Here is a 144,179-nt window from a genome sequence, read left to right as displayed (position 1 = left end):
TTAAAGACACTACTGAGGCCACTGTATAGGGGGACCACTACTGGGGCACTACATAGAGAGGCACTGTATATGGGGCTTTACTGGGGGGCACTGGCACTACTGGGCGTACCGCTGGGGGCTTTGGAACTACTGGGGGCACTGCTTAAGAGGCAATACTGGGGGCACTGGCACTACTGGGGGCACTGTTCAAAAGGCACTACTGGGGGCACTGTATAAGGGGCACTACTGGGGGTACTGTATAAGGGGGCACTACTGGGGGTACTGTATAAGGGAAACTACTGGGATGAGGAGGGTCTTTAATAAATAATGCTGGCTGTATTTATTTGCCTGCTGCATTCATGTTTTTTAGTGATAGAAGTGTGTGTGTGTCTTTCTCAGTCAGTGTGTTTGTACCCCGTCATAGGCTAAGTGGTATATTTTACTGTAGTGGTCCTAAATCCTGTGTAAGCTGTTTCTATCTATCTATCTATCTATCTATCTCTTTATTTATTTATTTATTTGTGGCTAGATGATTTTTCATTGGTCCGGTAACCCCCCTTTCAAAATCCTGCGTTAGACACTGCTAGTGGTACTTTAAAAAACAATTGACTGTTAAACAATCCTTTGCAAGCAGGAGCAAGTATGACAGCAGTCACCCAGTTGCACAGCGGATCACTGATGCCATTACAGCTATGCTGGTATTAGATGTGCGTCCAATATCCGCCAATAATACAGGGAGTTTTAGACAGTTACTTGAGGTCCTCTGTCCCCACTACCAAATCCCATCTAGATTCCACTTCACTGGAGAAGCAATTCCCAACCTGGCAGGAGTCCCTTTATGAACAACAAAGCACCCCTGCGGAGTGCGGACGGACCACATGCAGAGTCACAAATACGTGGATGATAAACTGCGGTTTGGCCGGCACTGTCACCGAACAATGACAATGTTATTTATTATCAATTTTAACTTTTATTTTTTTACACTGAGGAAGAGCCCCCCTGTACAACACAGCACCCCTTTATGAACTGCAGCTCTAGCCCCTTGATGAACAGGGCAACACAGCAGCACCCCTTTATTGACAACACAGCAGCAGCCCTTTATGGACAACACAGCAGCACCCCTTTATGTACTGCAGCCCCAGCCCCTTGATTGACAGGACAATAGTGACACAGCAGCACCCCTTCATGTACTGATTACTGAAGCCCCCCTTTATGTACCACTGCCCCTTTATGGACAACACAGCAGCAGCCCCAGCCCCTGACAGGACAACACAGTGACACAGCATCAGCTCATGCACAGACAGAGCAGCACATTTGTTCAGTACACTCTCCACAGCCGGAGTGAAAATGGTGCCGATCACCGGGACCTTTATACAATCCAAAACTTGTGAGAATCCGATAATGGTAGGATGGCGCGTTTTGCCTCGTTTTCGGATCAGACTCTTGCGCGAAAACCCATGCCGGCCTCGGATCTTGGCTCCGATATGCGAAGTTCGGGTTGGTCCGGTTCCCGGAGAACCGGACCCGCACATCACTAGTTTTTAACTATTGCTCACTTATCATAACTTCCCCTCCCTCTCGCCATTCATCCAGTCTCTGTCAGAAACACTGTAATTAGTGAGCTCTATGTGAAAGCATATCCACTGTTCTAGGGTGGGCTGTGTGCAGTGGTGACTTTCCTATTACACACATGAGGCAGGTGCCAAGGGGTGCTACTTGCTGGGGGGCGGTATATGGACACTTGTTTTACTACTGTCAATCCCAAATTTACAAAATAATAAGGATTGTATCTTACAGCTCCCCCTGTTGGGTTCTATTGAATTGCATCACATTTAGCTGATTGAAATTACTTATTATAGCTCCCCATATTGGATTACATCACACTTTGCTGATAGAAATGTTATCATATTTAAACGAATTAATATGCGGACATCTTAATCTAAATATGATGCAATTCAATAGAACCCAATAGGGGGAGCTGTAAGATACAATCCTTATTAATCAAGCTGATTATGTTATATAATAGTTATTACAGCATCCTTCAAATCACTGATAGTTTATATATCATTTGAATTAGCATTATAACTCATTAATGCATTTTACAGCCCCATAAGAGGAGTTAATATAATATAAATATAATCTTTATAACCCTTATGGGAGACACTACAATAGAGGTATAACATACTTATCATATAAATTGAAGTTTAATATGCGATGTACAGCATTTAGCACAAATGTTAATGCTTTTTGATTGATATATTATCAACACTTCTCAATATAACACTTCTTAGAGACTATCAATCCTATTAATTTATATGATTGCTGCAGTTGATTGTTTATTTCTTAACCCAATAGGGGACACAAAGATTTGTATCAGGAACCGGATACATGTTCCCATGTGACAATATTCCATGAATACAAATAGGTGGCCCTCATAGAGGACATTGGGCATAATATTGCACCCATTAAATCAACCTGGTTCCTTTCTACATTTAACAGCTAAAGGTGTAATGGCATGCCATAACCAATAGATGGCAGCATAATATCACCAATGGAATTTATATCTTGGTTTAGTTTCAACACAGTATATCTAACTACAATTGTGGGTAGTACATACAGGGCTAATAGATTTCAACTATATAAATATATGTTATGATTAATGACACTGGAGACAACAACATTTAATAGAATCTTTACTCAGCAACATAACTGAAAGGGACACAGAGACAAATGAATTATTAATAATTTAATATCAATTGATGACACACGTTTGTTTCAATGTTTTTATTATATTTTTTACTTGGAATATTTCACTAATAAGGCGAAACATTTTTTAAATAATTTATTTAATTAAAGTTATATTTTGTATATAATTATCCTCTATGTGCGCCAACAAAGAGACAATACCATTTTCTTCTCTTTTTTGTAAACTCCTACTTACTGTCCTTGGCAGCACCCCCATAGAATGATTTCATATGTACCACAAATTGTCTAATTGGGGCCAATACACAAGTATATATATTTTTCTTAAACCTAAACCTAGTGTAGAAGTGCTTCCCCAGCCCCCTACCCCTAATTTAATAGAGAGAGAAAGGGGCCCCAGACGGGAAATGCACACAAGCCCCCTCTTCTCTTAAGACGCCCCTGTCTCAGAAGCAAATGCAGAAGGAGGCGTCAGACACCTCCTTGCTACATTTGCGATCCCAGCACTGCTACGGACATCTCAGGCTGGGATCACCATCGCGGCCATCGTTGCTCCTTTGGTCAGGCTGCAGGTGCTGAAGCCTCCCACAGCCTGGCCGGTGCCTGGTCACGCAAGAGGCCAGGAATCTGTATCCTCAGAACTAGAACCTGGCATCGTCCCTCCCAGAAAATGGAGACTGCCTGGGGGGGTCTGTGAGTGAGATCACAGGACCCATTTTGCACATGCGCAGATGCAGACCCTTCAACATTGGAGATGTACGTACAAACTCGGATAAACGTACAGCTCCGCATCAGGGCCTTAGGTTCAGATCTCAGAATGGTTGTCACGTGTCACCGACATCTCAGCACTGGAGACCAGTGAGAGTTCTATGCTGGATTTGGCAGTTTGGTGTGTTGTGAATGCCTTCAACAGGGGCGTTTCTAGAGAGGAGGGGGCCCGTGTGCAGTCTCCAACAAGGGCCCCCTCCTCTCTGTCCAGCGGCCAGCTGCGCCCTGTGCTGTGCGCAGCCAGCGCCGGAGTTATAGACTCTGGGCACTAGAGTGCACCCAGAGTCTATAGAGCACAGGGTCTCAAACTCGGTCCTGCACATTAAGGGGAACATTTACTATTGGGAGAGTTTTAGAAGTGATATTGCCCATAGCAACCAATCAGATTTTAGCTATTATCTACTAGTAGGTGCTAACTAAATTGGTTGCTATGGGCAACATCACTTCTAAAAATTCTCACTTTAGTAAATGTACCCTTAATTCTCATTGGTTTAAAAAATAAATGGCATAATTATTCTGATGAAAGCACAGATGGGTGTTGCAGATCCGTCTCCTTTGCTGTCTCTCCTGTACTATTTCCTGCTCGTACCCACTCTCTTTTTTCCCTCCTTTTGTCCAATCTGCTTTTCCTTCCACTCATTTTCCGAGCCAGATGTCTTTTCTCTAAGGCCCCTCAATTTCTGTCACTCTGCCTACATACCGAGGCCCCAGAGATTAGCAACTCCTACACAGTGTTCACACAATGTGCCCTCTCCTTCTCTTCAGATGACACTGCACCAGGTATTTCGGCCTTCCTCTCTTGGGAAAGCTGGGCTACATCTGCTACAGGCTCCTCCAAGTGGCCTTCAGTCCTTTGCAGTCACCCGACAGCTCCCACATTCCAATGCCCAGTGGCCGGGGAGTCCAAGTCTGGTTATGTGCTCCAGGCCACAGTGCTTTCACTCTTCACCAGTGGCAAGTCTATCATGCATCCTGCTGCACCAATTTGGTTGGGTTCTAAGGAACACTGGCCTAACCATGTGTCATCATGTTGGTTCGGTCTGTTCCCTCAGGTGATCTTCTACATACACAATTCACCCACTGATCTCCTCCTGGTTTCCCAATCCCCTCCCAGCTTTCCATGTTATCCCACCCTTCAGTTTTCGGACAGATTGTTCCTTTTTCTCGATCAGCACCCCGTGGAAAGCATAACAGGACTTTATTTTATTACTATTAAACCAATGGACATCAGTATTATAAATGAATGTATGAGGCGAACAACACATTTATAAAGAATGTGTACGATCTTGAAGGATTCATTTTGTCCAATTCACCATACACGACATTAGACACTATCTTGTTTTTTAACCGTAATGCTTTCTGAGTATCCTGAGGAACACCTACCAGAAGGTTTGAGAGTCACCAAGGCTCAATTACATTAAAGAATCAGTGACCATGTATCATATCATATGTTTTTGGTTTCACACAGTACACACTGTATTTGTTTTCCTCTCTTTGGGGTAAATAAAACCCCACGCATCTTGAGACAAAAAGTTATTAAAGCCCTGGAACATCAACCCCTACCCCATTTGATCCCACTATCTTCTAGGAGCTTGTTGTTTGAAGTCCTTAAAGCTCAAGCTAACCTCCATTGGTCCTTTTCACTCACTTCCCATTTGTATCATGACATACTCAGCATTTAGCAGCTTGGTCCATTGGGAGCCACAAGTGGTTTGGTGACCACAGGGTGCATGCTGCAGTGTGGTGATTGGCTGCCGCTCTGTACCACATTGGTAAAGGGTTTGTGCAAGAATTTGCAATCTTGGCTGCCAGGATGCATTGCACTAATCTCACATGTGACGACATCTTCTTAACCCTTTCTCACCCTGGTAAGAGACAATGGGAGGCTCTTCCTATAGGTACAGTACCATCCTCACACTACAGTGCTGAGGGAACATGAGAGCTGTCAGGGGATGGATGGCACTTTGGGTGTGTAGATAGATACAATCTGGTATTATTGCATACAGTGATATATATCCATATATATTTAAGTTACATTATTACCTTGTGTGCTGTGCAATAGAGTTCTAATTGTGTCTTCGCCTGTGTGTTCCCTGAACCTATAAAGGTGCTGGGGTATTGTACTGTACTGTACAGGTGCGTCTTGACCATTTTGGGGACGTGTCACATCCTGTGACGGCGACCCTATATGCAGTGGCGTCACAAGGGGGTGCGGACCGCACCCGGGTGTCACCCGCCGAGGGTGCAGACTCCCTCTCAGTGACAGGAGCCGGGTGCTGCACTGTATAATTAAGTGCAGCACTCAGCTCCTGACACTGTGAGGGAGCCAGCCGGCACTGCACACTGGGCAATCCTCACCTCTAACCCCCCCCCTGCCTCCCAATAATAACTGGACCACAGGGGTTCGGCTGTGAAGCCACGCCTTCTCCCCACATGGCCACACACCCTTTTTGGCGGCGCACGGCTTTACTGCGCACGCAGCATCCCTCCTCGTACCGGGTGACACTGCGGGGAGGGACGCCACTATAGATATGCATGAAACATGGTCCCAAGGTCTCAATTACGGCGGCCATGCTGAGTGATCATCGTCACTCAGGAAGTTGCTGTTTGCCTGATCTGTTTCCAATGCTCTGTAAGCATCATAGTTGCCTACCCTCCCGATTACTGCGGGAGACTCCCGGGTCGCTGTGCAGTCTCCCGCTGCCCCGCAAAGCTAAATAAATCCCCCGGATTTTCTTGTCTCCACTGTCCAAAATAAGAACTGCGCATGCGCGCTTCTGAGTGGGACGTGGCGGGGGCTATCGCAGAATACAGCCAGCAGGGAGAGGAGTGTGCATCAATACAGTGACAGCTCCTCCCCCGGGTGCCAGTGCGGGGCCAGCTCCCTGTGTAGTAGCGTTTCCTGCACTAAGCCCCAGTGCACCTGACACTACAGTGCTGCTGCTCGTCTCTCAGAGCGGCCGGCAGCCCCGCCCACGGGCTCACATGCACATCCGGCTCCAAGCCTTAAACATGATAGAAGCTGAGCACTGGAGCCAGGCAGACCCCACCTGCTGCTGCATAGCACTACCAGGGAAGAAAGAGAGAGAGAGGTGAGTGTGGGCCAGACGCAGGGCTGTGGTGTATGTGTGACAGGGAGGTGGCTGGGGTATGAATGTGTAAGAGAGGTAGGTGAATGTGAGAATGAAGTGGCTGGGGCAGGAGCATATATGTGTAGGGTAGGTGGCTGGGGCAGGGCTGGGGTATATATGAGAGTGAGGTGGCTGGGGCAGGGCTGAGGTATATATATGAGAGTGAGGTGGCTGGGGCAGGGCTGGGGTATATATGTGAGTGAGGTGGCTGGGGCAGGGCTGGGGTATATATGTGAGTGAGGTGGCTGGGGCAAGGCTGGGGTATATATGTGAGAGTGAGGAGGCTGGGGCAGGGCTGGGGTATATATGTGATAGTGAGGTGGCTGGGGCAAGGCTGGGGTATATATGTGAGAGTGAGGTGGCTGGGGCAAGGCTGGGGTATATATGTGAGAGTGAGGTGGCTGGGGAAAGGCTGGGGTATATATGAGAGTGAGGTGGCTGGGGCAGGGCTGGGGTATATATGAGAGTGAGGTGGCTGGGGCAGGACTGGGGTATATGTGTGAGAGTGAGGTGGCTGGGGCAGGGCTGGGGTATATATGTGAGAGTGAGGTGACTGGGGTATATATGTGAGAATGAGGTGACTGGGGTATATATGTGAATGTGGGAGAGGTATGTGAATGTGGTAGGGCTGAGGTTAATGTGTGTGAGAGGGAGTTGGCTGGGGGAGTGGGACCTAGACATGACTGTGATCCAGGCCAAGCAGGTGGAGCCGCAAGTCAGGCAGCAGCTGTCCGGACTGGTGGAACTGCTGGCCCGGTGCAGAGAGGCGGGGCTGCCGGGGCCCTGCACATGGACCTGGACCAGCTAGCGAGCAGCTCCGTGGCCTGGCAGTGGACGACTTTGACTCAGTTGTTACAGCTCTGGTATGGAGAGTGATAGCGAGGAGGATGTTCGGAGCAGGAATACCCGTTCTCAGGGTGTGTGCTGGCACTGCCCCCTGTGTGTATAGGCTGTAATTGTCCCCTGCATGTATAGGCTGGCACTGTCCTCTGTTTGCTCAAACAGGGAAGGTTTTAAAAATATATTTTTTTAAGGACTCATTTTGGTTTAGTCAATCAGTGTCGCATACTGGGACCGATTCGGACTTGTACACAGTGACCGTGATCACGCAAATTAGTAAATTTTTGTGACTGCACATGCCACCCATACACAAACCCCCCTGGCAGCCTGCTGCACTTAGTACTTTAGTTTTCACCTTCTGCTACAGGACACACCCCTGTGTGGCGATAGATACACCCATCGGTAAAGCATGACACATCCCCTCAACGGCTCGCCAACGGGCACTATGTGCTATGGGTTGTATTCTCCCTGAAACTAGTTTTCAAAAGTAGGCAAGTATGGTATGCATTAATATGGTGAGATTATTGTTAGGGGAAAATATATTGTTGTTGTCATATGAATAATTATTGCATGCACACAAGCAGGTCCCACACACAGAGGGACCCCCACACAGGGTCGTTGTGACCCAGCCGAGAACAGGTGCCCAGTTTTTTTAAAAATTATAAAAATATATATATATATATTTTTCATTTGAAAAAATAATTTCACTCAAGTTGGGATCCCTAAACTAATGACATAGTTGATTTTGGTATAATTAAGATAATTGAGTATTTCCTTATGCCTAATAAGGCTTTAGGGTGGTACCCAAGGGGCTCCGCACTGTGGGCCGGATTCAGCAAGGATCGCTATTCTGCTTATACGCACGCAGCGCAGTTGCTAATATCAGCGGTGATATGTAAATGTATGCATACGCATTGCGATCGCAGCCTGACATAAGGATGTCCACTTCCCCATACTCACATCCGTATACTAGGGCAACACAGCAAAACAATCGGTAACATCGAGTAACATGGGAGCCATACGCACAGGTAAGGGAGGTCAGACCTCAGGCTGCGTATGGTATCGCAGTGGCTGATGTAATCATACCCCTGCAATGTTATTCCAACGCACTGGCACGCCTGCATTCGCCCGACTTCTCCCCCCACGTCACCACCCACAAACGGCACTTCCTGTTAGTCACTCTGCCATGGGTCTGAGTATCCTCTGCAATCGCAGCACGATCAGTGTGATCGCTCCCCCCCACAGGCATAGGAGACTGCTGCTGCTCAGTACACGCTGTCTCCCACTGCAGCTCAGTACACGCTGTGTGCTGGGCTGCTGTGAGGGAGGTTGGGGGGGGGGGGCGGCGCCAGCCCGGGCCCCCGCCAGGCCCCTCAGGAAGCCCGGGCCCAGGTAATCTGTACCCGCTCCCCCCCCCTCTCTCGGCACCCCTCGTGTGATCATACAATATCGCATGTGAGGCTGTACATATCAATAAAGGTGGGAACGGTGATTGTTTCGTCATTCATTAAATCTTTTAAGTGTGTACCGGTAATCATGCGATGTCCAGGGTGAAGGCAAATTCCCTGAGCATCGGCACGATTGCCGGTCACTTAGATGTGCACCCACCCTAAGAGAGGAATATATACATTATTATGTAATTGCAGTAGACATTATTATGGATTAAGAAGAAGACCCCGTTTTCTTTTCTCTACTTCCATGTTCAATATACTGTATGCACCATAACACACCGACTCATCTTGTGCAACACTGAGTCACATATACCCCCCAAACACTGTACATTAAGAAATGGGATTCAATTGTTATCATTTGATAGTCTGGCTGAAAAAAATATCCACACTTGTAGAATGGCCGATGTCCTTCTGTCCATCAAGGTTCATCTGAAGAGTGAAAACATCTCGAGCCAACTGTGGTCCACGTTTTTATTATCCACGTTTTGTGGAAAACACAATTATAATGATGAGCAAAACGCTGCCCAAAAAAACTGCAAAGATTGACACCAAAACTGGCTGCAAAACAAGGAAAGAAAAATATATCAAAAGTCTGGTCACAAGCTGGATTCTCCTGAAGCTGACACTTGGCACTGATTATCTCTAAGCATTGACTAACGTGTGATTATTTCAGCTAATGGGGGCAGCCTGACATTGATCAGAGGTGATTAGAAACTTTAAATATTAGGACAAACCAGGATGATCAGAAAATATTTTCTGGAGTCCTGCATAGTGAAGTATAAGTGAGTTTCAGGTAAGAAATGTGCAATTCACTGAAATAATATATACAGTATATATAGATATACAGTACGTACACTTTGGAGACACACAATGGGAGCTACAGTACTTACCCAGTTGTATCGTCGTGCTGCAATACAAAATAAAGATAACGTCACAGAAATAACATATAATATATATTACAAAATTTGTGCTGCATTTAGCGAAACATCATCATCACCTAAATTTACCATCAGTTTGGGTACGTCTAATTCCACTATTCTAGTGTAAAAAAGATAATAAAAAAAGCATTATTTACTTTTATTCTAGTGCTGGCTGGGTCTGGCTGGCAACTTCTAGCCTGGGGGGCAAATACAGTCAAGTGGTCCCAGGATTTCTACCAGCTTACGGCAATGGCAAAATGGATGTGGCAAAAAAAACTGCAGGCTTGGTTTATCTGATTATCCCTGCAATTGCATCTCATTGCCTTTACATAACTTTCTGATTGCCCTCTCCATTACCCCCTGCATAGCGCCCTGATTGCCCCCTTCATAGCTGCTTCACTGAGCCCCTCACAATAAACACTGAGCCAGCCAGCCAATATACTAAGTACCGTCTAAAACATGACGTGACACAATAGTTCTTAGGAGCACAATGAGCATGTTCCTCCAGTACATGGCCAGTTTCCCACCTATTCCTAGCTGCCCAAAGATGGCTGACGTTATGTGAAAAGCTAATCTAAAAGAATCTATAAAGCCTCAGTGCATGTAGAGGGCTGATTGTATATGTTGTCTTTTCAGTTATCTCTTTAAAGTCCAGCTGTGTACAGTAGGCAATGCACTTACCTTCTCTCATCTGTAATTTCATCTTTTCTATCTTCTGCTTCATTGTAAGTTGCCCATTTCCATGATATGAGCTGGAGCCTGAGGTCCATCCGCCAGCCCCTCGGCCTAATGAGGCTTTCTCATCTTTATTTAAGACCGTTAACAGCCCGGCCCACTGAGCAATTGATGGCTGTTCTCTCAAAATCCGGCTCGTTACCTCTGGGTCATCATTTTCCACATCATCCACCAATACAATGACTCTCGTCTTCCCTGCAAAACACAATGATGTCAAGCTCAGAGAAAGTCCAAGTGTCCCCATTTATTTCAATGAGATATTCCTACAAAATGATTTGGTGCCATGCAGATGTATACTATAATATAATCCGGGGCAAACTGAGTAATAATCATTTTTTCATTTTTATATTGTGATTTAATTAAAGTTCTTACTTTGTTTAATAAGCACGAAATATATTTGGTATTGGCCACGTTGGTTTCCCAGTTGGTTGGCAGTGGAAACAGTGGTAGTACTGAAAGTCCCAAATATACTACACAATAACCACAATAACCATAGCTGGCTTCTCTTTAGGCTTATGGTAATGATTGCTCCAAAGGTCCATGTTGGTAGTAGCTATAGGGGGCATACCTGGAGGACCATAGTAGGTTGTGAGCCGTTCACTGCTGCAGAGCCCTCTGCCAGTCACAATAAATAAAGCAATGTGGTCGGGGGGTTGCGCCCCTTTTTGTGTAAGTTACCATGTTTTTGGGCAACCCTCATTTTTTTTCTGCTGCCCGGCACAGACCTGTAACTGTCTCTCTATTGTATGGAAAGAAAGGTCCAATCCACAGGCTGCTGCCCCCTCAATGCTATCTGCTTCCTTACATTCTCTCCACAGGCAGTAGGGACAACAAGGGCGTATCCCAGAGGTTCCCAAACTGTGCGCCGTGGCACCCTTGGGTGTTTCGGGACACTTGCAGGGGTGCCTCAGGTTGGTGGTCCAGCACCAAATCAAATTACTTTTGGTCAATGTAATGTAAATATATGGACAAACAGATGCACAAACCTGTCCACCACAATATAACTGACCCTAAGGATGACAGGTCAGCACAATTTATATCACTCTACTACTTTACTACTAAGCCCCCTCAAGGTGCCATAAAGCTAACTCTCCCCCTTGCGGCTAAGAGGACGGGCGTCCATACTTACCTCATCAGGCCAGCGTTCTGCATTCTGGGGTCGGGATAATTCCCCTATTACCTACAGTACATGTAAAACCGGTAAGTCGTGCAGTCTCTTAATGTAGTATGGTTGGGGACTGTTAATTTAATGGAGGGTTGGGGCTATTCATTTATTGTTGGGGTCTTGGTGTAGGGGATCAATTCATTTATGGGATGATGTTACTACTAACTTAGTATTTTGGCGCAATTTAGGGGGCTATAATGTAGACGTGGGGCTGGATTGGGACCAATTTGGGTCATTAATTTACTGAAGGTCTGGGACAAATAATCCTGTCTACTAAATGCACATTTTATGAATTTACATGTTAGAGCTCTATGCAGTAAGGTGGGGGGTGTAGGTGTATTTATTAGATATGAATGCTGTTAATTTAATATTGGGATTTGTTGGGGGAGAGAAGGCCTGTTTATTAGATGTGAATCTCACTCATTGTTCACGTTTCCATAAGGGGAATATTACCCATCACTTTCCCAAGTGGAGCCAGAACATTCCAACAACTGAGCTCAAGGCACCAGCAGCAGTAGGTAGGGAACACTGCAAGAACAGGTAGGAGGGAGCAAAGACGGCCATCTGTCCTGCAGCGCCCCCTGGTGTCACTCCAGTTAGGATATTGCAACAAACAGATAACTTGTCACACTTAGGGCTCGATTCAGACCCGCTCGCTAGATGCATTCACACACAGCCAAAATATGCAAATCCCGTGATCACACAGCAAAGCGTTAGCATGCCCACTATGTATTTAGATGCCCTCTAGCCTGTATTAAGATGCCCACTTTTGCAAGTCATCTCCAAGAAGTGTATGCAGCCATTGGTAACATCGAGTATCATCAGAAGCGAACGCAGCACTTGTGGTTGACCATACCCTACCACAAGCACTGCGAGTGCTTCAGTGTGAAATTCAAGCAAGTGACGTGTACAATGATGCTTCATAATAATTCTGCAATCCTCGGAAATGGCGTTAAGACGCTCAGACACGCCTGCGTTCGCACCACCACTCCCCAGTTTCCATCGACCATCCCCTGTTGCCACCTACAAATGGCTTGTCCTGTCACTCAGTCTAGCGAGCCATCTATGCTTAAGGGGCGATCGTTTCGCAATTGCATGGACTGGATCGAGCACGCGCACATTGAAAACTTCGGCTGGCTGTGTGCGAAACTACGAACGCATCCTAACGAGTGAGTCTGAATTGGCCTCTTAATTCCCTTGGAGTGAAGGAAACAGTGATAAATATAACAGCCTGCAGCTTGCAGGCATCAGTGACTTCTTTGGCCTTAGGAGCTCATTCAGACCCACCCGTAAGATGCAATCACTCGCTGGCAAAAAGGGGCTGGACATTTATATTAAGCACTGGCACTGCATCGCGTAAGGATGCCCACTATGTATTAGCGAGCTACGGCAAAGTGCGCTCGCAAGTGTCTGAAGACACCCCCTTGCCACTCGCAACACACGTCATCTCCGGGAAATGAAGGATTAATCAGGACCATCGTGAGCCATCGGAGCTGCTCGCAGCCCTTGTGGTTGCCTTTCCCCACCGCAAGCACAGCGATCAGTGCTGGCTGAAATACATGCAGGTGACGTGTACAATGACGCTACTTTGCTAATTATGCACGCCCTTTAAACGACATTTTGGCGGCCTGACATGCCAGCGTTCGCAACACCACTCCCCCATTTACAAGCACTTTCCCCAGTTACCACCCACAAACGGCGCAATCTGTCACTCAAAGCAGCGACATGATAGTGGATTATGAGCAACCAAAAACAGATCACAAAGACTAGCTTGCGCACACGCACTGCGAATTATATGCATACGCACTGAGCAAATATCGTGAACGCGCCTTAGCGAGCGGGTCTGAATCAGGTTCTTAGTGAAAGGGATCAGCAGCAGGGATCTGTAATAATCTTCCTACTGCATGACTTTACACACTTTAATAAAATTGATGCCCCAGAATGTCCTGTGTGCGGGCAACAACATTTTAATATTCCAAGGCGGGTCAGGTCAAAAAGGGGGTGTTGCTTGTGGAGAAAGGGGTGGATCCTCTGGAAATGGGGAGGAGCCTCACTATTACCACCATTTTTGTCACTCTGGGGCGTGCCCCGCACTCCAGGCAGTCCGTACACATGAGAACAGATTCCGTGTGCTTGCACCGAAAAATGGGACTGGCCCGCTGGATGCGGGACAGTTGACAGGTAAGCCACTACTGATACCAGTATTAATATTTATCACCTTTATATACGATCCTGTGCCCGGGTCATTGTAAACTGAAAACTGAGTAATATCTGCTTCCTTATTACTGAATAGGTAAGTGTAAATTATTTGAAAATGGCTGTTGATATGAATGAAGAATCCTATATATATATATATATATATATATATATATATATCAAAATATAATGGAAAGAGAGCGCTCCATGGTGCAGATAAAAAACACTCTTTAATATCACTCATAGATAGTTATCAAGCATACATCTGATAAGGTACTGCTCGTACCAGATAAAAAACAGTGTGGGCTGGTTACCACGTGGTGTAAATAAGCATACTCCACCGGACAATCTCCAACTCGCGCTGCCAGGATCCGTCGGGTACACTCACCCCGCCGCTAGACACTGGGAACAGGCCGCCGCAGGTCGGACCACGTCAGTCCTGGACACGCTGCCAGGGATGCCGGGGATCAGTTCCGTGCACGTCACAAAGCCCCGCCCTAACGCATTTCGTCATAGACTTCATCAGAGGGCTGGGCTTCGTGACGCAGTAAGTTCCTTAATAAACGGCAGATCAGCCAATCAGTGTGGGGATTTTCATCCACACCTTTCTCAACACTAAAATAATCGTGTCCATTCTAAATATAAGAAGGATTTTTTGGAGAGACTGTAATTGGGCACCAGTCCACACATGTCTTACATAGAACATCTCTTTTGTTCCTGAACATATTCTTGATATACAGCGATCAATATACAAACACATCATTTTTTACAAAACCTATATTTCAAGGGACATTAAATTACATGAATAAAAACCCAAGGATCCGGTCTTATATTTAAGGAGAGCTGCGGTCCTCACACTAATGAACTAGGACCTGGTGTGTAATTTAAAGAAAAGTGGATACTGACATTTTCAGTTTTTATTGCTGGACTCAAGTGAGATTTATTGTTCACAATATAGCACATGTTTTATGCGCATCCTCTGAAATATATCTATTATCTACTCTAGGGATTCAAACAGAGGGGTGCTGCTGATTCATAAGTATTTTAAATATATGTTGTGGTGTTATATTTTAAAATTTGCTGTAGTAGACATTGCGATTTAATCAAACAAAATGTTCAGAAATAGTGACCTAAGATCAAAACGATCAAAGGAATGTCTAAGGATTTTTGAGGAGAATTGATAATATTTCTAGCAATCAAGGTATTAATTTTGAGTCTCCATGCAGGGAGGATGATTCTATGAAAAAATTGGAAAGTCCCCTAATTAAGGAGACAAAAACCTGCTGGGACATTATGGGCCTTGAGAATTATCTAAAATGTGGTAGGATTCCAAGAGGCCTTAGGTTAACAAAGAATCCCACTACAAATCTGGATAACCCCAAATTTATGAAAGAATGGTGGCGAATCCTAGATGAATGTTCGTTTGAATTAATGAGATTACTAATTTTTGAAAAAAAAAAAGGTTTTAAGAGAAATTGATAAAGATTTAAACATTTTAGAAAATGATATACAGGGATTAAGCAAGAAGAACAATTTATTAAATATAAAGAGGACATTGAGAGAAAGGTCTCCAATATAGAGGAGAAAATTATAGATATAAAATCTAAAAAATTTCAACGTGATAAAAATGATTATTTAAATAATGAGGTGAGAAACTGGTATACAGTAAGAAAAACCAATAAAGTCAAACAAAACACTAATGTACCACAAATAATGAGGGCTCAATTACCATATCAAGGTAGGAAAATGTCCACCTCAAATAAATGGAAGAAAAGGGAGGAACACCATGTACAGCATGGGAACAGGTACTCTCAAACTATGTATAAAAACAAAAATCCGTTTGTGTGGAATCAGATACCATTTAAAAGGACACAGAGAATCCCCTCAATTAAAAGAGATGGGAATATGGACACTATGAAAGGCTATATACATGAAAATCGCTATAGCAGATTAAAATCTTATAATGATGATCGTGAAAACGAAAACCAGGTTTTTTTAGACCATCCAAAATATGTAAAACACAGGGAAACAGGAAATGGTATCAACACCTCTCTGAGTCAAAAAAGACGTATAGAGGATGTAGAGGAAAGGGAATTACCAAAAAGAGCACCAAAGAAAAGATTCTTATAGAGGAAACTCCACAAGTTGGTATTTTTAATCTGTCTAAAGAGGTTTTAAAACCGATAGAAAAACAGGTACTCCAAAAAGGCCTAACATTTGCACCATCCTGTCCACTAAATAAGATATATTTTTATATTGATCTAAACCTTTATATAAGGAATTTAACCCTCAAGCGGCACTTTATAAAAAAAGGAGAGGCTCCAATAAAAAATTGGGAACAAATAATGTAACTTCTGGCCTTAAAGTAAAATCCACTTACTACCCTATAGAGTCGAAAGGACCATACATAGAAATGTTCTCCCAAATGGTAAAAAATTAAATAGATAAAATTAAAGGAGGAGGTACAATGATGAAAAATATGAATTTGAATAAAAATGAATTCCAAGCTCTAAGGGATCTTGAGAACAACAAAAATATAGTCATCAAGAGTGCTGACAAGGGGGGTGGGATTGTAATTTTAGATCGAGAATATTATGTGGATGAATCTGTTAGACTGTTAAGTGATCCGTTGTCTTATAAGAGATTGGAGGGGAATCCTACTATGATGTACTTAGATGATCTAAGAATTCTCTTGAAAAGAGGTTTAAGTGACAAATGTATTACTAAAGATGAATATAAATATCTACTAAATGAAACACCAAGAATTGCTACATTGTATCAGATTCTGAAAATTCATAAGAATAGTACAAAACCGCCCGGACGTCCCATCATTTCTGGGATTGGGTCCCTTACCTCTAGGGTGTCAGAGTATGTAGACACATATATCAAGAAGTATGTTTCAAAGCTTACATCATACATACAAGATTCAACCCATGTTTTGCAGATAATTAATGGTTTAACATGGAAATTAGACTTTAAATGGTGTACGATAGATGTACAGTCTCTGTACACGGCCATCCCCCATGATAAGGGAATTGAAAGTGTCAGGGAGTGTTTGAAGGATGATCCTGATATTCGGTTGGAATTGGCAGATTTTATATGTGATTGTTTGAACTTTGTGTTAAAACACAATTATTTTACGTTCCTAGAGGACTGGTTCCTGCAAACGTGCGGGACAGCGATGGGCACGATCTGCGCACCGAGCCTAGCGAACCTATATATGGGTGTATGGGAAAAAACCTTGGTTGATAAGAAGGGTTTTAAGTCTGTTATTTTATTTAAAAGATTTATAGATGATATTCGGATGGTTTGGAGTGGTGATAAAACAGAGTTTGAGGAGTTTATGAAAGATATTAACGTGAACGAGTTTAATCTACAGTTCACCTCCACTTATAATGACAGTAAGATTGAATTTTTAGATCTGGTACTAGACACCACTAACTTTGAGAAAACAAAGGAAATTGAAACATACACATTTTTTAAGAAAGTTGATTGTAACAGCTATCTGGAATTTTCCAGTTGTCACTTCCATAAATGGAAGAGAAATATACCAGCATCCCAATTTGTTCGGCTTCGTAGAAACTGTAACACTATTGAACGATTTGATCAACAATCTGAAATTTATAATCAGAGATTTTTAGAACATGGCTACCCCAGAGATATTATTCAACATGCAAGGGTAACAGCGAGAGATAAAGATTGAAAAGATTTACTGGTTTATAATACCAAAAAGAGAAATATAATGAAAGCCAGCAATACTGATCAGGAATCTAAAGATAATTTATTCTGTCCATTTGTTATGAGTTATAATAGTGGAGCTAACATAATTCAAATTATCTTCCTAGTGGTCCAAGTATGGTGTTCAAAAGGGCCAAGAATATCAAATCGTATGTGTCCAAAAGCAAACTAGATCCACTTCTTGAACCTGTTGGTATTATAAAAAATCCCTTTGGAGATCTAAAAGGGTTTTATACATGTGGCAGTTGCAAGGTATGTAAACTAGCTGAACAAGGTGCTTAAACCTTCTGTGGAAAAGAGTCAGAGAAAGAATACTTAATTAAAAGTTTCATTAATTGCAACTCCATGTTTGTAATATACATGATCACCTGTCCCTGCGGATATAGGTATATAGGGAAAACGAAGAGGGTTCTAAAAATCCGGATCCTAGAACACACGCGAAATATTAGAAATAAATTAATGAATCATAGCCTTCCAAGGCATTTCCAGTATTATCATAACAACAATCCTGAGGTCCTGAAATTTAAGGGTATTGAGAAACTAAATATTAACAACCGTGGTGGTGATCGGGATAGAGATTTAATAAAAAGGGAGACATACTGGATTCTAGCGTTAGATACTATGATACCAAAGGGTCTAAATGAGGGGATAGAAATAACTCCCTTTATAAGGGATATATAAATGACTGTGTAATATACTTACTGTTTTTATTAATATCCTTGGGTTTTTATTCATGTAATTTAATGTCCCTTGAAATATAGGTTTTGTAAAAAATGATGTGTTTGTATATTGATCGCTGTATATCAAGAGATGTTCTATGTAAGACATGTGTGGACTGGTGCCCAATTACAGTCTCTCCAAAAAATCCTTCTTATATTTAGAATGGACACGATTATTTTAGTGTTAAGAAAGGTGTGGATGAAAATCCCCACACTGATTGGCTGATCTGCCATTTATTAAGGAACTTACTGCGTCACGAAGCCCAGCCCTCTGACGAAGTCTATTACGAAAAGCGTTAGGGCGGGGCTTTGTGACGTGCATGGAACTGATCCCCGGCATCCCTGGCAGCGTATCCAGGACTGACGTGGTCCGACCTGCAGCGGCCTGTTCCCAGTGTCTAGCGGCGGGGTGTGTGTACCCGACGGATCCTGGCAGCGCGAGTTGGAGATTGTCCGGTGGAGTATGCTTATTTACACCACGTGGTAACCAGCCCACACTGTTTTTTATCTGGTACGAGCAGTACCTTATCAGATGTATGCTTGATAACTATCTATGAGTGATATTAAAGAGTGTTTTTTATCTGCACCATGGAGCGCTCTCTTTCCATTATATTTTGACAGACTGTTTGGACCTGGAATCCGGTCTTATATTTAAGGAGAGCTGCGGTCCTCACACTAATGAACTAGGACCTGGTGTGTAATTTAAAGAAAAGTGGATACTGACATTTTCAGTTTTTATTGCTGGACTCAAGTGAGATTTATTGTTCACAATATAGCACATGTTTTATGCGCATCCTCTGAAATATATCTAATTATATATATATATATATATATATATATATATTCATTATTTGAATAGTATAAATTATATATTTGCTTAGTATAAATTATTTTAGTGCATTTAATGTGTGCAGTATACCATTACACAGTATGCTCCTCTCTTGTACTTAATTCAGAGGTACCCACTAACTGCATCCAATGCAATGTACATGTAGTTCAGTGATTATTTGCTTCTGCGTATGAGCAATATATTCTAAACACCTCTATGGCGCATGCATTATATAGATTGCGTGCAGAATTGCGCTGTTGCGCATGGGGCAGATGGCATCAGAATTAAGCAGCAATACTTCTCCATACAGGTGCAGGCTAGTACACCAGGTGAAGGCTGAAACTAGCATTTGCATATTATCGCCCCAGCAACTCCGCCGACATACACACCAGCGTTTGCAACTCTGTACCCCTCTGAATAGGGCTATTTTTTCCCCGGGTCTAGACAGCTGCACAGACCTGTTATATACAGTTTAAACCATCTGTAGATGAGGCCAATCTCTTACCCAGCCTGGTGGATAAATCACGGAGCTCAAGATCATACAGAGAGTCTGTCACATCTGTGATATTTAACCTTCCCCTCAGCTTTGTGTGATACAGGACAGCAAATGTGCACTTGGATATCTCCTTATCAAACATCGTGGAACCACCACAGACCTGGCTGGACACATGAACTGGTCGAACATCTAGAACCACTCGCTTAAACTCGGGAGAAACAAGTAGGTCGATGAACCATTGGTAGGTGTTCTGTGCCTCTCTGGTGAAGATCCCAACTGTGATTTTCTTATATATAACCATTTCTTTCTATTAAGGAGGGGATTTCCTGTAAGAGGACAGAGATGTTACATGTAATGTATCATAGTTTCCCCTCAGTGACATCACATATTATATAGCATTACCCTATGGCGGGTGTCTGTCCAGCCTATGGAGGACACAAGTGCTTGATGGTCTCTTGTGGCTTCTTATTGATCTTTGTTTATGTTCAGTGGAGGAACCACATGCCAAAGTATAAACCCATGGGTGGGCATGGGGAAGCATCATAATTATACTAATATAATAATGAATCAATACCCCTTGTCTTTGTGCTCTGTCTAACCAATCTACTTAGGACATATCACTGTACCTTGTATGGCGTGTCCTAGTAACATTGTAGAACTACAATTCTCAGCAGTCCCAGAGCTGTGTTGTTATGTGTGATGCCACAGAGGCCATAGGACCACATGTTGCCCGATTCTTACACTTCTGTATACAGAAGGGTAGAATGAGCTTCAGCATCCAGCAGTGGAGGAGGAGGAGGAGGGGGGAGGAGGAAGAGGAGGAGGAGGAGTCGCTGGGGGAGGAGGTAAGGAGGAAAAGGAGGAGGAGGTGAAGGAGGAAGAAGAGGAGGAGGTGGAAGTGGAGGAGGAGGTGGAAGAGGAGGAGGAGGAGGAAGAGGAGGTGGAGGAGCAGGGGGAGGAGGAGGAGGAAGAGGAAGAAGAGGAGGAGGTGGAGAAGGAGGTGGAGGAGCAGGGGGAGGAGGAAGAGGAGGAGGAGTTGGAGGAGCAGGGGGAGGAGGATTAGGAAGAGGAAGAAGAGGAGGAGGTGGAGGAGGAAGAAGAGGAGGAGGTGAAGGAGTAGGGGGAGGAGGAAGAGGAGGAGGTGGAGGAGCAGGGGGAGGAGGAAGAGGAGGAGGAGGTTGATGAGCAGGGGGAGGAGGAGGAAGAGGATGAGGCTGAGTGTGTAAAGTGTTCTGTGTACAAATCAGCGCAGGACTCTGGAGAGCTGCAGAAGTGTATTTATTCTCTGCATCATGTTGAATAATTGCTACAGAGGAGATTACAGAATAACAAGTGGATGGCGGTGATACAATTTCCTGCCCTCCACATTAATGCAACATAACATACATTTACACCCCACTATTCATACATAAAAAACAACAAACAAGTGTCTGGGTGTAAGACAGAGAGTGACAGGGGTTGGATGCAGGGACAGTGTGCAACCAGGGGCGCCGAAAGTGAGGGGGGCGGGTACTATTTATCCAGGTCCAGGCTTGCTAGAGGGGCCCGGGTCTGGTGCCGCTCTCCCTTTTCCTCCCTCACTCCTTCCACCTATACAGCAGCCTAGCACATGCTGCTGTGTGCTGGGACTCACTGTCCGTGATGATGGGTGTTCTCATACCCTAAGGAGATGGCACATGTAGCTCATATAAGGCACTATCAGATTGCACAACATTGCTGTTTTTGAGTGAAGTCTGCCCGGTCTCATATCTCTCCTGTCACACAGAGAGTTCTCATGCTGCAAAGGGAGGCGCAGTGGCTAATTTATGCATGCCAATGGAAAATAGTTTAAACAGTTCTGACATGCCTGCATTTGCCTAACCACACCCCCTTACTTCCCCAAACGCTTACTTCATGTCTCTGAGTGAATCCCATGTGTGAGAGTAATTGCAATTAATCACTGAGTGTGCACAGTGTGGCTAATAACCGCTCCATCGGTGTAAATATCAGCATTGTGTAAATCTTGGAATCGGTCCCTACGTTTGAACTTGGCATTGGGAATGATGGTGCTGGTGTATCTCGGCAGAAGGCATCATGCAGGAGAGGGAAGTCCATTTCTCACAATAAGAAGCAGCATAAATATGTCACAACCGGTATGCAATCGGGAAGCAGACTGCATAAATACTGGCAGCTGGCTTCCCGACTGTCATATCCCGGCAAGGGTGAAATGCCGGGCATCTAGATGTAGACACTCGCATTTCCCCGACGCCGGGAGACCGGCGCCCAGCATCCCGATCGTAGTGATGCTGGGCACCGCGAGTGGACAGCCGCGGGGGGGAGGGTTAGGTTTAGGGCTCCCGGGGGGGACTTAGGGTTAGGCACCCCCACGGGAGGGTTAGGGTTAGTATAGGGGGAGGGAGGGTTAGGGTTAGGCACCCCCGGGGGAGACTTAGGTTTAGGCAGCGGGGAAGGGGATGGTTAGGGATAGGCACTTAGAGGGGGGATTAGGGTTAGGCTCTTGGGAGGGAAGTTAGTGTTAGGCACCCCTAAGGAGGGTTAGGGTTAGGGGGTTTAGGTTAGGTTAGTAGATACTCACCTATCCTCGATCAGGATTTCCAGTGCTGTCGGGCTTCCGTTGCTCCGAACTCTGCTCATGTCGGGCTGCCGCTGATGGGAATCTAACCGCCGGCCATGCGGCCGGAGGTATTTCATACCCATTCCGTCACAACCATCTCTGTAACATTTTTCTAAGGAGGATGTTTTTGTGATTTGCAACTAAAATGACCGGTGAAAAAAGTTCCATATGCACCTGCCTGGCAGGAGCTGACTTGTGGTGCTAAAAACCCTGGTGCATGTTGAAAACTGATAATGATGATGATGAATGCAGGTTGCTTCTGATTGGATAACAATGTCTCAAACACACCCACTTATGAAAACATATTTAAATTTATGCAACAGTGTTTTAAAAGTCAAAATTCAGAGCAATAAATACTCGTTTTGTACAAATAAAGTATACGGTACTCTATGGTAATTGAGGAATTGAACACTGCACATATGTTTATGAGGGGAACATTTAATAAACATAATTATCTCATTTCTCCAACATAAAACCTGGAAAATGTTATATTTAGGTTTTCTCCATATGTAAGTGCAGTGAGAAGTATGGAGCAATCTATATTTTCTCTAACTTTTCACAGATTACTGAAATGACAGTTTCTGCCATTGTCACTAATGGGACTTTTCTCCAGATCATATTTCTATAACGTGTTTGGAGATAAATATCTCATTTGTTTAAATAAACTTATTACCATCTTCATTCCCATACTCATATAATGGCCTCTGTACCAGATGGTGATAAGTACCCTTTCCCCTCAGTACCTGAGCTATCAGCACTACAATCCCATACACATATAATGGCCTCTGTACCAGATGGTGATAAGTAGCCTTTCCCATCAGTACCTGAGCTATCAGCACTACATTCGCATACACATATAGTGGCCTCTGTACCAGATGGTGATAAGTAGCCTTTCCCCTCAGTACCTGAGCTATCAGCACTACATTCCCATACATATATAATGGCCTCTGTACCAGATGGTGATAAGTAGCCTGTCCCCTCAGTACCTGAGCTATCAGCACTACATTCCCATACACATATAGTGGCCTCTGTACCAGATGGTGATAAGTAGCCTTTCCCCTCAGTACCTGAGCTATCAGCACTACATTCCCATACATATATAGTGGACTCTGTACCAGATGGTGATAAGTAGCCTTTCCCCTCAGTACCTGAGCTATCAGCACTACATTCCCATACATATATAATGGCCTCTGTACCAGATGGTGATAAGTAGCCTTTCCCCTCAGTACCTGAGCTATCAGCACTACATTCCCATACACATATAATGGCCTCTGTACCAGATGGTGATAAGTAGCCTTTCCCATCAGTACCTGAGTTATCAGCACTACATTCCCATACACATATAATGGCCTCTGTACCAGATGGTGATAAGTAGAAATTCCCCTCAGTACCTGAGCTATCAGCACTACATTCGCATACACATAGAGTGGCCTCTGTACCAGATGGTGATAAGTAGCCTTTCCCTTCAGTACCTGAGCTATCAGCACTACATTCCCATACACATATAATGGCCTCTGTACCAGATGGTGATAAGTAGCCTTTCCCCTCAGTACCTGAGCTATCAGCACTACATTCCCATACACATATAGTGGCCTCTGTACCAGATGGTGATAAGTAGCCTTTCCCCTCAGTACCTGAGCTATCAGCACTACATTCCCATACACATATAGTGGCCTCTGTACCAGATGGTGATAAGTAGCCTTTCCCCTCAGTACCTGAGCTATCAGCACTACATTCCCATACATATATAATGGCCTCTGTACCAGATGGTGATAAGTAGCCTTTCCCTTCAGTACCTGAGCTATCAGCACTACATTCCCATACACATATAATGGCCTCTGTACCAGATGGTGATAAGTTGCCTTTCCCCTCAGTACCTGAGCTATCAGCACTACATTCCCATACACATATAATGGCCTCTGTACCAGATGGTGATAAGTAGCCTTTCCCTTCAGTACCTGAGCTATCAGCACTACATTCCTATACACATATAATGGCCTCTATACCAGATGGTGATAATTAGCCTTTCCCCTCAGTACCTGAGCTATCAGCACTACAATCCCATATACATATAATGGCCTCTGTACCAGATGGTGATAAGTAGCCTTTCCCCTCAGTACCTGAGCTATCAGCACTACATTCCCATACATATATAATGGCCTCTGTACCAGATGGTGATAAGTAGCCTTTCCCCTCAGTACCTGAGCTATCAGCACTACATTCCCATACACATATAATGGCCTCTGAACCAGATGGTGATAAGTAACCTTTCCCTTCAGTACCTGAGCTATCAACACTACATTCCCATACACATATAATGGCCTCTATACCAGATGGTGATAATTAGCCTTTCCCCTCAGTACCTGAGCTATCAGCACTACAATCCAGGGTTGCCTACCTTTAACATTCTCTTCCCGGGAGAAGCCCGGGTAAGAGAAGCAGCAGGGGGCCAATGGGGGCGGAGCTTGACAATTTCCATCATTAAGTCCCGCCCCCTCACATTAAAATTGCTGCGATTGGGCACAATTTACATAGGGGGCGGGGCCAAATGCTGTGATTCATGCAGAATCACAGCTTAAGCCCTGCCCCCTTCACGGAGACCCGCGATTGCCGTGGTTATTCTCCTAATTCTGCCCACTTCACTAGGAAGTTGGCAGAATGCGGGAGAAATGCCTACCCTTCCGGGGGTGCGGGGGGTTACCCGAAAAATCGGGAGCCTCCAGCGAAAACCGGGAGGGTAGGCATGTATGCTACAATCCCATATACCTATAATGGCCTCAGTACCAGATGGTGATAATAGCCTTTCCCCTCAGTACCTGAGCTATCAGCATTACATTCCCATACACATATTGTAACCCTGTTTTCCCTTATTAGGTTACTGAGAGGGATAATCCCTATTGAGCCCTTAGGTATAAAGGACTATTTATGTATTTTTTAGTGCCTCCACCCAAGTATGAATGTGGAATAGGAAATATTAATGCCTACTTGGGAAAACCTAAGTGATGATATTTTATAAATAAGTACAGTGTTGTGCAGATAATGGCTTATTGTACATCACTATAACAAGCATTACTACCACTTTACCAATGTTCCTCTGGATCTGTTGCCGCTGGATCCGCTAAGTGATGTTTCACCAGTCAATTTACACAGGTACACATTGATAATGCATAACATTAAATAGTTCATTTATGTGTTAGACAGGTAAAAGCATTTGTGTACATTCAGCATTACATTTCAGACTTTGACAATAACAGAGAAACAGTATCTAAACTACATATTCTTAGTGGCTTTACTTAGTTCAGTAAGTTATTTGAGAGTTCAGTCCTTGAGTGAAAGTTCTTTGATGTCCCTTGGTTTCTAATATGTCATTAAGAATATATGGTTAAATGTACTTGGGGTTTCCTGGTATCTCAATAGGAAACAGCTAGAGTTGCTAATAGTCCATCCGTGTTCCAGGTTATATGAACCAGCTGATAGGTCCAATTACAAATAACCTGTACTAGATGAAATCCTGGGGATTATGTATAGACGAATCAGCAAAGGCTATGCACAGTTATAGTATTTCTTCCCCAATGTGGTTACGGTCTTTGACTAATAGAGTCTATCTCTCTGACTGCCTCTGTCGGTTCTCCAGCTGCCAAGCTTTCCTCTCAGTGGGGCCAGTCACAATTAGCTATTAATTAGAGCAAGCAAAGCCTCTGGCTAATGAAGAGAGAGTGTGGGAGCCCTAATGGCTCAGCTGGCTGGTAAGTATAATTGCCCCATTACCCCTATTTAGGGATGTGTTCTCAGTAATATATATATATACATATCCCTTCCTGTCAGAGTTTCCCTATTGAGCAGTGTGATACTGTGCCAGGGTGCATAAGAAAGTCACTGACTACTCACAATTCCCAGTGAGTGCAGCGCTGCTGCTGCACTCACTATAGAGGTCTCTTATGCTCTGCAGGAGTTGCCGCTTCTCAGCTGATTGGCGCTGGTTGGGCTTCCCTTTACTCCGGCAAGGGGAGCCGCTCTGCTCCTCCCCCAGCGCCTGATCACCGGTGACGCCGGCCCCGCTTCACAGCAGCCGGGCTTTCCTAGCGCCGTCACCTGATCCCGTCAAGCAGGCACCGGCTCCGCCTCCCAGGATGACGCCGGCGTCCTGTCACTGCAGCCGGCGCCTCCCTCCTGATGATGCCGCCGTCCTGTCACTACCGCCGGCGCCTTCTCTGATGACGCCGGGCTGACTGGTCGCTGCTGACCCGACCGCTTCCTCCTGGCGCCAGAAGCAGCCGCTCAGCCTCCGGACCCAGATGCCCCACACAGGCCTCCGCTAAGACCGCTCAGCGCTCTGGCTCACTAGCGCATGGTGAGTAGTCTTGCAGGCACAGGCGGGGGGAATGGCAGTCTGTCTAAACGGCGCTAGCGCAGCCTATTTATACTCTTAACCTAGTGCCGCGCGACCTCTCCTTTCCCGCTCACTGCACAAGCTGACCGTCAGCTGACCATTCGTGCCACACTAGAACCTTCTATATACAGTATGGTTTTTTTTTCTTTACCTGTAAAGCACTGCCTTTGCTCCTTTCCTCTACCAGTTCCCCTTACATTCTTTACATTAATATATTTTCAACAGGAGAACAAAATATAGTTATTCATATATATATATATATATATATATATATATATATATATATATTAGGGGTGTGCACCGGCCACTTTTTCGTGTTTTGGTTTTGGATCTGGATCTTTCTTCGTGTATTGGATCTGGATTGGTTTTGCCAAAACCACCCTTCCATGTTTTGGGTTCTGGGTTTTGTGTTTTAGATCTGTATTTTTTTTAAAAAAAGCATAAAAACAGCTAAAATCACAGAATTTGTAGGTTTTTCTGCTCCTATGCTATTATTAACCTCAATAACCTTAATTTCCACTCATTTCCAGTCTATTCTGAACACCTCACACCTCACAATAGTGTTTTTATGTCCAAAAGGTTGCACCGAGGTAGATGGATGACTATGCTATGCGACACGAGTGGGCGGCACAAACACGTGGCCCATCTAGGAGTGACACTGCAGTGGCAGACAGGATGGCAGTTTGAAAAACTAGGCCCCAAACAGTACATAATGCAAAGAAAAAAAAGAGGTGCAAGATGGAATTGTCCTTGGGCCCTCCCACCCACCCTTATGTTGTATAAACAGGACATGCACACTTTAACAAACCAAACATTTCAGCGCCAGGGTCTGCCACACGACTGTGGTGGAAATGATTGGTTCGTTTGGACCCCCACAAAACAAGCTGGCAATTAATCTGTCCCTGCACAAACTGGCTCTACGGAGGCAAGATGTCGTCCTCATCCTCCTCATCCACCGATTCCTCACCCTCTTCAGTGTGGTGTACATCCTCATCCTCATAGAGTATTAATTCGTCCCTGCTGGAATCCACAACCACAGGTCCCTCTGTACGTTCTGGAGGCTGGTCTCCCTGGAAGAGTTGATAATGAATTTTATGAACATCATCTTCTCCACATTTTGTGGAAGCAACCTCCTATGCCTTTCGCTGACAAGGTTCCCGGCTGCACTAAACACTCTTTCGGAGTACACACTGGAGGGGGGGCAACTCAGGTAAAATAGAGCCAGTTTGTACAGGGACCTCCAAATTGCCTCTTTTTCCTGCCAGTACAGGTACGGACTGTCTGACATGCTTACTTGGATGCTGTCACCGATGTAATCCTTTAACAGACAGACGCATGCTTGTCACTGCTGCTTTGAGGATGCAGGTGCGGCTACAGCCCACACATTTCACAAAGACAGAAAAAAAAGAAGAATTTTTTATTGTTTGTGGAGCGCACTTTGAGGGTTACACCACCCTTTAACAGGCAGATGCACGCTTGTCGCTGCTGCTTTGAGGATGCAGGTGTGGCTACTGCGCATACATTTCACACACAAACACAGAAAAAAAGAAGATTATTTTATTTTGTTGGAGCGCACTTTGGGGGTTACACCACATTTAACAGACAGACACACGCTTGTCGCTGCTGCTTTGAGGATGCAGGTGGAATCTAGACGGGATTTGGAACTGGTAACACACACCCTCCATCAATTGTCTAAATCCCACTGCACTAATGGTGGATACCGGATGCACGTCTAACACCAACATAACAGTCAAGGCCTCAGTTATATGTTTTGCTTCAGGATGACTGCTGTCGTACTTCATCCTCCTCGCTAGAGACTGTTGGAGGGTCAATTGTTTTGTAAAAGTAGTGGTGTTCCTACTTCCTCTCTGGGATGATGAACAACTCCCAGCAGCAGCAACAGCACTAGGAGGAAGTGGTTCTTGATCTTTCCCTATTTTATTTTCATCGGAGAAAGTTTGGTCCTCCAATTATGTTATATTGATATATTCGTGCGGCTAAGGCGCACACAAACACAGAAAATATTTTTTTATTTTTGCTGGAGAGTAGTGCACTTTGTGGGTTACACCACCCTTTAAGAAATGAGCCAGCAGGCTCTTTACTTATGGGACACAGGCGCACGCTTGGCGCTGCTCCTTTGTTGATGCACGTGCAGCCACAGTGCTCACAATTCACAAACACAGAAAATATTTTTTTATTTTGTTTGGAGTGCCCTTTGGGGGTTACAGCACCATTTAGCAGTCAATCCAGCCGGCCCTTTATTTATGGGACACAGGCGCACGCTTGGCACTACTTTGTTGATGCACGTGCGGCTACTGCGCACACAATTCACAAACACAAAAAAATATATTTATTTTTTTTGTTTGGAGTGCCCTTTGGGGGTTACAGCACCATTTAGCGGTCAATCCAGCTGGCCCTTTATTTATGGGACACAGGCACACGCTTGGCACTACTTTGTTGATGCACGTGCGGCTACTGCGCACACAATTCACAAACACAAAATAATATATTTTTTTATTTTGTTTGGAGTGCCATTTGGGGGTTACTGCACCCTTTAATGGACAAGCCAGCCGGCCTTTTACTTATGGGACACAGGCGAACGCTTGGCGCTGCTCCTTTGTTGATGCACGTGCGGCTACTGTGCATACAATTCACAAACACAGAAAACATATTTTTTTTTGCACTTGGGGGGAGCACCCCTGACAGACAGAGCACCCCCTGGACAACACTACAGCACCCCTTTAGGAGTGGGACACTGCACAAGACTTTGGAGTGGACACAGCCCCTATGGACAACTGACTGCACAACACAGTCCAGCCAGCCCCTATGGACTTTGAAGTAGTGGACACAGCCCCTATGGACAACAGCAGCACAGCACAGCACAGCACAACACTACACTGCACTACACTACACTACACTACACAGCACAGCCAGCCCTAACTCCCACCCTCCCTCTTCACTGTCCACAGCCGAGTGAGAAAATGGCGCCGACGCGGGTACCTTATATAGGATCCAAAACCCGCGAGTCCCGGAAGGCGGGATGATGACGTTTTGCCTCGATTTCAGATCCGAGTCAGGCGGGAAAAGTCGAGCCTGACTCGGATCGGCCTCGGATCGGGGGGTCTCGGGGAGATCGGATTTCAGAAATCCGAACCTGCTCACCCCTAATATATATATATATATAAATATACACAACCTTATACTTATTATTATACCCTAAAAGCATACTAATTTACTGAGGTGCTGCACAGCTCCCTAGAGGTCATGAGCATACCCATACGTCCTATGGCACTATAAGCATATATAATATATACAGTCTTAATATATACATTAATCCCTTAACTAGATCATATATTAATCATCGGCTACAATATATTGGCCTTTGTACCAGATGGCGATAAGCAGCCTTTCCCCTCAGTACCTGAGCTATCAGCACTACATTCTTATACACATATAATTGCCTCTGTACTTGATGGTGATAAGTAGCCTTTCCCCTTCAGTACTTGAGCTATCAGCATTGCATTCCCATACACATATAATGGCCTCAGTACCAGATGGTGATAAGTAGCCTTTCCCCTCAGTACCTGAGCTATCAGCACTACATTCCCATACACATATAATGGCCTCTGTACCAGATGGTGATAAGTAGCCTTTCCCCTCAGTACCTGAGCTATCAGCACTACATTCCCATACACATATAGTGGCCTCTGTACCAGAAAGTGATAAGTAGCCTTTCCCCTCAGTACCTGAGCTATCAGCACTACAATCCCATACACATATAATGGCCTCTGTACCAGATGTGATAAGTAGCCTTTCCCCTCAGTACCTCAGCTATCAGCACTACATTCCCATACACATATAATGGCCTCTGTACCAGATGGTGATAAGTAGCCTTTCCCCTCAGTCCCTGAACTATCAGCACTACATTCCTATACACATATAATGGCCTCTGTACCAGATGGTGATAAGTAGCCTTTCCCCTCAGTACCTGAGCTATCACCACTACATTCCCATACATATATAATGGGCCTCTGTACCAGATGGTGATAAGTAGCCTTTCCCATCAGTACCAGAGCTATCAGCACTACATTCCCATACACATATAATGGCCTCTGTACCAGATAGTGATAAGTAGCCTTTCCCTTCAGTACCTGAGTTATCAGCACTACATTCCCATACACATATAATGGCCTCTGTACCAGATGGCGATAAGTAGCCTTTCCCCTCAGTACACGAACTATCAGCACTACATTCCCATACACATATAATGGCCTCTGTACCAGATGGTGATAAGTAGCCTTTCCCCTCAATACCTGAGCTATTAGCACTACATTCCCCTACACATATAATGGCCTCTGTACCAGATGGTGATAAGTAGCCTTTCCCCTCAGTACCTGAGCTACCAGCACTACATTCCCATACACATATAATGGCCTCTGTACCAGATGGTGATAAGTAGCCTTTCCCCTCAGTACCTGAGCTACCAGCTCTACATTCCCATACACATATAATGGCCTCTGTACCAGATGGTGATAAGTAGCCTTTCCCCTTCAGTACCTGAGCTATCAGCACTACATTCCCATACACATATAATGGGCCTTTATACCAGATGTGATAAGTAGCCTTTCCCCTCAGGACCTGAGCTATCAGCATTACAATCCCATACACATATAATGGCCTCTGTACCAGATGGTGATAAGTAGCCTTTCCCCTCAGTACCTGGGCTATCAGCACTACATTCCCATACACATAAAATGGGCCTCTGTACCAGATGGTGATAAGTAGCCATTCCCTTCAGTACCTGAGCTATCAGCACTACATTCCGATACACATATAATGGCCTCTGTACCAGATGGTGATAAGTAGCCTTTCCCTTCAGTACCTGAGCTATCAGCACTACATTCCCATACACATATAATGGCCTCTATACCAGATGGTGATAAGTAGCCTTTCCCCTCAGTACACGAACTATCAGCACTACATTCCCGTACACATATAATGGCTTCTGTACCAGATGGTGATAAGTAGCCTTTCCCCTCAGTACCTGAGCTATCAGCACTACATTCCCATACACATATAATGGCCTCTGTACCAGATGGTAATAAGTAGCCTTTCCCCTCAGTTCCTGAGCTATCAGCACTACATTCCCATATACATATAATGGCCTCTATACCAGATGGTGATAAGTAGCCTTTCCCCTCAGTACCTGAGCTATAAGCACTACATTCCCATACACATATAACGGCTTCTGTACCAGATGGTGATAAGTAGCCTTTCCCCTCAGTACCTGAGCTATCAGCACTACATTCCGATACACATATAATGGCCTCTGTACCAGATGGTGATAAGTAGCCTTACCCCTCAGTACCTGAGCTACCAGCTCTACATTCCCATACACATATAATGGCCTCTGTACCAGATGGTCATAAGTAGCCATTCCCCTCAGTACCTGAGCAACCAGCTCTACATTCCCATACACATATAATGGCCTCTGAACCAGATGGTGATAAGTAGCCTTTCCCCTCAGTACCTGAGCTATAAGCACTACATTCCCATACACATATAATGGCTTCTGTACCAGATGGTAATAAGTAGCCTTTCCCCTCAGTACCTGAGCTACCAGCTCTACATTCCCATACACATATAATGGCCTCTGTACCAGATGGTGATAAGTAGCCTTTCCCCTCAGTCCCTGATCTACCAGCTCTACTTTCCCATACACATATAATGGGCCTCTGTACCAGATGATGATAAGTAGCCTTTTCCCTCAGTACCTGAGCTACCAGCTCTACTTTCCCATAGACATATAATGGGCCTTTATACCAGATGTGATAAGTAGCCTTTCCCCTCAGGACCTGAGCTATCAGCATTACAATCCCATACACATATAATGGCCTCTGTACCAGATGGTGATAAGTAGCCTTTCCCCTCAGTACCTGGGCTATCAGCACTACATTCCCATACACATATAATGGACCTCTGTACCAGATGGTGATAAGTAGCCTTTCCCCTCAGTACCTGAGCTACCAGCACTACATTCCCATACACATATAATGGGCCTCTGTACCAGATAGTGATAAGTAGCCTTTCCCCTCAGTACCTGAGCTATCAGCACTACAATCCCATACACATATAATGGGCCTCTATACCAGATGGTGATAAGTAGCCTTTCCCCTCAGTACCTGAGCTATCAGCACTACAATCCCATACACATATAATGGCTTCTGTACCAGATGGTGATAAGTAGCCTTTCCCCTCAGTACCTGACCTATCAGCACTACATTCCCATACACATATAATGGGCCTCTGTACCAGATAGTGATAAGTAGCCTTTCCCCTCAGTACCTGAGCTATCAGCACTACAATCCCATACACATATAATGGGCCTCTATACCAGATGGTGATAAGTAGCCTTTCCCCTCAGTACCTGAGCTATCAGCACTACAATCCCATACACATATAATGGCTTCTGTACCAGATGGTGATAAGTAGCCTTTCCCCTCAGTACCTGACCTATCAGCACTACATTCCCATACACATATAATGGGCCTCCATACCAGATGGTGATAAGTAACCTTTCCCCTCAGTATCTGAGCTATCAGCATTACATTCCCATACACATATAATGGCCTCTGTACCAGATGGTGATAAGTAACCTTTCCCCTCAGTACCTGGGCTATCAGCACTACATTCCCATACACATATAATGGGCCTCTATACCAGATGGTGATAAGTAGCCTTTCCCCTCAGGACCTGAGCTACCAGCACTACATTCCCATACACATATAATGGGCCTCTGTACCAGAAAGTGATAAGTAGCCTTTCCCCTCAGTACCTGAGCTATCAGCATTACAATCCCATACACATATAATGGACTCTGGGTCTGATTCAGACCCGTCACAAAAGAGCAGTGCACTCGCAACCGGGTCGATGGTGGCCCAGTGCGCACGACGGAGCCGGCTCCATCTTGCGCATGCGTGAGACCCGGATAGCGACGGCCAGTCCGTCGCTCCGGGTCTCGCACCAAAGGGGGCAAGCTGTCGATTTTGATTGACAGCTCGCTCCATTTGGTGGGCAGGCCAGAGGGGTGGCCGGCCAAACGGAGGCGTTCCCATGAGAGTGATGTCAGTATTGTGCTTCCGGCTCCATCGGAGCCAGAAGCACACTGGGGCTTGTGAGAAACAAGACCCTACCGCAAGGGTCTCGTCGCAAGCCCAATGGTCACGATGGTCTTGACCATTGCGATCATCATCCTGGCTGCTTGCATTAGCTGTGGGTGGTCGATCACGTGGGGGGGATTTTTTGGATTGACATCACCTGCCCCCTGCACACAGGCCGCTGACACCAGCCCCCAGGTCATCTGCCACTGACACCAGCTCCCTCATCCAAAAAAATCCCTCCATTCAGGCCGATGCCACCAAGCCCCCCAAATGCCCATGTGCCCCCGCCACTGCTGCTACTGATCATGGTGCCCATGGCCAGCCACAGGACCTAGCAAGTCACCTGAAAAAGAAAAACACGCATGAACTTACCTATTGACATCCACGCCGCTCTCACACTGCTCTCCGGCTGCACCCTTCTTGGCATCTGACTCTCCCTGGTCCCACAATGCACCTGCTCACCTGCACACTGCAGAGGATAAACATCTCATAACAGTTCTCTGGTAAAGGCTGTATCGCTTCGCCTGTCTCAGCAACACATTTCTTTTAAATATGGAGAAATAAAAAATGCGAAATTAGGTGAAATACAAATATGACCGGATGGCTTCCAGCCCGGACTCCCGATCACAGGTTGGTGTTTCGATCCCCACTAGACCTTGGGGTATCAGGGATTCCTGCTTACCATCAGTGACCGCCTGTCACTGACTCCGCATACTGCGATGTGGGTGTGTAACGATGCTGCCACCACCGAGCTCCTCCTATCGGCACTCAGAACCGCTTTCGAACACCCAGGCTCCTACTTCGGCACCTGGAACCACTTCTGCTGCGTATGCATTTGACTAACTGCGGTCACTCCCCCTGATTGGTGTCAGCTGATTCCTCCTGATCCCTCGCAATGGACTAGGTCTGCACGGTAGCTGGCAGAGGGCTTGAACTTGGAGACCCGGAGCTCCTACCCAGAACAGAATGCTGCCCACATGCAAATTTAACATTGTCCCGTATGGACAGTGGGAAGTGGTCACTCCCCTGAGCCTGAGACTGCCTGGTGTTTTGGTCGCCACCCAGGAGTCGGCTCGTCAAGGGCTGTGGGAGGTTTCCCTCCAAAAACCGACTTCCAGAATTCTGCTTAGGGACCAAGCCAGCCACCTCTGCCTGAATCTGAGCTCCAGAGGTGGGCAAGCAGGGTCCCCGGGCACAGTTCCCTGGCCACTGGAGGGAAGCTATTTGAAGCTCCCTAAACCCACTTAACTAGCTGCATAAGCCAGATCCCTATGCACCCCCTCATACCACATCCAGGCATAAGGCTGCATAGGGGGACATCTTATTTCTCAGGAAGGGGATGGGGGATCCAGCAGCCCACGGAGGACTCTGGATCCCCTGGCTGTCCAGAGCATCACATGTAAGTGCATTTACTTAAATTATACATTAAATATACATTCAAACACTTTTAAACACTTGCAGCACCGCAGCCCAGGACCTGCTGTCCGGACTCAGTGCTGCACATACATTTTAAATACATTTATTTTTAACAATGTGTATATGTATGCTTTTAACTGGGTGAGCACTGGGCTTTACTTTACTCAGCCCTTCCATGCTGGGACACTGTGAGCAGAGCTCCTAGTCCCCAGCTTAGGGCTTTCAGCTCTGCAGCCTGAGACCATGCCCAGGCTGCAACCTCCTCAGCACCAGGGGTCCAGGTAGCTGGCTCTCCCTGTCCCCTGGCATGCAGCCACTCGGCCATGTTGCTGGAAGCTAGGTTCCCAGTACCCTGAAACGGCACACAGTGGCCCTGATGCCGCACACCAGGGATTAACCAGAGCTGCGCAGGGAGCTGGCTAGCCCAGTCCCCCTGCATGACACTTTTCCCTGCTGCAACGTCTTCCTGCCGCCCTGGGGCATCGGGAGCCAGCACACAGCCCAGCTGTCTCAGGAGGTGGCTGTAGCACAACACACAGCACCCGATGCCTACCACCTTGCCAGGTAGCTGGGGCAGTGGGAGCTGCGCTCCCAGCCCCCAGCTGCTTCCTCTGCCTGGCCACGATGAGCAGCCGGAAGGGCCAGCAGTGTCCCTGTGGAGCTGGTGTGTCGTAGCCATGCTCTTGGCCCCCAGTGTGGACTGTGGAGCTTTCATTGCCTCGCCGCCGCAGATGTTCCAGGGCTGCGGCGCCATCATACAGCCCCCACCCCTGGCCCAGCACAGTTAACATGAATCATCGTCTCAGCCACTAGGGGAAGGTCAGGGGCTGCGGCACAGCAAAACATTTCATTTAAACACACGGCGCCTAGTGCCGGCAATACATTAAATACAGGGGAACTAGCACCTAATTGTGGTATTTAAAAATGGCACCGCAGCATGGGGGTTAACCCCGCCAGTGCCGCGGCAGCCGTTAAACACGTGTGGCCAGCCTCCGACCACAACAAGTTTGGAGAAAGATACGTTTATTAAATATCCCCTTAAATTTTAAAGAAAATAAAATGTTATATTTGCATCAAGTTCACTTCACATAGCACAGGCTCTCAAACTCTGTCTTCAGGACCCCCAACATTGCATGTTTTCCAGGTCTCCTCACAGAATCACAAGTGAAATAATTATCTCTACCTGTAGATATGTTAAAATGTGTCAGTGAGTAATGACTACACCTGTGCTCCTGCTGGATGACCTGGGAAATGTGTCAGTGAGTAATGACTACACCTGTGCACCTGTGGGGGTCTATGTAGGTCCAAGTTTGGTCCTTAGAGGCAAATTAAAGGAACATTTGCATTGCAGATTGCATTTAGAATTCAATTCCAAACTCGCATTTCTTTTTCAGAGTAAATTCATCTTGTTTTGTTCGCACCTCCCCGAGGGTGTGAAAAGATACCGAAAAATCTTTATTTTAAGGTAAAAATGTCAGGACACTGACATGATTCCACAAGGAACGCAGTTGCTAATACGCACGCAATTGGCTGATTGTTGCGATCTGCGCATGCATAGTAGTGCACGTGCGCAATCTAGCCCATTGTGATTGGGACTGTGATCACAGAGGCATCGCAGACCCATGGCAGAGTGATTGACAGGAAGTGCGGTGTATGGGTGGTGACGTGGGGTGGTCAGGAGAACGCAGGCGTGCCAGTGCGTTGGGACGTTGCAGGGGCGTGCATAAATTAGCCACTACGTAACCATACACAGCCTGAGGCCTCACAGCGAGAATTCCTGAGTGAAGTCTGACCTGCCTTACCTGTGCATATGGGTCCGATGTTTACTCGATTGTACCGATGTTTCTGCAGTCTTGCTAACCATTACCGATGTGCGTGTAACGTAAAGTGGGCGTCCTCGTGGTGCTGCGGCAGCATTGCAATCGCAATAGATTAGCATGAATCAGGCCCACAGTACAGAGCCCTTGGACACTCCCCTCCCTAATTCCTAATTAGGCATCTGGAAATGTTCAATTATCTTGATTGAGCAAAATAATAACACTCACTGCAAGTAATGGGAATTAGCATTTCTATTTAAATTGTGTGTATCTTTAGTGCGTGCGTGAAGGCAAAGTGTGCGAGTTTTTACAAACTCGCAGCTACTTGAATTATCCTCATGGGCCATATTCAATTAGCGCCAATAATATCGGGTGATTTTGACGATTTTTCTTGATATTATTGCCGGAAAAAAAACCAGGCGAAAACGAGTAGGTGCGATAAATGATCGCGCAAAAACATACGAGAAAGTCAGGACATTCATGGAAAACCCCAGAACCCCAGAAAAAGACTAACGTCCATAGGAAACCAATTTGGAAGTGTATTATATAGGGTACTTATAATGCATTGTTGCCTATAATTTATGAAAAAATGGTGAAAAATGATAGAAAGCTATTTTTGTCCCAGGAAATTTCTGCCGCACGTGAATTGGGGGTATGTAAAAATGGGTGCAAGTATATTCTGGTATTGTAAAAGCGCATTTTTAAAATCAGTTAAAAAAAAACCCCTGCTGCGACCACGTACAATGTGTAAAACATCTGTCGCAACCATACAGCCCCCCGAAATACCTGACCCATCCATACAGCCCCCCGAAATACCAGACCCATCCATACAGCCCCCCAAAATACCAGACCCAATAAGTTAAACCCATTTTCAACTATTTTTTTTTTCACCCAAAACCTGACAGGTAATTTTTGGCCAAATTATGCAAATTACAACCAAGGTTTTGGGTTAATTTATCATTAGGGGGATGTCTAAAGGATTCTGAATGAAATCCCCACATTTTCAGACAAAAAAAGGGATTTTGCATTGATTTTTCACCTGATCTGAGATGGTGAAAATTTCACACTATCCGATTATTTGCTTGTGCAATAATATCGTGCATAAATTGGTGATAATCGGTCGATATTATCGCCGCTAATGAAATACGGAATGTGTTTTATTTTTTTTCTGTGAGGGCCTATGTGTTTGTTTTCTTTTCCTGTCTGGGCTAATGTGTTTTATTACTAAGGATTCCGATGTTTAGTGGAACCGTTTTGTATATTACTATTCCAACTAGAAATAGATTATTGCAAACTACACAACCACAACTATTTATATCGGTTATGAATGCCAAGAGTTCAGTTCCAGGAACAAATTTAAATAAAATGCGATAAGAACATATAAATATGAGGGTTTATTCCACCAAGGGGTGCCAGAATCTTTTTTTGCTTACCAAAAAATGTAAACTCTGGCCGGCCCTGATCCGACAAAGGGACGTGGAGGGGGTGAGCCGCGGGTGCAGAATTGCGTATTCAAACAACTCTAAATAGGCAACAAAAATGCTAAATTTTTTCATGCGCAGTTCCGTTTGCGTCCAACTTTGAATAAGGCGAGTTTGTCATCCTTATATCTGACTCAAGGTGCCCATACACGGTGCGAAAAAGCAGCCGATCCGACGGACTGGTGCGATTTGGCTGCTATATCGCACCGTGTATGGGCCTGATGTTGGAGCGAGCGCGCAGCTGCGGGATCGTACATCGCACCCCCTGATCTTACTGCAGGTTCAGGGGATGTGATGTGCCATCCCATGCAGCGCTATGCGGGTGTTAGAGGTGGGAGCCGGACGTCGGATCCCCCGCACCGTGTATGGCCCGCACTACTCTTATTTTATCTGATTTAGAAGAAATTCTGGTAAGTATATGTTGCTGATCAGCCAGGAAACTAACGGGTTAATGATCTTTGGGAAGTTGCAGAATTATTATCCTTTCTGTTTGTGTTGTACAAGTTACTTTCATTTTCTCTTCCTCCTTCCCCCCCTCCCTGCTGCATCTCCGTTATGTCAGAAACTTAGCATCTGTCAGTAATGGGAGAGATGCTCAGACATCCCCAGCACCCGATTACCTGATGGGCCTGGGTCTGTATGATATTGGGGTGTCCGCTGCTTGTGTTCTGGTCAGAGTCCTGATCGCAGAGTCTGATTCAGTCTGATTGCAGAGACATCTGCTGGGGCTCAGTCACCTCCCCCTGGCAGCTTCCTCCTAGTCAGCGCACAACCCTCTCGTTTAAATATTTGCACAACCCTAAAACAGCCCATAGCCAATATACATGGGGACATTGTCACAATACATAATCAGGCGGAGTGTGGCACCTGGCCGAGAAGTAATATTAATTATATAAAGGAACAGTCAGAAAAGATTGAAAGCACATCTGGCAAAGTGTGACAGCACCCATAGTATCACAGGGATAGTATGTAACATTATACTGGATATTAACAGCTAACACAACAGTGTAATGTTGCAACAAAATGTGTTCAAGTACAGGATATGTGGTTATTATACTGTATAATGCACATATTCAGCAGCCTCCATCCAGCGCTGAACAAAAGTGAGTCCCGGTCTCACTACGCAGCAGGAAATCCTTAATGGTGTCTCTCCTCTAACATGTATTGTGTTACTGCGTCCCCGGGAACATCACTCCCAATATCACTATCAACTATTATCTTTTTTATCTGATTTATGCCTAGAACAATACATGAGAGCGGGGGAACATTGGAACTATCTGTATTGTATGTCCCCTGAGCGTGTGGGGACACCGGCTCGCTCTTATTACATGTGTCACTTTATGTGTTTTACATTTTATTATTACATTGGTCTCCTACAAATATACAGTACATTCCAAATATGTGTGCCCCCGCTTCCGAATAGCAACCCTCAATCTATGCTCATTGTCTACCCCATCTGTGTCACCTCTGACTGTCTGCCCCTCTACCACAGAGTGGAAGCTCTCACGAGCAGGGCCCTCATCCCTCATATGCTTTTCCTTCCCTTACTTATAGTGTTCTACTCCATACTCCTTACAACGGCGCCTCACCCTGTCACTTCTGCCACCATGCTGCTTATTTGAGTGATATGATCGCTGTTACAGCAATGTTTATATGGGCTGTGTATGGATTACCGGCTGTCGGGATGCCTCTGGTCAGAATACCAACAGCGCCACCCTGACAGTCAGAATCCTGACACCCATATGTAAGTATAGCACTAACCCGTCCCTAACACATACCCCTCTCTCACCGATGCCTAAACCTAACCTCCTCCCTACTGGCTGAACCTAACCTACCCCTCCCCGCACCCTGAACCTAACACTCCCTCATCGGTGCCTAATCCTAATTTCCCCCTAGTGCCTAAACCTAACCTCCCCCTCCCCACACCCTAATCCTAACGCTCCCTCATCGGTGCCTAAACCTAACCTCCCCCTCCCCACACCCTAATTCTAACACTCCCTCATTGGTGCCTAAACCTAACCTCCCCCTCCCCACACCCTAACCCTCCGCTAACTCCTGATACTTACCTTTGGGATGTCGGCAGTTGGGATACTGGAGTCGGGATCCCGATGCTGTTGGGATTTCGGAGCCGGTATTTAGACTGTTCCTGTTTATATTTTTTGTCCTGCCTTGTATTGTACTGTAAGTCACTTTGGCTCCATATAAATAAAGGATACTACTACTACTATGTTTTGCAGGACATTTCGCCCCAAGTAGCAGGTTTTGCAGGAGATGACTCCCCCGAGTAGCAGGATTTGCAGGACATTTCTCCCCCGAGTAGCAGGTTTTGCAGGATATGACTCCCCCGAGATTGCAGTGTATTTTCTCTGCAAAACTCTCCCAAGCAAGCAGCCTGCACATATCAGTGAGATATATCAGTCAGATATATGTAAGCTGGTTGTGGTCTAGCCTGTAAAAAAACGGGTTAAAAGTTTATTAAAAAAATGACATAGGGCCCCCCCCCCTCTAAAGACTAACCAGCCCCAGACTTGCCAGCCTGTCCTGGTTTTTAAAATTATGGGGAACAAAATGAGTAGGGTTCCACCGTAATTTAAGAACCAGCACCAGGCACCTGGTTTTAAATATAGGGTTAGGGAAGGGGAGGTTAGGTTTAAACACTACAGGGGGGAGGTTAGGGTCAGGCACCAGGGAAAAGAGGGTTAGGTACCAGGGAGAGAGGGTCAGGGTAGACGGAGGGGGTTAGGGTAGGGAGAGGGGGTTAGGGTAGGGAGAGGGGGTTAGGGTAGGGAGAGAGGGTCAGGTTAGGGAGAGGGGGTTATGGTAGGAAGAGAGGGTCAGGGTAGGGAGAGGGGGTTAGGGTAGGGAGAGGAGGTTAGGGTAGGGAGAGAGGGTTAGGGTAGGGGGAGGGTGTTAGGGATGGGAGAGAGGGTTAGAGAAGGTAGAGATGGTTAGGGTAGGGAGAGGGGGTTAGGGTAGGGAGAGGGTGTTAGGGAAGGGAGAGGGGGTTAGAGAAGGTAGAGAGGGGGTTAGGGTAGGGAGAGGGTGTTAGGGAAGGGAGAGGGGGTTAGAGAAGGTAGAGAGGGTTAGGGTAGGGGGATGGGGGCTAGGGTAGGGAGAGGGGGTTAGGGTAGGGAGAGGAGGTTAGGGTAGGGAGAGGGGTTAGGTTAGGGAGAGGGGGTTAGGGAAGGGAGAGGTGGTTAGGGTAGGGAGAGAGGGTTAGGGTAGGGAGAGGGGGTTAGGAAAGGGAGAGAGGGTTAGGGTAGGGGGATGGGGGTTAGGGTAGGGAGAGGGGGTTAGGGAAGGGATAGGGGGTTAGGGTAGGGAGAGGGGGTTAGTGTAAGGAGAGGGGTTAGGGTTGGGAGAGGGGGTTAGCGAAGGGAGAGGGGTTTAGTGTAGCTAGAGAGGGTTAGGGAAGGGAGAGGGGGTTAGGGTCAGGCACCAGGGAGAGAGGGTCAGGGTACGGAGAGGGGTTAGGGTAGGGAGAGGGGGTTAGGGAAGGGAGAGAGGGTTAGGGTAGGGGGAGGGGGTTAGGGTAGGGAGAGGGGGTTAGGGAAGGGAGAGAGCGTGAGGGTAGGGGGAGGGGGTTAGGGTAGGGAGAGGGGTTTAGGGTAGGGAGAGAGGGTTAGGGTAGGGAGATAGGGTTAGGGAAGGGAGAGGGGGTTAGTGTCAGGCACCAGGGAGAGAGGGTCAGGGTAGGGAGAGGGGGTTAGGGTACGGAGAGGGGGTTAGGGTACGGAGAAAGGGTCATGGTAGGGAGAGGGGGTTAGGGTAGGGAGAGGGATTAGGGTAGGGAGAGAGGTTCAGGGTAGGGAGAGGGGGTTAGGGAAGAGTTAGGGGGTTAGGGCAGGGAGAGAGGGTTATGGTAGGGAGAGAGGGTTAGGGAAGGGAGAGGGGGTTAGGGTCAGGCACCAGGGAGACAGGGTCAGGGTACGGAGAGTGGGTTAGGGTAGGAAGAGAGGGTCAGGGTAGGGAAAGGGGGTTAAGGTTGCCGGTGTCAGGATTCTGACCGCCAGTATCCTGAGTGCAAGCATCCCGTACCCAATCCCATAATATGGCTCCTTATTATAAGACCGGCTGATTTAGTTGCCTCTGGCAATTAATTAGTTGTCCCATATCTTCAATCCATGTACTGTACTGTTGGTTGAATCAGCCAGTGAATGAACATTTTCAGGTTTATTACAATAATCTTACATTTTAGTGCATACAAAATCCTTAGTTACCGAACTAGTAAAAAAACATCTAGCCACAAATTTATATATATATATATATATCATTCAAACTCAGCCCCCAACGTTATATTCCAAACTGTACTTATAATTCCAGGGAACGTTAGTACCAAAGTATTGCAATAATTTGTCAAGCTGACCAACCACATCACGGTCTTCCCAGTCTGGTCAGTCCCTACGCTGACTTATGTTATATATATATATATATATATATATATATATATATATATTTTGTCGAAGCTGGATAATTGGCTGAGACAAGATCAGTTGAAAATTGAATCGTAGCGATCCCATCTTGCGACTGGCCGCAAGACACCATTTTGGAAATGAGATCGCAAGACGCCATTTTGCGAATGGCCACCCAAGCGCCATTCTAGATAAACTCACAATTAAGTACATATGGCGATATTACTATTAGCACCATGCGATTGCATCTTTCACCATTTCCCATATACACATTAATACGCACAATTGAGGTGTTAACTAGTCGCATATTAGCGAATGCATAAGATCCTGTATGAAAATGCTGTTTATTAGCTTTATGCGCCAAGTTAACTAGCGTCTTTACATCACACCCCGCATACACACATATTACATATTCACATAAAACGTTTAATAAGCTTTAAGGTATAAGATTTAAGTTTGTTCATTTAGTACAGTGGTTCTCAAACTCAGTCCTCAGGACCCCACACAGTTCACGTTTTCCAGGTCACCCAGCAGCTGCACAAGTGTATTCATTACTCACTGACACATTTTAAAAGATCCACAGGTGGAGCTAATTATTTCACTTATGATTCTGTGAGGAGACCTGGAAAACATGCACTGTTTGGGGTCCTGAGGACCGAGTTTGAGAACCTGTGATTTAGTATAAATGCTGTGAAATAAAGATTATTTGGTAACTAAGGTTTTATACATGCTAAGTAAGCTGTGTTTGGTATTGTACTGAAGCGTACTCTTTCAACAGTATTCCGGTATCATCGGTGTGGAGATCGCATCATACATTCTCAACTTATGGACCGCAGAGACTTCAAGCAACAAAATGTATATTATATGAACAACTGTTAGGATGTTGCAAGAGGCGGGAAACCAGAGACCACCAGTTATTAGAGGCTGGGTTGTGTCTATTTGAATCAGCCTGTTCAATGCTCTGTAACTGATGCATCCCCCTTGGGAACCAATGGCATCAGCAACAAACTTCTCTATTGTGTTGTTTATTGCTGGGGGGTATAAATATGTGTGCTCCAACACTGGGTCTTAAGCTGGCCACACACTAGACCAACTTACATCCAACCAGCCAACTTGTTGATTGGTTGGAATGAAAATCTAGTAAGGTATGGGAGTAACTGATGATCAGTAATTTGCTCCTAAATGCCAGAAAACAGATGAAAATGGTCATCAGACAAGTTTTGTTAAATGTTTGATCTAAACATTTTATTCAAACAACAGTTTTGGTCCATTTTCCAGCGTTTGTGAGCAAATTGCTGATTGCATTCCTTACCAGATTTTCATTCCAACCAATCAACTAGTTGGCTGGTTGGAGAGATAATCTTTAGATGTGTGGCCAGCTTAAGTCTTCTTGCTGAATGCTGATTGATGAGGGTTTCTTGCTGATGCCTACATCTGGTCCAGAAGCGCTGTGTATGTATACTGTACTTGGCTCTATATAATTCCTTTGCACTAAATTGTATTTGGATCAATAAGCGTGTAACTGACTGTACTTTTTACTTGAATAATACTTTGTGCTTTGGAACCACAAGTTCTAGATCGGGAGTCTTTATTTACTGTATGACTGCGTATGCAAATTAGCGTCATCCTTAGAAGGTATAGGCAGGATATTAGAAGGTATAGGAAGGAGAGTATAGAGGTTCTAATTCAGTATTGTTTTTTATATATATATATATATATATATATATATATATATACTGTATGCACATTATTGGTTGTGGCACTCACCTTGTCATGTAGCACCAGTACTACCACATGTAATTCACATTTATATTTTTACTGCGAAGAGAAACTGCTGCCGGGTTCAATCCAGCACTCATGTAACAGAACTCTGTGTGTGCCCAATTAATCTAAATGAGCCTGGGCCCCATCTTCCCTCAGTCTGCCCCTGACATACTCACTAGTGTGGCCCAGCACAGAGATGAGAGGAGGGAATTCTCGGTGATCCAGTCTGTGCCCAGGCTTATTCAGGTGATACGCACTTTGGAAAGTTGTGCACAATGTAAAGTATACAGTCTGTACTGCATTAAGTTCATGTTCACACTGAGTTGCAGACATTAACCACTTGTAGACCCTTCATACAGATCTTGAAATACAGTAACTACAAGAGAAATGTTTTGCTCCTGCAGGAATTGTTAATGATGATGAGGCACGCCTGGATACGGGATGTCGTTAGCAGACAGGCTGACTGGATGCCACCGGTCTAAATTCTGACAGTGGAAGCTCGACACGGGACTTAAGATAGGCATCAAAATACTGACACCTATATTATTCCCAATGCTGGAATACAGACAGACGCCATCCTGAACGAGGGGCATCTTTGCTGTTAGCCGTGGGGGTGGAGGACTGTTAGGCTTAGGCAGCATAGCAGGGTTAGGTTTTGGGGGGAGGAGGTTATGGTTAGGCACCCCTGGGGGGGGTTGGGTTAGGTATTAAGGCGGGAGGGTTAGGTTTAGCAGGGCCGCAACTAGGGGGGGCTGAGGGGTCATGTGCACCGGGCGAAATCCTCCAGCGGCACCGGCCACACACACTTCTCTGTGTCGGAGGTCTACAGATAGAGACCTCCGGCAGTGGTGCGCACCGGACAGTGAAAAACGGCGGAAGATCCCGCCCTCCCTCCTCCCCTCGGAAGTCAGGGTAAGAGCTCAGGGGGGGGGGAGGGAGGGAGGAGGGGGCGGAGAGGGAGTGAGAGGGGCGGCAGTGCTGCACAGGGCGCACTGCCGTCTAGCTACGACGCTGGGTTTAGGCACTAACGGGAAGGGTTAGGGTGCGGGGTGGGGGGAGACTTAGGCCCTGATTCAGACCCACTCGCGAGCAGCTGTCCGCTCGGAAGTGGGTCGATGTTCTGCACTGTGCATGCGCACGACGGAGGGAGCTCCGTCGTGCGCATGCGCCAGACGCGACGAGCGAAGGAAAGTCCTTCGCTCGTTGTGTCTGATCAATGGGGGCGTGCTGTCGATGTTGATTGACAGCACGCCCCCTTTGGTGGGCGTGCCGGGGGCGTGCCTCCCTGACGGGGGCGTTCCCACGGAAATGCCTCCCGTCAGAAGCCGGCCCACTGACATCACTAGTGATGTCAGTGGGAGTGATTTTGGCTCTGATAGAGCCAAAATCACTCCGGGGCTTGCGGTTGAAAACCTCAACCGCAGGCTCTGGCTCGCAGTTTCGATGGTCGCGATGGTCAAGACCATCGCGGCCATCAAACTGCATGCTCGTATAGGCTGTGGGTGGTGACCCACAGCTATACGAGCGTCCAGGAGGACGCTCCATTTTCATGGAGGGCGGCCCTCATTCAGAGCGTGCGCTCTGCTCAGAGCGTACGGCTCTGAATGAGGGCCTTAGTGTTAAGGGGAGAAGGGGGGAGGGGTAGCATACTTACCCAACCCCTGTTGGGATACCAACCATCGGGATGTCACCGTCGGTATTTTAACAGGACGCATCCTGACTGCCGGTATTATATACCCATTCCCTGGATGCATCTATCCACCAGAATGAAGGTGTAACATATGCTTAAGCTGCCCTGGCACCTAGTAGAAGCTGGTATTAGAGCGACTCCTGATAGCAGAACCAATCCCAAGATATATATATATTAGTGGTGAGCGGATTCGGTTCTACTCGGTTCCGTTCAGATTTAAAAACCGAATCTTATTGGGTATCAGCTGTCACGAGTTTTGGATAGCCAATAAGATTCGGTTTTTAAATCCGAATGGAACTGAGTAGGACCGAATCCGCTCACCCCTAATATATATATATATATATATATATATATATATATATATATATATATATACCTTTACCAAATGAGAGCACATATATTTGTAATGCAATTACATATATCTATACATATATGTAGTCTGTTCTTTTCAGTGCATGCATGAATTGATGTACAGTATTGTCACAGTATGTATGAATGTTTATAGTATTGTATTCTTAAAACTCTCTCTTGCTCTCTCTATAATTGGATTTTTAGATTAGAGTACTGCTGCCACCTACTGTCTGCGCTTAGTATTAGATTATATTTATTCCTGTGAGGTTGGAGTTTATAACAAGTTGCAGGATGGGGAGATTTTTTATCATCTCTCTAATAATGGACATAGAGACATTGTACCCTAGTGTGAAAATGACCTTGAAGCAAAGTGCATAGCAAATCACGGGCAGATTGGAATTGGCATTCCTGCACACAACCAAGTAATTATCCAGGTGTACAGTATGCTAACCTTATTACTCAAAGATCAGTAAGATCAGTTGAATAAACTTTTGTTTCTGTTATTCTTTGTGCTATTATTTCATAATATATAAGCAATGGGGTGTAACTTTATACAATGATTTATAAGCATGGGGGTGTAACTTTATACAATGATTTATAAGCAATGGGGTGTAACTTTATATAATGATTTATAAGCAATGGGGTGTAACTTTATACAATGTTTTATAAGCAAGGGGTTGTAACTTTATACAATGATTTATAAGCAATGGGGTGTAACTATATACAATGATTTATAAGCAATGGGGTGTAACTTTATATAATGATTTATAAGCAATGGGGTGTAACTTTATACAATGTTTTATAAGCAATGGGGTGTAACTTTATATAATGATTTATAAGCAATGGGGTGTAACTTTATATAATGATTTATAAGCAATGGGGTGTAACTTTATATAATGATTTATAAGCAATGGGGTGTAACTTTATATAATGATTTATAAGCAATGGGGTGTAACTTTATATAATGATTTATAAGCAATGGGGTGTAACTTTATATAATGATTTATAAGCAATGGGGTGTAACTTGATAACTTTATACAATGATTTATAAGCAAGGGGGTGTAACTTTATACAATGATTTATAAGCAATGGGGTGTAACTTTATACAATGATTTATAAGCAAGGGGGTGTAACTTGATAACTTTATACAATGATTTATAAGCAATGGGTTGTAACTTTATACAATGATTTATAAGCAATGGGGTGTAACTTTATATAATGATTTATAAGCAATGGGGTGTAACTTTATATAATGATTTATAAGCAATGGGGTGTAACTTTATATAATGATTTATAAGCAATGGGGTGTAACTTTATATAATGATTTATAAGCAATGGGGTGTAACTTTATATAATGATTTATAAGCAATGGGGTGTAACTTTATACAATGATTTATAAGCAATGGGGTGTAACTTTATATAATGATTTATAAGCAATGGGGTGTAACTTTATATAATGATTTATAAGCAATGGGGTGTAACTTTATATAATGATTTATATGCAATGGGGTGTAACTTTATATAATGATTTATAAGCAATGGGGTGTAACTTTATATAATGATTTATAAGCAATGGGGTGTAACTTTATATAATGATTTATAAGCAATGGGGTGTAACTTTATATAATGATTTATATGCAATGGGGTGTAACTTTATATAATGATTTATAAGCAATGGGGTGTAACTTGATAACATTATACAATGATTTTGAACAGGCAACTTTCAAGCATGTCTCATAAATGATATTCCCTCCTCTGAGTGTAGGGAGGAATGTTGAATGTTGTAAGAGCTAAAGGAGATCTATAGACAAATTCATGAGAATACAAATTTCTAAGGATAAGTGTTACAAAAATTATTTTTAGAGATGGCTTCTATTCAGTCCCATGATTCCAGTGAGATAGTAAGACTCTAATATGAAATTGAAACTCATGAGGAGTGATCAGTCAGGCACTTATCAGCTGGACTCATCGGTCGGGTTCATCAGTCAGTCTCATCAGTCGGGCTCAACAGTCGGGCTCAACAGTCAGGTTCATCAGTCAGGCACTCATCAGCTGGACTCATCGGTAGGCTCATTGGTCAGGGTCTCATCAGTTGGGGTCTCATTACTTGAGTCGGGATCATTGGTTGAGCTCATCAGTCGGACTCATTAATCAGGATCATTAGTTGGGCTCATCAGTTGGACTTATCAGTCGGGGGCTTATCAGTTGGGCTCATCAGTAGGAGACTCATCAATCGGGGAGTGAGGAAATTATCAATTGGGGACTCATCAGTTGGGTTCATGTTGAGGGCTCATCAGTCAGGCTCATCTCATGATGTACATCACTAGCATATGCTCCAGGATTACCTCAGGAACAACAAGTGTGCATACTGTACTTACTGTACAAACTGTACTGTGATAGTGTAGAGATGCAGCTGTTTGTACTAAATGTGACAGTTGCATTACACTATTTGCGCACAATATAATAATGTAATGAAGTGTCATATACACAGGACAGAGCTACCAATAAATGTGAATGTTGCATTTACCATATAAAATGTCATAAAACACTTCACAAATACCAAATAGAAATGGCATGAAATTGTTATAGAAGATACTTCTATTGCCCAGAGCATATGGTCCACATGCCCTGAGTATGCTATGCCCCCAGGTATCCTGCCAGCCAAATGCTGAGTGTTTGTGACCTGCATTGTTATTTACAACATTCTTATATACAGTGCTGTATAATATAATTTTCCGCCTGTGAACAAGTCATTGAGTGTAGTCTTTTCCTTGTAACACTTGGACAGCATAGAATTAAATGACGGAATGTCTCCTTTTTCTGTGATTTTTAAAAAACTTTTGAGACAATATGATCCCCATGAGTAACAGAGCAACAGACCAGCAACTGATCAGGAGAATATCCCATGTAGAGAGGTGTACCAGGACCTTCCACTGCACAAAGCCATGGAGAGGCGACATGTTCTTTCCTGGATCATTGCTGGGGACACCTGGAGGCAAAGGTTACAGAATAATGATTATAGCAGAAATAACTCTACTTATTATTACAAGGTAGACATGCAGGAAAGTACTGTGGGCCTGATTCAGACCCGCTTACGAGCGCATAGCGCTCGCAAGCAGGTCGATGGCCTGGCAGTGCGCACTCGTGGCGTGCACGAGCCCGTAGCGAGTGAATTTTCACTCATTGCAGGACTCACTACAAGACGGGGTGGCTGTCGATTGTGATTGACAGCTCACCCTGTTTTGTAGGCATGCAGGGGGGGTGGCTGGACAAACAGAGGCATTCCTGAAGGAACGCCTGCTGTTTGTGGGCGGCCCTACTGACATCACCAGTGATGTCAGTAGTGAACTTCCTGCTCTAATAGAGCAAGTTCACTGGGGCTTGTGGTGGATGAGACCCTACCCCAAGGGTCTCGTCGCAAGCCCGATGGTCGCGATAATCTCAACCATCGCCAGGCTGCCCGCTAAAGCTGTGGGTGGTCACCCACAGCTTAGCAAGCGGCCTGGAGGTGGGGGGTAAAACAAAACAACCCTGATTCAGAGCGAGCGCTCACAAATATAATGGCAGGGAGAAAATGTTTTACTTTCATATATGCAAGGTCATCGGGCCTGATTCATTATGGATCGCAACTGCAACAGTGTACGCAGATCGGGCGATGTTGTGTCCTGAGCATATGTATGCACCAGAGTGCGTGTGTGCAGCATCTGAACTGCGGTCGTATAGCGATCACTCAGACAGTCTGTCAGTGTTTGGGGGTGGTGACAGGGGAGTGGTCAGAAAAATACAGGTGTGCCTGTCTGTGTGAACGACATTGCGTGGGCGTGCATTAATTTGCCACTGTGATGGCATACGCAGCCTGAGTACTTACTGTGTGCGACGAGGTTAGCAATTTCTGAGACAGGTCAGACCTGATGTAATTGTGTGTGAGGGGCCGATGTTACTCGATGTTACCAATGTGTACGCAGGACTGAGAGGTATTCTCTATGCTGGCTGTGCGATGGCTGTGCGATTGCATTCATTAGTATATATTTGCAGCAGACCTTCGTGCTCAATCGCAGCCACAATCGCAATAGTGATCCGAGCTGAATCAGGCCCATTTTGTGAGATTAACTGTGAATAAATCCACTCCCAGAAAGCGTTATGTCTTATTGTGCAATAAATGAGATTACATTACTGTAATGTGGCTGCTATCGGGTCAGGTGGGGAGAGAGGGCCTGGTCTATCTGAGGACTGAAATCTCAAACAGACCCAACACATGTTTCAGGGGTGTATTAACACCTGCCTGTGATCAGTGGACCCCCTCATCTCTGCAACCCCCCCCCCCCAGAAATTGCACCAGTAAATGGGTCCTTCCTCCTCTGTGGAGCCATTTTCCCAGTGATATTCGGGAGGATGGTGCATGCACACAAGAGAGAGTAGGCTGTGGTACAGTACCAGAGTGTTTCACTACGCGGCACCATTTTCCCGAAGATGTCACTGGGAGGATGGCTCTGCGGAGGAGGAGGGTCCTTGTTTCTCAAAGCAAGGTAAGTTGACTTTGGGTGTAGGGTGTGTTGTATGGGGCCCTCGGGGTCCCAAGGGCCCATGTGTACCACACACCCTGCAGCCATTATAAACTCACCTATAGCACAGTCATAAACATGGACATGTAGTGTATGTCCAAATCAGGGAGATCCAGGCTATCAGCACAGATCTATATGATCAGAATCAGACAACGCCCCAAAATTGTAATAGGATGTTCACAATATAGCAAACGCTCTATAGACTACTGTGCAGTAATTCCATATATACTGGTCACCTCCTATTGGGTCCACCCATATCCCTATAGATTGTAAGCTCATGTGAGCAGGGCTCTGTCAGTTGTGTCTTCTCTAAATAATTATACTAACCGCATGCCGGCCCTGATACAGCACGGATCGCAATTGCAATTGCGTACGCAGATCGAGCGATTGTTAGCCATTGCACATGCGTATAAGCCACACTACGATTATGCATGCAGATAGGAATACATCGCAGAGTGAGTGACAGGCCGTGAGTGTTTGGGGGTGGTCAGAGAAATGCAGGTGTGCCTGTCTGTATGAACGCCATTGCATGGGCGTGCATAAATTAGTCACTGCGATTACATACACAGCATGAGAGGTTACTGCGTGCGACGAGACTTGCAATTTCTGCGATGGGTCAGACCTGCTGTAATTGTGCATGATGGGCCGATGTGCTTCGATGTTAACGATGTGTACGCAGGACTGCGAGGTATTACAGATGTGAGTTAGCGGCAGTGGGCGTCTCTATGCTGGCTGATATTAGCATATTTGCTCAGCTTCATTGCATGCGATTACACGATTGTGAATCAGGCTCACTGTAATTATTTATCTATGCAGATTTATATACTGTCTGTATTAGTCAATACTTATGTATCCTGTTGTTAGTTTTATCTCTTTGTATGGCGCTAGGGATCCCTTCTGGCACCTTTATATATAAAAGGTAATAATAATGGATCTTCAGCAGACATGTGACTTCCCACCCTGTTCATTCTAGGCCTCTCTCTCTATCGCTGGTGATAGTCCTCGGTGGAACACAACTAAATTTGAATCCCTCTGTCTGGCAAAGGCTTAGCCTAGACATCTCGTATCTTTATTGTACCAGCTATGTAAAGCGGATTCCACCACTGCATTGACTCCTTATGTAGGGACTTGGCAGAAAGAATTTGCATTGGAGTTGATGAAAGACCAATGATCCCAGATATTTCAATATACTTTTGCTAGTTCCTAGTCAATCCATGTCTTAGAGACTCAATACAAAATCCTGGTCAGATGGTATCGGTGTCCCATGCACATTCATCGGATGTTTCCGAATCTATCCTTTCTGTGTTGGCGATGTGGTCAGACAAGGGGTTCTCCGCTCCACATCTGGTGGCACTGTCTGGAGATGACTGACTTCTATCTTCTTGACAGTTCGGAAGGTATCAGAGACATTTACTGGCATCTTTCTGTCTGCTAATCTTCAGCTCTGGCTCCTTAATCTTATGGACAATGCCTGTTTAGAAGTTTAAAAAGTTCCTTCTTGGACATTTATTTATTTTTATTTATTAACAGTTTCTTATATAACGCAGCATAATCTGTTGCGCTTTACAATTGTAATCATTAATAGAACAAAACTGGGTAATAACAGTCAGATATATTGGTATGAAGGCCCTGCTCGCAAGCTTACAATCTATAGGGAATTAGGCATTGATACACAAGGATAGGTGCTATATATTGCATTTTGGTCCAGCCAGAATGCACAGTTTCTTGGTTGGCTGCATGTTCCAGTCCCACAGGAATGTTGACCAAATGTCATGAGGATGTGAGAGAAAGACGATGTGTGAGGTTGTGTGTGGACTGTGAAAGGGAATGTAATTACATATGAAGGTTATGTGGGAGGTTCTGGAATCGATAAGCTTGACTGAAGAGGTGAGTTTTCAGGGAATGCTTGAAGGATTGGAGACTAGAGGAAAGTCTTATTGTGCGTGGTAAGGCATTCCATAGAGTGGGTGCAGCATGAAGAAAGTCCTGTAACCGTGAATGGGAGCAAGTAATGCATGGGGATGAGAGATGCAGATCTTGTGCTGAGCGGAGAGGTCGGGTTGGGAGATATTTTGAGATGAGTGAAGAGATGTATGTTGGTGTGGTTTGGTTAATAGCCTTATATGTAAGTGAAAGTATTTTTTTTGAATACGGTAGAAAACCGGCAACCAATGGAGGGACTGACAGAGGGGGGCAGCAGACGATGAATGTTTCACAAGGGAGATAAACCTTGCAGCTGCATTCATAATGGATCATAATGGCGATAGCCTGTTTTTGGGAAGACCAGTAAGGAGGCTATTGTAATAGTCAATGTGGGAAGTAATAAGTGCATGGATTAGAGTTTTTGCAGTGTCTTCTGTTTAGATATGGTCAAATTTTTAATATGTTTTTTAGATGTATGTAACATGATTTTAAGACAGATTGAATGTGGGGAACAAAGGACAATTCAGAGTCAAGGATGACACCAAGGCAGCAAGCTTGTGGGGCAGGGTGGATGGTCAAGGTATCAACAGTGATAGAGAGATCAGGTTGGTAACTGTTATTGGCCAGTGGAAATATAATTCATTCTGTTTTACAAATATTAAGTTTCAGGTGGCAAGATGACATCCAAGATGAAATGGCAAAAATACATTCAGTGACACGGACCAATACAGATGGTGATAAATCTGGGGAAGATAGGTAGATTTGAGTATCATCTATATACAGATGGTACTGAAATCCAAAAGAGCGGATTAGTTTGCCAAGAGAGGTGGTATAGATTGAGAATAGCAAAGGACCTAAGACAGAGCCTTGCGGTACTCCAACTGATAGAGGTAGCGAAGAGGAGGCAGAATCAGAAAAACGAACAGTAAAAGAGCAATCAGACAGGAAGAGAACCAAGGAGGAGCTGTGTCCTTAAGACCTAGGGATTGCAGTGTTTGTGGTCAACAGTGTCAAAAGCAGCAGAGAGATCTAGAAGAATTAGGAGTGAGTAATGGCCTTTAGCCTTGGCAGTGACAAGATCATTTACTACCTTAGTCAGTGCTGTCTCTGTGGAGTGTTGGGAACGAAAGCCGGACTGAATTGGGTCCAATAAGTTGTGTGAGTTAAGAAAGTGTGTCTTCTCAAGTAGCTTGGAGGGGCATGAGAGCTGGGAGATAGGACGGTAATTTGAGAGAGTGTTAGGGTGAGAATTTTGTTTTTTTTCAGAATGGGAGTAATCACTGTGTACTTGAACAGTCATGGAATGTTGCCAGTAGAGAGAGAGAGATTACAGATCTTAATTAGGGTTGGGATAAGCACAGGAGACAGAGCTTTACTGATTTGTGAGGGTATAGGATCTAGAGGAGAGGTAATAGAGTAGGCGGATGAGAAGAGTGCAGATACTTCATCTTCGTTTGTGAGATCAAATGAAGAGAATGTGCCAGAGGGTTTAGGCAGGGAATTGAGCAGGTCACTAGCTGAGGAAGAGCCTACCATTTCATTTTGGATCTTATCAATCTTGTACCAAAATTAGGAAGCAAGATCTTGCGCACAGATAGTAGCAGGTGGTTTGGGTGATGGAGGGGTAAGAAGCAGTTTAAGTGTATTAAAAAATCGCTTGGGGTTAGAGGCTTGAGCAGAAATAAGAGATTGGAAATATGTTTGTTTGGCAGTGTCCAGAGCAGTACGATAAGAGTTGTAGATAGTCTTATATGTGAGGACGTCACTTGGAGTATGAGACTTTCGCCACTGACGTTCAACTTTACATGAGAGTTTTTGTAGATGCCTTATTAAGTTAGAATGCCATGGTTGACGTCTATATCTACATGGTGTGTGATGGGTAGCTGGAGCTACTTCATCGAGGGCTATTTCTAGGATCTGGTTTAGGTGTGATGCAGCAGTCTCAGGAGAAGTGAATGTAGAAATTGGTGAAAGTTGTTGTTGTAGAGAGGTAGATAGTTGTTGAAGGTTAATAGCATTAATATTTCTGCTGGTTTTAGGTTTGGATGATTTCAATGACATTGATGTAATGGAGGAGAGTGTGCAGGTGATAAGGTTGTGATCTGAAAGAGGGAAATGAGCATTAGTGAAATCAAAAACTAAGCATAGTCTGGTGAATACAAGATCAAGGCAGTTGCCCTCCTGATGAGTAGAGGAGTCAGTCCATTGGGAGAGGCCGAAAGGAGGTTAAAGAGAGTAGTTTGGAGGTATGAGGAGATTGTGAACTGTCAATGGGGATATTGAAATCACCCATAATGATGGCGGAGATGTCTGAGGATTGAAAGTGAGGGACCAGGCAGAAAAGTTTTCCAGAAATTGTTGAGGTGGCCCAGGTGGGCAATAGATAACAGCAACTCGCAGAGAGAAAGGGGTGAAAGTCCTGATAGAATGTACTTCAAATGATCTAAATATTAGTGAAGGTATCTGTGGGAGAACCGTGTATGTGAAAGATTGGAAGAGTAATATTCCTACCACACCTCCTTTACAATTACCAGGCCTGGAGGTCATCTGATGAATGCTGCGAGAGTGACCATACCCTGCTTTTGACAGTCCCTCCTACTGTATCTCTTGGTGGTTTCAGAGAGTGGACCACTACATGCTCATGGAGCACCTTACATCCTTCTCAAGATTGTCCTCCTCTGACTTCACTGCCACCTGGTATACCTGGTTAAGCTTCAAAGAAACTTCAGATTATGCTACTCACTCTACCTCTTTCTCATCCATAGTGCCTTCATTGCAGGGCAGGATAAAGGGGAGGCAACAGGGGTGTCATCCTCAGGCCCCCACACAGGGTCAATGTGACCCTGTCGAGAACACGTGTCCAGCAACACCTGTTCCCGGGTAGAGGATCAGCAGCCTCTGTTTTTCTACCAACTACAGCAGCACAGTCAGTGCATCAGCATCAGCTTTCTTCAATAGCGGAGAGGGGCTGGCTCCACACTTCAGGGGGGTTTCTGAGTAGAACCCCCCTGACACACCGATTCCCCCTACAGTAACTTGCCGCATTGGCGGCGGAGCAAATATGGCAAGCCATACCCCCATATCCCTGTAAATCACTGCATTAAAATACGGGGTATGGAGCCTCATGAATACAAGGGAATACAGGGAAAATATAGGTGAATCCTATGTCATTTTTCCCCTGTATTTTGACATCCAGAACTGGCTCTAAAAAGCCAGGGGACCTGGTGAAAGGGTTCTCCTGGCTGTGGCATTATTCCCCCCCACTAGAAAGAGCTTATGGCTGGTTAAGGAAAATACAGGGAACCCCTATGCTTTTTGTCACTTGTATTTCCAAAACCAGGGCCAGCTTGGCTGAGCCCAGTGCTGGCTGTGTTAAATACAGGAGACCCCTATGTCTTTTGTACCCTGTATCCTGACAACAAGGACTTGCTCTGAAAAGCCCTGGGCTGGTTGTACTAAATACGGGGGACCTTTACACTTTTTGTCCCCAGTATTTTCACAACCAGGACTGGCAGTGAAAAGCCTGAGGCTGGTTGTGCTTTGGGAGGGTAGGGGGCCACCTACTTTTTAATTTTTTATTTTACACATATTACATTTTTAACATAGATGTATGGATGGATCTCATGGATACGTCCATGCATCTGTGTCTAATTGATTTTATTTTCTCAGATGCATGCCCAGTGGCGGTGAGCCCTCTGTCACCCGCTGATGCCCCTGTTCACTGCCCCGCTGCTGCCACTGCTTTGCACCCTCACTGCTGCTGCTACCCCACACCCACGCTGCTGCCACTGTTCCGCATGCCTGCAGCCATCTCTCACTCTGCATGCCCAAACCACCTTCTGTGTGCCAGCCCCTACTCCTCTTGCGCTAGTGTAGCATTGTTTTGCCCTTCTCTCCTATAGGTGGCCCGGTTTGCTCCTTCAAACCCTGATGATTAATAAATTTAAAAAAAGCTATAAAATTCCATAGACAAAAAACCTTATGGTTTCACGTGTCCCATTAATGCTTCTTAGACATGATCTGAAATTTCACAAAACCTACTGAATTTTTGCCACTCAACCTTAAAAAAGCAATGAAATTCCAATCAATAAGGCTGACGCCTTAATGGACATGTTCCTTTCTTAATACAGATATGGTATGCAATCACACCCTGTGGTAAACTGCAGATTCAGCACTCTCACAGAAGGAGATTGCTGTCACTCACAAAATGGTGGAGCTACTAATTCACAGAATTGTGTGCTCATTGGAATACACACATGCAGCCTATACAACTGAGGTCTGAGCAAAAGGTAGAGCTGCTCAGATGGGATAAGAATGGGGTGGATGGGGGGGAGGAGACAGAGCGGGTGTGAAAATTCAGATCATGTCTAAGAAGCCTTAATGGGACATGTGAAACCGTAAGCTTTTTTGTCTATGGAATTTGTACATGGCTCAGTGCATGGCTTTCAAGGGGGAGGGGGGGTAAGCTCTGTGTGGCTTGGAGGGGGCCCCACAACTTAGTTGCTCTGGCGCCCCCACAAGCCTTAATCCAACCCTGCTTAGCTGACACAAGTGACTTCTCTTTTTTTCTCACCTTCTTTTCTGTGTCTTCCCTTTCCTTCTTATCTTTTTGTTCTATCCTGCTATATTTTTGTTTAATATTCACATTTCATCTTATCAGCAATGTATTATATTACCAGTACAGGAGTTTTCCATTGCATGATGGTACCAAACCCAGTTGTTGCCTTTTGTATTTCTTCTACAATTTATTTTTATTTTGTCCTCAATGGGCTAATAATAATAATAATAATAATAGTAATAATAATAATAGTAATAGTAATAATAATAGTAATAGTAATAATAATAATAATAATAATAATAATAATAACAGTAATAATAATAATAATAATAATAATAATAATAATAGTAATAATAATAGTAATAATAATAATAATAATAATAATAATAATAATAATAATAGTAATAGTAATAATAATAATAGTAATAGTAATAATAATAGTAATAGTAATAATAATAATAGTAATAATAATAATAACAGTAATAATAGTAATAATAATAATAATAATAATAATAATAATAATAATAATAGTAATAATAATAACAGTAATAATAGTAATAATAATAGTAATAATAATAATAATAATAATAAAATATTTATTCTGTCTCTATCAGTGTGAATCAGGATTTGTCTTCATAATCAAACATAACATGCCGCAAATCTCTGGAAATTGTGCTATATCCCTAGAGAAGCGATTGTATGAACTTTCCAAGAGATAACTAGGACTGCCATAGGTCAGCAAAAATATAAAGGAGATTTCTGCCAGTCAGTAAGTATAAAGTACAAATCCAGACACGAGAATAAAATGTTTTTGTGATTGCAGCCTCCGAATTCCACACTTTATCGCATGATAAAGCGTCAGTAAAAATGCTCGCAGTTCAGTAAATTTTGAACATTGGGTCTGATTCAGCATGGATCAAACTGCGATTACGCAGGCTATCGGCCGATTGTTGTGTTCTGCGCATGTGTATGCATCAAAGTGCGTGTGTGCGAACCGGGACTGTGATGGCAGAGACTACGCAGACCCATCGCTGAGTGATTGACAGGAAGTACCATTTGGGGGAGGTGACAGGGGGGTGGCACATATGTGCCAGTGCGTTTGAACGCCATTGCAGGGGCGTGTATAAATTATCCATTATGATGCCATAGGCTGCCTGAGCGCTCTCTGCATACAGGAAGTTTAGCAATTTCTGAGTTAGGTCTGACCTTGTGCAAGTGAGCGTGAGGCTCCAATGTTACCAATGGTTTTACAGTCTTGCTAAACATTACGGATGTATGTAAGGAAAGGGGGGAGTCCTTATGTAGTGCTGTGATGGCCTAGCGATCGCAATGGATAAGCATACTATCCCAGTGAGACTGTGTGCATAAATACATGGGTTACCAATCCTGAGAGGAATTAGCAAGTACTAATTCCAATATGTTATCAAAGTATATAAGAACTAAGGCCTTCATTCAGAGGCGGCCGTACGGTCTACGACTGGACGGCCGCCTCGATGTTTGTCAAGTGCGCATGCACACGAGGGAGCCGGCTCCTTCATGCGCATGCATGAGACCCTCTACGACCGACAGCGGCGGTCGTAGCGGGTCTCTTTCCAAAGGGGGCGAGCTGTCGATGTTGATTGACAGCTCGCCCCATTTGGAAGGCGGGCCGGGGGGGTGGCAGCCCAAACGGAGGCATTCCCATGGGAACGCCTACCGTTCGGGGGAGGCCCCACTGACATCACTAGTGATGTCAGTGGAGAGCTTCTGGCTCTGACAGAGCCAGAAGCTCTCCGGGGCTTATGACAAGTGAGACCCTACCCTAGAGTCTTGTCGTAAGCCCCGATGGTCGCGATGGTCTCTGACCATCGCGACCATCACCCTAGCGGTCGTTAGAGCTGTGGGTGTAAACCCACAGCCTAACGACCAAAACAGAGTCAGGCGGTCAGGATGCAAGCGGTCGCCCAGTTTCTGAACGACTGCTTGCATCCTCCGACCGCCTCTGAATAAGGCCGTAAGTATCAATCTAAGAGCCAATTATGACCCCCTTAAAAATTAAAACAAAAAACATAAAATAAAAGGATAAAGTTTAGAACCTCATAATTACCTGTAGAAATTTCATAAGAAGCCATAAAAAGATATTGTAATGTTTCTGCTCCCTGCTCTAGCTGCGTACTTCTATTGTGGTACCGAAGTACTGCCCTTACCCTAATTCAATCTGTAATTCCTGGGGGTGGGGCATTTAGTATCTCGTCAAATTTCTAAGAAAAACTTGAACTTTAGTAAAATTTTATTTTGTTATTAGCTTTTCACTTTTTGTAATTGAATCGCCATTAGCAGCCTTACCATTCACCCTGAGGAACGTGTCGTGTCGGCGGTAGGCATCCGGTAGGAATAACCAGCATTGGTATGGTCCAGCATCTACCATTTGGAGGTTGGAAATGTGTAGGTCAGCATTCCCAAAGACATTCTGGGAGAGGTGAGTCCTGGATGTGTCCATCAATTTCCAGCAAACTGGCGGTCGTCCATCCCACAGCGAGCAATTCAGTAACCTTTCGGTAAAGTTTCTAAACCATGTGACCTGAATTTCGCTGTCTTTCCAGTTGTCTGGCATGGTGAAGGAACAAGGTAATGTAACGCTGTGACTGACTATACCAGTCACTGTGTCTGTATCGTCCTCTGGAAAATGGCTGCAAACTGGAAAATACAGACATTATTAAATATGGTTTGTCAAATTAAGGTGCACACTTCAACCAAGTTCATACATGGAAGACATGAAGAGGAATGTGTCCTACAGGGCCCCTGTCCATAGAGAGATATGCCTGATAATATAATAACACAAGATGTGTTACTCTCATACCTCACTCTCCCTGCCATGGGGTATCACTCTGCAGCACGCAGGAGGTGAGGGGATGCAGAACGTTGGTGATATCACTACTGGCACCATTCTATGCCCAGCACATTGCTCAGTTACATTAACTGACCCGTGTTTACTGTAAAGAAAAGACATTTACTATCTCTTTATGGCCCTCAAGGACTCGCAGAGGAACAAAGGATATGGAAGATTCTCTGGGAACAAGCAAAGGTGTGTGGAAGGAAAAATAACTGAGCTATGTATAAGTTGGTAAAGATGTATCAAATATACTGTATGTGTAATTAGGATGTAAGGAGTAGGGATTGGTTGAAGTAACTAAGGGGGAGGGATTTTGATTATAGTGGTGGTGCTGTGTATTCGTTGAAGATGAGTGATCTCTGATGCTGGTTTTCCAAAGTGACAACAATATCAGTATTATTATTGTTATTGCTATTATTATTAGTAGTATTATTATTTGTACTGCTATTATTATTATTATTAGTATTATTATTTTTATTGCTATTATTATTATTAGTATTATTATTTTTACTGCTATTATTATTATTAGTATTCTTATTTTTATTGCTATTATTATGTTATATTATTATTATTATTATTTATAATAAAGTTGTAATGGTTGTGGCCGTACATAGAAATAGTTTTGGAGAAATGTACTCCTGGGGACTGTGTATAAACCATGGGGACAATTTTTTAATTTTCATAATTTTTGTTTGACTGTCTGTCCTGGCATCATGCAAAAACTACAGGATGAATTTGGATAAGCTCAACATTAAAACATACTTTGGGGTCAATCCAATTAAGTGTGAATTGCAAGTGTCGAGTTTGTTTCTTGAAACTCGCAGACTTCGCATTGATGAGCGCTCCAGAGAATTCTCCAATCCAACTAAAAATGTCTATTCACACTACTCGCAGCGGAGGTTTGCGCATTGACTGCCAAATGATATTTGAGAGAAGTGTATGAAAGAGTGGGGAGATCATCGTGGACCCCCAAAAAATGGACAATTTCATTAGAAGTACCGTATAGAAGGCTGTTTGTGGGCATTAGGGAGGCAATGTTGGTTTTGAAATGTTGTCAAATAGCTGATTTGTGCTTGTATTAAAAATGTAAGAAAAATACAAAAAAAGTAGGAAAAAAGGTGATTTGGGGGTACTTTGAGGACAATTTTTTTTTACCCTAAAAAATGACGTAATTATTGGACTAATAAAGCTGATTGGAAACTTTCAATTGCCTAATTAGTCATTAAAGGGGTGTCCAAGGGGTTCAGCACAGTGTCCCGACATTTTAACCTTAAAATAAAGATTCTCCCTCCAGCTTTCACCCCAGGGGGTTGCGAAATGGAAAAATGTCAATTCAGTCCGACTGATTTAGTGCAAGTTGCTAATTGGATTGCAAAATGAATTTGCTATGCGAATTAGAAGAGAAAATATCAACTCGCACCTTATGTATTATGAAGAAAAGTATGGAGCAAAGGCTGTGAGTACTTATGTACATGTGATTTCTTAGTTTGTTTTTTCTTTTAATGAAATTTGCAAAAATCTCAAAAAAACTTTTTACAAGTTGTCATTATGGGGGTATTGTGTGTAGAATTTTTAGGACAAATATGAATTTATTCCATTTTGGAATAAGGTTGTAACATAACCAAATGTGGAAAAAGTGAAGCGCTGTGAATACTTTCTGGGTGCACTGTATATTGTTCTGGATTTATCAGTATGTGATGGAGTATAGATAAAGGCCCTTTCACTGTAATATGGGCCTGATTGAGACCCGCTCACGAGTGCATAGCGCTCGCAAGCGGGTCGATGGCCTGGAAGCACGGCGTGCGTGAGCCACGGAGCGAGTGAGAACTTCACTCGCTCGGGGCTCACAGCAAAACGGGTCGGCTGTCGATGTTGATCGACAGCTCGTCCTGTTTTGTAGTTGGGTCGGGGGGTTGCAGGCCAAACGGAGGCGTTCCCAAAGGAACGCCTGCCATTTGGGGGTGGCCCTACTGACATTACCCGTGATGTCAGTAGTGAGCTTCCTGCTCTATTACTGGGGCTTGCAGTGGACGAGACCCTACCACAAAGGTCTCGTCACAAGCCCGATGGTCGCAACCATCACCTGGCCGCCTGCTAAAGCTGTGGGTGGTCACACACAGCTTAGCGAGCGGACTGGAGGCCGGCCAAAAATACAAAACAGGCCGCCCTGATTCAGAGCGAGCGCTCACAAAGAGTGTCCGGCTCTGAATCAGGGTCTATGTACCTAATATTCAGTATGATTTGCATGGGTGGTGAGGTACAATACAAACTGAGCACATTACAGTTCTCCAGTCCCCATAATCAGTTATTTATTACAACATTTGAAGAATATGTCGGTTGAGAGAAGTGAACAGCAAATGCCAACAAAACATGGAAACGTTTATCTGTGCATTTTACGCCTCTCACAATCTAACTGAGGAAGTAATAAACAAAGGACCACAACAAGAAATGCAAAGTTCCACCTCACACAGCAAGAAAACAGGCTCTACACTAACAACTGACAACATAGAGAGCACATTATAGGCTGCTGGTGAGGACGGGGGCACTGTCATACTAAACAAAGCCGACAGTAAGCCATTAGGTGATCATCAGACAGTTCCAACTAAAAACTATTAAAGGTGACACCACAAAAAATACCGAACTCTCATTGGCAACTCTGCTAAACAATGGCTATCTGCAATCTCGGTAAAAGCCGACCCTCAGTACAATGAACCCAAGATAACCAGACTGTCATAACCCTGCCTGACATACAGAAAGATCTGAGGAATCTGTAACACTCAGCCTTTCAGAATATAATGATCAGTTATTTATTTACAGTCATTTATATGACGCACACACAGGGCCGGATAAAGGTCTGTGGGGGCCCCTGGGCAACAAACTTGTGGGGGCCCCTATATAACACCGTTTCTCGTCACCCTTGGATTTTTTTTTCTTTCTATTCACCTTAATGCCCCTCTTGCAATGTCCACTGTACAACTACCCCTTATGCAATGTCACCAGTAATGGTCCCTCCTATGCAGTGCCCCCTGTAGTAGTCCTCCCTATGCAGTGCCCCCTGTAGTAGTCCTAACTATGCAGTGCCCCCTGTAGTAGTGCCCCTTATGCAGTGCCTCCAGTATTAGTCTTCCCTATGATGTGCCCCTTATATAATGCCCACAGCAGTGGTCCCCCTATACAGTGCCCCAGTATTGGTCTTCCCTATACTGTGCCCCTTATATAATGCCCACAGTAGTGGTCCCCCCTATACAGTGCCCCCAGTAGTGGTTCCCCCTATGCATTGCCCTCAGTAGAAGTTCCCCCTATGCATTGCCCTCAGTAGTAGTCCACCCCTATACAGTGCGTCCAGTAGTAATCTTGCCTATGCAGTGTCCTTTATATAGTGCCTCCAGTAGTATTCCCACAAAAGCATTTCCCCCAGTAGTAGTAGTTCCCAATACAGTGCCCCCAGTAGTAGTCCCCCCATGCTCTGCCCTTGTAGTAGTCACCCCCTATACAGTGCCCCCAGTAGTTGTCCCCCCATGCTCTGCCCCCAGTAGTAGTCCCCCCATGCTCTGCCCCCAATAGTACTCCATCCCATGCTCTGCCCCCAGTAGTAGTCCCCCCATGATCTTCCCCCAGTAGTAGTCCTCCCATGATCTGCCCCCAGTAGTTGTCCCCCATGCTCTGCCCCCAGTAGTATTCCTCCCTATACAGTGCCCCCAGTAGTAGTCCCCCATGCTCTGCTCCCAGTAGTAGTCCCCCCATGCTCTGCCCATAGTAGTTGTAGTCCCCCCTATACATTGCCCCCACTAGTAGTCCCCAATGCTGTGTAGTAGTGCCCCGGTATACAGTGCCCCCAGTAGTAGTCCCCCCATGCTCTGCCCCCAGTAGTAGTCCCCCTCATGCTCTGCCCCCAGTAGTAGTCCCCCTCTATACAGTGCCCCCAGTAGTTGTCACCCATGCTCTGCCCCCAGTAGTAGTCCCTCCATGCTCTGCCTGCAGTAGTAGTCCCCCCATACAGTTCCCCCAGTAGTAGTCCCCCCATGCTCTGCCCCCAGTAGTAGTCCCCCCTATACAGTTCCCCCAGTAGTAGTCCCCCATGGCTCTTCCCCCAGTAGTATTCCCCCCATGCTCTGCCCCAGTAGTAGTCCCCCCTATACAGTGCCCCAGTAGTAGTCCCCCCATGCTCTGCCCCCAGTAGTAGTCCCCCCATGCTCTGCCCCCAGTAGTAGTCCCCCCTATACAGTGCCCCCACTAGTAGTCGCCCATGCTCTGCCCCCAGTAGTAGTCCTCCGGTATACAGTGCTCCCAGTAGTAGTCCTCCGGTATACAGTGCTCCCAGTAGTAGTCCTCCGGTATACAGTGCTCCCAGTAGTAGCCCCCCCCTATGCATTGCCCCTAGTAGCACACCCCCCCTATACAATGCCCTCATGAAGTGGCCTCCCGATTCAGGGACGCCTGTAGCGCTTACCCCTATACAGTGAAAGTGCTGCACCACATGCACAAGCACTCATAAAAAAAACTTACCTGAATCCCCACTCCTGACGCGAGTCCCGGCTCTTCTGTTGCACAGATGGGAGAGACTTCAGCGTAATGACGTCTCTCCCATCATCACCAGCTGCGGGGGGGAGCCGGAAGGCGAAGCTCATGAGTGCGAAGCTCATCCCTCAGCTGACGAAGCAGCCAATGAGAGTCTGTGTGACTCTCATCGGCTGCTGTAACAGAAACACACAGCTGCTGCCGGCGGCTGTGTGTATGTCACTATGTAGTGTGGACTGCGCTCACTGTGCGGTCTACACTACACTAGCGGAGGGGACACTAGCGACAGGCGCAGACAGCGCACCGCTGCTAGTGGGGGCCCCTCCGTGTGTGGGGGCCCAGGGACGACCACCCCTGTTGCCTCCCCCTTAATCTGGCCCTGCGCACACACATCTTCCACAGTGCCTTACATGTAATATTTTCATCATTCGCATTAGTCCATGCCCCGGTGGAGCTAACACTCTATGGGGGTGATTCTGAGCTGGAAGCAGTTGCAGAGGCATCTTTGGGTACAGCCTCTGCTTCATCTTTATGATAATTTGGTGGCCAAAGGGCATCCTATTAGACACCTACCGGCTGTAATGTGATTCCATTGATGTGCATACAAAGATGACTATCGGCCATTGCACCTTCCTATGTCAGACTGGCCACCAGTGTCAGTGCAGCTACATCTATAGACACAGTCCCTGACATCTACACACCTGTGACACGCCTGTGACTGTTAGCTAGCCCACAAGTTACCACCCAGAAAGCCCACCAAAAATGAGATCTGTGTCTGTGCGGTAACCATCATGGCTGATGTACAGTGGGAACCAGACGCATGCACAGAGGGAAACCATAGGACACCTGCACCTGATGGCTTCCCTGCATCCAACTCTTTTTGTTCCTATATTCCCTATCACACGCACACACACACCTACACACACAGAATAGGAACATACACACACACACATACACATACACGCACACACACACTTACACACACACACAGAATAGGAACATACACACACTCTGTACATTTTTTGGTTAGTAGCCATTTAGCCTACTAGTATGTTTTTGAAATGCGATTGCAAACCGACGCACACACACATGGAGAGAGCTGCCTCTCAGAATTTTTTTTTAATTGAATTATAAAATACAGCAATATTTTGCAATAATTTTCATTAAGGAAAGAGAGGAGCAGTTCCGTCAGTCACAGTACAGCACTATTTTTTGCACAAATCTTGAAATCACACTGTCTCTGATTATATATATATATATATATATATATATAAATATATATATATATATATGTGTGTATGGTATGCAGTCAGGATGCCGATGGTCTAAATGCCGACCGTCGGCATCCCGACTGTCTAATCCTGGCAAGGGTCTAATGACAGGCATCATACCGAACGACGGTAAGCCGGGTACCAGACACTGACAGCCGCGGGGGGGGGGGGGGGGTGAAGGATTAGGCTAGAGGCTCCCGGGGGGGATTTATGGCTAGGCACCCTCCCCGGGAGTGTTAGGGTTAGGCTAGGGGAAGGGGGGGTTAGGGTTCGGCACCCCCGGGGGGGAGGTTAGGGTTAGGCATCCCTAAGGGAGGTTTAGAGTTATGGGGGGGGGGGTTAGGTTAGCGATACTTACCTTAATTATCAATCAAGATTTTCACCTCTGCCCGGCTGCCGCTGTCGGGATTAGAACCATCGGCCGGCAGTATTACATACTGATTCCATATATATATCAGACTATTGCACTCATATCGCACGCAAGCAAAATATTGATGAAGATTATTCAAAGACGCATGGCCTACTTTGTAGAGAAGGAGCTCCAAGACATGCAGGCTGGATTTCGCAAAAAGTTGGGGGACCAAAGATCAAATTGCAAACCTGCGATGGGTTATGGAAAAGAAACGAGAGTATCAAAAGGACGTGTACATTTGCTTCTTAACTACAGCAAAGCATTCAATTGCGTTGATCACGACAAGCTATGGAAATGTTTAAGGCAGATGGCAATTCCGGATGACCTGGAGAAACTGATGCGATCGCTCTACATGAGTCAAGAAGCCACAGTCAGGACAGCTTTTGGCAACATGGATTGGTACAAGATCGGAAAATGCGTTCGACAAGGCTGTATTCTATTGCCAGCTTTATTCAATCTTTACGCCGAAATGATCATGAGACGATGCAGTTTGGACGAGTCTACAATTGGAGTAAAAATCGGAGGGAGGAACATCAACAATCTACGATATGCCGATGACACGACTCTGCTTGCTGAAAGTAGAAAAGACCTAGAATATCTGGTCAGAAGAGTCAAAGAAGAAAGCGAGAGCATGGGACTGTACCTCAACATCAAGAAAACAAAGATAATAACTACGGCTAGTGATGATGCAGTCCATATTGCAATCGATAATAAGGAAGTCGAATCGGTACAAGACTTCCTCTTTCTGGGTTCTAAGATTGATCGCAGTGGAGAATCATCTACTGAAATAAAGCGACGAATTTCACTTGGCCGCAATGCTCTGCTAGGAATGATGAAGATATGGAAGAGCAACGATATCAGCAGCGCAACAAAAGCACGGTTTGTCAATGCAATTGTTTTCCGATCTTTATGTATGCATGCGAAACCTGAACAATCAAGAAGGCAGATCGCAAGAGAATCAACGCTTTTGAATTGTGGTGCTGGAGGCGAATGCTGCGCATACCATGGACAGCAATGACTACGAACAAAGCAATCCTAGAGCGGGTTACACCAAAAGTATCATTAGAAGGCAGGATCACCAAACAACGACTCTCGTATTTTGGACATGTCATGCGGGCTAATTCCCTAGAAACAGCGCTAATGCTTGGATTTGTCAGCGGGTCCAGAAGAAGAGGACGCCAAAGAACTCGTTGGCTGGACACAATAAAGGCTGACATGAACATGCCCATAAATGACCTGAAGTAAGCGGTCAGAGAAAGAGAAGCGTGGCGTTCACCGATCCATAAAGTGTCCGAAAGTCGATGTCGACTAAATGGATAATCATATATATATATATATATATATATATATATAAAACACACCGGGCAAAATAATATGCAATGTGGAAAGACAAGGTGGTAAAAGTTCAACGCAGCGGGACGTGAGCATGCATAGAGCTGGTGGCACTAAAACTATCGGATGATCATCGTGAATGTCTGAGGTATTGATACAATACAAATTTGTTGAGATATTGTTTTTTAGGTGGAACCATGGGACGTACACAGAGGCATCACTAGGGTTGCTGTAACTCATGGTGTAACCCCCCCACTAAAAAAAAAATCAGGAACAAGATGTGCAGCTCTGTGCTCTCTCTCCCCCTACCAGTCCAGTACTCAGCACTGCAGTGCTCCTCCCAGAATGCCGGATGATGACGTCATGCCCTACCTTCTGGATAGAGAAGAAAGGATGGACTGGCCCAAAATACTGCCAGCAAAAATTTACCCACACCCCCTCCCCGCAGAAGTTATGATAGCAAGAAGTGGAGTGGTGGGCAGGGGCGGGGGCAGATTGGGATGAAAAACCAGCCTGGGAAGTTCATGGAAGTAGCCCTAATGGGGGTGTGGTCTGAGAAGAGGGGCAGGATCACTTCTCATAGGGCCTGATTCGGAATTGGATGCAGTTGTCACCTTTATTGCTTCTTTTGCTGCGACTTTAGGCGAATTCCACTGCAATGCCCTTCCCTGGTGTACAGCTGTGTCAGAATGTGAATGTACTGAGATGTCCATGGTCAGTGCCTACATGTGTCACTGCTGCTGACGGCACATCAAGGCAGACCCAGGGAGGTGGCTGCATAACTGGGGGCAGACCTAGGGAGGTGGCTGTATAACTGGGGGCAGACCCAGGGAGGTGGCTATATAACTGGGGGAAGACCCTGATAGGTGGCTGTATAACTCGATGCAGAACCTGGGAGGGGGCAGTATAACTGGAGGCAGGCCTAGGTATGTGGCTTTATAACTGGGGGCAGACCCAGGGAGGTGGCTATATAACTGGGGGCAGACCCTGGGAGGTGGCTGTATAACTGGAGGCAGACCCTGATAGGTGGCTGTATAACTCGAGGCAGAACCTGGGAGGGGACAGTATAACTGGAGGCAGGCCCAGGTATGTGGCTGTATAACTGGAGGCAGACCCACGGAGGTGGCAGTATAACTGGAGGCAGACCCTGGGAGGTGGCTGTATAACTGGGGGCAGACCCTGGGAGGTGGCTGTATAACTGGGGGCAGACCCTGGGAGGTGGCTGTATAACTGGAGGCAGACCCAGGGAGGTGGCTGTATAACTGGAGGCAGGGCCAGGGAGGTGGCTGTATAACTGGGGGCAGACCCAGGGAGGTGGCTATATAACTGGAGGCAGACCCTGGGAGGTGGCTGTATAACTCGAGGCAGAACCTGGGAGGGGGCAGTATAACTGGAGGCAGGCCTAGGTATGTGGCTTTATAACTGGGGGCAGACCCAGGGAGGTGGCTATATAACTGGGGGCAGACCCTGGGAGGTGGCTGTATAACTGGAGGCAGACCCTGATAGGTGGCTGTATAACTCGAGGCAGAACCTGGGAGGGGACAGTATAACTGGAGGCAGGCCCAGGTATGTGGCTGTATAACTGGAGGCAGACCCACGGAGGTGGCAGTATAACTGGAGGCAGACCCTGGGAGGTGGCTGTATAACTGGGGGCAGACCCTGGGAGGTGGCTGTATAACTGGGGGCAGACCCTGGGAGGTGGCTGTATAACTGGAGGCAGACCCAGGGAGGTGGCTGTATAACTGGAGGCAGGGCCAGGGAGGTGGCTGTATAACTGGGGGCAGACCCAGGGAGGTGGCTATATAACTGGAGGCAGACCCTGGGAGGTGGCTGTATAACTGGGGGCAGGCCCAGGGAGGTGGCTGTATAACTGGGGGCAGACCCTGGTAGGTGGCTGTATAACTGGGGGCAGACCCTGGTAGGTGGCTGTATAACTGGGGTCAGACCCTGGTAGGTGGCTGTATAACTGGGGGCAGACCCTGGGAGGTGGCTGTATAACTGGAGGCAGACCCTGGGAGGTGGCTGTATAACTGGGGGCAGGCCCTGGGAGGTGGCTGTATAACTGGGGGCAGACCCTGGGAGGTGGCTGTATAACTGGAGGCAGACCCTGGGAGGTGGCTGTATAACTGGGGGCAGACCCTGGGAGGTGGCTGTATAACTGGGGGCAGACCCTGGGAGATGGCTGTATAACTCGAGGCAGACCCAGGGAGGTGCCTGTATAACTGGAGGCAGACCCTGGGAGGTGCCTGTATAACTGGGAGCAGACCCAGGGAGGTGGCTGTATAACTGGAGGCAGACCCAGGGAGGTGGCTATATAACTGGAGGCAGATCCTGGGAGGTGGCTGTATAACTGGAGGTAGGCCAAGGAAGGTGGCTGTATAATTGGGGGCAGACCCTGGTAGGTGGCTGTATAACTGGGGGCAGGCCCAGCGAGGTGGCTGTATAACTGGAGGCAGACCCAGGGAGGTGGCTGTATAACTGGAGGCAGACCCTGGAGAGACACTAATATGAGTCCTGGCTTCCATAGACTGGCAGACTGAATGTGGTGCTGAGCTGAGAACAAGGAGCCAGTGAGTACTGCTGAGATATATAGTGCTGAGCTCCAGCTGTACCTCAGTAGAGGGTTATACTACTGTATACAGACCAGCACAGACAGTGGCAGCCCTCACTCTCTGTGTATAATGACATCTGCATTACCAGACTATCACAGGAGGACAATCCCTAATGTCACCCATACTTACCAGAACATAATTACAAAGGAGTCCACATAACACGGGTAGTAGATTTCCCATATATGTGCACCAACGTTTAAAACTGGCCAGGGGACATTCTTAGAGAGTTACATTTATTTTGTGTGAGTACATTGCCTATATCTTACAGTATATGTTAACTATTAGTACAGCAAGATAATGTATGGTTGTCAACTTAGTAACTGGATGTAGTAATTCCTGAGAATTGGTGATGTGATATAAATGTAAAGTATAGCATAAATATATTATATTGTGCTATATATTGTGATATATATTTAACTGTTGTTGCTAACTGTGTGCTTAAGGAGACCCAAAGTTGTTGAAGAGTTCCAACTTAGTAAAGTGAACACTGTTTTATTTATCGTCTCATTTATAGTGTTGTTGTTTGGGTACCACCTGCCTCTCTGTTGTGGCATGGAAAAGTAGAAGAAAGAGGTATGACTAGAATGGTGAGAAATTACTTATCAATAGATGCTCAAACACACTCTGGGGTATCACAGATACGTAGGGGTAAATTGACTAAGATTCGAGTCTGGGAGAGTTTGCAAACTCTGGAAAAGTTTGGTCAATTTTTCCCACTCGCAAATTTACTAATGTCAAACTCGGGAGAGAGATCTCCTTTGCTATGGGAAAATACTGAAGAGTTAGTAAACTCTCTTCAGTTCACCATCGGCAAAACACAAGAACCTTTTCACTGGTGAAGATAGGATTCGGGAATTTACCAATCAGAGCGTTTCTAAACTCTCATGAGATGGAAAAACTCTCCTGTAAAAACTTGTGAAATAAATACACCTGCCTGTGATCTGCGAGTTTGGCAGAAACATACACAGATCACTGTGATCCATGCATGTTTCTGTCTGTAAATTGTGAAAAAAAAAGGTTAAATGTAAAAAAAATGACATAGGGCTCCCCTCCTAAAGCTTAACCAGCCCTGGACTTGCCAGCCAGTCCTGGTTCATAAAATTACGGGGAACAAAACGATAAGGGTTCCACCATAATTTAAGAACCAGCACCAGGCAGCAGGGCCAGACCTGGTTTTAAATATAGGCTGAAAAAAATGAGGTACCCCTTATATTTAAAACCAGCTCTGGATCCCTTCTAGTGGGGGGGGGGGGGCTGATGCCACAGCCAGGGGAGCCCTTTCAGCGGGCCACCCAGCCGAAGAATCACCCCTTACCGCTAGTCAACCCAGGCCGGGGATCCCTGGGGAGTTAGAGACCCCCCCCAATAAAGGGGTCCCCCTCTCCAGTGCACCCCAAGCTGATAGCCCGGGGCTATCCCCAGCACCCCTGGAGTGGTGGGTGCTGGGTTGATTGTGTAAAGTGTTGTGCAAGTAAAGAGTTAAAATATTGTCTTTTGCTGTGGAATTACAGTTCTCTGCAAGCCTCCCCTGCATGCTGGTATGGGGAGAACCACAAGTATCAGCCTGCGGGGCATTACAGGGATGCTGGTACCTGTAGTTCCACAGCAAATTGCAATATTAAAAAACCACAGAACACACACCGTAGAAAAGTAACACTTTATTAAAACAACCATGCACACACACATGTACTCACACATGCATACACACTATCTCACATACTCACCTAGTATCCATGAAGCCAATCTGTCCTCTTCTCCAGTAGATAATCCTATGGAGTACCTGTAATAAAAAATTCATACTCACCTCCTCCTATATGTGGATCTGTTCTCTTCAGGCAATCCAAGGTCTTGGCAACAAAAAAAATGAAAAAACATGGACCCTCGTACATTAGTAGTATTCCTAGACAAGGCTACTACCCGAATGACAGCTCCGTCCGAGATTTCAGTCCAGAAATCCCGGTGCGGAGCGCTCATAGCTGAGAGAGGTGAGCCTTCCGCCTCCCAGCCAATGAGCTGTTCTCAGCATTGACTTCAATGGTGACAACCGAGTGTGCCCTTTTCAAAAATGGCACTTCAGCGCTTTTGAAATTCAAAGATGGCCGCTGCGAGCCAATCATGGATCATGATGTCATCACCCCACCCCCTTGGCTAGCTTATATACAGACAGCGTGAGGTGCCATCCAGTTAGTCATCGGCCGGGGAGCTGGAGAGAAGACCAGCTGAAGCATGAAGATGCCGCAGAAGCCCTGGATGGGCAGCAGCCAGGGAAAAGAGCTTAAAGGCTGCCGCACCCCAGGTGAAGGTGCAGCAAAATAAAATACTTTATAAAACGGTGTGTGTGTGTTTTATTTTAATATTTCTTTTGCAGGGATACTATAGGTACCAGCAGGCCCTTAATGCCCCTCCTGCTGGTACTTGTGGTTCTCCAAGTGCAGGTATGTGTGGATGCCTCCTGGGACCTGTAGTACTACTGAAAAAGACAATATTTATATTTTCATATGCACCACACAACACAATCAACCCAGCACCCACTGCCTAGGGATGTTGGGGACAGCCCCGGGCTATCAGCCTGGGCCTGGGTTGCCCTGGAGAGGGGGACCCCTTTATTGGGGGGTCCCCAGCTCATCAGGGATCCTCGGCCTGAGCTGACTAGCGGTCAGGGGTGATGCTTCGGCTGGGGTGCCCGGTGAAAGGGCACCCATGGCTGTGGCATCAACCCCCGTTAGAAAGAGTCTGGTGCTGGTACTGGTAAGTACAGGGGGACCCTTTGATTTTTCCCCTGTATTTCCAGAAACAGGGCCAGCTCAGAGCCCTGTGCTGGTTGCGCTGAATAAGGGGGACCACTATGTAATTTGTTCCCTGTATTCTGGGAACCAGGACTGGTTCTGACTAGCCCGGTGCTGGTAGTGCTTAAGTACAGGGGACCCCTACGTATTTTTTTCCCTGTATTTAAACACAACCAGGACTGGCTGCTTGTTTTGCCTTGGGGGGGGCTCCTTTTTTATTTTACACATTCAGGCCCTCATTCAGAGGCGGTCGGAGGATGCAAGCGGTCGCTCAGAAACTGGGCGGCCGCTTGCATCCTGACCGGCCACCTCTGTTTTGGTTGTTAGGCTGTGGGTTTACACCCACAGCTGTAATGACCGCTAGGGTGATGGTCGCGATGGTCATAGGGTAGGGTCTCACTTGTCGTAAGCCCCGGAGAGCTAGTGATGTCTATGGGGCCTCATGGGAACGCCTCCATTTGGGCTGACACCCCCCCGGCCCGCCTTCCAAATGGGGCGAGCTGTCAATCGACATTGACAGCTCACCCCCTTTGAAAAGAGACCTGCTACGACCGGCACTGTCGGTCGTAGCAGGTCTCACGCATGTGCACGAAGGAGCTGGCTCCCTCGTGCGCATGCGCACTGGACAAACATCGAGGCGGCCATGTGGTCGTAGACCGTATGGCCGCCTCTGAATGAAGCCCTCAATTTTTAACATAGATGTATAGATGGATCTCATGAATACGTCCATGCATCCGTGTCTTATTGATTTTATTTTCTCAGATGCATGCCCAGTGCCGATGAGCCCTCTGTCGCCCGCTGATGCCCCTGTGCACTGCCCTGCTGCTGCCACTGCTCTGCACCCTTGCTGCTGCCGCTGCCCCACACCCCCGCTGCTGCCGCTGTCCCGCATGCCTGCAGCCAACCCCTCTGCATGCCCAAACCACCTCCTGTGTGCTGGCCCCTCCTCCACCTGCACTAGTGTAGCATTGTTTGTAGCATTGTCTTGCCCTTTTCCCCTGTAGGTGGCTCAGTTTGCTCCTCCAAACCCTGATGGTTAATAAATTATAAAAAAAGATATGAAATTCCAAAGACAAAAAAATTTACGGTTTCACATGTCCCATTAAGGCTGCTTAGACATGATTGGAATTTCACAAAACCTACTGAATTTCTGCCCTCAAACTTAAAAAATTAAATTAAATTCCGATCATTAAGGCTGACACCTTAATGGACGTGTTCCTTGCGTAATACAGATATGGTATGCCATCACACCCTGTGGCTAACTGCAGATTCAACACTCTCACAGAGTGAGATTGCTGTCACTCACAAAATGGTGGAGCAGCTAATTCACAGAATTGTGTGCTCACTGGAATACACACATGCAGTCTATGCAACTGAGGTCTGAGCAAAATATAGAGCTGCACAGATGAGATAAGAGCATGGTAGATGGAGGGAGAAGACAGGGCATTATGGATGGGGCAGGTAGAAAGGCGTGCAGAGGGGAAGATTAAGCAGTACAGATGGGGCGAGCCAAAGTGATGCAGATGGGTTGACAGAGTGGCACGGTTTGGGGGAACAGAGCAACATGAATGGGGAATACAGAGTAGCATGGATGCGGGTAGATTGAGCAGCACAGATGGGTAAAGACATATTGGTGTGGGTGAGGAATACAGACTAGCAAAATTAGGAGAACACACAATAGGGATTGGGAAAAACAGAGTGGTGCGGTTGGGAGGGGAAAGACAGAGTAGCACGGTTGGGGGGAATAGAGTGGTGCACATGGAGGAAAAAAGAGTGGCAGAGATGAGGGGAAGACAGAGTGGTGCGGTTGGGAGGGGAAAGAGAGTGGCATGGTTGGGGGGGACAGAGTGGCAAAGATGAGGAGAAGACAGAGTGACGTGGCTGGGGGCAAGGTAGTGGTGCAATTTTAAGGAAACACAGTGCACGCATAAAGGCAGACAGGGTGGTGCACATGGGGAAAGACATATTGGTGTGGATGAGGGCATGCAGACTAGCACAGTTGGGAGAACACACAGATGTAGGGATTGGGGAATATATAGCAGCATGGAGTCGCAGATAGTGAACATGAATAGACAGAGTATGATAGTTTTAGCAATTAGGGAGCTGAATGTGCATAATAAATTAGATGGATATATTGTGGTGACCGAATGGGAGGATTGTGGGCACTGCTCAGACCTCTGTTGCATAGACTGCATGTGTGTATTCCAATGAGCTCACAATTCTGTGAATTAGCTCTACCATTTTGTGAGTGACAGCAATCCCACTCTGTGAGAGTTCTGAATCTGCCGTTAACCACATGGTGTCATGGCATACCATATCTGTATTACGCAAGGAACACATCCATTAAGGCATCAGCCTTAATAATCGGAATTTCATTGCTTTTTGGAGTTATAGATCATGTCTAAGCAGCTTTAAAGGGTCATGTGAAACCGTAAGGTTTTTTGTCTATGGAATATATATAATATGCAAACACAACACATACACCCGCCCCCCCTAAAGCAAGAGTCTAGATCCACCCCTGCCTCTGACATCACAAATGACAAGAAAGGGTTAACAGGGACTCCTTCTATAGCCCCAGGGGAGCCAGCCCCCTTATCAATATGCTTAAGTTTCCTTTGTATTAGTGTGGCCTTTGTGACACTGGCCAGCACCTGAAATCCACAGGGGGGAGTAAGGAACAACAGACTCACTAACTGCTCTGTAGCCAGACCCTGCATTCAAACCACCCAATAACAGGCCTCAGGGGTGTCAACTAATTGTGGGAAAATCAGGTATTAAAATAGCAAACTGAGGGATTTTCCGAGAGATCTGAGATACGAGTGGAGTGGAGTTCCTAGCCTGAGTGGCAGAGCTGGGTACCGGAGTCAGGAGATCCTGCCAGCCTGCTGTCCACAGACCGTGCATTATGACAAAGCCATTTCCCTGAGAAGCATGGAGGCACACGGCAGCCTATCTGAGGCGTAGTGTTCCCCCCAGCCCATGAGGGTAAGTGTGATGCAGTAACTGTTCCCACTTCTAATACCAAGGTACCTCTGCTTTAGGAACATGATGTGATACCCAAAGTTAGCTAATACTACTGGAAATTCTGTATATAGGTGTATAGTTTGCAGTGCTGTTTTTAGATGACTATAGTGTGTGCGTAAAATAACATTGTACCTTTGCTATTGAGTTATTCCTGTGTGATCTAAAGGGACTCATAAAGGAATCGTGGTATTGTGCAAGGGGGTGTATGGTGAAAAAAATGCACGCAGGGGGCGTTGTTTGGGCCTGTCAGTTTTTATCTTTATTATCATTGTCCCTTGTAGCTTTCTCTTCTTTATCCCCAGCATCTGCTGGCCTCCCCTATATCTTCCCTGGCCCTTCCCCATGAGGCCATGGCCCTCTCTCAGGTGCACTATATTATATCCCTATTCATCCCCATCATCTCCTGGCTTCCCCTATCTCTTCTCTGGCCCTTCCCCATGAGGCCAAGGCCCTCTCTCAGGTACACTATATTATGTCCCTATTTATCCCCAGCATCTCCTGGCCTCCCCTATCTCTTCCCTGGCCCTTCCCCATGAGGTCATGGCCCTCTCTCAGGTGCACTATGCTATGTCCCTATTTATCCCCAGCATCTCATGGCCGCCCTTATCTCTTCCCTGGCACTTCCCCATGAGGCCATGGCCCTCTCTCAGGTGCACTATATTATGTCCCTATTTATCCCCAGCATCTCCTGTCCTCCCCTATCTCTTCCCTGGCCCTTCCCCATGAGGCCATGGCCCTCTCTCAGGTGCACTATATTAAGTCCCTATTCATCCCCAGCATCTCCTGGCCTCCCCTAGCTCTTCCCTGGCCCTTCCCCATGAGGCCATGGCCCTCTCTCAGGTGCACTATATTATGTCCCTATTCATCCCCAGCATCTCCTGGCCTCCCCTACATCTACCCTGGCCCTTCCCCATGAGGCCATGGCCCTCTCGCAGGTGCACTATATTATGTCCCTATTTATCCCCAGCATCTCCTGGCCTCCCCTAACTCTTCCCTGGCCCTTCCCCATGAGGCCATGGCCCTCTCTCAGGTGCACTATATTATGTCCCTATTCATCCCCAGCATCTCCTGGCCTCCCCTATCTCTTCCCTGGCCCTTCCCCATGAGGCCATGGCCCTCTCTCAGGTGCACTATATTATGTCCCTATTTATCCCCAGCATCTCCTGGCCTCCCCTATCTCTTCCCTGGCCCTTCCCCATGAGGCCATGGCCCTCTCTCAGGTGCACTATATTATGTCCCTATTCATCCCCAGCATCTCCTGGCCTCCCCTATCTCTTCCCTGGCCCTTCCCCATGAGGCCATGGCCCTCTCTCAGGTGCACTATATTATGTCCCTATTTATCCCCAGCATCTCCTGGCCTCCCCTATCTCTTCCCTGGCCCTTCCCCATGAGGCCATGGCCCTCTCTCAGGTGCACTATATTATGTCCCTATTCATCCCCAGCATCTCCTGGCCTCCTCTATCTCTTCCCTGGCCCTTCCCCATGAGGCCATGGCCCTCTCTCAGGTGCACTATATTATGTCCCTATTTATCCCCAGCATCTCCTGTCCTCCCCTACCTCTACCCTGGCCCTTCCCCATGAGGCCATGGCCCTCTCTCAGGTGCACTATATTATGTCCCTATTTATCCCCAGCATCTCTTGGCCTCCCCATCTCTTCCCTGGCCCTTCCCCAAGAGGCCTTGGCCCTTCTTCAGGTGCACTATATTATGTCCCTATTTAAATAATGAGGGGGCAGGCACCACTGCTCTGTCTGGTACAGGGAACTAGATAGTTACGGCTCTGCCCATATGCACAGTTACGGCAGGTCAGACCTCTCTAAGGAATTTATAAACATAAATGACCAGGGAAGGGGGGAATAGGGGGATATAGTTTGAGCACAGGATATAATATATTGGATATAATTAGTCAAAAGAATAATGAAAATCCACAATTATAAATATCAAACCCTAGTATAGGTGTCAAGCAAAAATATTGTAAAGTGTGGAGGTGCTCCCCATGAGAGTATAGATAAACGTAGTATGGGGAAGAAGAAGAAAACTCTCTTGTTGGGGGCACTCGAATGTAAAGGTTATAATAAGAATAATATATAAAAAATAACTTTTATTAGATATATTTTAAAATACCAAAAACAAGTCTGAGCCTGTTACTTATTGGCATTACTGTTGGAATAACAGCTATAAATTATCACAAGCAGAACACGAACATACATAGAACATAAGACAACATATAATACAATACTTATCACAATTATGTGAAGCTAAGTGAAATATTACAAATAGGTCTATAATTCTCTGTCTCATACAATATTGAGACCTATATAAAACATATGCTAGTTCAATGACCTCATAATGTCGTCATAGCACAATGGCTAATCAGAATTACGGCAGAAGCATACAAGCAAATCTTCTAGAAAAGAATGTGATAATAACCATACAATATTCAATATAGGTTACGCGAGATATCACAGCACAATAACACTGAACAGTAATCAGAGAAATACAATGATAAGGGGGTCAGATGAAATAATAGCTGACCCTGCAAATATCAAAATGAATATAAGTAAATCACAGGTTGTAATGAGAGGCAGATCACACGTAGGTCGCCTGTGATGCCATCCAGGTACTTGTAGACAGTAAGGTTATAGGAAAAGGTAAAGCTACTCCTTTATGTGGAGTTTACAAAATAGCATCTGCTGCATGCCATTGTATAACCATTGAATGGCATGTGAGCGTACTATAAAGGTACTACCAGGGTAGGGAATAAGTACAATGAGTATCTGCTGTTGGACTGCGTTAAAAAGAAGGTCCTGGTGTAAACATTGCAGGAACCTCTAATAGGCGCACCCCAATGAGAGTACTCATAGAGACAATAGTTATCGTAATGAAATATCACAGCATAGGTTTGCGATCTGTGCTGCTGCCAGTCATATACCAAAGGTAGTGGTGAGTGGTGGGAAACCCAGATCGCATATGCAGTGATAGGAAAAAAGAGTATGAGTGTAGCTGCACTATGGCTAGTACAGGACAAGTGGAGCTCTGTTGCCCTAAAGGTATTGCAGGGTCACAAACTTGTCTCTGTTAAATAAAGCCACTCAGTGCGCTAAAGAAATGTTTCACTGCATCTGACTGAGGAAGCGACAGTGAAACGCGCGTCTCAGACCCGCGAATCCGGCTGTGTACAGGCGGGATTCGTCATGGCAGCATACTGACAGGCTCTTCTAGTGGCAGATTTTCTATACTACACACCGGCTCCCTGGAGGTGAGCGCTCAGGTACTTTTCATACTACACTTTCTTTAGCGCACTGAGTGGCTTTATTTAACAGAGACAAGTTTGTGACCCTGCAATACCTTTAGGGCAACAGAGCTCCATTTGTCCTGTACTAGCCATAGTGCAGCTACACTCATACTCTTTCTTCCTATCACTGCATATGCGATCTGGGTTTCCCACCACTCACCACTACCTTTGGTATATGACTGGCAGCAGCACAGATCACAAACCTATGCTGTGTTATCTCATTACGATAACTATTGTCTCTATGAGTACTCTCATTGGGGTGCGCCTATTAGAGGTTCCTGCAATGTTTACACCAGGACCTTCTTTTTAACGCAGTCCAACAGCAGATACTCATTGTACTTATTCCCTACCCTGGGAGTACCTTTATAGTACGCTCACATGCCATTCAATGGTTATACAATGGCATGCAGCAGCTGCTATTTTGTAAACTCCACATAAAGGAGTAGCTTTACTTTTTCCTATAACCTTACTGTCTACAAGTACCTGGGTGGCATCACAGGCGACCTACGTGTGATCTGCCTCTCATTACAACCTGTGATTTACTTATATTCATTTTGATATTTGCAGGGTCAGCTATTATTTCATCTGACCCCCTTATAATTGTATTTCTCTGATTACTGTTCAGTGTTATTGTGCTGTGATATCTCACGTAACCTATATTGAATATTGTATGGTTATTATCACATTCTTTTCTAGAAGATTTCCTTGTATGCTTCTGCCGTAATTCTGATTAGCCATTGTGCTATGACGACATTATGAGGTCATTGAACTAGCATATGTTTTATATAGGTCTCAATATTGTATGAGACAGAGAATTATAGACCTATTTGTAATATTTCACTTAGCTTCACATAATTGTGATAAGTATTGTATTATATGTTGTCTTATGTTCTATGTATGTTCGTGTTCTGCTTGTGATAATTTATAGCTGTTATTCCAACAGTAATGCCAATAAGTAACAGGCTCAGACTTGTTTTTGGTATTTTAAAATATATCTAATAAAAGTTATTTTTTATATATTATTCTTATTATAACCTTTACATTCGAGTGCCCCCAACAAGAGAGTTTTCTTCTTCTCCCCCATACTCTCTAAGGAATTGCATACTTCATCGCACACTATGAGGCCTCAGGCTGCGTATGGTATTGCAGTGGCTAATTTATGCAATGCCATCCCAATGCGCTGGCACGCCAGCATTCGCCCGACCACCCCCCGTCACTTGAGGGTAGAAGGACTTCTAGAGGGGACAGTAATGTAATAATGTGCAGAATACATCTGGCAGTGGTACATTGCTCATCTGTCAGACAGATCCTCAGTAATGAGACTTTGAGATACAGAAGGATGAATACTGTAAGCGAGATCACACATTGTCAATTTTAATTAGTGTCTGACTCACCTGTTCTAAGGAACAGACACAGGAGCAGTGCCGGCTGCCGTCCTCTTGTTGCCATCTACGTACCTCTGAAGAACTGAGTAAGAAATAAGTAAATATCAGGAAAACAGGTTACAGTAGAGGAAGAGAAGGCGAGGATGGGATGGGAGGCAAATGGGACCTGAGATAGGTGTCTCCTGTACAAATCCATCTCCCACTTTCTCTCCCAACAGATTTACAGAGCTCTCAGATGCAAAGCTAAACTAGAAAATCAACTTCAAATATCAAGTAGAACAGTTTAATAGGTCAGTGAACCTGTATATCTGTGTGCTCCTGAGTCTGTATATGGGAGACTGTGTTGAGTAATGTAATATGTGACACCTGTATATCTGTGTGCTCCTGAGTCTGTATATGGGAGACTGTGTTGAGTAATGGGATATGTGAAACCTGTATATCTGTGTACTCCAGAGTCTATATGGGAGACTGTGCTGAGTAATATGATATGTGACACCTGTATATCTGTGTGCTCCTGAGTCTGTATATGGGAGACTGTGCTGAGTAATGTGATATGTGACACCTGTATATCTGTGTGCTCCTGAGTCTGTATATGGGAGACTGTGTTGAGTAATGTGATATGTGACACCTGTATATCTGTGTGCTCCAGAGTCTATATGGGAGACTGTGCTGAGTAATATGATATGTGACACCTGTATATCTGTGTGCTCCTGAGTCTGTATATGGGAGACTGTGCTGAGTAATGTGATATGTGACACCTGTATATCTGTGTGCTCCTGAGTCTGTATATAGGAGACTGCGCTGAGTAATGTGATATGTGACACCTGTATATCTGTGTGCTCCTGAGTCTGTATATGGGAGACTGCGCTGAGTAATGTGATATGTGACACCTGTATATCTGTGTGCTCCTGAGTCTGTATATAGGAGACTGCGCTGAGTAATGTGCTATATGACACCTGTATTTCTGTGTGCTCCTGAGTCTGTATATGGGAGACTGTGCTGAGTAATGTGATATGTGACACCTATATGTCTGTGTGCTCCTGAGTCTGTATATGGGAGACTGTGCTGAGTAATGTGATATGTGACACCTGTATATCTGTGTGCTCCTGTGTCTGTATATGGGAGACTGCGCTGAGTAATGTGATATGTGACACCTGTATATCTGTGTGCACCTGAGTCTGTATATGGGAGACTGCGCTGAGTAATGTGATATGTGACACCTGTATATCTGTGTGCTCCTGAGTCTGTATATAGGAGACTGCGCTGAGTAATGTGCTATATGACACCTGTATATCTGTGTGCTCCTGAGTCTGTATATGGGAGACTGTGCTGAGTAATGTGATATGTGACACCTATATGTCTGTGTGCTCCTGAGTCTGTATATGGGAGACTGTGCTGAGTAATGTGATATGTGACACCTGTATATCTGTGTGCTCCTGTGTCTGTATATGGGAGACTGCGCTGAGTAATGTGATATGTGACACCTGTATATCTGTGTGCTCATGAGTCTGTATATGGGAGACTGCGCTGAGTAATGGGATATGTGAAAACTGTATATCTGTGTGCTCCTGAGTCTGTATATGGGAGACTGTGCTGAGTAATGTGATATGTGACACCTGTATATCTGTGTGCTCCTGAGTCTGTATATGGGAGACTGTGCTGAGTAATGTGCTTTGTGACACCTGTATATCTGTGTGCTCCTGAGTCTGTATATAGGAGACTGCGCTGAGTAATGTGATATGTGACACCTGTATATCTGTGTGCTCCTGAGTCTGTATATGGAGACTGCGCTGAGTAATGTGATATGTGACACCTGTATATCTGTGTGCTCCAGAGTCTGTATATATAGACTGCGCTGAGTTATGAGATATGTGACACCTGTATATCTGTGTGTTCCTGAGTCTGTATATAGGAGACTGCGCTGAGTAATGTGCTATGTGACACCTGTATATCTGTGTGCTCCTGAGTCTGTATATAGGAGACTGCGCTGAGTAATGTGCTAAGTGACACCTGTATATCTGTGTGTTCCTGAGTCTGTATATAGGAGACTGCGCTGAGTAATGTGATATGTGACACCTGTATATCTGTGTGCTCCTGAGTCTGTATATGGGAGACTGCGCTGTGTAATGTGATATGTGACACCTGTATATCTGTGTGCTCCTGAGTCTGTATATGGGAGACTGCACTGAGTAATGTGATATGTGACACCTGTATATCTGTGTGCTCCTCAGTATGTATATGGGAGACTGCGCTGAGTAATGTGATATGTGACACCTGTATTTCTGTGTGCTCCTGAGTCTGTATATAGGAGACTGCGCTGAGTAATGTGATATGTGACACCTGTATATCTGTGTGCTCCTGAGTCTGTATATAGGAGACTGCGCTGAGTAATGTGCTAAGTGACACCTGTATATCTGTGTGTTCCTGAGTCTGTATATAGGAGACTGCGCTGAGTAATGTGATATGTGACACCTGTATATCTGTGTGCTCCTGAGTCTGTATATGGGAGACTGCGCTGAGTAATGTGATATGTGACACCTGTATATCTGTGTGCTCCTGAGTCTGTATATGGGAGACTGCGCTGAGTAATGTGATATGTGACACCTGTATATCTGTGTGCTCCTCAGTATGTATATGGGAGACTGCACTGAGTAATGTTATTAGTGACACCTGTATATCTGTGTGCTCCTGAGTCTGTATATGGGAGAGTGCTGAGTAATGTGATATGTGACACCTGTATATCTGTGTGCTCCTGAGTCTGAATATGGGAGACTGTGCTGAGTAATGTGATATGTGACACCTGTATATCTGTGTGCTCCTGAGTCTGTATATAGGAGACTGCGCTGAGTAATGTGATATGTGACATCTGTATATCTGTGTGCTCCTGAGTCTGTATATAGGAGACTGCGCTGAGTAATGTGATATGTGACATCTGTATATCTGTGTGCTCCTGAGTCTGTATATAGGAGACTGTGCTGAGTAATGTGATATGTGACACCTGTATATCTGTGTGCTCCTGAGTCTGTATATAGGAGACTGCGCAGAGTAATGTGATGTGTGACACCTGTATATCTGTGTGCTCCTGAGTCTGTATATGGGAGACTGCGCTGAGTAATGTGATATGTGACACCTGTATATCTGTGTGCACCTGAGTCTGTATATGGGAGACTGCGCTGAGTAATGTGATATGTGACACCTGTATATCTGTGTGCTCGTGAGTCTGTATATGGGAGACTGTGCTGAGTAATGTGATATGTGACACCTGTATATCTGTGTGCTCCTGTGTCTGTATATGGGAGACTGCGCTGAGTAATGTGATATGTGACACCTGTATATCTGTGTGCTCCTGAGTCTGTATATGGGAGACTGCGCTGAGTAATGGGATATGTGAAACCTGTATATCTGTGTGCTCCTGAGTCTGTATATGGGAGACTGTGCTGAGTAATGTGATATGTGACACCTGTATATCTGTGTGCTCCTGAGTCTGTATATGGGAGATTGTGCTGAGTAAAGTGATATGTGACACCTGTATATCTGTGTGTTCCTGAGTCTGTATATAGGAGACTGCGCTGAGTAATGTGATATGTGACACCTGTATATATGTGTGCTCCTGAGTCTGTATATGGGAGACTGCGCAGAGTAATGTGATATGTGACACCTGTATATCTGTGTGCTCCTGAGTCTGTATATAGGAGACTGTGCTGAGTAATCTGATAGGTGAAACATGTATATCTGTGTGCTCCTGAGTCTGTATATGGGAGACTGTGCTGAGTAATGTGATATGTGACACCTGTATATCTGTGTGCTCCTGAGTCTGTATATGGGAGACTGCGCTGAGTAATGTCATATGTGACACCTGTATATCTGTGTGCTCCTGAGTCTGTATATGGGAGACTGCGCTGAGTAATGTCATATGTGACACCTGTATATCTGTGTGCTCCTGAGTCTGTATATGGGAGACTGCGCTGAGTAATGTGATATGTGACACCTGTATATCTGTGTGCTCCTGAGTCTGTATATGGGAGACTGTGCTGAGTAATGTGATATGTGACACCTGTATATCTGTGTGCTCCTGAGTCTGTATATGGGAGACTGCGCTGAGTAATGTCATATGTGACACCTGTATATCTGTGTGCTCCTGAGTCTGTATATGAGAGACTGCGCTGAGTAATGTGATATGTGACACCTGTATATCTGTGTGCTCCTGAGTCTGTATATGGGAGACTGCGCTGAGTAATGTGATATGTGACACCTGTATATCTGTGTGCTCCTGAGTCTGTATATGGGAGACTGTGCTGAGTAATGTGATATGTGACACCTGTATATCTGTGTGCTCCTGAGTCTGTATATGGGAGACTGCGCTGAGTAATGTGACACCTGTATATCTGTGTGCTCCTGAGTCTGTATATGGGAGACTGCGCTGAGTAATGTGATATGTGACACCTGTATATCTGTGTGCTCCTGAGTCTGTATATGGGAGACTGCGCTGAGTAATGTGATATGTGACACCTGTATATCTGTGTGCTCGTGAGTCTGTATATGGGAGACTGTGCTGAGTAATGTGATATGTGACACCTGTATATCTGTGTGCTCCTGTGTCTGTATATGGGAGACTGCGCTGAGTAATGTGATATGTGACACCTGTATATCTGTGTGCTCCTGAGTCTGTATATGGGAGACTGTGCTGAGTAATGGGATATGTGAAACCTGTATATCTGTGTGCTCCTGAGTCTGTATATGGGAGACTGTGCTGAGTAATGTGATATGTGACACCTGTATATCTGTGTGCTCCTGAGTCTGTATATGGGAGACTGTGCTGAGTAAAGTGATATGTGACACCTGTATATCTGTGTGTTCCTGAGTCTGTATATAGGAGACTGCGCTGAGTAATGTGATATGTGACACCTGTATATATGTGTGCTCCTGAGTCTGTATATGGGAGACTGCGCAGAGTAATGTGATATGTGACACCTGTATATCTGTGTGCTCCTGAGTCTGTATATGGGAGACTATGCTGAGTAATGTGATATGTGACACCTGTATATCTGTGTGCTCCTGAGTCTGTATATGGGAGACTGCGCTGAGTAATGTGATATGTGACACCTGTATATCTGTGTGCTCCTGAGTCTGTATATGGGAGACTGCGCTGAGTAATGTCATATGTGACACCTGTATATCTGTGTGCTCCTGAGTCTGTATATGGGAGACTGCGCTGAGTAATGTGATATGTGACACCTGTATATCTGTGTGCTCCTGAGTCTGTATATGGGAGACTGCGCTGAGTAATGTGATATGTGACACCTGTATATCTGTGTGCTCCTGAGTCTGTATATGGGAGACTGTGCTGAGTAATGTGATATGTGACACCTGTATATCTGTGTGCTCCTGAGTCTGTATATGGGAGACTGCGCTGAGTAATGTCATATGTGACACCTGTATATCTGTGTGCTCCTGAGTCTGTATATGAGAGACTGCGCTGAGTAATGTGATATGTGACACCTGTATATCTGTGTGCTCCTGAGTCTGTATATGGGAGACTGTGCTGAGTAATGTGATATGTGACACCTGTATATCTGTGTGCTCCTGAGTCTGTATATGGGAGACTGTGCTGAGTAATGTGATATGTGACACCTGTATATCTGTGTGCTCCTGAGTCTGTATATGGGAGACTGCGCTGAGTAATGTGACACCTGTATATCTGTGTGCTCCTGATTCTGTATATAGGAGACTGCACTGAGTAATGTGATATGTGACACCTGTATATCTGTGTGCTCCTGAGTCTGTATATAGGAGACTGCGCTGAGTAATGTGATATGTGACACCTGTATATCTGTGTGCTCCTGAGTCTGTATAAGGGAGACTGTGCTGAGTGATGTGATATGTGACACCTGTATATCTGTGTGCTCCTGAGTCTGTATATGGGAGACTGCGCTGTGTAATGTGATATGTGACACCTGTATATCTGTGTGCTACTGAGTCTGTATATGGGAGACTGCGCTGAGTAATGTGATAGGTGACACCTGTATATCTGTGTGCTCCTGAGTCTGTATATAGGAGACTGCGCTTTGTAATGTGATATGTGACACCTGTATATCTGTGTGCTACTGAGTCTGTATATCAGGCACAACAGAACTTGGAATGAAAAATGCCTCATCCGCTACGTTGTAGCACTTTGAATTCAGATTCAGAGACTCAGGGCCTGATTCAGACGCGCTCGCCAGCGGGTCGATGGCGGCCCAGTGCGCATGCGCAAGATGGAGCCGGCTCCGTCGTGCGCATGCGTGAGACCCAGGTGGAGTCTGCCAAACTGTTGCTCTGGGTCTCGGGGCATGCTGTCGATGTTGAGTGACAGCACGCCTCCTTTGGTGGGCAGACCGGGGGAGTGGCTGCCCAAACTGAGGCGTTCCCATGTGAACGTCTCCGTTTGGGGGCGGCCCCACTGACATCACGAGTGATGTCAGTGGGAGAGATTTCGGCTCTGTTCGAGCCGAAATCTCTCCGGGGCTTGCGGCGATGAGACCCTACCACAAGGGTCTCATCGCAAGTCCGATGGTCGTGATGGTCTTGACCATCACGACCATCTTCATGGCCGCTCCCTTGAGCTGTGGGTGGTCAGCCACAGCTATGCGAGCGGCCAGGAGGCCGTTCTTAAAAAAAAAAAAAAAAAAAAAAAAGTCTGGGCCTGAGTCAGAGCGAGCGTCCGGCTCTGAATCAGGGCCTCAGTTGCACACAAATATACAAGTGTCACATATAGAAGTAATCAGCACAGTAATGTAAAAAAAAGACGCCGGTGCTAGCAGTGTCTCACAGGACCCAGTAGGCGCCGAGAGGGGCTTTTTAGTGCGCATGGAACAAAGATGTGTAAGGACATATCTAAAAGAAACAACAGGGCACGTAACATAAGTTTGGTGTGGGCGCGTTGTGCACTCGTAGATGGGGTTGCGGCACAATGAGAGGTCAGATTATGTGTAATATTGTGCTGATAGCGATGACAGCGGATGCCTAGGGCTAGAGCAGCCACATCAAGGAAACCAAGGGCCTGATTCTGAATTCATCACTATTGCTATTGTGTCTGCGATTACACACACAGGAGCTTATTCAGACCTGATCGCAAGATGCGGCCTCTCGCTGGTAAAAAGGGTCCGGATATTTTAATTAAGCGCTCGCACTGCGTAGCGTAAAGATCCTCTATATCTTAGCGAGCTACGGCACTGAGCGCTTGCAAGTGTATAAAGATGCCCCCTTTAACCTCGTAACACACGTTATCTCCTGGATTTGTTTGATTAATCGGTAACATGGAGAGCCATCGGAGATGCTCGCAGCCCTTGAGGTAGCCCTACCCAGCCGCAAGTACTGAGATCAGTGCTGGCAGAAATACATGCAGGTGACGTGTACAATGACGCTACTTTGCTAATTATGCACGCCCTTTAAATGGCATTTTGTTGGCCTGACACGCCTGCGTTTGCAACACCACTCCCCCGTTTACGAGCACCTTCCCCTGTTACCACCCACAAACGCACTCAAAGTAACTGACAGTCTGTGTGCTATGAGTGCATGATTCCCCATCGCTGAGACTGGCTTGCGCACGCGCACTGCAAATTATACGCAAGCGCACTGAGCAACAATCACCCGGCAGCGAGCGATCGCTCCTTAGCGACCGGGTCTGAATCAGGTCCACAGTCTCACTGCGAAGATATGTTAATCACTGCGAATGCTATGCGGTCACAGCACAACATAAGGACGCCCACCTTACCTTACACACATCTGTAATACTTAGCAAGTCTGCAAAACCAACGGTAACATCGAGTACCATCGGAGCCTCACACACACTTGCACAAGCCCTGACCATACTCAGGAATTGCCATATGTTTCCTGTATGCAGTGAGAGCTCATTCGCATGTGTAACAGCGTTCACACGCACTGGCACGCCTGCGTTTCGCCGGCCACCCCCCATCACCACCCCCGAATGGTACTTTCTGTCAATCACTCTGTGATTACACACACAGGAGCTCATTCAGACCTGATCGCAAGATGCGGCCTCTCGCTGGTAAAAAGGGTCCGGATATTTAAATTAAGCGCTCGCACTGCGTAGCGTAAGGATCCTCTATATCTTAGCGAGCTACGGCACTGAGCGCTTGCAAGTGTATAAAGATGCCCCCTTTAACCTCGTAACACACGTTATCTCCTAGATTTGTTTGATTAATCGGTAACATGGAGAGCCATCGGAGATGCTCGCAGCCCTACCCAGCCGCAAGTACTGAGATCAGTGCTGGCAGAAATACATGCAGGTGACGTGTACAATGACGCTACTTTGCTAATTATGCACGCCCTTTAAATGGCATTTTGTTGGCTTGACACGCCTGCGTTTGCAACACCACTCCCCCGTTTACGAGCACCTTCCCCTGTTACCACCCACAAACGCACTCAAAGTAACTGACAGTCTGTGTGCTATGAGTGCATGATTCCCCATCGCTGAGACTGGCTTGCGCACGCGCACTGCAAATTATACGCAAGCGCACTGAGCAACAATCGCCCGGCAGCGAGCGATCACTCCTTAGCGACTGGGGCTGAATCAGGTCCACAGTCTCACTGCAAAGATATGCTAATCACTGCGAATGCTATGCAGTCACAGCACAACATAAGGACGCCCACCTTACCTTACACACATCTGTAATACTTAGCAAGTCTGCAAAACCATCGGTAACATCGAGTACCATCGGAGCCTCACACACACTTGCACAAGCCCTGACCTTACTCAGGAATTGCTATATGTTTCCTGTATGCAGTGAGAGCTCATTCGCATGTGTAACAGCGTTCACACTAGGGGTGTGCACCGGCCACTTTTCGTGTTTTGTGTTTTGGTTTTGGATCTGGATCTTTCTTCGTGTTTTGGATCTGGATTGGTTTTGCCAAAACCACCCTTCCGTGTTTTGGGTTCTGGGTTTTGTGTTTTGGATCTGTATTTTTTTTTTAAAAAGCATAAAAACAGCTAAAATCACAGAATTTGTAGGTTTTTCTGCTCCTATGCTATTATTAACCTCAATAACCTTAATTTCCACTCATTTCCAGTCTATTCTGAACACCTCACACCTCACAATAGTGTTTTTATGTCCAAAAGGTTGCACCGAGGTAGCTGGATGACTATGCTAAGCGACACGAGTGGGCGGCACAAACACGTGACCCATCTAGGAGTGACACTGCAGTGGCAGACAGGATGGCAGTTAGAAAAACTAGGCCCCAAACTGTACATAATGCAAAGAAAAAAAAGAAGTGCAAGATGGAATTGTCCTTGGGCCCTCCCACCCACCCTTATGTTGTATAAACAGGACATGCACACTTTAACAAATCAATCATTTCAGCGCCAGGGTCTGCCACACAACTGTGGCTGAAATGATTGGTTCGTTTGGGCCCCCACAAAACAAGCTGGCAATTAATGTGTCCCTGCACAAACTGGCTCTACGGAGGCAAGATGTCATCCTCATCCTCCTCATCCACCGATTCCTCATCCTCTTCAGTGTGTACATCCTCATCCTCACAAAGTATTAACTCGTCCCCACTTGAATCCACCACCACAGGTCCCTCTGTACCTTCTGGAGGCTGGTCTCCCTGGAAGAGCTGATAATTCATTTTGATGAACATCATCTTCTCCACATTCTGTGGAAGCAACCTCCTACGCCTTTCGCTGACAAGGTTCCCGGCTGCACTAAACACTCTTTCGGAGTACACACTGGAGGGGGGGCAACTCAGGTAAAATAGAGCCAGCTTGTACAGGGGCCTCCAAATTGCCTCTTTTTCCTGCCAGTACAGGTATGGACTGTCTGACATGCCTACTTGGATGCTGTCACCGATGTAATCCTCCACCATTCTGTCAATGGTGACAGTATCATATGCAGTGACAGTAGACATGTCAGAAATTGTTGCCAGGTCCTTCAGTCCGGACCAGATGTCCAAACTTGGTCCTGCCTGCCCTGCATCACCGCCAGCGGGTTGCTTAGGATACCTAAGTTTTTTCCTGGCAGCCCCAGTTGCGGGAGAAAATGAAGAAGGAGCCGTTGACGTGTCACGTTCCGCTTCAGCTGACAGTGTGTTCACCAGCAGGTCTTTGCACCTCTGCAGGCTTGTGTCGGCCGGAAAGAGAGACACCACATAGGCTTTAAACCTAGGATCAAGCACGGTGGCCAAAATGTAGTGGTCTGATTTCAACAGATTGACCACCCTGGAATCCTGGCAAAGCGAATGAAGGGCTTCATCCACAAGTCCCACATGCCGAGCGGAATCGCTCCGTCTTAGCTCCTCCTTCACTTTCTCCAGCTGCTTCTGCAAAAGCCTGATGAGGGGAATGACCTGACTCAAGCTGGCTGTGTCTGAACTGACTTCACATGTGGCAAGTTCGAAGGGCTGGAGAACCTTGCACAACACGGAAATCATTCTCCACTGCGCTTGAGTCAGGTGCATACCCCCTCCTTTGCCTATGTCATAGGTGGATGTATAGGCTTGTATGGCCTTTTGCTGCTCCTCCATCCTCTGAAGCATATAGAGGGTTGAGTTCCACCGCGTCACAACCTCTTGCTTCAGGTGATGGCGGGGCAGGTTCAAGAGTGTTTGCTGGCGCTCCAGTCTTCGGCACGCAGTCGCTGAATGGCGAAAGTGGCCAGAAATTTTTCGGGCCACCCAAAGCGTCTCCTGCACGCCCCTGTCGCTTTTCAGAAAATTCTGCACCACCAAGTTTATTGTGTGAGCAAAACATGGGACGTTCTGGAATTTGCCCAGATGTAATGCCCGCACAATATTGGTGGCATTGTCAGATATCACAAATCCCGAGGAGAGTCTAAGTGGGGTAAGCCACTGGGCGATGATTTCCCTCAGTTTCTCTAAGAGGTTGTCGGCGGTGTGCCTCTTACTGAAACCGGTGATACACAGCGTAGCCTGCCTTGTAACGAGCTGGCGTTTCTGAGATGCTGCTACTGGTGACGCTGCTGCTGTTGCTGCGTAAGGTGATACATCTACCCAGTGGGCTGTCACAGTCATATAGTCCTTAGTCTGCCCTGTTCCACTTGTCCACATGTCCGTGGTTAAGTGGACATTGTGTACAACGGCATTTTTCAGGACACTGAGGACACTTTTTCTGACGTTTCTGTACAGTCTCGGTATCGCCTGCCTAGTGAAGTGGAATCTAGACGGGATTTGGAACCGGGGACACACTACCTCCATCAATTGTCTAAATCCCACTGCACTAATGGCGGATACCGGACGCACGTCTAACACCAACATAGCAGTCAAGGCCTCAGTTATACGTTTTGCTTCAGGATGACTGCTGTCGTACTTCATCCTCCTCGCTAAGGACTGTTGGAGGGTCAATTGTTTAGTAAAAGTAGTGGTGTTCCTACTTCCTCTCTGGGATGATGAACGACTCCCAGCAGCAGCAACAGCAGCAGCAGCAGCAGTAGGCGTAGCAATGCAGGATCCTCCAGAGGAATCCCGGATAGGAGAGTCAGTCATGCCAGTGACATGGCCTGCAGGACTACTTCCGATCCTGACTAAGGAGGAAATTGTTGAGGAGGGAGTTGACGGTGTGGTTTGCAGGTGCTTGGATACAACAGGACAACGGGATTTAGGTGTCCCTGGACTGCTTACGGTCTTAGCCAAAGTTTCTGAACTTGACAGTAACTTTTTATGAACGCGCTGCAGGTGCCGTATAAGGGAGGATGTTCCTAGGTGGTTGACGTCCCTACCCCTACTTATTTCACCTTTACATATAGTACATATGGCAAGACAGTTGTTGTCCGGATTTGGATAGAAATATTGCCAGACCAAAGAGGTGGAATGTTTGGTCTTCTGCCCAGGCATGACCGTGATGGGCTTTTTCATCCCACGGACAACAACTGTCTCCCCCGGAGCCTGATTTAAACAAACCACATCACCATCAGAATCCTCCTCGCCAACTTCCTCCTCAGCGCCAGCTACACCAGTATCCTCATCCTGTTGTACTTCAACAGTGACATCTTCAATTTGCATATCAGCAAGTGGACTGTGGGTGCTCCTTTCAGCACTTGCAGGGGGCGTGCAAATGGTGGAAAGAGCCACCTCTTCCCGTCCAGTGCTGGGAAGGTCAGGCATCGCAACCACCACCACACTTGGACTCTCCTTGGGGATTTGTGATATCTTCTTAGAAAGCACAGTTCTTCGCTGTGCTTTTGCCAGCTTAACTCTTTTGATTTTTTTAGTGGGAGGAGGGCTTCCATCGTCATGTGAAGCTGAACCACTAGTCATGAACATACTAGGGATCGACCTTAGCCGTTCCTTGCCACTCCGTGTCGTAAATGGCATATTGGCAAGTTTACGTTTCTCTTCAGCTGATTTAAATGTCTTTTTCAAGGTCATTTTCCTGAACTTTGCCATTTGGGATTGTATGTGCCCTCTACTATGACATTGGGCATCGGCCTTGGCAGACGACGTTGATGGCATGTTATCGTCTATGTCATGACTAGTGGCAGCAGCTTTAGCACTAGGAGGAAGTGGTTCTTGATCTTTCTCTATTTTATTTTTATCGGAGAAAGTTTGGTCCTCCATTTATGTTATATCGATTTGATATATACGTGCGGCTAAACACAGAAAATAATTTTTTTTTTGGTTTGGACTGGAGTGTACTTTCGGGGGTTACAGCACCCTTTAACGGTCAAGCCAGCCGGCCCTTTACTTATGACACAGGCGCACGCTTGGCACTACTTTGTTGATGCACGTGCGGCTACTGCGCACACAATTCACAAACACAGAAAATTATTTTTTTTTTGGTTTGGACTGGAGTGTACTTTCGGGGGTTACAGCACCCTTAACGGTCAAGCCAGCCGGCCCTTTACTTATGACACAGGCGCACGCTTGGCACTACTTTGTTGATGCACGTGCGGCTACTGCGCACACAATTCACAAACACAGAAAATAATTTTTTTTTTGGTTTGGACTGGAGTGTACTTTCGGGGGTTACAGCACCCTTAACGGTCAAGCCAGCCGGCCCTTTACTTATGACACAGGCGCACGCTTGGCACTACTTTGTTGATGCACGTGCGGCTACTGCGCACACAATTCACAAACACAGAAAATAATTTTTTTTTTGGTTTGGACTGGAGTGTACTTTCGGGGGTTACAGCACCCTTAACGGTCAAGCCAGCCGGCCCTTTACTTATGACACAGGCGCACGCTTGGCACTACTTTGTTGATGCATGTGCGGCTACTGCGCACACAATTCACAAACACAGAAAATAATTTTTTTTTGGTTTGGATTGGAGTGTACTTTCGGGGGTTACAGCACCCTTTAACGGTCAAGCCAGCCGGCCCTTTACTTATGACACAGGCGCACGCTTGGCACTACTTTGTTGATGCACGTGCGGCTACTGCGCACACAATTCACAAACACAGAAAATAATTTTTTTTTTGGTTTGGACTGGAGTGTACTTTGGGGGTTACAGCACCCTTTAACGGTCAAGCCAGCCGGCCCTTTACTTATGACACAGGCGCACGCTTGGCACTACTTTGTTGATGCACGTGCGGCTACTGCGCACACAATTCACAAACACAGAAAATAATTTTTTTTTGGTTTGGACTGGAGTGTACTTTCGGGGGTTACAGCACCCTTTAACGGTCAAGCCAGCCGGCCCTTTACTTATGACACAGGCGCACGCTTGGCACTACTTTGTTGATGCACGTGCGGCTACTGCGCACACAATTCACAAACACAGAAAATGTATTTTTTTTGGTTTGGACTGGAGTGTACTTTCGGGGGTTACAGCACCCTTTAACGGTCAAGCCAGCCGGCCCTTTACTTATGACACAGGCGCACGCTTGGCACTACTTTGTTGATGCACGTGCGGCTACTGCGCACACAATTCACAAACACAGAAAATATATTATTTTTTTAGCACTTGGGGGGAGCACCCCTGATGGACAGAGCACCCCCTGGACAACACTACAGCACCCCTTTAGGACTGGGACACTGCACAGGACTTTGGAGTGGACACAGCCCCTATAGAGAACTGACTGCACAACACAGTCCAGCCAGCCCCTATGGACTTTGAAGTAGTGGACACAGCCCCTATTAACAACAGCAGCACAGCACAACACAGCCAGCCCCTATGGACTTTGAAGTAGTGGACAACAGCAGCACTACACTACACTACACTACACAGCCCTAACTCCCACCCTCCCACTTCACTGTCCACAGCCGAGTGAGAAAATGGCGCCGACGCGGGTACCTTATATAGGATCCAAAACCCGCGAGACTCGGAAGGCGGGATGATGACGTTTTGCCTCGATTTCAGATCCGAGTCAGGCGGGAAAAGTCGAGCCTGACTCGGATCGGACTCGGATCGGGGGGGTTCGGGGGGGTTCGGATTTCAGAAATCCGAACCCGCTCACCCCTAGTTCACACGCACTGGCACGCCTGCGTTTCGCCGGCCACCCCCCATCACCACCCCCGAATGGGACTTTCTGTCAATCACTCTGTGATAGGTCTGTGTACCAACTGCAGTCCCAATCGCACTGAACATTTTGTGCATGTGCAGAACACAACAATCACCCGTCTACGCACATAGTAGCACTTGTGATCCATGCTGTTTCAGGCTCCAAAGGAGCAATTGCCCTGATTCAGATCTGGGCGCTGATGTTGGCGTGACTGTGACAGTTCTGCAGAGTCACTGTATTTTTAAGCTAATGCCGCAGCTGATGGAAATTTGATTTGTACAGAGATGCCCATCGGCTGTAGTGCTAAACCGTTGCTTTGTATATAAAGGCTTAGCATCTGCGCTATGGGAGGTGCATCAGTTGCACCATCAGACATTGCCCCAACCGTATGGTGGCGGAGATTGTCCCTCTGTATATGGCCGCTCAATTCATTGCATCTGGAGAGAAAGCTGCAGTCACTGGCCTCGATGCGATGCATGTATCTATACAGTAAGGTATCGCAGTACTTGTATCTATACAGTAAGGTATCACAGTGCATGTATCTATACAGTAAGGTATCACAGTACATGTATCTATACAGTAAGGTATCACAGTACATGTATCTATACAGTAAGGTATCACAGTGCATGTATCTATACAGTAAGGTATCGCAGTACATGTATCTATACAGTAAGGTATCACAGTGCATGTATCTATACAGTAAGGTATCGCAGTGCATGTATCTATACAGTAAGGTATCGCAGTACATGTATCTATACAGTAAGGTATCGCAGTACATGTATCTATACAGTAAGGTATCGCAGTACATGTATCTATACAGTAAGGTATCACAGTGCATGTATCTATACAGTAAGGTATCGCAGTGCATGTATCTATACAGTAAGGTATCACAGTGCATGTATCTATACAGTAAGGTATCACAGTACATGTATCTATACAGTAAGGTATCACAGTGCATGTATCTATACAGTAATGTATCACAGTACATGTATCTATACAGTAAGGTATCACAGTGCATGTATCTATACAGTAAGGTATCGCAGTACATGTATCTATACAGTAAGGTATCACAGTACATGTATCTATACAGTAAGGTATCACAGTGCATGTATCTATACAGTAAGGTATCACAGTACATGTATCTATACAGTAAGGTATCGCAGTACATGTATCTATACAGTAAGGTATCACAGTACATGTATCTATACAGTAAGGTATCACAGTACATGTATCTATACAGTAAGGTATCACAGTGCATGTATCTATACAGTAAGGTATCACAGTACATGTATCTATACAGTAAGGTATCACAGTGCATGTATCTATACAGTAAGGTATCACAGTGCATGTATCTATACAGTAAGGTATCGCAGTACATGTATCTATACAGTAAGGTATCGCAGTACATGTATCTATACAGTAAGGTATCGCAGTGCATGTATCTATACAGTAAGGTATCGCAGTACATGTATCTATACAGTAAGGTATCACAGTGCATGTATCTATACAGTAAGGTATCACAGTGCATGTATCTATACAGTAAGGTATCGCAGTGCATGTATCTATACAGTAAGGTATCACAGTGCATATATCTATACAGTAAGGTATCACAGTGCATGTATCTATACAGTAAGGTATCACAGTACATGTATCTATACAGTAAGGTATCGCAGTACATGTATCTATACAGTAAGGTATCACAGTGCATGTATCTATACAGTAAGGTATCACAGTACTTGTATCTATACAGTAATGTATCACAGTGCATGTATCTATACAGTAAGGTATCGCAGTACATGTATCTATACAGTAAGGTATCACAGTGCATGTATCTATACAGTAAGGTATCACAGTACATGTATCTATACAGTAAGGTATCGCAGTACATGTATCTATACAGTAAGGTATCACAGTGCATGTATCTATACAGTAAGGTATCACAGTACATGTATCTATACAGTAAGGTATCACAGTGCATGTATCTATACAGTAAGGTATCGCAGTGCATGTATCTATACAGTAAGGTATCACAGTACTTGTATCTATACAGTAATGTATCACAGTGCATGTATCTATACAGTAAGGTATCGCAGTACATGTATCTATACAGTAAGGTATCACAGTGCATGTATCTATACAGTAAGGTATCACAGTACATGTATCTATACAGTAAGGTATCACACTACATGTATCTATACAGTAAGGTATCGCAGTGCATGTATCTATACAGTAAGGTATCACAGTGCATGTATCTATACAGTAAGGTATCACAGTACATGTATCTATACAGTAAGGTATCGCAGTACATGTATCTATACAGTAAGGTATCGCAGTGTATGTATCTATACAGTAAGGTATCGCAGTGCATGTATCTATACAGTAAGGTATCGCAGTGCATGTATCTATACAGTAAGGTATCGCAGTGCATGTATCTATACAGTAAGGTATCACAGTGCATGTATCTATACAGTAAGGTATCACAGTACATGTATCTATACAGTAAGGTATCACAGTGCATGTATCTATACAGTAAGGTATCACAGTACATGTATCTATACAGTAAGGTATCACAGTGCATGTATCTATACAGTAAGGTATCACAGTACATGTATCTATACAGTAAGGTATCACAGTGCATGTATCTATACAGTAAGGTATCACAGTGCATGTATCTATACAGTAAGGTATCGCAGTGCATGTATCTATACAGTATGGTATCACAGTGCATGTATCTATACAGCAAGGTATCACAGTGCATGTATCTATACAGTAAGGTATCACAGTACATGTATCTATACAGTAAGGTATCACAGTGCATGTATCTATACAGCAAGGTATCACAGTGCATGTATCTATACAGTAAGGTATCACAGTACATGTATCTATACAGTAAGGTATCACAGTGCATGTATCTATACAGTAAGGTATCACAGTGCATGTATCTATACAGTAAGGTATCACAGTACATGTATCTATACAGTAAGGTATCACAGTGCATGTATCTATACAGTAAGGTATCGCAGTGCATGTATCTATACAGTAAGGTATCACAGTGCATGTATCTATACAGTAAGGTATCGCAGTACATGTATCTATTTAGCAAGTTATGGCAGTGCATGATCAGTAGCTATTCAGCAACATTTTGCATTGTACTGTATGTAGCTATTTGACAAGGTATTCCAGTGCATGTATGTATTTTTTCAAGGTAAGACATCTGAGGTTTTCCTACATTTCCTCCCCTGTTCTCTCCTTGTTCTGCTGCTATCACCCTAACAATATACTGTATTTAGCTCATAATTCAATAATAAATAAATCACTCAAAATGCGTCTGGTGCATATTTCCTCTCCCGGCATCCACTATGGTACGTCACCTTTTACTCTCCCATGACAATAGCAGTTTACACTTTTTCATTGCTTTTCATAAACAAAAGAGAGAAAGACTACTGACATAGGTGCACTCTGGGCCTGATTCAGAGCCGGACGCTCTGACCAGAGCGCTCGCTCTGAATCAGTGCCCTCCTACCTGAAAATGGAGCAGCCTCCTTGCCGCTCGCATAGCTCCCTCCGTCGTGCTTAAGCGCATTGGGGTAACATCGACCCGCTTGAGAGCGTCCTGCACTCGCGAGCGGGTCTGAATTACCCCCTTTATCCCTCCACAAGTATACACTATAAGGACAAAAGTATTGAGATGCCTGACAAGTACACCAACAGGGATTGTAATGACTTTGGAGACAGCATGGCTAGGTGCCTGATTTTATACCCCTGTGACAACGGGTCTGATTGAAACACCTCAATTCAATAATTAACAGGTGTTGCCAAATACAATTATCCAAATAGTGTATATTAAAAGTTACATAATTTATTTAAAAAAACAAATGATCCTGACCATAAAAAAAAAAAAACTTTATTATTTAAAAACTGATTTTTTTTATTTTTAATTTAACATTCTTGCAAAACCTGAATTCATATCAATTTGGATAATTCCGCAGATAGATGGTCTGAACCATGGCCCCATACGAGTACTCAGGAAAAACAAATTATGATTCCCCTCATTTATAACATAGGATGTGTAGTAGAGATGAGCACCAATCCCCATGTTTTGGTTTTGGATTCATTTTTGTGTTTTAGTTTTGGTTTTAGATCTGGATTTTTTTTTGTTTTGAATCGTAAAAAGTTTTTAAAAACATCAAAAATCATGTAATTTCTGCAATCTAATACCCAAAATTCTGAATTAAAATCCAAATTCTGAACCACAAAAAGATCAGAACTGCGACTTGGATTTACCTGGATTCACAAAATGGGGAGGATTTGGATTTCTGGACATCTGAAACGCACAGCTCTAATGTGTAGTTATTCATTAATTACTCGCTTTAATTATTTTTGCTCTTATGTTGTGGTGGTATTTTGCTTATCCATTACATTTTATATCTACAATTGCAGACTGTTATTATCCAGCTGTTGTTTCAGCTTGAAATAGTTATATTCAATATAACTGTTAAATGAAAATGTTAAAATACACTTGAGTGGTTGTATAAGCTGGAGAGAATACAAAGCGGACTGTAAGTGGTTGATTTGTTGTAGTTGGTGATTGGCTAGCTGACTCCCTGATGACCCAGTAAACCAATCAACAGCTCTTAGTACAGTAGGTGGGGTTTTTAAGTGGTATATATGTGCTGGTCGAGGATTGATCTTCCTCTTTCCAGTTTGTGACCCTCCCACCCACCAGACAAAGTTTGGTCTGTTATAATTAATTAATTACATTGATTAGTTGGAATATAATTATATGCTCTTTTCCAACATGGGAGGAACAGCAGGCGGAAGGCTGTGCCCCTCGGCAGCTCAATTTTTGCACAACAGGGCGTGTCTAGTATTTCTCCTATGGGAGCGGCGAGTGGGTCACTACCTTAAAGGGGGGGATTAGGTCACCTTCTCATGGAGGGACCAGTACTGGGCCATGTAAGGGGAACTGCTTCTACCCAAGTCGGTTATGCGCAGGGGTGGATATTCCGCCCCCACCTGTTATTTAATAAATTAATTCTGGGGCTGTGGTCGAGGTGCACTGCGTTTATCCACCATTGCTATGATCAATCAACAATTTCAATTTGATGAATACATTTGGCTGTGACCTCCTTTTTGCAAACTTATTCAGTTGTATGTGTCATTATTCATATTAGTTAAGCAAGTAAAGTTTCAATAATTAGTCCTATAGGTTACTTATTAAAAAATCTGATTTTGAACAATAACAGTATTTTTCTATTCACGGTTTATCTGTTTATCTTCTCCTTACTGCAACATTGCAACATAACGATACAATAACTACCTGCTCTGCCACAAATGTAACAACTTACGAGATGAACAAAAAATGCAGAGAGACATTCATGTTAAAAAAAAATGAACAAGAAAAGCTTTTACTTAAATACATCTAACCTTAAATTTAAATGACATTTTTCCTATATGTGCAAAGAAATTCTGTATATTAACTGTCGAAGCCGGATGATTGGCAGACAGGATTTGCGCGACGCCATCTTGCGAATGGCGACAAGACTCCATATTAGAAATAGGGCACACAGCGCCATTTTGTCAAAACCACATAGTACACAAAACATAATGTGCACACTTACATAAAAGGTTCCCTAGTCAAGGTTTATTCAGTAATTATTAAATAAAGACTAATTTATATCTAAGGATTTATACATGATAAGTAAATAGTGTTTGGTATTGAACTGATCTACCCTTTCTCAACAGCTTTCCGGTATCATCGGGGTGAAGATCGCAACATGCATTCTCAACTTATGGACTGTAGAGAGTTAAAACACCAAAATGTACCTTGTAAAATGTTAGCAGCTTAGTTATGCATGCAGGGGGGGAATAAGGAGACAACAAGCTTTTGGAGGCTGATCTGTGTCCATTTGAAGTGACCTGTTTAGCATTTGTATCACACTGTTGGGATAGGAGTTTCACAGGTGAGGGGAGGAGTATGGCATTCTGAGAACACACCGGCCAGCAGACACACTTGGAGCAGGGAATTGAAGGAGAGAGGTTCTCTCTCTCACAAGACAACCAAAACAATGGGACTCTGTTCAATCGGGAACATGACTAAGTATATTGTTGTTAAACTGTACAGTAGTTAGTCTATTTGGGTATCTGTAGCGAGTTTTGTGTTAACCTGTTATTAGCTTATCTAGATTGTTTGTAACAAGTTTGTAGTTTGGTAAGGGAATTCATAAGTCTGTGTTAGCATACAGTGGATGATATGATGTGATGTAGTCTGTAATATTATCATCTACACTGTAGTGTACAATAGTCTGTTCATACTGGTTGTTTTAGCAGCATGCAGCAAAGGGATTGATTATGGAGTGTTTGTAATGATTGATGCTGGTTGATATAATTGTATGAGATCCGCTGGTGAGCTGTGTTAGGGCCTTCCCATGTGCTCTGTATTAGGGCCTTCCCATGTGTTTGAACAATATCACTGTTTGGGAGATATAGGCTTGGTATGTGTTGTATACTCATGAATGTAATCATAGGCTGGTATCAGTGTTATATTATGGAAGTTGAATTAATAACTGCTTTGAATGGTCAGAAGTAATTACCGTGTGGAAGAATAGTCTGCAGTGTGTTAAAGATGGCTACCTCCATGTGGGGTGAACAAAGGAAATTCCATGTGCTCCACGTTTCCCCATTGAATCATGTGTTTGATTCAATGGAAGTTGTGAATTGCTAGTCTTGTGGTTATAGTTATAATTCTACCCAGTTTTGGTGTTGTATAGGTCAGATAGGTATATTGTAATTATTATAATTGTGATCATTAATGGATATTTGATTTACAGAGTTACAACTTAATGTTGGTTTTCTTACATTCAAAATGGAGTTTGTCTAGAGACCATGCGGTTTGGACAATAGGGCATGTATCATTCCCAACCCCCCCACACACACACCATCACCAGCCATCTTGGACATGTGCTCTCAGCAGACATTGATATCTCTATCATTGTAGTTTTGATCTGTCTCTCTCTCTGTCTCTCTCTCTGTCTCTCTCTCTGTCTCTCTCTCTGTCTCTCTCTCTGTCTCTCTCTCTGTCTCTCTCTCTCTCTGTGTCTCTCGGTGTATTTTGAAGTTTAATCATGCATATGTATATCAACTGTACCTTGTGACTTTATGATTTATTTGGGCTTATTGTACACAGATCATAGCGTGTAACTGACTGTACTTTTACCTGAATATCACTTGTGCTTTGAAACCACAGATTCCACGTCTAAGTCTTTATTTATGGTGTGACTGCGTACGCAAATTAGCGTCATCCTTAGAGGTTTATAGGAAGGATTTTAGAAGGTACAGGCAGGGGTACATAGAGGTTCATTTCTAATATTAACATAACTTGTCACATTTTCTATCTATGATTTAATATTTCACCTCATTTTTTTTATTAAAAAGCTTCTACATAAATATAAAATTGGCAAATCAATGAAATATCTGTATTTTGCTTGTATTGCATGAAATAATAAATAATGAAACTGTTAATATACATTTATATGGAGACGCTCTGAGACGAGTAACATCCTGAGGTTTTTTTTTTACTTTAGCTTATTAGTTGTTTCACAGATATAACAAAAAGTCTCTCGCAGTGCAGCAGCGTTGCCAGACTGTGACTGTGTAACCGCACATGAATTGGTATCACACACATACACAGGTCACAGATATAACAAAAAGTCTATCACAGTGCAGCAGCGTTGCTAGAGTGTGACTGTGTAACCGCACATGAATTGGTATCACACACATACACAGGTCACAGATGAAGCACAAAGTACCTGGGGTGAGGAATAACTGTCGCTGCTCGCATCGGTGCCCTTATTACACAGATTAGGTCTCGGTGGCACAGAGATGTACAATTGTAGCAAAGCCCCAGTGCTCAGTGTACTCTAGCAATGCAGTTATGTTGCTTATAATTGCTTTAATTATGCAAATAAGAGGCACGTTTGAGCAACAAAGATGCTCGGTGATGCCGAGTCGCCCCGGGACCTGGTGCCACTGAAGCCACGTTATAAAAGGACACATCTGTACACCACTTCCTGGAGACCGCTGTGATATGTACATCTTTATGATGCACCTGGCCTCTGCGTGATCTGATACCCGTTATCACAGTCAGGATGCTCTTACACCGGCCTGTACTTGGAGCTAATGAAGCCCTGCCTAGCCAGCAGACGCGCTGACACCTCCTCCCTGAGCGTTGTGCCCATTACCACCTCGGCTCCCCCCCTCCAGTGGAAAGTGTAAATGCTCCTGAAATGCACATGGCCCTGAGCATCCGTATATTTAGCTCTGGATCATACGTGACAACACAGATGATACAGGGCCTGATTCAGAGATGGACGGATATGCTGAGCCGGACACAAGAGCACACAAGCGGCTGCGTAATTCCATCCATCTCATGCAGGAGGAGATGTCAGACACCTCCTTGCTGCATCTGCGAACCCAGCGCTACGACCGATATCGCAGGCTGGTATCTCCATCGCAACCATCAAGACTGATGGTCGCCATGGTTGCCCCTGTGGTCAGGCTGCGGGTGCTGGTCACTTTAGAGGCCAGGAATCCGTATCTGCCGATACAGACCCTGACCTCATACCCACCTGGAAAATGGGGGAGACAATCCCCCGTTTCTGGGAATGGTGACCAGGCATGCCATCGCTCCACCCCTAAAACGCCACAGCAGGTCAATCATGCTGTGGCTTGGGGGGGGGTGAGCATAATTGCAGGACCCTTTCTACACATCCCCTAACTGTGAATCATCCCTGGATCAGGCCCACAGTATGCTCTGCCAGCAGGCATAGATTCCCACAGAGGTTCCACTCTCCACCATTATTCAATGTCTCCATTCGTTTTGGACAATACAAACTAGTGTAACACCTTGCAATATTAAAATAGGCACCTATAAGCATGTAAATAGTATATTTATAGTAGTGTATAATGTATAAATATGGTTAGTGTGCCCCTGTAATGTATGTGCAGGGGTTTAACAGTGGGATCGTTTATTGAGAGAACTGTGGACTATTGCAGTATCCCTGGCACTGAAGGGGTGACATTGACAGTTTGCGGAGTGACAGTTTGCGGAGTGACAGTTTGCGGAGTGACAGTTGGAGCTGGCGGTTGAGCAGTTCTCCCAGAGTTGGTGACGGCTGCTTACCTGAGCAGAGGAGGCTGTGCCTGGTGTTGCAGAGCTGGAAACCAGGAATTAATTGAAGGAGGGACGCTGAGGTGACCGCAGCTGGATATTAGGGGGAGGATCTGGAGAGTGAGTTCTGCCAATAACTCAGGTTTGAGAATGCGAAACATGAGAGTCAGCCAACCAGAGGGTCTGAGGCCCAGCCCCTAGGAGGAGTCTAGTCAGCGATGCTGTGTCTGCGGGAGAGAAAGAAGGAGACAGAGATAAGTCTAAAATCAGTCCAATAGGGCATTAGATTATGGACTACGTGCAAAGTAAAGTTCTACTATATTCTTTCAGGCCACCAATACCTCAGAAGATTATAGTGAGAGCTATTGGATAACACAACAGATATGTATGTATAGAGGAATTAGTTATACTAACATCCAGCACCAACTCAGCATTATAAGTCTGGCCCTCAGACACCATAGACTCCTGCCTATTGTATTTATATTCATACACAATTGCTAACAATGCACTGAAGATTATAAGGAATAACTCTGCTGTTTCAGATCACTATTAAAGCCCATTGGATGAGAAGCAACTGATTTCAGGAATTCCCTATAAACCTGGATATTATATCTTAAATGCATATTAATCTACTAGCAGGTGCACCAACGAGCATGGCCATTCACATCGACTAATAAGGGGAGTAATATAAAATCAGAATATGAGAGGGCTAATCTCTTTAAAGCTTTAGAGAAAATGGGTTACTTGTTATCAGTATGTCATTTGTATAGAGAAATATTATGATCTGATGCTCAGCTTAATTGATAAATATGTAAACGTTGCTCTGAAAATGTTATGATTACTGAATTGTTCATTAACCGAATTCATCTGCAGTGAAATAAACTATGTAACTAATTTGTGTGTAATTCTGAGTATAAACATAGATGTTATAGTGAAGGGAATAATTGCTGCTGCGTATTTATCATTGTCATTGTTAGGTTACCAGTCTGAAATGAAGGTATAACATGACACAAGACCAATACTTACCATTCAGCGGTGTTCCCAAGTCCTCTCCAGGTATAGTGTAAGAAGATCCAAGACTTGGGTGGAGGCACTAAAGGGAACGAAATATAGAGAGGTCTATTGTAGAAAGTAAGGGAATACCTGCTCCACTAGTAAAGTTTCATTATCATTTTATTGTACTGATTTTATTATGAACGCTTAGGTGTAGAATCCTGATTATTGTTTATTTATGGAATATGTTAATGTACAAATACCACGTGGAAATTAATATTTAACAGCACCACTAACTATGAGCTGAATACTGTATGTACAGATTGCCAACTGCATCAAAATTATTCAGATGCTTCCATCATCAGAGCAGACCCCTAATATATTAGATATATTACATGCTCCCTCCTCCCTGTCTTCCCCATCTGTATCATGCCCATCTGTCTGCCCCTCCCCTTCAGAATGTAAGCTCTTGCGAGCAGGGCCCTCTACCCTCTTGTGCTTCTCCTTACTTTATGTTCATCTACTTCTTACTCACCACTAGGACACCTAACACTTGGTGCCTATGCTTTGTTGTTTATGTGGGTGTTATGGCCATCTATGTATCAATGTATATTATCCATGTCCTTGTCCTTCATTGTATTGTATTTTACTGTAAGTCACTTTTTGGTTATGTACTTGTAAGGCGCTGCGGAACACTTGTGGTGCCATATAAATAAACGATAATAATAATAATAATAATAATAATAATAATAATATTAATAATAATAATAATAATAATATATTAGGAATGTACGTAATTATGTTATTAAATTAAATAAAATTAAATCAGTTACATCATATAATTCATGTATCAACAATATTTCAAGGTACAGTACTAAGCCCTTTACTTACCTGACACAGGGGCATACAGTGGGGCAAAAAAGTATTTGGACAGGCACCGATTGTGCAAATTGTTGCACTTTAAAATGAGAGAGGTCTGTAATTTCCATCATAGGTACACTTCAACTGTGAGAGACAGAATCAGAACCAAAAATTCCGGAATCACATTGTATGATTTTGAAACAATTTATTTGTATATTCTTGTGGAAAATAAAATATTTGGACAATCAAAAATTTGAACTCAATACTTTGTAAAGTAACCTCGGTTGGAAATTACAGAGGTCAAAAGTTTCCTGTAGTTCTTGACCAGGCTTGCACACACTGCAGCAGGTATTTTGGCCCGGTATTCAATGCAGATCTTCTCTAGATGTGTCATGTTTTGGGGCTGTCGCCGGGCAACACAGACTTTCAACTTCCTCCACAGATTTTCTATTGGGTTGAGGTCTGGACCTTGAAATGCTTCTTACGGAGCCACTCCTTAGTTGCCCGGGCGGTGTGTTTGGGGTCATTGTCATGCTGGAAGACCCAGCCACGTTGCATCTTCAATGCTCAAACTGAGGGAAGGAGGTTTTTGCCCAAAATGTCAGGATACATGGCCCCATTCATCCTCTCCATAATATGGATCAGTCGTCCTGTCCTCTTTGCAGAAAAGCATCCCCAAAGCATGATCTTTCCACCCCCATGCTTCACAGTCGGTATGGTGTTTTTGGGATGCCGCTCTTCATCTTCTCCCTGCAAACACGGCGTGTGGAGTTTATACCAAAAAGTTCTATTTTGGTCTCATCTGACCACATGACATTCTCCCAATCCTCCACTCTCACAGTTGAAGTGTACCTATGATCAGAGTCAGATTTAGACCTCATAGGGCCCTAGGCAAGATACCGGTTTTGTACACCCCCCCCTCAAACAATCTATAGCACTATTTCATTCCTGATTCATGTCCTGTACAGCACCTAGAAGAAAAGGTCCACCACGGACTTGAAAAGTCAGCTATGTATTTACAATACACTTGATTTTTTTCTAGCTCTCGCTAAGCTTTCACAATTTTGGCCCCACTGATTGTCCCCTCTATAGCTCTCACTGCCAGTACATTCCATATCACAGCCCTCTCACAGCAATCACTCACCTAGCACACTGACCTCCATCCCAGCTCAATCATGCCCCCTCATAGCACACTGAGTCCACCACAGCACACACTATCCCAGTTTCTGCCCACCTTACAGCAACACATAATGTCTGTCTGACAGCACAGCACCCCTCACCCCTCTAATGCAGCAGGAGTACAGTACAGAAGTGGCAAGATCAGGACAGAGGTGAAAGGGACAAGACAGCGGCAAAAGAGACAGGACAGTGGTGGCAGGAACAGGACAGCTGGGGCTGGGCAGCAATGAGGTGACAGGACAGAGAGCAGGGCAGGACAGTACAGCATTGACAAGACAGAGGTGACAGGGCCAGGACAGAGGGGACATGGAAAGGACGAGGATGACAGGACCAGGACAGGACCAAGGGGGTGGCAGTGACAGGATAGAGGTGAGGACAGGGCCAGGACAGATGTGACATGAAAAGGAGGAGGATGACAGGACCAGGACAGTACAGAGGGGAAAGGAGAGAGGGGAAAGGTAAAAGCAAGATTGGTTTAAAAAAAAAAAAATACACACATGTATTCCCACAGCGGCATCGGCTTGCACCAGGGGAGTAACTAGAACTTTGCGGGCCTCATAGCAAAATCTTGAAAAGGCCCTCCCTCCCCCCCTTCTATTGGCACCGAGAGTTAAAAAAACACACATTGGTCCCCACATGAAAACAAAACAAAACACATTGGCCTCAATAGGAAAACAAACAAACACACTGCCCCTCACAACCATCCTCAGCCCCTCATCACTTTCCTTTGCCCCTGCCCCTCACCACCATCCTCAGCCCCTCATCACCTTCTTCTACCTCAGCTCCTCACCACCACCCTCAGCCCCTCATCACCTTCTTCTACCCCAGCCCCTCACCACCATCCTCAACCCCTCATCACTTTCCTTTGCCCCAGCCCCTCACCACCATCCTCAGCCCCTCACCCCCATCCTCTGCCCCTCACCACCATCCTCAGCCCCTCATCACCTTCTTCAACCCCAGCCCCTCACCACCATCCTCAGCCCCTCATCACCTTCTTCTACCCCAGCCCCTCACCACCATCCTCAACCCCTCTTCACTTTCCTTTGCCCCAGCCCCTCACCACCATCCTCAGCCCCTCACCCCCATCCTCTGCCCCTCACCAACTTCCTCTGCCCCTCATCACCTTCCTCTGCCCCAGCCCTTCACCAACATCCTCGACCCCTCATCACCTTCTACTGCCCCAGCCCCTCACCACCATCCTCAGCCCCTCATTGCCTTCCTCTGCCCCAGCCCTCACCACCATCCTCAGCTCCTCACCACCTTCATCACCATCCGCAGCCCCTCATCACTGTCCTCAGCCCCTCCTCAAATCACTGACTTCGGCTTAGCCCCTCACCTCATCACCGCAGCCTGTCTCTATCAGGAGCTGTGCGTGGATGGGGAAGGATGTGTGGCAACGTGAATTTCCTGGTCCAGGCTACAGGGACTATCATCAGGCCGGCCCAGCACACTATGGCGCTGCTCACGGCTAGCGGCACCCGGAAGTGCCCGCTAGCTGGAGCAGATATCCGCTACCAGGTGCATTACCCAGCAGCTGGCTGATGTGAGCCGGCCCTGCCGGCATGGGGGAATATGGGATCGGACCAGTAGGAACATTCACACTGTCCTGGTGGCCCAATCCTCCCCTGACTCAGGCTGAATCCATGCATGACTGGGTGCAGGGGGAGCGGCGGGCCCTGGAGGCAGCCCGGGCCCCATAGCAGTCGCACCCCTCTGCACCCATGGTAGTTACACCACTGGCTCGCACTCTATTACATTTAGGCCAAAGTATTAATGGGTCAGTCATAAAACTGATTCAGGCATTTAAGTCCATCTGTAAACTGTGTAGAGATTCCATAAGTGTAAGATTGCATCTGTAGCACAGGTAAGTATAATACTGTATATGATTAAAAGTGAATGTGACATATGTAAAATAACACTGTCTAGCAGCCTCTGGGGAGCTTCCACCCCCCCCCCCCCTCAATCACCATGGTAACTAGTCACATATAACAGCAATAGAGTACTGGATAGAGTACTCTGTTATTGTTGCATGTGATTCCTGCACACTAGTCAGCCCGGCAATAGTGTGAGCAGCCCCAATCCGCGCCTAAATTCATTGTGCACTTGAGTGGCTCTGGCTCTCCTCTGCCTCCCTCCCATACAGTGTTATTGCGGGGGGTGACGGGTGGTCGAGTGACTGGAGTGATTCTCTTACTCCTCCTCCCCCCCTGTGCTCCGCCTCCTCTTATGGAACTATACTGCCTGCGTGTGTGTGCAAAACACAGTGCAGCAGGGACAGGATCTCTCCAGGGCTGGATTTCAGGGGGGCCCGGCACGGGCCCCTTGGGACCCGCCGGGCCCTAGGCGGCCGCTTAGGTTGCCTAGTGGTAAATCCGCCCCTGCCTATGATGGAAATTACAGACCGCTCTCATCTTTTAAAGTGCAACAACTTGCACAATCGGTGGCTGTCCAAATACTTTTTTGCCCCACTGTATAGGATTGAGCATTATACACTTTAGTTTGAATTAATTTTTTATTAAACTCTCAGCTTGTACCATTGTCTAACTAATGCATATTCCATCTTATCTTTTTGAAATATTGTTGATACATTAATTATTTGATGCAACCGATTTAATTTATTTACTTAAGCACTTGCACTGTTTCATGGAGATTGCACTTGTTTTATAACACGATACAGGTGGCTGGAATGTATACGAGCTGAGAAAACATATAATAGGATCATATAAATTAGTGCAATATACTGAATTATGTCAATCTGGACCCACAGTGGTTAACATAACAGCAGGAATGTTTTGCTTACATTGCAACTTTGAAAGAGATAAAATATATTCATGTTACTGATTCACACAGCTCGGAAACAGAAGTTTTTGAACTGTACTTTCTTACCGATTCCCATACCAGCGTATTAGTTCTCCTTTAGGTTGCCCTATGTCTGAGGGTAAGGCAACCATTGGCAGAAACGAAAAACTGATGACGAGAATCGGCTCTCACTGTTGTTTCCAAGGGTTACTGCACTAACGGCGGATCTCTCACTCCTTCTCCTCTGCCATTGGCAAGAGGGGGAGCAGCAGAGTCCCTTGGAACGCATAATCTTTTTCCCTAACTTTCCTTGACTCCAATGGGCTCATTCTACTGGAAACTTTGAGCGGCTTATATCAGTTTTAGGTATTTTTTACCCCAAATGCTGTTTCCCTAATGAGTATAAAGGATCCCTATGTAACTCATTTAACAGTGAAGGTAATGTTCATTTTTGTATCATATTTTACACTATACTCGCCTGCTGGCTCTCATACCAGCACAGTAGTTCTCTCATTGGTTGCCCTATGCCCCTAGGTAAGGCAACTAACAGCAGAAATGAAAAGCTGAAGCCGAGAACCGGCCTTTGCTGTTATTTCTAGGGGTAACTGCAATACAGATCTCTCACTCCCTCTCCTCTACTAAAAGTACAGTAAGGGGGCAGCAGCAGAATCCATATATACACAGACTCTTTTATCCCCGACATTTTATACTGCTCTTTGGAAGTTAAGTATATTGAATCCTTCAGTATTTGCCTCCCATATGATATATGTTATATGTTATCATTTACTAACTTATGCTGTATTTGACTTGACCTTAGTGTTCTTTTAACATTTCTATGTTTGATGTAATTGTCGATGTTAATTCTATTGTCTTAATATTTTGCCGTTCTTGAAACTCACTCCTTTCATAGGTTAAATGTTTGTACACCCTGTTTTTTGTTTTTCATTTCTGGAAACAGAAATCATTCTTTTATGTCAGTGACTAGGTAAGTACTTTTTAATCTGCAGAATAGTAGTTAATTAAAAGTTATGTTTAATTTTATTATTGTGCCATATAAATTATTAGGGGTAAATTTACTAAAGTGAGAGTTTTTAAAAGTAGAGATGTTACCCATAGCAACCAGATTATAGGGGGTAAATTTACTAAGAATCAAGTTTGGGAGAGTTAGCAATCTCTGGAGAGTTTGGACATTTTCGAAAATGTACTAATGTAAAGCTCGGGAGAGAGATCTCCATTGCTACGGGAAAATACTGGAGAGTTAGCAAACTCTCTTCACTTCACCATCGGCTAAACTCATGTAACTTTTCATTAATGAAGATTAGATTCAGGAATTTACCAAGAGGAGAGTTTGTAAACTCTCATGAGAACGGACAAAACTCCTGTCCTAATTCATGAAATCAATTCACCTGCCAGTGAACTGCGAGTTCTGCAGAAATATACACAGATCAGAGTGATCCATATACTGTATATTTCTGCCTGTAAATAGTAAAAAAAGGGTTAAATGGTTTTTACAGGTATAACACACAAGCAGTTTACACATATCTCACTGATATGTGCAGGCTGCTAGCTCAGGAGAGATAGGCATTGAGATAACACTGCAATCTCGGGTGAGTAATCTCCTTCAAACTTGCTACTCGACCAGACTCGAATCTTAGAAATTTATCCCTAATTATGGATGTAAATTGTGTTATGAAATTGGGATCCAATTGCAGCACTATGGAAAAAATTATACATGCATAAGAAGCAGGATATATATTGTATGGCTATTTATATGCCATTAAATCTTGTGCCTAGTTTTGTAGAATATATGAGATAATTAGGGGCTAATTAATAGTGTCACGGAACTGATATTCATCATTTAACTGAAGACATAGAAAGCCAGATGAATAAATCCTGAGCAGGATTGTTTGAGAAATTCATGTTGTAAGAATGTGTATGTATTAGGAAGTGTGCCCATAGTATTAGTGGGGCATTCAGAGACCTTTGTATAACAACAGAATAATCTCTGACTAATCCAATACCTGCTCCAGTATATAGATGAGGAGAAAGGAGAAGCTTCTGAGCATATGAAATCATATATCTGGATACAACTGGTAACAAACGTGAGAGGCAAGTACAGGAATAACAATTAGTATCGGCTATTAGAGGGAGAACACTTTTTAGTTTAATTATCATCTATATCACAGGAAGAGATTACAGGGGGTAAATTTACTAAGATTCGAGTCTAATCGGGTTTTTTTTTTTCAACTGGATTAGCATCGCAGGAACTCAGGAGATTTATGGCTCCTGAAACTCACAAATTTACAAAGAAGTGAGTTTAGCTGAGAGTGAGTTGGCCGATAGCGAAGCTGATCAGGATATCTGTCCCCGAGTAGCAGGTTTTGAAGGACATTACTCATCGGTGATTGCAGCGTTATCTCTCTGCAAATCTCTCCCCAGCACCAAGCAGCCTGCACATATCAGTGAGATATATCAGGGAGATATGTAACAGCTGCTTGTGTTGTAGCTGTAAAAAACGGGTTAAATAAAAAAATTATTTCTTGTTTTGTGTTTTTTTTATTAAATTTGCAAAAATCTCAAAAAAACTTTTTACACGTTGTCATTATGGGAAATTGTGTGAAGAATTTTGAGGACAAAAATGAATTTATTCCATTTTGGAATAAGGCTGTAAAATGACAAAATGTGGAAAAAGTGAAGCGCTGTGAATACTTTCCAGATGCACTGTATAGATATATATATAGCGGGTAAAATAAGTGTTGAACACAGCCACATTTTCTCAGTAGATATATATATATATATATATATATATATATATATAATGGGGCTGTTGTAATAAAATTTTCACCAAATGTCACCAACCATCCATTCAATCCACACATGCAAGGGAATCAAACCATAGATGTCCATACATTACGTTGTGTGTAATAATGTGAAGTGACACAGGGAAAAAGTATTGAACACATGAAGAAAGGGAGGTGCGGAAAGGCCAGGAAAGCCCAGACACCAGCTGACATCTACCAGAGGATTTGTGTGCAGCCGTTGTATATCCAAAACAGGGTGCGCTCCTCTTTAGTTTTTGATAGCCGTCTAGTAATGGAGTGGTTGTGCAGGCACATGAGCGTTAGCGGCAGTCTGTACGCACACATTAGCGGCAGTCCATACGCACACATTAGCGGCAGTCCGTACGCACACATTAGTGGCGTCCGTAAGCACACCTTAGCGGCAGTCTGTACGCTGCACTTCTGCCGTGGGTGATCAAGTTTAACTGTCCAATAGAGTGATATTAGGCTTCCATGCTTGCAGGCTGTATGTTGGTAGTGGCAGGGGCTGCAGATGACTCTCTATAAAGGCACAGCTTGTTTCTCTTGCACAGAGGGCATGATTCAGAGCCCGACGCTCTGACAAGAGCGCCCGCTCTGAATCAGGGTGTGCTTTTTTTTATAGCGAAGCGGCCTTTTGGCCGCTCGCATAGCTGTGGGTGACCACCCACAGCTTATGCGAGTGTCCATGATGATGGTCGCGATGGTCAAGACCATCGCGACCATCGGGCTTGCGACGAGACCCTTGCAGTAGGGTCTCGTCTGCCGCAAGCCCTGGAGTGATTTTGGCTCTATCAGATCCAAAAGCACTCCCACTGACATCACTAGTGATGTCAGTGGGGCCAGAGCCAGATGGTAGGCGTTCCCATGGGAACGCCTCCGTCTGTGCAGCCACGCCTCCGTCACGCCCACCAAGGGGGGCGTGCTGTCACTCAACATCGACAGCATGCCCCCTTTGGTGCGAGACCCGTAACGACGGCTACCCCTTCGTTATTCGGGTCTCGCGCATGCGCACGACGGAGGCGCCTCCGTCGTGCGCATGCGCATTTGGGGAACATCGACCCACTTGCGAGCGTACAGCACTCGCTCGCGAGTCTGAATGAGACCCAGAGCGATCCGGATCAACTCATATACTTATGCCGACTGGGTTAGGCAAATAGAGATATAAGATAGTGGATAGCTTGAGCTGGATCAACGCGTTTCATCCCTCATTTGGGGACTTTTTCATGGATCTTGAAACACCTGCACGGCCCGTCCAGTACTTGCCGGCTATCAAATCTTCCACCTCCTTTTGCCCGCAGAACAGCGTAGCGGCTTTTGAGTATTCTGACATTTATTATTTCTCCCATTTTAAAACCAGAATATGTTTCACTAGTTACACAGCATCAAACTAATCGCTACCTGGGGACCCTGATCAATTTCCTTGGAATAAATAAGAACATTGTTTTTGGAATTAAAACAGACATTTTAAAGGACTTTAATTGTTACTATTACCACAGGATTCTCCGATGTTCATCTTATTTCAACTTAGTCAAAAACCTTTTCCCCTTTAGGATCCTATTATATGTTTTACATTGTAGTTACACGTGTATTTATATATATTTTATACAGAATGCTGCTAAGAATATCTGTGTTTTAGGTGATATGTGACTCATTATTTAGTAATATATTACAGCTGTTGCAATTTATGATCAAGCCATTCCTCTATGTATTTATTTATAAAATTGATTAATTTTACTTAGTAATTTGATATACTGGCGCAGTCTTTCCTCAACCGTTTTTTTTGCCATTTCTCTGTTTTCTGGACTTCTAGCAATAAGTCCTTAAATACTTGCTGTGGGGATAAACCATCTCTTCTATTGTCTCTATATATTGTGCAACATTGAATTTTGATTAGATTTAGAAACCTTTATCCATTCATTTCTAGGCGCAGGGATATAGGACCTCATTCAGAGGCGGTCGCAAGAAGTGATCGCTCTCTCTGAATGAGGGGCGGGCGCTTCTTTTTTTTTTGGTGCGGCCTCCTGGTCGCAAGCTAAGCTGTGGGTTACCACCCAAAGCTTAGCAACTGACCAGGGTGATGGTCGCGATGGAGATCACCATCGCGACCATCGGGGCTTGCGACCAGACCCTAAGGTTGGGTCTCGGCAACTGCAAGCCCCAGGGAGCTTCCTGCTCTGATCGAGCAGGAAACTCCCCACTGACATCACTGATGATGTCAGTGCGGCCGTCCACAAAACGGCAAGCGCTCCTTTTGTAGTGAGCTCCGGAGCTAGATAATTTCTCTCTCGCTCCCGTACTTGCGCACGCACAGTGCAGCCGCTGCGCGTGCGCAGGGCCTTAACATCGACCCAGTTGAGAGCGCTCAGAGCTTGCGACCGGGTCTGAATGAGACCCATAGTGCTTTGCAGTTCTTTTAGATATTAGTTGCTACATCCGTCTCTGCCCAGGGGTTGTTGCCATAACACAGCTGGAGACCCACATGCTGTCCAAGCCTGATGCTCAGCAGTCACAGAACATTCCCTCTTACTGCCCATTAGCCACCCACCTGTTCAGGCTGTCATCTGGTGAGCCTCCGAGCTGGTGAGCCTCCGAGCTGATGAGCCTCTGAGCTGGCGATTCTCCGAGCTGGTGATTCTCCGAGCTGGTGATTCTCTGAGCTTGTGAGCCTCCGAGCTGGTGAGCCTCTGTGCTGGTGAGCCTCTGTGCTGGTGAGCTTCCGAGCTGGTGAGCCTCCGTGCTGGTGAGCCTCCGTGCTGGTGAGCCTCCGTGCTGGTGAGCCTCCGTGCTGGTGAGCCTCCGAGCTGGTGAGCCTCCGTGCTGGTGATGAGTCCTCCAGGTCTTCTTCTCATTCACTTCAGCTCGCACTTCTCCTCCTTATAGACATGTGAGGTTTATAGATCATCTCCTCTGGGCATTGCTGAAACAATTAATTTACAAGCATTCAAACCAGTGTGAGCTGCAGCACAAGCAGACAGGTCACATTTGTGGTATTTACAGAGATTAGCTACATAACGCTGGCAGACGGAAAAGCAAATATCTACTGAAACAACCCAACCTCTCCCAATAAGAGTCCAGTCTCTCCCTGATTTCACCCTGCACAGAAATGTTCTATAATCCAAAGCAAAGTGTTTGCATTAGTTGTTGGTTTGCAGCAGGTACATAGGGCAAGTGTAGCGTATTCCACGGCCCCTCCTGCTTAGCAAACTCTCACTGGTGTCCCTCAGCGCTAGGATCACTCCTGTATTTACTTACGTTTCTCGTGCCGCTCAGTCATCGCAGCTGTCTGGGGTACAGACCCCTATAGCATACTGTAAGTACAAATATTAACATGGAAATCCTTCAGAACTCATTTTACTTAACTTAAACAGGGAGAAGCAGTGATACATATTAACTGTACAAAATAAAGATGTAAAATTAGTTTACTGGCCCTTCGGTTTCTGTAGAACTGACTTACGTTGTCCGTCCACAATTAAAGGCCCGACTATGGTTTTTTACAGGAAAACGCTGATCATGGGATATGGGACTTCAGTCAGAGTCGGTCAAAGCAGCTGCACGGTCGTACGCCACCGATGTTAGCTATTCTGCGCATGCGTAAAGGTCGCAATGCGCGTGCGCAAACTAGCCGCTACGATCAGAAATTTCTCTCTCCTTGAATACAGCCAGGTCGGTAGTTTGAGTGACAGATTGTGGCGTTTGTGGGTGGTAACAGGGGAAGGTGCGTGAAAACGGGGGAGTGGAGTTCCGGACGCAGGCGTGCCTCATTATGCGAACGGCATTTTCTGGGAGTGCATAAATTACAAAGTAGTGTCATGGCACACGTGACATGGGCGGTTTTACACTGACATGATCGTAGAGCTTAAGAGAGGGTCAGGTCAACCTTTAGCTCTACGACCAGTTCCGATGGCTATCGATGCTCGCGATTAATCCTTATGTAGCCGGAGATGACGTGCTATGCGTACGGCATGTGGGCGTATTTTTAGCGGTCCGACCGCATCCACCCCTTGGTCGGCCAGCTAACGATCCGACCTTAGTGATGCAACTTGCGAGGGAATCATTTGCATATCTGGCCCCTTTTTCTGTATGACCGTGCGGCCGCTTCGACCGAATCTGAATGAGGTCCATAATCCCTTGGGGATTATGGAGGGAATTTCTATCTCTTCAGCCATTACCTCGGTCTGTGTAATTATCTGAGGGGAAATACTGTAAAGCATGTATACAGAGTACTTATTTATTAGTATGTATACAGAGTACTTATTTATTAGTATGTATACAGAGTACTTATTTATTAGTATGTATACAGAGTACTTATTTATTAGTATGTATACAGAGTACTTATTTATTAGTATGTATACAGAGTACTTATCCATTACTATGAATTAGAGATGTGCAACGACCCCCATGTTTTGGTTTTGGATCTGGATCTACCCTGGTTTTGGAACTGGATTGGTTTTACCTAGGCGTGAGCGGGTTCGGATTTCTGAAATCCGAACCCCCCCGAGCCACCCCGATCCGAGTCCGATCCGAGTCAGGCTCGACTTTTCCCGCCTGACTCGGATTCTGAAATCGAGGCAAAATGTCATCATCCCGCCTTCCGAGTCTCGCGGGTTTTGGATCCTATATAAGGTACCCGCGTCGGCGCCATTTTCTCACTCGGCTGTGGACAGTGAAAAGGGAGGGTGGGAGTTAGGGCTGTGTAGTGTAGTGCAGAGTAGTGTTGTGCTGTGCTGTGCTGCGCTGCTGTTGTCCATAGGGGCTGTGTCCACTACTTCAAAGTCCATAGGGGCTGGCTGTGTTGTGCAGTCAGTTGTCCATAGGGGCTGTGTCCACTCCAAAGTCCTGTGCAGTGTCCCAGTCCTAAAGGGGTGCTGTAGTGTTGTCCAGGGGGTGCTCTGTCCATCAGGGGTGCTCCCCCCAAGTGCTAAAAAAAAAATATTTTTTCTGTGTTTGTGAATTTTGTGCGCACGTGCATCAACAAAGTAGTGCCAAGCGTGCGCCTGTGTCATAAGTAAAGGGCCGGCTGTCTTGACCGTTAAAGGGTGCTGTAACCCTCAAAGTACACTCCAAACCAAATTAAAAAATATTTTCTGTGTTTGAGAATTGTGTGCGCAGTAGCCGCTCGTGCATCATCAAAGTAGTGCCAAGCGTGCGCCTGTGTCATAAGTAAAGGGCCGGCTGTCTTGACCGTTAAAGGGTGCTGTAACCCTCAAAGTACACTCCTGTCCAAACCAAATAAAAAAATATTTTCTGTGTTTGTGAATTGTGTGCGCCGTAGCCGCACGTGCATCAACAAAGTAATGCCAAGCGTGCGCCTGTGTCCCATAAGTAAAGGGCCGGCTGGCTCATTTCTTAAAGGGTGGTGTAACCCACAAAGTGCACTAGTCTCCAACAAAAATAAAAAATTATTTTCTGTGTTTGTGTGCGCCTTAGCCGCACGTATATATCAATATAACATAAATGGAGGACCAAACTTTCTCCGATAAAAATAAAATAGGGAAAGATCAAGAACCACTTCCTCCTAGTGCTGAAGCTGCTGCCACTAGTCATGACATAGACGATAACATGCCATCAACGTCGTCTGCCAAGGCTGATGCCCAATGTCATAGTAGAGGGCACATACAATCCCAAATGACAAAGTTCAGGAAAATGACCTTGAAAAAAACATTTAAATCATCTGAAGAGAAACGTAAACTTGCCAATAAGCCATTTACGACACGGAGTGGCAAGGAACGGCTAATGTCTTTCCCTATGTTCATGACTAGTGGTTCAGCTTCACATGACGATGGAAGCCCTCCTCCCACTAAAAAAATCAAACGAGTTAAGCTGGCAAAAGCACAGCGAAGAACTGTGCGTTCTAAGAAGATATCACAAATCCCCAAGGAGAGTCCAAGTGTGGTGGTGGTTGCGATGCCTGACCTTCCCAGCACTGGATGGGAAGAGGTGGCTCTTTCCACCATTTGCATGCCCCCTGCAAGTGCTGAAAGGAGCACCCACAGTCCACTTGCTGATATGCAAATTGAAGATGTCACTGTTGAAGTACAACAGGATGAGGATACTGGTGTAGCTGGCACTGAGGAGGAAGTTGGCGAGGAGGATTCTGATGGTGATGTGGTTTGTTTAAATCAGGCTCCGGGGGAGACAGTTGTTGTCCGTGGGATGAAAAAGCCCATCACGGACATGCCTGGGCAGAAGACCAAACATTCCACCTCTTTGGTCTGGCAATATTTCTATCCAAATCCGGACAACAACTGTCTTGCCATATGTACCATATGTAAAGGTGAAATAAGTAGGGGCAGGGACGTTAACCACCTAGGAACATCCTCCCTTATACGGCACCTGCAGCGCGTTCCTAAAAAGTTACTGTCAAGTTCAGAAAGTTTGGCTCAGACCGTAAGCAGTCCAGGGTCACCTAAGTCCCTTTTTCCTGTTTTATCCAAGGAATCGGTGGATGAGGAGGATGAGGACGACATCTTGCCTCCGTAGAACCAGTTTGTGCAGGGACACATTAATTGCCAGCTTGTTTTGTGGGGGCCCAAACGAACCAATCATTTCAGCCACAGTCATGTGGCAGACCCTGGCGCTGAAATGATTGGTTTGTAAAGTGTGCATGTCCTATTTATACAACATAAGGGTGGGTGGGAGGGCCCAAGGACAATTCCATCTTGTACCTCTTTTTTTTCTTTGCAGTATGTACTGTTTGGGGCCTAGTTTTTCAAACTGCCATCCTGTCTGCCACTGCAGTGTCACGCCTAGATGGGTCACGTGTTTGTGCCGCCCACTCGTGTCGCTTAGCATAGTCATCCAGCTACCTCGGTGCAACCTTTTGGCCATAAAAACAATATTGTGAGGTGTTCAGAATAGACTGGAAATGAGTGGAAATTAAGGTTATTGAGGTTAATAATAGCATAGGAGCAGAAAAACCCACAAATTCTGTGATTTTAGCTGTTTTTATGCTTTTTTTAAAAAAAAATACAGATCCAAAACACAAAACCCAGAACCCAAAACACGGAAGGGTGGTTTTGGCAAAACCAATCCAGATCCAAAACACGAAGAAAGATCCAGATCCAAAACACGAAAAGTGGCCGGTGCACACCCCTAGTTTTACCAAAACTTCACCTCTGTGTTTTGTTTTCGTGTTTTGGTTTTGGATCTGGATTTTTTCTTAAAAAATCATAAAAACAGCTAAAATCACATAAAATGGGCCTGTTTTTGTTCCCACTGTATAATTAACCTCAACAACATTTATGTCCAGTAATTTCCAATCAATTTTGACCACCTCTCAATATTATTTTTTTCATCTAGTTAAGGACAAAAGGTTGCATCCAGCTAGCTGGCTGACTAAGCTAAGTGACACAGTGGGCGGCACTAACATGTGGCAGTTCAGCTTCTAATTTCCAACATGGATATAGTGTGTTATACAGTGTGGGTTGGATACACCAATAGTGCACTTACTGTGACAGCAGTATCGGCAGAGTGGGGTTGCTGATGGTGTCCCCAGTACATGGAATGGCAGTGCTGCGGTGCTGGCAGTGTCCTCAGTGAAGGGTACTGTTGATGTCAGCAGTGCGGAAGTGCCAGCGGTGTCTTTAGTGCAGGTTTGCTGGCTGTGTTGGCAGTTCGGGGGTGCCAGTGGTATCTTTAGTGCAGGTTTGCTGGCTGTGTCGGCAGTGTGGGGGTGCCAGTGGTGTCTTAGTGCAGGTTTGCTGGCTGTGTCGGCAGTGCGGGGGTGCCCTCAGTGCAGGTTTGCTGACTGTGTCGGCAGTGCAGGGGTGTTCTATATGCAGGGTGCCAGCGGAGTTGACAGAGCGGGGGTGCCAGCGATGACCTCAGTGCAGGTTTGCTGACTGTGTGCATTGCAGGGGTGCTGGTGGTGTCCTCACTGTGGGAGTGTAGGCAGTGTGGGGGTCGCTGACAGTGTCCTCAGTTCGTTGGGCAGCAGTGCAGGAGTGTTGGCAGCGGTGGTGTCGGCAGCGGGGGATGCTGAAAGGGGGGGTGCTGGTGGTGTCGGCAGCGGGTTTGATGGCTGTGTCAGGCAGCGGGGGATGGCGGGTGACTTCTTCTTTTCCCTAATTTGTAGTATTTTCAATGGGCTTAACGCTGATTGGCTGAGAGCAGTGACAGACGGCTCTCTCAGCCAATCAGAGTTAAGCCCGCTGAAAACAAAACCTCGTGATTCGACAGAGGGGTCGCGAGGTCTTGGCTCGGGTCAGGGAACCGGACCCGCTCATCTCTAGTATGAATAGTTTCATCTTATTCCCCTGTGCATTTCTGCTTAGTGAAGTTATGAGCTCATTCAGACCCGCTCGCTAGATGCATTCGCTCGCACCCAGCGTATGCAAATCCAGCGCAAACCCAGCAAGGCAGGCAATCGCATGGCAAGGCATTAGCACGCCCACTATGTCTTGGCGTGCAATCACTTTGTGTATGAAGACGCCCACCAGCCATTCATAAGACACCCACATGCGCACATCATCTCCTGGATGTGCATGAAACCATTGGTACATGGAGTACCATCGGATGCGATCATAGCGCTTGAGGTTGACTATACCCTGCCGCAAGCACTGCGATCACTTCAGTGAGAAATACAACAAGGTGACGGGTACTATGACGCTGCCTGTTAATTATGCACACCTCTGAAATGGCGCTGAGACGCTCAGGCACGCCTGCGTTCGCACCTCCACTCCCCCATTTCTAGAGGCCAGCCCCCATCACCACGCACAAATGGCCTCTCCTGTCACTCACTCTGCTGGGCTGTCTATGCGCAGCGAGTGAACGCTTCCCGATCTCTCACACAGGTTTGCGCACTTCCACTGCGATGCATGCGCAGATTGCGAAAATCGGGCCTGATTCATTAAGGAACGCAAAGGAGAGAACGCACGCAGTTGGCCGATGTTTCTGCACATGTGTGAACTAGGGGTGTGCACCGGCCACTTTTCGTGTTTTGTGTTTTGGTTTTGGATCTGGATCTTTCTTCGTGTTTTGGATCTGGATTGGTTTTGCCAAAACCACCCTTCCGTGTTTTGGGTTCTGGGTTTTGTGTTTTGGATCTGTATTTTTTTAAAAAAAAGCATAAAAACAGCTAAAATCACAGAATTTGTAGGTTTTTCTGCTCCTATGCTATTATTAACCTCAATAACCTTAATTTCCACTCATTTCCAGTCTATTCTGAATACCTCACACCTCACAATAGTGTTTTTATGTCCAAAAGGTTGCACCGAGGTAGCTGGATGACTATGCTAAGCGACACGAGTGGGCGGCACAAACACGTGACCCATCTAGGCGTGAAACTGCAGTGGCAGACAGGATGGCATTGAAAAACTAGGCCCCAAACTGTACATAATGCAAAGAAAAAAAAGAGGTGCAAGATGGAATTGTCCTTGGGCCCTCCCACCCACCCTTATGTTGTATAAACAGGACATGCACACTTTAACAAACCAATCATTTCAGCGCCAGGGTCTGCCACACAACTGTGGCTGAAATGATTGGTTCGTTTGGGCCCCCACAAAACAAGCTGGCAATTAATCTGTCCCTGCACAAACTGGCTCTACGGAGGCAAGAAGTCGTCCTCATCCTCCTCATCCACAGATTCCTCACCCTCTTCAGTGTTATGTACATCCTCATCCTCACAGAGTATTAATTCGTCCCTGCTGGAACCACAGGTCCCTCTGTACGTTCTGGAGGCTGGTCTCCCTGGAAGAGTTGATCATTCATTTTATGAACATCATCTTCTCCACATTTTGTGGAAGCAACCTCCTACGCCTTTCGCTAACAAGGTTCCCGGCTGCACTAAACACTCTTTCGGAGTACACACTGGAGGGGGGGCAACTCAGGTAAAATAGAGCCAGTTTGTACAGGGACCTCCAAATTGCTTCTTTTTCCTGCCAGTACAGGTACGGACTGTCTGACATGCCTACTTGGATGCTGTCACCGATGTAATCCTTTAACAGACAGACGCACGCTTGTCGCTGCTGCTTTGAGGATTCAAGTGCGGCTACAGCCCACACAATTCACAAAGACAGAAAAAAGAAGAATATTTTTATTGTTTGTGTAGCACACTTTGAGGGTGTCACCACCCTTTAACAGACAGACGCACGCTTGTCGCTGCTGCTTTGAGGATGCAGGTGGAATCTAGACGGGATTTGGAACCGAGGACACACTACCTCCATCAATTGTCTAAATCCCACTGCACTAATGTCGGATACCGGACGCACGTCTAACACCAACATAGCAGTCAAGGCCTCAGTTATACGTTTTGCTTCAGGATGACTGCTGTCGTACTTCATCCTCATCGCTAGGGACTGTTGGAGGGTCAATTGTTTAGTAAAAGTAGTGATGTTCCTACTTCCTCTCTGGGATGATGAACAACTCCCAGCAGCAGCAACAGCACTAGTAGGAAGTGGTTCTTGATCTTTCCCTATTTTATTTTTATCAGAGAAAGTTTGGTCCTCCATTTATGTTATATTGATATATATACGTGCGGCTAAAGCGCACACAAACACAGAAAATATTTTTTTATTTTTGCTGGAGAGTAGTGCACTTTGTGGGTTACACCACCCTTTAAGAAATGAGCCAGCTGGCTCTTTACTTATGGGACACAGGCGCACGCTTGGCGCTGCTCCTTTGTTGATGCACGTGCAGCCACAGTGCACACAAGTCACAAACACAGAAAATATATATTTTTTTGGTTTGGAGTGTACTTTGGGGGTTACAGAACCCTTTAACGGTCAAGCCAGCCGGCCCTTTACTTATGACACAGGCGCACGCTTGGCACTACTTTGTTGATGCACGTGCGGCTACTGCGCACACAATTCACAAACACAGAAAATAATTTTTTTTTTGGTTTGGACTGGAGTGTACTTTGGGGGTTACAGCACCCTTTAACGGTCAAGCCAGCCGGCCCTTTACTTATGACACAGGCGCACGCTTGGCACTACTTTGTTGATGCACGTGCGGCTACTGCGCACACAATTCACAAACACAGAAAATAATTTTTTTTTTGGTTTGGACTGGAGTGTACTTTCGGGGGTTACAGCACCCTTAACGGTCAAGCCAGCCGGCCCTTTACTTATGACACAGGCGCACGCTTGGCACTACTTTGTTGATGCACGTGCGGCTACTGCGCACACAATTCACAAACACAGAAAATAATTTTTTTTTTGGTTTGGACTGGAGTGTACTTTGGGGGTTACAGCACCCTTTAACGGTCAAGCCAGCTGGCCCTTTACTTATGACACAGGCGCACGCTTGGCACTACTTTGTTGATGCACATGCGGCTACTGCGCACACAATTCACAAACACAGAAAATAATTTTTTTTTTGGTTTGGACTGGAGTGTACTTTGGGGGTTACAGCACCCTTTAACGGTCAAGCCAGCCGGCCCTTTACTTATGACACAGGCGCACGCTTGGCACTACTTTGTTGATGCACGTGCGGCTACTGCGCACACAATTCACAAACACAGAAAATAATTTTTTTTTTGGTTTGGACTGGAGTGTACTTTCGGGGGTTACAGCACCCTTAACGGTCAAGCCAGCCGGCCCTTTACTTATGACACAGGCGCACGCTTGGCACTACTTTGTTGATGCACGTGCGGCTACTGCGCACACAATTCACAAACACAGAAAATAATTTTTTTTTTGGTTTGGACTGGAGTGTACTTTCGGGGGTTACAGCACCCTTAACGGTCAAGCCAGCCGGCCCTTTACTTATGACACAGGCGCACGCTTGGCACTACTTTGTTGATGCACGTGCGGCTACTGCGCACACAATTCACAAACACAGAAAATAATTTTTTTTTTGGTTTGGACTGGAGTGTACTTTCGGGGGTTACAGCACCCTTAACGGTCAAGCCAGCCGGCCCTTTACTTATGACACAGGCGCACGCTTGGCACTACTTTGTTGATGCACGTGCGGCTACTGCGCACACAATTCACAAACACAGAAAATATATTATATTTTTAGCACTTGGGGGGAGCACCCCTGATGGACAGAGCACCCCCTGGACAACACTACAGCACCTCTTTAGGACTGGGACACTGCACAGGACTTTGGAGTGGACACAGCCCCTATGGAGAACTGACTGCACAACACAGTCCAGCCAGCCCCTATGGACTTTGAAGTAGTGGACACAGCCCCTATTAACAACAGCAGCACAGCACAACACAGCCAGCCCCTATGGACTTTGAAGTAGTGGACAACAGCAGCACTACACTACACTACACTACACAGCCCTAACTCCCACCCTCCCTCTTCACTGTCCACAGCCGAGTGAGAAAATGGCGCCGACGTGGGTACCTTATATAGGATCCAAAACCCGCGAGACTCGGAAGGCGGGAAGATGACGTTTTGCCTCGATTTCAGAATCCGAGTCAGGCGGGAAAAGTCGAGCCTGACTCGGATCGGACTCGGATCGGGGGGGCTCGGGGGGGTTCGGATTTCAGAAATCCGAACCCGCTCACCCCTAGTGTGAACTAGCCAGTGCGATTGGGTTATGGTGTGCAGACTCTTCTGATATTGATTGACAGGAAGTGCTGTTTGTGGGTGGTGACGGGGGGTGGTCAGGTGAACCCTACTCATTTTTCCCCTGTATTTCCAAAACAAGGACTGGCTCACTGATCCCAGTGTGGTTGTGCAAAATACAGAGGACCCCTAAGTCTTTTGCCCCCTGTATATACACAACCAGGACTGGCTCTGAAAAGTCCGGTGCTGGTTGTGCTTTTAGGGGGCGCCATATCTTTTCTTTAAATTTTTAACACTTTTAGCTTTTTACACACAGATGCATGCTCGGATCTTACTGATCTGTGCATGTATCTGTGTAATAGTACACCCCATTATATAAATTTTGAAGAAATCGTTAAGATGATCGTCAGGTGTTTTGGCAAGCAAACAATATAGCATTAACGATCTAATGATTTGGAAATCATTAAAGATGCACAATATATTGTTTGGTCATTGGAATGATTGCACAGTATGTATTTACTATATCATTGTCCGGGAGTTCCAGGGAGTTCAATGGAAATCGTTGACGACATCGCATCATTTGCCAGTTGTCTAATGTTTACCCAGCTTAAAGGGTCCATTTGAAATGTGATCTGTACGTGATATCGGTGCCCATGATCGTATTGCATTATGTGATCATATCGGCCGAATGTATTACTGAGCACCCTCATGGGCAGGGGCTCTGAGAGGAGTCCATCCCTACAATGTGCTGGGAGTGAAGTGACCGCACCATCGGTCTCTTCGCTCCTGTGGCGGGACGCCAGCACATGCGCGGCGATTGCTGGGGGGAGGGTTCCTACGGTACCGTCTCCGGGCTAATTATGTGATGTGTAGCCCATAGGGGCCAATGTGTAGCTGCAGGGGCCAATCTCTGGAATTCATTGCATTCTGGAGATTTGTAAATATGGCAGCATCGCATCACACATAGAGACGTATGGGGGTTGCGGCTGTCGGTGGGAATTGAGGGATCACAGCAGGTATCGGATATATCATGCTGCGGTCTCTCTGTAAAGCATTTGGGGGATGTAAAATATTTGCGAATACCACCCAAAAACAAATGTTTTTGAGGAATAAGCCAAAATATTTATAAACAAAAACATGGGCTTTATTTTAAAGCAATATGATGTTTATAGCTTTTTTCAGATGTAAGTTTGGAGAGTCCGACAGTCTAATATGCAGCAGATGGGTAGTGCAACTCTCAGTGAGGCCAAACAGCGGAGGTAGCGTTGCTCACTAGCTTTCCCTGCCTTACCTCCTAGGCTTCCTCCATGGTGCGGCAGGTCTTCTCCTTGCTGCTGCCGTCGCCGAGTGCGGGAAAAGCCGGCTTGTGATGTTCTTCAGCCGGGATGGGTGGTATGACGTCACCCGCTTCCGTGTACAATACGGGCTTCTGTATTGCTGGATGTCAGCTGAACTTTGGTTCTTTCTCCACTTTCTCCAACGCGTTTCATACCCTGTGTGGGTACTTTTTCAAGGATGGAGTACTTCTAAACTTCTGCCCTTTTTATCTTTAATTTGATTAAAAAAAACTTCACAAAAATCTTTATTGATTAAAATTAAGGCAGGAAGTTGGTTAAAAAAGCGGTAACCTTATGTTCCTGTTAAAAAGTGCTCTAGTGCTATTAGTATGAATAAAATATGTGAGAATGTTATTAAGATATAAATGATAAAAATGAAGGTTGATAATAAAAAAAACAATTGAAAGATAATAAAAATGAGATGAAAGATGATGATATTAAATGTAAAAAATAGAAGTGTAATAATAATAAAAAAAAATTATTAAAAATTATGATATTGTCTAAAAATGTAGCAAAAATATAATTATTTAAAATTCTTCTAATAAGGCATTTAGGGCCTGATTCAGAGCCGGACGCTCTGAAAGAGTGCTCGCTCTGAATCAGGGTTTTTTTTTGTTGTGCGACCAGGTGATGGTCACGATGGTGTCGACCATCGGGGCTTGCGACAAGACCCTTGTGGTAGGGTCTCATTCCCGCAAGCTCCAGTGAGCTTTCGGTTCTATTAGAGCTGGAAGCTCACCCACTGACATCACTCGTGATGTCAGTGGGGCCGGCCCCAAATGACAGGCATTCCTTCGAGAATGTCTCCGTTTGGCAAGCCAGCCCCCCCTGCCCGCCTCCAAAACGGGACAAGCTGTCAATCAAAATCGACAGCTGCCCCGCTTTGGTGCGAGACCCATAGCGACGGAGCGCCCATCGCTAGCCGGGTCTCGCGAATGCGCACGTCGGAGCCGGCGTGTGCATGTGCAGTGGCCAATCATAGACTCGCGAGCGAGCGCATAGTGCTTGCGAGCGGGTCTGAATAAGGCCCTTAGTTCTATATCTATCAATATTTAGTCCTCTAGGGGTTAGGGTTCTCAGTGTATGGATTCATTTTGTCTAAGCATCTTTTCAGGGTTGTACTGATGTTTCCCCCTCTCCAGTTCATGGAGACTTTTTGGATACCTGTAAATTTAAGTCCTCTTGGGTTTTGTCATGTTTTTCTAGAAAATGATGGGATACACTATGTGACTCCAGTCCTTTTTTATTGTTGTTTATGTGCTCCATAATTCTTGTTTTCATCTTCCTTTTGATCTGTCCCACAAATTTTTTTTGTGCTTTGGAACCATAGCAATCTCTCCCTCACTTCACACAACATTGTATCATCTAGGGCCGATGCAAGGTCTCTTGGCACCCATAGGTATAGCTTCAGCCTAGCACCCGCCTCCCCCATCCCCGATCCTCACTCCCAGCTCCACCTCTTTGGCGGTAAGGGTCCAATGTGCCCATGACTGTGCACAGCCGCTTTTCCGCATACTCATTTTCTGAGCGTCCATAGTGTAAAATCACACAACACGTGCTAAACAGATGTACATTCACCAACACATCAGCGCTATAGTTCATAATAAATATTGTGTGAATCATTAAGTTATGATCCATCCAATATTCAATGCAACTTCTGTAATTATACTATTCCATATGATGTGTGAGCTGCCTCAGAAAGGGTCTGACTATAGTATGGGCTGAATATATCACAAATGTTTATAAATGCCTCAGGTCACCTGTGTACTTTCACAGAGGGGGAGAATGGAAAAGGACATCCTGCAATGCTGCCCCAGCCAGCCATATTATACATGAATAAAAGAGGAGGGGAAAAGTACTGACGCAGCAACTGTCTATATTATCCGCGTCCGCTGTCAGTACTTAATAGCACTTTCAGAGACTTATTTTGTGCTGGTAATCTCAGTCACCTCAACCGCGCACCTCCGAAGCCAGCGCCTATAGGAACCTGCCTAAAGCTGCCTAAAAGTAGCACCGGCCCTGCCCTAACCCTCCCCCTAGTGCCTAACCCTAATCCTAAACATAACCCTCCCATAACCCCGATACTTTCCTTTAGAATGCCGGCAGTTGGGATATTGTAGCCGGGATCCCAACACTGTATTATGACCGTTGGAATCACTTTTACAGAACTAAACAATTATACATAATAATCTTGCAAGAATATATGAGGATCATTGATAACTACCTTTTCATGATCCTGCTGTCAAGGTCTGTCCTGTGTGCTGTGTTACACTGATCTGAGCCCGTATATACCAGTTGAGTAATCCCTTTGTTCTGCACAATAAGGTATACATACATCACTTCCTTCCAAGGAATATTCTTTTCCATTATAGTAAGACTGACTAGTGGCATAATAACCAAATTGACAGTGAATCCACTGTAACATTGAATTTTAATTTAGGTCAAGACACTGTGATAATAATAACCTTCAGTTCTTGGTATTTTAGATTGTGCCGAGGTTTCCTAAATCATTGTTACATAGAATTTTAATTTAGGTCAAGACTCTACTATGATAATAGCCTTCAGTTATTAGTATTTTAGATTGTACTGAGGTCTTGCTAAAACCCTTAGCATATTTGGGCTTCCACAATCTAGGAGACTCAAAGTAACCTTGTTGATAACAAATAGATCTATTGTCTGCCCCCAGTATAGACCACATGTAAACCAGCTTTGATTAACATTCAGTAACTAGTTTGTATTGAGTTCCTAATCTCAATATCTGCCATTCTATGCAAATACAACCTGTTTCACAAAGATACACAATGATTCAGTGTTAAGGCGTGTATCATCTAGACCACCGATTTTCAACCGCTGTGACATGGCACACTAGTGTGCTGCAGCCGGTTGTGAAGTGTGCCGCGACACATTTTACAGGGAATTGGTATGAAATACCGCCTGCCCCATGGCCGGCGGTTCGATTCCCGGCAGTGACAGCCCGACAAATGCAGAGATCCCGGCAGCGGATGCCCGACAGCGCTGGAAATCCTGATCGTGGATAGGTAAGTACTAACTAACCTAACCCTAACCCTCCTTAGGGGTGCCTAACCCTAACCTCCCCCCCAAGTGCCTAACCCTAATCCCCCGTCTAATTGCCTAACCCTAACCCCCCCTTCCCCGCTGCCTAAACCTAAGTCCCCCAGGGGGGTGCCTAACCCTAAGTCCCCCACCGGGGTACCTAACCCTAACTCTCCCTCCCCCTAGCCTAACCCTAACCCTCCCGGAGGGGTGCCTAACCCTAACCCTCCCTCCCCCTAGCCTAACCCTAACCCTCCCGGAGGGGTGTCTAAACCTAAGTCCCCCCCAGGTGCCCTAAACCTAACCCTCCCCCCCGCGGCTATCCGCTCGTGGCGCCCAGCATCACTAGGATCGGGATGCCGGGTGCTGGTCTCCCGGGGTCGGGGAAATGTCAGGCATCTACATCTAGATGCCCGGCATTTCATCCCTCGCCAGGATATGACAGTCGGGAAGCCGGCTGCCGGTATTAAGGCAGCCGGCTTCCCGATTGTATACCTTTTACAGTACTGCGGCCCAGGCTGCTGAGCTCCTCTGGGAGACTCAGGCGAGCCAGGTCTGTGACCTGTCAAGACACGGCAGCGTGACATCACAAGTTATGCACGCTGCGCTGGCCACTGCCCTCCAGCTTCCTCTTCCAGCCTCGCTCACTATACCTCCCGCCCGGCTGCCTGCCTGGAAGCCCATGTGTGAGTGACAAGGTTGATCAAAGTGCATGATCATTTTCTGTGGGGACCAGCCAATTATTTTTCTTTAGTGGGTACCAGCCATGTTTTATTTTTTAGTGGGGGGCAATGTGGTTTTATTTGTTGTTTCTGTGGGGGCCAGTCATGTTTTATTTTTTAGTAGGGAGCAATGTGTTGTTGTTTTTTTGTTTCTGTGGGAGCCAGCCATGGGTTTCTGTGGGGAGCAAAGTGGAAGTTGTTGTCTGTGGGGAGCAAAAAATAAAGGACGGTGTGCCTCGGCAATTTTAAAATCTTGTGTAGTATGCCCAGAGTTGAAAAAGATTGAAAATCACTGATCTAGACGATGTGCGCCATGAGCGATATTGTCTAGTGTTTGCCCTGCAATGTCATTAACGATATCATTCAGTGGTGTCACCCTCCCTCATCTCTGTACTTGCAGAACCTGATGAGATCGTCAGGTTGCTCTGTAAGTACGGACAATGAAAGATGTCGTCAACGACCAGCGAGAGCGCACATCGCTGGTCGTTGACGGCAATATTGCGGGCGATGGACAATAACGTTATCGTTCAAATTGTCCAAGTTATCATCTAGTGGACACACGTCTTTACAACACATATACAAACCTAGCATACTTAATTATCTAAACATTTGACTTATATAATGAAAACTATTTTATTTACTCTTTACTATAAAATATATCTACTATTTACTATGGTTAAAATCACATTTCATCCTGAATGATATTTTAATTTAAACAAAGTAAATTTTAATTTAATCAATTTCCCTATTAGCCTAATATTACCTATAGAATTATTATTTTATTTATACAATTACCTATATGGCTCCAGTAACATCCCTCACATCAGTGCTAGGATCATTCCTGGATTTACATTCTCTACTGTCTAAGTGCATCGCACGCCCTGAGATGGCAGACGCTGTCTCAAGTCATTTTGATGCCATAGGTAAATGCATATGCCATCGCACCCATTGGTTCGAACCTGCGCAGTAAGGTTTTTTTAGCTATAGTGTAATACCCAGCAAATTCCCAGCAGCCTCTGCAGCTGCTCAGGAGTAAGGAGCAGGTGACATGACTCGGGTAAGGCAGGTGGCAGTTGGCAAGGAGCAGCAGTTGGCAGTTGCAGTCCTGAGGTACTGAGAATGAGGGCCGGACCTACAGTGCGATCTTTATCTAACAGGCGGCGGTGATCGGCAGCGAGAACGGTGACAGCAGGCTGACGGGACTCTGGCACTCCCGAGTCTTTTGATCCCTGCAAGTGACTGAGAGAAGAGGCGGAACTTTAGTGAGTGAGAGGTGGGGCTGTAGGCTGGAGGGATCCAGAGGCTGCTGGACTGAGAGGAGAGGAGAGCAGTGAGTACAAGGAAGCCTATAACATACACTACCTCAGACGTCAGAGGGACAGTCAGTAATCCCAGGTCATTTACGAGTGCAATAGCCTATAAAGACTTGCCCCTACCATAGTAGTGAGGACCTTTCCATGCAGTATCACTTCCTATAGACTAAGAAGACGTCAGCTGGTGATCAACTGCAATATATCATCAGCCTCACCCATATAGCCAGTCAGTGACATCAGAGGGACACAGACAGAATCTTGGACGCAGGCTTAAGCATCGATACTCAGCAGTATAACAGAGAGTCAGTGACAAAGGAATAATCTATTTTAGGCAACCATCTGTTGAAAAGCTGCTAGAAATATCTACCATTGCAATTGTAGGGAGTTCATATAAAAGAAATCAATATTCTTCAATAATCTGGCTACTACTCTAATACATAGTGACAGTATAGTATTACACTGGACTTTGTTATAGTAGTCACATAAGTTACAACAAAGTAGCTAAAAGAAATGTAACAGTGCAAGTTGCAGCTGAAGTTATTCACAGACTGGAAGGAAAAATAAGTATCATTAAATAGCAATCCCAGCAAATATAGGGAGATTGTCATTAGTTGTTTTGCAAATAAATATTTCTTCTACACTTCAATAACCCGGGCAACTCAAAGTGCACCAACAGAGTGGTTAACCCTGAACTGAGCCATTAAACTGAGACTTTAGTTTATGTGATTGTGGGAAAGAATAGTGTTAATCAGGGGCATTTCTAGAAACGAGGGGGCCCCGTGTGCAGTCTCCGACACGGGCCCCCTCCTCTCTGTCCGGCGGTCGGCAGTGCACTAGAGTGCGCACAGAGTCTATAGAGTATGCGCAGGTCACCAGCAAGAAAATGGCTGCGGTTGCTATTTTCCCTGTACTGTGCTTGCGCAGATGACGGGAAAATGGCGGTGGAGGTCATTTTCCAGTTGTTTTTACAGCACCGGACCCCCGCGCCATTGTGGGATTCCAGAGAGGTAAGTAATACTATGGGTGCAGGGTGTGCAGTGTGGTCCCTCCCTGGACTCAGGGGCCCTTGTGTCCAGCACACCATGCACCCATTAGAGAAACGCCCCTGGTATTACTATTAGATTAAGGAAAATAGCATAGTTATTAACATTGTTCATTAGTATACCTAAATATGGTACTGGAAAGAGTTATTAACAAATCACAAATAGTTAAGCTGTTATGGTGATGTGATTATTATTTTACTCACTTACCTTCCCGACAGCTCCAGCTGTTTCTGACATCGTTCATCAAGATCGAGTTCCTGTATAATAAAACATTAGAGCGTTACAGAGGTGTCCATTGATCTTGTAATTGTATAACATTGTGTATTGTTGTTCTGTATTGTTGTTGGTATCTTAATTATCTGGAGACTTTCTTTGAATAATAATATACTTAGTTTTCCTGAGGCTGTACGGGATACCACCTTATCTCTATGTAAGACATTTAAAGTTCAAACCCTGTTGTTTATTACTTCACCAACTGACAAGTAAACATTTGGGGTTGTCACAATAGGGACAGTAAAAAAATTGTGCTGTGCAAACATCCCTACAGGCCCATTGTCTTTACAAATGAATAAGTGCAAACAAATGTTATTTTAGCTGAAATAGACAATAGCAAAAGTACATCTATAATCCACAAAGTAAATAACTGAACCTCGGAAGGTTACAACTGACCTATGTAGTCTTTCCACCAATAGAGGCCTGACTGTGGCTTTGTACAGGAAAACTCAGGTGATGGGTCTGGATGAACATTTCTCCCCTCAATTATGGACTTGTTTTAGGGTAATAAAGCTTAGAGGAATTTCCCAGTAACCAGGAGTCTATGGGCCTGATCCAAAGATGTCCTCTTATGTGACCGTGCGAATGTACACCCAGCGGCTGTGCTAATATTTGCAAATGTCGCAGACGCCGGGATTTGTACTGAAAGATTACTGGCAGCTTCGCAAATCGAATCAACTGCATATAAAGATGCAGCATCTATCAGTCGATTATCTGAGCTCTGAGTAACCCTATAGTTGCAGAGAATGGATGCGGGAGCTAAGACGCCGGAGCCAGTGCCAGATTAAGGTCCTCATGGGCCTGGAGCTGAAGTCTATGAAGGGCCTATTGTGTACTATCGCAGGGGTTGTGACTACTGATATGGGGGTGTGACCAGTAATGTGGTGGCGTGGTCTGTGTCGTGGGGTGTGGCTAGCATCATGGGGAATAGCTACCCACATACATTGAACCATCTTAATCTCTCTCCCCTTTTTGATTATATGAAGCATACACCTGTCCTATAAAAAAAAAAAAATAATATTATTAAATATTAAAATAAAGTATGTGAACCGTGACTGCAAAATAAGTGACCTGTGCTTTAATTAAGCACACTGTCTCAGTCCGACCTCGCAGTGTGCAAAATCACGGGTAATGTATAAGGTAATTCTGCTTCATATTTCTAGTAATGATGACGAACTCAATCATATTACCAGAGATATTAATCGCCTATTACATATATATATGTAAGCGATGTGCAGGCTCAGATTAGTTTGGATTTTCCCGCCAAATTGGGATTTTTCCCGCAAAAAATCTGGTCTCAGAAAGAGCCAAAATGTCATCGTTCATGGACAAGCATCATCTTTCATGGACTTTTGTCAAGAAATGATGATGTTTGCCCATGAAAAATGACGTTTTGCCTCTTTCTGAGACCCGATTTTTGGAGGGAAAAAAAATCCAAATTTGGCGGGAAGTCCGAACTAATCCGAGCCTGCACATCCCATATATATATATATATATATATATATATATAATATATACTAACAATAGCGTTACTAACACTGAAACGTTGATTATATCCGTTTGTCTATGCCTGCTATTGCGCCGAGTGCCGCACCTCACTCTACTGCATGCTTTGCTTTTGTTGTGAGGGCATCGGCCAATGTGTATGTATGTGTAAATATTTATTTAGATATATACACACACATACAGTTTATATATATATATATATACATACACAAACACAGTATATATATATATATATATATATATATATATATATGCACAAAAACTCTTGCGGTCCGGCACTCTTCCTGTATGAGACAACTCGCTCCGGTGCCCTCAGCAACAGGGGGATTTTCAAATAGAACAAAAACGCTGCGGCACTCAGAGACTGATGTTTGAATAATATATTAAATAGTGTCACATCTTGAAAAAGGAATTTAGAGCTTCGAAACGTAGGGTTTTTAATATGTGACACTATTTAAAATATTATTCAAACATCAGTCTCTGAGTGCCGCAGCGTTATTGTTCTATTATATATATATATATACACACACACACATATAGTTTATATATATATATATATATACACGCACATTTAGTTTATATACTGTGTGTATATATATATATATATATATATATATATATATATATCCACACACAGTATATTTACTTATATATATATATACACACACACACACACACATATATATATATATACACATGTACACACATATACACACAGTATATATACATAAATAGTGTGTGTATGTATATAATGTATATATATATATATATATATATACACAGTTTATCTGTATATCACAGTATATATATATATATATATATATATATATATATATATACATATGTATTTATATGTGTGTGTGTATATATATATACATACACATACAGTTTCAATGTGTGTGTAAATATATATATATATATATTACACACACACACACATATATTTCCACACACAGTATATTTACTTATATATATATATATACACACAGTATATATATATATATATATATATATATATATATATATACGTACATGCATATACACACACAGTGTGTATATATATATATATATATATATATATACATACATACACAATCTCTTGCGGACCGGCACTCTCCCTCCACGATCAGCTGCTCAGGTGCCCTCCGTACACAATTCCATCCAACCTTTCAAATAAACGGAGGCACTCGGAGACTGTTGTAAATAAATAGATCACGTGTAATAAAGTTGACACCAATTTTTCGGGACCAAACGTGTCCCTTTGTCAAGGCATATAAAAATGAAAAATAAGTAACCTTAAATGCAGAGAAGAAGCCCGCCATGTGTGAGTCACCAACCACCAGGAAATCAGAAACCACTCCCCATCTGACGTCAAGGCGCCGACTACGCACCGTTGTCATAGCAACGTTAACTCAGTACGGAAGCCCTGAAGGAACAGGAAAGTGTAACAGACAAGACATAAACCCCACTGGAAATGAAGAAGTGCTCTGAAGTAATTAACATATGCCACCATGTGAACATGAATACAAGAGGACTAAGAAGCACATCGCAAATACAAACCAAAATTATTAAGCCAAACCAGTATATAACCCTATTATACACCCACAGCGATACACATAAAATCCACTGGACAGATACATAACATGGAATATACTCCGATTACACCCCTTCGAGTCAAAGGGCTAAATAACATACTATGTATATAAATGGCAAAAAAACAATAGAAGCGCAAAACAATAAAACCACTTAAATATTTAAATATATGTTCTAAAATGATCCTAAAGTGTTGTGCTATAATAAAAATGTGTAAAAAATTTAAACAAATACCCAAAATGTAAACGTGTATATACAACACAAACGTGACTATAGGATGCCATACATATGGCAAAACGTGTCAAAAATTAAATCATGGTGTATGTATGTGTGTACAAAATAATGAATGTAGTCCTAAAAGTGCATATATAAAGCAAACGTGACTATAAGATGCCATACATGTGGCAAAACGTGCCAAGAATTGTATCATAATGTATGTATGTGTATGCAAAATGAAATGTAGTTCTAAAATAAATAGTCTTCCATGAGGAAAACACACATAAACCTGGCATTGTTTAAAGAAACAAAAACCAGAATTATTTAAAAGCGCTCCATTGAATTTGTTAATTCAGTCCCTTCCGGTTAATTGTGTTAAGATTAAAGATCCAACGTGCCTCCATCCGCAAAAGTTTGGCAGCACGGTCTCCTCCTCTCAGACTCTTGGGAACATGATCGATCAATTGATGTTTAAAATCGCTCAACTTGTGTTTCATTTCGGCGAAATGCCTGGCCACCGGTTGCTCAGAAATTTTGCCTGCTATAGCAGATTTAATGGCAGACCTATGCAAGGCCATTCTCTCCCTGGCTGTGCGAATGGATTTGCCCACGTAAGCCAGTCCACATATATATATATCTCCACACACAGTATATTTACATACATATATATATATATATATATATATATATATATACACACACAGTATATATATATATATATATATATATATATATACATACGTACATGCATATACACACACAGTATATATATATATATATATATATATATACACACACAGTTTATCTGTATATATATATATATATATATATATATATACATGCATATATACACACACACAGAATATATACACAGCAGCAGGCTGGTATTAAGGATTGAAAACCAGCTCACCTGTCACCTGTCACCTGCCACGGAGGAGCTGTGAGCCTGTGACTAAGGTTCTGCCAGTTGTCGGTGCAGAGACAGGGAGGGGGGTGTTATGCGCGGCCAGGGGGGAGTTGGTCGGCCCTCAGGCTGCTGCAGAAGGACGGTGCCTGGCCTTGGACAGGCTACATTATGACGCGGTGCACTGGTGGCAGCGGGCGGAACGTGTGACATCACACGCAGTGACACATAGGCTCCGCTGCTGCCAATTCGCTGTTACTAGCGCTGGGAGGGCTAGAGAAGCCCAGCCCTCCATTGCGCTGCCCTTACGGTATGTTTGCTCACCAGCGTTCCGGTGTCACAGTCGGGATGGGGGGGGTAAAGCGCGGCGGGGGGGGCATGGTTGGCCCTGAGGCTGCTGCAGAAGGAAAGAAAAATTCCTTTCTACAGCAGCAGACACACAAATCAGGGCTGTGGGCCTATTCTGATTGTAGGCCTGGAGCTGTAGCTCCGTCAGCCCCATTACTAATCCGGCCCTGGCCGGAGCCATTTTTATTGCGTATTGGATCGCGGTCACAGGTTAAAACACACCTGAAAAATGGTAATGACATGCCGGCATTTTAGTCACAAGCCCCCATTGCCACCAACAAACGGTCCCTGCCTGTCAGTCACTCTGAAAAGAAATCCATACTGCGAGCGACACCGGTAATGAAATGTAATCGCAGATCACCGGTCACTCAGCTGCATATACATTGGCACTGAATCCATCTGTGAATCATGCCCCGGAATATGGTATGTAGTCAGCATCCAGGTATGCAGGATGCAGACAGGCAATATACTGGTACCAAAATACCGACAGCGTTGGAATCCCGACCGCCGGCATCCCGAATGAAAGTATTGAGCAGTAGGGGGAAGGTTAGGGTTAGGGTTCGGGGTTAGGGATTATGGGGGAGGAGGTTAAGTTTAGGCACCTTGGAGGAAGGGTTAGGTTTAGAGTGCAAGGAGGGGGGTGCTAAGGTTTAGGCACTAGGGGGGAGGTTAGGTTTGGGCACCAGGGAGGGAGAATTAGGTTTAAGGTGCAACAAGGGGGAGGTAAGGTTTAGGCACTGGGGAGGGAATGTTAGGGTTAGGGTGTGGGGAGGGGGAGGTTAAGTTTATGCACTGGGGAGGAGGTTAGGGTTACGCAACGGGAAGGGAGGGTTAGGGTGTGGGCAGGAGGAGGTTAGGTTTATGCACTGGGGAGGAGGTTAGGCACCGGGGAAGGAGTGTAAGGTTTAGGGTGCGGGGAGGGGGAGGTTAGGTTTATGCACTGGGGAGGAGGTTATGGTTAGGCACTGGGGAAGGAGTGTAAGGTTTAGGGTGCAGGGAGGGGGAGGTTAGGTTTATGCACTGGGGAGGAGGTTAGGGTTAGGCACTGGGGAAGGAGTGTAAGGTTTAGGGTGCGGGGATGGGGAGGTTAGATTTATGCACTGGGGAGGAGGTTAGGGTTAGGCACTGGGGAGGGAGGAGTAGGGGTAAGGGTTAGTCGTACCTGCCTTGTTTATCGGTGTCGGGATTCTGACTGTCAGGATGCCTCTGTCGGTACTTTGACCAGCGGCATCCCGGCAGTCGGGATCTTATACCCAACCCCCTGCTAATATACCCATTGCATGTAAGTGAAGTATATAATGTATACAGTTTAGCTTTAGTCCTACAATATTACAGCAAAGTAATGTTCAGCAAATCTCTGGCGAGGTCAGTTATGTAATAATCTGCAGAATATATCATATACAGTACTGTATGTCTGTCAGGGGGTAAATGATACAGAGCAATCAGGTTAGCAATGTCATTAATTATCTGCAGAATATGTCTCTCTGGGGTAAATTTACTAAAATGCGGGTTGTTAGAAGTGGAGATGTTGCCCATAGCAACCAGTCAGATTCTAGCTATTACAGTATCTTCTAGAAGGTGCTAGATAAATGATAAGTAGAATCTGATTGGTTGCTATGGGCAACATCTCTCCTTCTAAAAACCTGCATTTTAGTAAATATACCACTATGGGCCATATTCAGAGGGACGGACACAGGTTTGATTTTTTCATAATTGACTAATGTGTTGTCTACTGCACACATGTATGAGCAACATTGCACACGTGTCTGATCAGCATTGCACACGTGTCTGATCAGCATTGCACACGTGTCTGATCAGCATTGCACACATGTCTGAGCAACATTGCACACGTCTGAGCAACATTGCACACGTGTCTGATCAGCATTGCACACGTGTCTAAGCAACATTACACACGTGTCTGTTCAGCATTGCACACGTGTCTGATCAGCATTGCACACGTGTCTGATCAGCATTGCACACATGTCTGAGCAACATTGCACACGTGTCTGATAAGCATTGCACACGTGTCTGATCAGCATTGCACACGTGTCTGAGCAGAATTACACATGTGTATGAGCATAATTGCAAACATGTCTGAGCAGCATTGCACATGGTACCAAGCAGCATTTCACGTTACTGAGCAGCATTGCACACGGTACTGAGCCACATTGCACACGTGTCTGAGCAGCATTACACATGGTACTGAGCCGCATTGCAACATTTACCGTGACGGTCTTGCGATGGCGGTCTTAGTGAGGTTTTATTCACAAAGTGATTGACAGACAGGAAGTGTTTGGGAGAGGTAACAGGAGATTGGTGACTAAAATGCAGGTGTGTCATTACCATTTTGGGGGCATAATGCAGTGAGTGAGGAATTCAGTCGAGATGCAGGTGGACGGGATGCGGGACGCCAGGATACTGACGCTGAAATCCCGACACCCGATGGAATGCTGATGCTGGTATCCCAAAGGGATCAAGATAATGACTTTGGCATCCTAAAGGTAAGTATGCAGATTAGGCTGGGGGTGGGGGGTCTAGGTTTAGGCACCACCGGGGGAGGGTACGGGTTAATGGGGGGAGAGGGGGAGGGTTAGGTTACTTACAGCCAGTGTCAGGATCTTCATCATCGGGATACCACTGTCTGTCTTCTGACCACAGGCATCCCGTCCACCGGTATATCATACCGATTACGTCAGCGATGGCTTCTTCTTACGCAGGACTCCTGGCCCCAATGTCTTACTTGCGATGGATATTCTGAGTAACCACAGGCTCGCTCAGAGGACCGATATTGTGACCAATGTGTTTCTAATGCTGCGTCTCTGTACAAAAGACGGCGGCTGAGACATTTGCAGAACTTATCGGATCGCTGCGTATGAAGACGCCGCAGTGATGGGCTTTGCTTCATCCTCTGAATAAGGCGCTCTGGTAGCTACACCTAGCACTTGATTGCTGATGCCCTGCCATTCTGGTCGCTAATGCAGCAGTGTGTACAAACCTATTACTTGTGCTGCATCGTTTTGTACTGCTGATAACTGTTTTCTTGTGTGATCATTTGCTTATGTACATTGTAAGGTGCTAAGGACCCTTGTGATGCCATACAAATAAAATATAATATTAATGGTAATAATACACAATATACACTGTAGGTGCAGTGACGTCACAAAGGGGGTGCAGGGGGTGACACCAAAGTGCCAACTCCCCTTCAGTGACAAGAGCCGGGTGCTGCCCTGTGGCATTATGTGCAGCACTAGGCTCCTGACACAGTGAGGGAGCCTGCATTGGTCCCCAGGGGCAGTCCGCAGAGAGACAATAACAGGGGGGGTTCAGGTCGGGCCATGTGTTCACGCTGCTACCTGCAAGGCCATGCTCCATTACCGTGAGGACACGCCCACTTTTACCGGTGAGCGGCTTCACCGAGCACACTACTCTACAGTGGTACTGACTGCACTGGGTGGAGAGACGCCACTGTGACAATGTATGTACAATGGGTGCAGAGTATGTGGTGCACATGGGCAGTAGCGGCTCCAGGCACGGGCAAGCTGGTCCGTCGCCCGGAGCGCTACTGTTTCCGGAGGGCGCAGGAAATGCCCACCTCCCTCCTGGCGCTATGGGAGATATTTAAGCTCAGGGGGAGGGATGGGAGGAGGGAAGGGACGGCAACACAGGACAATGCTAGGCGCAGCACAGCCTAGCGCCAGCCCTGCACATGGGCCCCTGGGTCCAGGAGGGCCCCACACCATACACCCTGCACCCAGAATAAACTTACCTTGTGCCAGCAAGTGGTCCCTCATCCGCCAAGGTGTCATCTTCCCAGTAGAAAAAGGAGGGGGGTTACTTTTCACATCACCTTTTATGTTTGTTTAATATTCATGTAATTTTTCATGTGATTCCCTGGGGTGTCCTGAGCTGGACGTTTTTTTTGGGTGCCCTGCGGCCCGGACGTGAGTGTTAGGGACTGCTAGTGACAGAGAAGCCGTGACATGGGCAAGCAGCATCCCATGTATTTGCAAATGCATGCAACCAATATCTCTGAATTTCTATGACCATATAGTCTTCATATATTGTTGCAAGTATAATTCAGTGTGCTGAGGAACAATAGGGGGATAAACCCCCCTCCTTTTTCTACTTGGTATGACCCCTCCCTTTCATGCACCTGAAAAGTACTGCCAGATTGATGGAGCAGCTGCCATCTTTTGTTTGTCATCTTCCCAGTAACATTGGAAGATAGAGCTGCACAGGGAAAGCCAACTCTGGGACTGTGAGCATGGGTCACTTTCCTGAACATCACTGGGAAGATGGTGCCATGAAGGAGGAACCAAGCACAAGGTAAACTGTGGGGCTGGGGGAAGGGGTACTGCTCATCAGAGGGTTCCACTGCACACAGGCCTTCTCAGTGGTTAGGTTACCCCTGTGTACAATCCACAGATATGCCTAGATTTTGCCACAAATTCCAGTGATCAAAATTATCCCAATAACATCACATGTGGAGCGTACACACGACACAATAATTGCTTCAATTCAAATGACCACTTGGACTTCAAATTGTTGAGGTGACATTTTTTTATATGCAGCATCAAGACGATTTCTGTACACGCTACAAATTTCAAGCTTTTCTGATGGGAAAGATGGTGCAACATACACACTAAACAATTCTGGGGCCAATGACCCAATATCTGACAGGTCAGCCATAGCATGATATAGTGTACACCTACTGTAGCATAACAGAACCTTCCTTATCGGTGGGATTCACCTGTATTGGCCATTAGTCACCCACCTGTTCAGGTTATCATCTGATGAGCCTCTGAGCAGGTGATAAGCCTCTGACCAGGTGATGAGCCTCTGAGCAGGTGATGAGACCACGGAGCAGGTGATGAGACCACGGAGCAGGTGATGAGACCACGGAGCAGGTGATGGGCCTCTAAGCAGGTGATGAGTCTCTGAGCAATTGATGGGACCTCAGAGCAGGTGATGAGCCTTGGAGCAGATGATGAACCTCTGAGCAGGTGATGTCCTCTGAACAGGTGATGTCCTCTGAGCAGGTGATCTCGTCTGAGCAGATGATGAACCTCTGAGCAGATCATGAGCCTCTGAACAGGTGATGAGTCCTCTAAGCATGTGATGAACCTATGAGCAGGTGATGAGCCTCTGAGCAGGTGATGAGCCTCTGAGCAGATGATGAGCCTCTGAGCAGGTGATGAGCCTCTGAGCAGGTGATGTCATCTGAGCAGATGATGAACCTCTAAGCAGGTGATGAACCTGTGAGCAGATCATGAGCCTCTGAGCAGTTGATGGGACCTCGGAGCAGGTGATGAGCCTCTAAAGCAGGTGATGAGCCTCTAAAGCAGGTGATGAGCCTCTGAGCAGGTGATGAGCCTCTGAGCAGGTGATGAGCCTCTAAAGCAGGTGAGGAGCCTCTAAAGCAGGTGATGAGCCTCTGAGCAGGTGATGAGCATCTAAAGCAGGAGATGATCCTCTGAGCAGGTGATGAGTCCTCTGCGCAGATGATGAGTCCACTGAACAGGTTATGAACGTATGAGCAGGTGATGAGTCCTCTAAGCAGGTGATGATCCACTGAGGTGATGAGCCTCTGAGCTGATGATGAGCTTCTGAGCAGGTGATGAGTCCCCTGAGCAGGTTATAAGTCCTCTGAGCAGGTGATGAGTCGTCTGAGCAGGTGATGAGCCACTGAGCAGGTGATGAGTCCTCACACCGGTGATGAGTCCACTGAGCAGGTGATGAACCTATGAGCAGGTGATGAGCCTCTGAGCAGGTGATGAGTCCTAGGAGCAGATGATGAATCTCTGAGCAGGTGATGAGTCCTCT

The 144,179-nt window shown here is 45.3% G+C and overlaps 2 protein-coding genes across 2 annotated transcripts; both read right to left on the bottom strand.

Moving 5' to 3' along the window:
* Positions 1-9,129: 9,129 nt before the first annotated feature.
* On the bottom strand, positions 9,130-39,254 carry LOC148477375 (uncharacterized). Its single transcript, XM_088456829.1, has 5 exons — positions 39,169-39,254; positions 19,680-19,996; positions 10,474-10,722; positions 9,763-9,779; positions 9,130-9,430 (listed from the first exon to the last, which is right to left on the bottom strand). The coding sequence occupies exons 2-5, from the start codon at positions 19,969-19,971 to the stop codon at positions 9,347-9,349; spliced, it is 642 nt and encodes a 213-aa protein (XP_088312955.1). The 5' UTR covers positions 19,972-19,996; positions 39,169-39,254; the 3' UTR covers positions 9,130-9,346.
* Positions 39,255-49,211: 9,957 nt separating this feature from the next.
* On the bottom strand, positions 49,212-127,532 carry LOC148477374 (uncharacterized). The gene is made up of 8 exons (XM_088456817.1): positions 127,339-127,532; positions 116,844-116,899; positions 116,137-116,508; positions 105,964-106,030; positions 104,950-105,164; positions 81,324-81,396; positions 60,134-60,484; positions 49,212-49,754 (listed from the first exon to the last, which is right to left on the bottom strand). Exons 6-8 carry the CDS (start codon positions 81,376-81,378, stop codon positions 49,561-49,563), a joined length of 600 nt encoding a protein of 199 aa, XP_088312943.1. The 5' UTR covers positions 81,379-81,396; positions 104,950-105,164; positions 105,964-106,030; positions 116,137-116,508; positions 116,844-116,899; positions 127,339-127,532; the 3' UTR covers positions 49,212-49,560.
* Between the last annotated feature and the right edge of the window lie 16,647 nt (positions 127,533-144,179).

The sequence above is a fragment of the Taudactylus pleione genome, unplaced genomic scaffold (genome assembly GCF_031769625.1).
Source record: "Taudactylus pleione unplaced genomic scaffold, aTauple2 ptg000720l, whole genome shotgun sequence".
In the NCBI taxonomy this organism is placed as follows: domain Eukaryota; kingdom Metazoa; phylum Chordata; class Amphibia; order Anura; family Myobatrachidae; genus Taudactylus; species Taudactylus pleione.
Note: the sequence above shows the minus strand (reverse complement) of the source record. Positions and strands in the feature narration are given on the sequence as shown.

Excerpts from the sequence above, each read along its gene's own strand:
- LOC148477375 (XM_088456829.1), bottom strand. The coding sequence starts at position 19,971 with ATGGTTATATATAAGAAAATCACAGTTGGGATCTTCACCAGAGAGGCA. Across the intron at positions 10,723-19,679 it reads TGATTTATCCACCAGGCTGG|GGAAGACGAGAGTCATTGTA; the intron begins GTAAGAGATTGG and ends TGTGTTTTGCAG.
- LOC148477374 (XM_088456817.1), bottom strand. The coding sequence starts at position 81,378 with ATGGCAACAAGAGGACGGCAGCCGGCACTGCTCCTGTGTCTGTTCCTT. Across the intron at positions 60,485-81,323 it reads GTGTCTGTTCCTTAGAACAG|TTTGCAGCCATTTTCCAGAG; the intron begins GTGAGTCAGACA and ends TGTATTTTCCAG. Across the intron at positions 49,755-60,133 it reads CACGTTCCTCAGGGTGAATG|GTGTCCCCAGCAATGATCCA; the intron begins GTAAGGCTGCTA and ends CTTTGCCTCCAG.